We start from the raw sequence: 144,179 nt of genomic DNA on the forward strand, positions 1-144,179 counted from the left end.
GCTGTGAATGGGAATCAGGCTCAGTACCAGATCTTAGGTGAGAAGTAAAGAGGCTAGAAGAAAAGAGCGTCGAGCAGCCACAGCCTTTTCCTAAGGCGACTCACACCCAGACACACCCATCGTCCCAGACACACCCAGTGCCCTCGGTGGCTGAAGGCAAGGCAGTACCGGGGCCGGCTAGACCCTGCTCCCACCGGGCCTTCTCCGAACTCCCAGCGGCTTCCACAGCTGCAGGGGTCTGGCGGGTCCCCCCAGCGGGGAGTCTGAGGGCGTGGCCAGCGGCCAGGCGCCCGCGGCTCTGGATTGGCTGCCCAGAGGGCCCGTAGGCGGGGCTCTGGGTTGGGTCCCGCTCGGCTGTTCGCAGACGGCGGGGAGGCGGGGCCGGCGGGAGCCCGGCAGCCAATGGACGCGCAGCCCCGGAGCAGTTACAAAGGGCCGAAGCGAGGCCGCCGCGGCGGCGGGGGAGGTGGGGCGAGGCGAGGTTTGCTGAGGCGAGGCGGCTGCCGGGCCGGGCCGGGCCACAGGCGGTGGCGGCGGGACCATGGAGGCGGCGGCCGCTGCTCCGCGTCCCCGGCTGCTCCTCCTCGTGCTGGCGGCGGCGGCAACGCTGGTCCCGGAGGTGACGGGTGAGCGGCGGCGCGACGGGACTGGCGGGCGGCTTCGGGGCGCGCGGACCGGGCCCGGCCTCTGGCTCGCTCCTTCTCTTTCTCAAACATGGCGCGGGGCCGGGGGCGCAGGTGGCGGCGCCTGGGCCGGGGCCGGGCTTTCCTGCTCGGGCCGCCGCCACGCTAGCCGCGGGTGGGGAGCGGAGGCGGGGCTAGGGCCTGGGTCCGAGCGCGGGTGGACTTGCCCGGCAGCCCGCGGCCGCCCCGGCTGCCGGCTCTCCGGGGGAAGTGGCGTCGGGTGAAGCCGTCCGGGGTCGGGGGCTGCCCTCTGGGGAGCGAGTGGGCGCGGGCCGACGGCCGGAGGGTGTGAGGCTGGCCGGGACCGGCAGAGCTGGGACTGCTCCCCATTACCCTCGGGGCGCTGTGTGGCGTTGTCCCGGGCACCGCACCCCTAACGAGTAGGTGCTCCAGGCTCCGGGGTCCCGGGGGGGATTGGGGTCCGAGGAGGCTTCCAGGGCGGGGTGTGAGCTCTGAGCCTCCAGGGCCTCCCCTAGCAGTGGGAGGGGGGGATGTGTGGCAGAGACCCCCGGGTCAGCAGGGCCGCCCTGGCCTTTGGCGCCGGCCTGACCCCGCCGAGGGGGCCGCTTCTCCAGCCAGGGGTGGCTTTGGAAGGGGAGCTACTGTGAAGCTTTGTGTGAGGACAAGGAGGCACTAACCTGTGCGGAGTGCTGCTTCTTTCGTGCTTCTGGGGAAGTGTTGAAGTGAATCCAGTAACCAGAGGCTACAGATTGTTTTCGTAGTAGAAACTTGAACGTTTGCTCACTCTGCGGGGGTTTGGAATGTTTGAATGGAAATGACTCTGAATTGATCAAACGCTTTTATTTCCTCGAAGGAACATCGCTAGAGATGTTCCATTTCTTGAGTGACAGTAGTTTGAATCAGTCGTCTGTGTAGCTGGTTTTCGAGGGAATGTTTCCTGCGTTTTCCAAAATGTTAAATTAGGATGGGGTATGTGGTCGTCACCTACCTCGCGGAAGGAGAAGTGAAAAACTTTGTTAGCATCCAAGTAGAAACTGAAATATAGAGCCTTAGTGTAAGCAACTAAGATAAAGTGAAAGTACGTTTCTGTGTCTGTAATTGAACACCAAATGTTTTTAAAACAAAAAATTCAAGACTTAGGGTGCCAATTATTATTAATAGCTACTGTCTTTTAAGAGCTTACTATGATGTAGATGCATAAAGTACACCAAAGTACATTATCTAATCCTCACAACTAAACCCTTAGGGCTATGTGGCATTTGCCCCATTTTATTTATTTATGTCTGTGTTGGTTCTTCGTTTCTGTGCGAGGGCTTTCTCTAGTTGCGGCGAGCGGGGGCCACTCTTCATCGCGGTGCGCGGGCCTCTCACTGTCGAGACCTCTCTTGTCGTGGAGCTCAAGCTCCAGACGCGCAGGCTCAGTAGTTGTGGCTCACGGGCCTAGTTGCTCCGCGGCATGTGGGATCTTCCCAGACCAGGGCTCGAACCCGTGTCCGCTGCATTGGCAGACAGATTCTCAACCACTGCGCCACCAGGGAAGCCCTGCCCCATTTTATAGATGAGAAAACTGAGGTGTGGAGAGGCTAAGTACTCAATTGTTAAGAGCTGGAGTTAGTACACTGAGGGTTCAGTGTTTCCAAAACCTATACACCTTAATATATACACCTCACTGTCTGGCATAGCCCATTTTTCTTTTTTAGTCCTCTAATAGTGATCTTTATTATTCACTTTTAGATTTTTGTCCTCACAATTAGAAAAACAGGTTGGCTTCTTTCTGACTCCTAGTACATTCTTTTTTTCTGGCCCTGCCACGTAGTGGTATCTAAATTCCCCAACCAGGGATCGAACCCGTGCCCCCTGCAGTGGAAGTGCCAAACCCTACCCACTCCTAGTACATTCTTGGAGTCCCTGCACACTGGGCCTACATTAGAGGAAACAATGGAGTTTTGACATTGGCCTGAGAAGGGGGACAAGATAAATGTGTGGACAGGTGGGAGAATCAATATAGTTATGCATCAAGCATAAGAAACATTTCCACACCACTATTAACTCAAGTAGCATAGTTCACTCTTCTCCACCTAGCTTAGCACACACAAAGTGTTCGTGTATTCAAGCATCAGTATTGGACTTAATAGATGTACAGAGTATTGCTCAGTCCATGCCCTGGAGGAGCTTACAGACTACCCTGGCATGCCTACAATACAAAGCCAATCCAGGAGCTATTATTATGCTTAAGTCTAGACTACCTCAATTGGTCTGCCTGTTCTCCTTGATTATGTTGATGTTTCCATTCATCCTTTCATATATTCTGAAGAAGCGCAAATGCTTTTTAAAATTTATAATTTGACTTCCTTTTTAAGAGTTTGCAGTTGTTCCTTATTGTCTCGGCATCAGTTTTGTATTTCTCTGCCCAGCTTCTGCTCTCTCCGACATAGATTTCTCTAGGGAAATTGGTTCCTTGTCCGTGGTACACAGTTTAGTACCACTATGTCTACATATATATCCTGTGTGAGAATGCTTCCTTTCTGCCATTTCATAACTTTTTCTTTCAAAACATGCCTAAAACCCAACTCTTATTTACATTAATGCCTCTTGAATGTTTTGTCCTTTCTTCATATGCAGCCATCAGTTTAGTTCTGCCTGTTATCCCTCAAATCCATTTGCTTTCCAGAGTTTCTCTCACCTAGGCTTTTTTATAGGCTGCTGCCAAGCTAATCTTCCTCAGCCATCCCCACAAAGGGTTTACAGAGATTTCCCATTTGTATTCAGTGCTTAGAGCAGTACTTGAGGCTTATGATTAGGGCCGTCTCTGTGTATCCAACCAGAGATCTCACATCCCACTACTGCAAACCCTCGATTCCAGCGTTTTCTGTTTTTCCACCCACTCCTGACTTTTCAGCCTTTTCACTACATATTTAATTTTGCCCCTTTTGGGAGTGTGAGGAGAGAAGTTCTCAGTCCTGACTTCCTATACTGCTTTAGTTTGTGAACTCTTTATTTCCCTGAACTGTATAGAACTTACACTTTGTGTTGTCTATTTCTACCATGTTGCACTGTTACTTAAAAATACTCTCGAATGTGTTATAAGTACCCAGAGGGCAAGGATCATGCCTTTTATTTCTTTTATGGTCTCAGAACCTAGCACTATGTTTTATATTCTGTTCCACTTAAATGCTTGTTGTTTAAATTAATTCTGTTTGACTTGAGTATTCCTTTAGTGTTTATACTGTTAATAAGTACAGTTTATACAATATTAATTGAGAATTCTGTGTACAATCAGGAAAAGTCATGTGATGTGGTAAAAGAAGCAGTTGGTTATTAGATTTGGTTATTAGCCCCAACTTCTAGATATGCAGAAAATGGGGATGATACCTACTTTATCTAGTTTATGAGATTGTGAAGATCAAATGAGAAAATTGTATTGGCATTTGAGGTTGCTATTTTGTATTGTTATTAATAGGAGGGCTGATGTTCAACCAGCAATTCCCACTGGGCCACGTGTGTTTTGATTGGTTAGACATTCTTTCTGATTGGTTGGTACCACTGGGGTGCTAGTTGTTAATACTTTTAATATCACCCCTGCAGAGAGGCATCAGTATTCAAAGAGGGAAGTGAGTATTCTAGACTGAAGTGACTGGGGGAGGCTTCCTGGACACTTTAGGACTTAAACTGACTTTGAAGGGTGGCTAGAATTCAGTTGGGCAGAGAGGGGGATTTGATGAGTGTTAAGCTCTCTCTTTGTAAGCTGTGTCCCCCAGCTCCCCTAGGGCAGGAAGCAAAAGCTTCTATTGTCTGGCTGGCAAGTTACTCTTTATAGAGTTAATTTCCTTATTCTGAAATGTGGGGTTTGGATATATTAACCACTGTTATTTTTTCCCAAATTCTAAAAATTCTCTAATATGTGACTGGAAACAGAAAGGTAATCTAAGTGGGATGAGTAAGGGAGAGTAATATAATGGGATGCCCACCAGGGCTAGGCATTCAAATGTTGAAAGTCATAAATCACTGAGTTTACAGATGGAAAAGCATAACTCTAGAGGTTAGGTGAATTTCTCAGGGTTGGGCAGAACCAGGACAGGAACTTTGACTTTTCTGATTCTAGATCTTGTGTCCTATATGGCAGTTTAAAATGTGAAGGATTTGGAGGGGGGGAGGAACAGAGTTAATGGAGTGACTTACCTAAGTGAAGTTACCTTGAATTTCACAGAGCTTAAGAAAAGTGAGTTCTGAAAGTGGGAGGGAGGGGGAATAATTATAGGTTATAAAGTCCTCAATAGAAGGTCAGTACCTTTTTTATACTGCTGAAAAAAGGGCCTGGTGTAGTGCTTTTTTTTTTTTTTTTTTTTTTTTTGCGGTACGCGGGCCTCTCACTGTTATGGCCTCTCCCATTGCGGAGCACAGGCTCCAGATGTGCAGGCTCAGCGACCATGGCTCACAGGCCCAGCCGCTCTGCGGCATGTGGGATCCTCCTGGACTGGGGCACGAACCCGCGTCCCCTGCATCGGCAGGTAGACTCTCAACCACGCAGGGAAGCCCGTGTAGTGCTTATTGATTGAGAAAAGTAGGCTTATAGTAGTTTGGAAATTTTGGTTTAATTGAAGTGGGATGTAATCGAAAGGCCTTGTAGCACATGGTTAGGTTTAGAATTTTAGATGATCTACTTTGTTGTTGAAATTAAATGGGGAGGAACTTCCCTGGTGGCACAGGGGTTAAGAATCCACCTGCCAATGCAGGGGACACGGGTTCGAGCCCTGGTCCGGGAGGATCCCACATGCCGTGGAGCAACTAAGCCCGTGCACCACAACTACTGAGTCTGTGCTCTAGAGCCCATGAGCCACAACTACTGAAGCCCATGCTCCTCAACAAGAGAAGCCACCTCAATGAGAAGCCCTTGCACCGCAACGAAGAGTAGACTCTGCTCACAGCAACTAGAGAAAGCCCTGGCACAACAACGAAGACCCAACACAGCCAAAAATAAATAAATTAATAAATTAATTAAAAAAAAGAAATTAAATGGGGAAACGAACATGTTCAAAATAATGAAGAAGGAGATAAATCTTGTTCCTGTGGTGAAGGATGCTCCTGTGAAGACTTTTGTTGACAGCTTCTCCTAGGCCTAATTGAAACAGTTGCCTGAACTCAATGCTGTTCTTTAGTACAGTTGTATTGTATCAGATATGTTCATGTCTAATGAAGTGGGTTTTGAAAATGCCAGTATCCTATGGATGGCCCTTTTGATATGAGAACATGTCTTTTCAAACCACAGAATCCCCTGCACATGTCAAAAAACCTCATGCCTTTTGCTGTTCTTTCTTGGTCATGGCTTGCATAATGCAACTTTTTCTGAACAGATGGACGCTGGTTTGATACCATGTGATTGGGTCACATCTTCGCTTCCTGGTTCTGGAATTGACAGCAGATGCTGGCATGTTTCTCAAGAATTTTCATGTCCTGTTACATAGAACTGGCTGAAAAAAACTTTTGGAATCTTCTCAAAATTTATAGTCTGTCTTGACCCAGCCTAACTGCAATACTTAGGATAATATTTAATGCATTACTTAATGTAATTTTCTCAATATCAAATCTAAGCAGTTTCCATAAACATTAAGATTTGCTGCTACGCTGAATTAGATCCAGGTTTAGCTGTACAGTTTTAGTCCAAAACTGCAAGTAAGTTTCTTATGGTTACCCTTTTTACATGTGAACTTAACGATTGATTGACTTGTAGGCTTTTTGCCTTAGACACTTTCTCAAACACTAGGTAGAGTAAGTCTGATTGGTTTTATGGGTCAAATTTTATAGATCAGATCTGGCCTTTTGTAAAGCTGCTCTTTCATTTTGGCAATCTGAGAGCAATATACATTATACAGAATGATTTATAACAAAAATATTATGACTTGCAGGATGTACACACAGGTTGCTTTGACATTTCTGTGAAGGTTCAGTGGTCCTTGCATCATTTTATCAATCTGTAAGGAATATATTTTAAGAATGTGCTAGGAATTCTACCTGCCTTGTCTCATTTAATTCGCATAACCAGCCTTGGATGATAGTTGTGTAATAGTACAAAAGCTTCTTACTTTTGTACCAGTTAATTTCCAAAAGACTCTCTCTTTTTTTTAAAAAAAAAAAAAAAAAATTAATTAATTAATTTTTTTGCGGTACGCGGGCTTATCACTGTTGTGGCCTCTCCCGTTGCGGAGCACAGGCTCCGGACGCGCAGGCTCAGCGGCCATGGCTCACGAGCCCAGCCACTCTGCGGCATGTGGGATCTTCACAGACCGGGGCACGAACCCGTGTCCCCTGCATCGGCAGGCAGACTCTCAACCACTGCGCCACCAGGGAAGCCCTGTCGTTCATATTTTAATCATAAATACATTTGTAAAAGGAAGACACTGCTTCAGATGGAACAGATAGTGACTAACAGTAGTCCAACCACTGAGACTCAAATGATTGTGCATTACCATTAACTCCATCAGCCTGGGTAGGCAGAGTTGTCAGGATTTTGCTCAGATTGGAACTTAGTTTGTTCCTATGAAAGTTTGTAAATAGAAGAGCTTCTGTGTTTCCATTTTACAGACCAGGAAACTGAGGTCATGATGTTAATGAATGGTGGAGCCTGTGTTTAACCTTTGCAGAGTGTGTACTCTTTCCTCTACATCATGCTGCTTTCATACACAGTAAATATCTTATAATGCTCATTTTGTCAGGAAGGTTTTCTTCCTTCCTTCCTCCCTCCCTCCCTTCTTTCCTTCCTTCCTTCCTCTTTCCTTCACCATGAGAATATGCTTCAGCTTGTCTTTATTACAGTTTGCATCTTTGCAACTGCAGCTTACTCAGATGCTTGCAGTCTTTCTTTGACGTCATATTTTTAGGTAATTCGAATCTCTCCAATGATTCTAATGATGGTTGATCCCTCACTATTTGTGTTGATTTATATTCATAGCAGACTCTTTGCTTCTCAAATTAACATAGGCACATACCTGAAAATTTGAATCAGAGAAGAGAAAAAAGCTATCATTGTCCATCGTTAACATTTTGGCTTATTCTATCCCCTTTGCATTTTTTTGTATAATATAATTCTTTAATCATTCTGTCTCAATAGTTTATCAAAGCTGATAAATATGTTTTTAAGATGGCAGAGCTTTGGCTTGTAGAAGAAATAGCTCATTTAATCTTAGCAAATATTTAGTAATGGTCAACTCAGTGGGAGGTATAGAAAAAGACCCACACTTGCTTTCAAGGAGTATGATGCTGGGGAAATATGTATACAGATTCAGTAATAGCAACCACAGGGATTGCTCTCTAGAGGTGATAGGACTTGATCTTGTGCCTTGCAGAATAGGTAGGGTTTAGAGAGGATGAGGGGCAGAGGGAAAGTACTACTAGGTAGGGGAGGATGATGTGAGTGAAGAGGGAGCATGCTAAGTTTAAAAATTTTAAGGGGAGGAATGGAAGTTCATGATTTAAAGGGTGGGCTCAGAGAATTATGAACCTTGAAAATCAGGAAAAAGAATGTTTAACTGCACCACAGAGGAAATGGAGTAGGGTGGCTACCTAGGAGTTTTTGGAGTAGGTATGATGGCCTTGGGAATGGAGTGAATGGGTGGCTCTGTGACATTTTAAAGAAATAGGAGGAGCTGGTAGTCATGCCTTTGCATGGCTGTTGCCTTGCCTGCAGGCTCTTGGCTTCCTCCCTCACCTCTTCTATGTCTTTGCTCACATGTCACCTTTTTCTCAAAGAGGCTTACCCTGACCACCCTTTTGTAATTGTCATTACCTTGCTTTGCTTTTTCTTTCTTTTCTTTTTCTTTTTTTTTTTTTTGCGGTACACGGGCCTCTCCCATTGCAGAGCACAGGCTCCGGACGCACAGGCTCAGCAGCCATTGCTCACGGGCCCAGCCGCTCTGCGGCACGTGGGATCTTCCCAGACCGGGGCACGAACCCATGTCCCCTGCATCAGCAGGCTGACTCTCAACCACTGCGCCACCAGGGAAGCCCTGCTTTTTCTTTTTTTAACACTACCTTCTAAAATACAGTATTTACTTATCATATTTACTTATTTACTATGTTTATTGTTTCTCTCTAACTACTAGGATATAAGCTTCATGAAAGTGTATATCTTTGTTTTGTTAATCAGTGTATCTAGAGTGCAAAGAAAGTGCCTGGTGCATCGTAGGCACTCAGTAAATATTTGTTCAATGGCAGTCAGTGGCTCTTAACTGTAAAAAGGTGGAGTACAAAAGTTAAGAAGGACTCCATGAAGTAAAAAAAGAATGACTCCAGGATTTTTATACCTATATAATGCCTTTAACTAGTAAGGAATTTGGTGAGAGAAAGATAGAAGGGAAGTGAATTCTGATTTGAGCATGTTGAGTTTGAGGTGAAAGTAGGATAGGCAAGTGAAATGGTTCAGTAGGCAGCAACAATATAAGACTGGAACATGGTTGGAATGGGAGAGGACCTTAGGCAGAGAAATGATTATCAGCATTTCCTTCCACCCGATTCTTTTGGATTCTCATGCCCCACAAACCACATTAAGTGGAGTATTTATTTTGATCCTGAATTCCTGGCTTAGATGTGGAGCCTTGCTCAGTTCACTGTTAGATTCTTCACTCCCGGTTGCAGGTCCATGTTTTGTTACCCACCCCCACCCCCACCCCCAAGCCAAAGAAGTATATATTCAGAATCATTTGTGAACTTCTGGTTCCACTGAAATTGGCCTTTAGGCTATGCTGCTTTCTCTGCAGTAATATGACTGACTTCCTGGGAATCTGCTCTGGTTCCTGGCTGAGGTACAAGAGAGGGAGTTTCTTGTTTGAGGCCAGCATTTACTCCACTGGCTTCACGTCACCGTTGTGACGTTAATAGGTGTTACCTTACTGTCTCTTGGAGCTTCCTGATGGCAATATTGTTAAACGCTTTTCATGCTACTGTTTTTCTCTGTGAACCAAACACTGGTGCACTTGTACATATCTCTAGACCATCTTTATTTTTCTCTTTGGATTGATCTTATTTGTTTTCCTTCCAATTTTGAAGGCATTTAAATCATGTGACTTGGTTGCCAGAAATGTAATAAAATCTTTATGGGAACAGGTATAAGAGCCCCCACATACTTGTCTGGGATTAGATTCTAATCGGTGTGTCTCTTTGTCTGGCATTAGATTCTAATCGGTGTGCCTCTCTGGGACTCACTTTTCGAAGGAGGATAACACCTAACTTAAATAATGATTGTGAATATAATATGTATCAATAGTAGTGTTTATAGAGTACCTAGCACATAGCCTGATACTGATAAATATTCAATAAATGAGACATACATTTAAATAAGTGAAGGAATGCCTTTTGGAAGAGGAAATACATGTCTGTGTAATGAAGAACTATGATTAATTGGTAGACTGAGAGGCAGATTTCACTCAATGTAAGAAAGGACTTTGTATCAATGGGAGCTGTCATGAAGTGGAACATTATAAGGTGTTATGTTCCCTGTCACTGGAAATATTCAGGCAGAGGTGGGAGGCAGAGATAACCTTCTGTCCAAGAAGTTGTAGAACACATTTCTTGCATTAGGTGAGAGGATGGAATTGATTATCTCCAAGCTCGTCTTCTATCCCAGAATTCTGTACTTACAGGTGTAGTCCAGGCTTCCTTGCTCATTGTTTTTAGCCAGCATACAGGCTCTCAACTTCCCTAGTATTCACGGCTTCAAGATGAGCACTGTTTTATAACTTCATCTTATTGTATGGGAAAAATTTATTCAGTGCTTGGCTTGTCCTCTGGCCGTTTTCTATAAAAGAATTTAGGACGCTTGAAATAAAAATATATGCAGTAAGACCAAAACTAGTGATCAGAAGGATAAGAACCAATAAGTAAAAGAGGAAAAGAAAGAGAAAAATTAGCTATAACTTTTACCTGAGGAAAGCTTTAGTAGTTGAGCACAATAATTTGAGTTTTCCAGGATTGAGGGCAATAAGGGAACCCTGAGAGTTTGCATAGATCTCATTTCCTGTTGTTGAGAACACATGAGGAGGCTGCCACCTTCCTTAATAAAATGGAGCCCCCAAACACGAAGACTGCAATGCAGGGAGAATTTCCAAGTGTTAAAAGAGTTCCAGGACCTGGCAGCCCTGATTCTTGTTCTCAGCCTTCCTCTTTAATATGTTTGAGGATTCAGTTTAGTGCTGCTGCTACCATTTTTATTCTGTACTCTAAGGACACACTAGTTTTACCTTAATGCCAGTGGAACATCTGATATAAGGCTGGAATGTTTAAATCAAGCTATCCTAAAAGCTATGGATAGAAAGCAACATAAAACTATTCATTCTGGTTTACAAAGACTCTGTCTTCAGGTCCTTATCTTTTGGCCTGTCTCCATTTGGCAGACAGAGTCTGAATACTGCCACCAAGTGAACTGAGCCAGACATCTACCTCTTTTCCCACAGGCCCAGCTCAGCAAGGTCCAGAGTGTGTCTTTGCTTGGGTTTCCTGTTTGAAGAGCTGCCTCCTTTCTGGGTGATGAATTATGGGAATGATGACTTCCTTTAGGAGAGACTGCACTTACCTAGAGAGCATGGCCCTATATATGTTGGTTGTATAGTAACCCAATATTCATATGAAAGATACCAACGTATGTTACCATAAAGGACATTCTTTGGTTAGAGACATGCTTATTTCACTGGGGAAAACAAGTTTCTCTCTGCTCTTGAGCAGAATCTATTATAGAAATCTTTGTATAAGGGGCATTGGGAAAAAAGTGAAGAATTTGGGTTTATCACTCTCCATGACTTGAATGAATTCACTTGCCTTGCGTATTCTGCAGTTGCAGAGTTATTTTAGGCCTGTTCCAGTGTTTCCTTGTTCTAATCAACAGGCTGAACCTCCTTATTTTTGTTCACTTGCTTCAGGATAACCATTCCATCTAGATTTCCGAGGTGTGAACCTCACTGATTGCATAATAGTGTATATTTATAGTTCTAGGACACCTTGTGCAGGCATCCTGTTACATTTCTACAATATAAGATCTTTAAATATGTATGGAAATAACAAATAGCTCCCATGCAGAAAAGCAAAGACAATTTTTTTTTTTTTACTAGAAATAAGGACTAATATACATATTTCAGAGCACTGAACATAGAGGAGATAAACCTGAAGAGGAATATAGAGATAAAAGCAATAACGGTGGCTTTTCATTTATACAAACACACAAACTCTTACCCTCTCTCTCTCCTCTCTCCTCCCTCTCTCTCTCCTCTCTCCTCCCTCTCTCTCTCTCTCTCTCTCTCTCTCTCTCCCCCCTCCCCCTCCCCCCTCCCTCCCTCCCTCTCTCCTCTCTCTCTCTCTCTCTCTCTCTCTCTTTCACACACACACACACACACACACACACACACACAATATGTGTATGGGGCTTTTTTTTTTCTTGATGTATTCATTCCCAAACCAAACTATAATGTGCTCTAATTGAGTCTCTTTGTTTAGCACATGGCTATTGATTTGAGTACTTTCTCCAGTTGAAAAACTGACATTTTAATTTTGTTATTCAGTGTACAACAGATTTGAATAAAAACACCAAGATTGTGTATTGTAGATTTCCTTCAACAATAATTATATGTAATTATTTTACCAAAATAAACAAGTTAAAGTAGTTTTAGCTATTTTATCTCATTTCACATTTGGGGAAAAAATTACAGACCAGGGATAGAGTTTGCTCTTGTTTCTCAATGAGGAAAGCTAATTTCTGATTGCTAGTTCCAGCTGGTTCCACCAGAGAAGTGTATAGTTGATGCTAGTAAAGAGCACTGAGCATGTGGAGAGGAAGCGCAACTGGAAATAGGTCAGGCTGGCCACATGCTGCTAAAACAGGTGACAGTTTTCATGAGTGTGGTATCTCAGAAATTTTAAGGAACCTGTGAAGATTAAATGAGTTTATGCTCCTAAACTTGGAGCATACTTCCTGGCACATAGAAAACATGAAGTAAATGATTGTTATTAAGAAAATTGTTTTTTATAGAATCATAGAATGTTTAGACTAGAAAGGACCATGAGACCGTGATTATCATTTTGTCTAACTTTATAAGTTAGGAAACTGGAGCTCAGACATTACGTGGTATTTCAGGATAAGCAGGATAATAATTCAGCTAATGACTGAACAGGAATCCACTCCCACCTCACAATTTTATTTAGCATCCCTTTTCTGACTCAGGCCTCCATTAGGGAGAATGATGTTTTTAAAATCACCTAACTTTGTGGAAGATTTCTTTAAATACTATCAAATCAGACCCTAACAGATGGATGCATAGATGGATACATAATGATAAAATCAGTATAGCAAAATAGTAGCAGTTATGGAATTTAAATGGTGGTTATAGAGGTGTTCACATTTCTGTCAATTTTTCTGAATGTTTGAAAATGTTCATAATATAATGTTGCGGGGGGGACTAAAAAAAATCTATACCATCTCCTCACCCCAGATATGTTTCTATTACTGATTTCTTTGAACACAGACCAACCAGCGGTACTTGCTACAGCCAAAGGAAATAAAACAACTGGGGGTCCAGAGCCCTCTGGCATGCACATTCTAGGCCCTTTCTTTGACAGTCTCCAGGGATTGAGAACCACAGGTCTGTTTCAAGTTTTTCTGTCCTTTTCTTTCTTTTCTCTATCCTTTTTTAAAATTACAAGTGATAGTTGTGCATTGCAAATTTGAAATTCCCTACTCACCAACAAACAAGCCAATTAACACAATTAGCACTATAGGTGATTTTCCTATGAACAAAGGCTCTATTTTTTTTCTTTCTATTGTTTTGCTTTCTCCCTTTCCGTGGTAAATTTTACTTTTGTTCTTTTCCTTCTTATTTTTAATGCCTTTATAATCTTGAGTATTTCTATTCTTATATAATCTTTCTCCCCAAGATCACAATTGTTTCTTCCACCTTATCCTTTAAAAACAAAACAAAAACAAAAACGTGGCCCCATAAATATTCTTTTAGCTGGGGCCTTTCCGCCCTTTCTTATATATCACTTAAGTTTTGTCAGATCCAGCCTACCCTTGCCTTATGATGGGAGAAGGCGAAGGAGGGAGTTTCAATAAATTGGGTTTTAGGACTCAGGCAGAAACCTTAGGGGGATACTCTTCAAGGGTCAGCAGACTCAGAATTAGCTGTGCATTGCAAACAGATCGTATGCCCTAAGGAAATAGTTGCTCTAAGCAATTGGGTCCTTGCATCTAATTTAGCTTAGAGATCCTGGAACAGGGAAAAAAAAGTCTCATGAAGCAAATGAGTATAATCACCTATGAACCATTATAAACCATAGCTAGGGCTTAATAACTATTAACTTATGTATAGACATCATAACTCTGTGCTGCCATATACACATGCTGCATAATTCTGTACAACATAATTCTGTGCTGTATCTTCTATTCTCCAAAGGATAAGTAACATCAAGCCTTAGCAGACTCTAACCAAGCCCCTGCTAGAGGCCTTCTTCAGTAACCAAAATGGTACTAGTAATTTGAAAGCTGAATTCCTAATGCTAAGTCTTGGGACGTCTAGATTTTGAGGTCTGAAAACTTTTCGGTTGATCACAGTACATCCCCAAGCTCCAGTTTTTATATACACATAGTTTAATCTTAAAAGGGTAGTGTTCCTCAAAGGAGTTCAGACAACCCTAGCTGCTTGCATCCTCATGCCCCAAGGGAGGCCATGGATTCAAAGGTTAGAAATATTGTAGCAATATAACTATTATAAAAGCCTCTCATTTTGAGTGGGCTTTTCTGTCCTTGCTTGGTTTAGTTCAGGTTTCTCTAGGAGACTGTAACTAGAATTGAACTGCTTTCTTTGACTTTTTATTTGACAAGGGAGATGACCATTTCAGACTAGGGAAGGCAAGAAGGTTATAGCCTGTGTAAGTTGTGGTTCACCAAGTCTCAGATTTCTAACAGTATCTATCATCTTCCTTTTGGCTAAATTCTGTTATTTTTTCCTTTGTTTTGCAAAGGGGTGGGAATGACATAAAGCTAAATACCAAGAGACTCAATTAAGAGTAGAAAATGTGATTGCTTCTGTGGAGCGGGAAATAGGAAGGGTTGATTGTTCAGGAGTTGTTACCTTTTTTTTTTTTTTTGCTAACAGTCTTGTAGAACTATTTGACACCTTAAACTCTATACATATACAACTTTGATCAAAATAAATCTAAGTTAAAAAAATTAATGGTAAATATATGGCAGTTATAAATCCATGAGTGCTTAGTAAATATGAAGGATTGAATTCCCCTGTTGAAAAGACAGATTCTTAGATAGGATTAATACAGACACAGAGGCCTGCAATCTAACAAAGTTTTTCAAGAGACACTTAAAGTGACATCAAAGGTTGAAAGAGTGGAATAGAAAAAGGCAAATCTGACCCAAAAAAAAGTAGGTATGATAAGATTAGTACCTGACAAAATAAAATTCAAACTACAATAGCATTAAAGGGAAGAAAGAGATGTATTAATATTTTATTTTGATAAGAGGTACCATCTCTTAAGACATGTCATGAATCTTTATGCAACTAATAAAATATTGTCAAAATATGTAAGGCCAGAATTGTTAAAAATACAAGAAGGCATTGATAATTTCACTGTTTGTAGATTAAGAAAGCAGTGCTTGAATAACATAATAATAAATAATGTATTCCAATTTCATAATCATGAATAATATTTTTGCAAAATAATTCTGCAATTTTCCAGGAAATTGATGATTTGGAAGTCTATAAAGAAAGGTCAGATTAAAAATTAACAACAACCAAAAAAAAAAAACCAAAATAAAAAATGTATCTACTTGGAAATGTAAGATTATTCTTCTAAATAATCCTCAGGTTAAAGAAGAAGTTACAATTGTAAATTACGAGCCATTTAGAAATGAACAAGAGCATATCAAACCTAGTGGGAGTTTTGCTGAAGGAGTACCCAAAGGAAAATCTGAAAGTAAGAAGATTCAAAATCAAGCCATAGACCAAGTAAATACAAAGAAAATAAGGATTTAGAAACAAATTAAGAAAAACAGATATGATACATAGAACCCCAAATCAGTTCTTTGTAAACACATTATTAAAATAGACAAATATTTGGTAAATCTAAAACAGAAAGACATGGATAGAAAAATGGCAAAGGAGAATGGTGTCTTTTTGTTGAATTGTAATGTATTTTAATGTCCAATTTCAGTTTTTTTCTCTTTAAGGTTAGTGCTTTTTGAATGCCATTTGATTAATATTTCCAGATTCAATGTCTTGACAATGTTTTTCTGTGTTTTCATCTAAAAGGGTTCTTGTTTTACCTTTCACTTTGAGATGCACAGTCCATTTGGAGTTGATTTTTGATTATGGTATGAGATTTTATTTTATTTTTTTCATTTTAAAAATATGTCTGCCCAGTTGACCCAGTACTATTTGTTGGTAACACCTTCCTTTTCCTAGTACACTGTGTTGTCACGTGTACTATAAATCAAGTAGTTGTATATGTGAGTCTGTTTCTGGAATCTCTATTCTATTTCATTGGTCTATTTGCCATTGTGCCAATACCACACTGTCTTAGTATTATAATGTTATAATGGGTCTTGATATCTAGTAGTTAGGTTTTCCAAAAGCATTGTTTTTGAAGATTGTTTTGGCTGTTCTTGGGATATTTTTCCACATAAATTTTAGAATCACCTTGTCAGTTCACACACACACACACACACACACACACACACACACACACACACACACACACACACCCCAACCTGTAGGATTTTGATTTGATTTTGTTGAATGTACAGATCATTTTGCAGAATATTGACATTTTTACAGTATTGAACCATCCAGTGAGGAGGCTGGCATGTTTCTCCATTTATAGATAAATACATTTTATTTTATATTTTTCATAATGTCTATCAAGTATTGTTTTGAAGCTTTCGCTGTAAAGGTCTTACATGTTGTTGTTTGTTAGATTTATTCCTAGACATTTGATTTTGGGGGATGCTTTTGTGAATGATAATATTTTATAATTTGTGCTTTCTATTTGTTGCTGGTTTAAGAAAAGGCAATAACTTCTTTGTATAGTGACTTTGCTTTATCTTGAATAGGTGTTGAATTTTATCCGTATTTTTGTTTATATGATCTATTCACATTTTCCTAAACTGCCTAAATAACTCTTATTCCTGAGTCTACATACAATATCTTTGTATATCACCGCCCTTGAATGACCTCCTTTCCTTTTTTAGCCTTCCATAAGCCTCAGTTGAGATGTCATCTTTGAGATAAGTCTCCCATTTCTGTGCTGCCTCTGCACTTTGTCCATATTACCCTTTATCAGTTGCATGTTTGTTCTCCACATTACATTGTGAGCTCCTTGAGAGTAGGAGTCTCATCCTAATCATGTCTTCCTAGAGGTGTGTTCTTTCTTCCTTCACAGATGACAACACAGTGTTCTTTGCTGGTAAAAGGTGTTCAGGCCTTATTCTCTGCTTCTAAAATTACTAACTACACAGGCCTTCGCCTCATATCTTCAACTATGGCTCTCGTAGGTCTTTTGCTGTTTGCTGGCCGAGGTGTAACTCTCCTCTGCCCTTAATTCAAAGGCAGCTGGTAGGTGGTTACCACTTCATTCTCTTACCACAGTTCTGTTTCATACCTCATTCCCCTATTCCAGAATGATATGCTACTTTCATTTAGGTTCATCACCATATCTTGGTATGTATGCAACCAACTCACAATGTCTCCTACAGCCACTCTTGCTTTCCAGAGGGAAAGGGTTGAATCCTTTGTCTTGTTCTACTTGGGAGAGATCACCCTAGATTATCTAATAATCCTTTTTTTCTTTTTGTGCTTTTAGAATAAATCTAGATTACATTGGTATAACTCTTAGGGCACTCCTGTTTACTCATCTATAAAATAAAGGGTTAGGATCAGGTAATTATCAGTTGCCTTCCAGCGTGAACATTTTATGGTTTAATGAATTATGATTCTTTATCATTTGGGGGTATTACATATAAATGTGTATACTGGATGTGTCCCAACACTTTGTTAATTTGGGTTGGAACTGAAAACGTACTTCTCTGTAGGTATCTCTCACATGCTACAAGAGTGAAGTTCTTGGGTTAACCCTGTTCAAGCAGTCACATTGCTGAAAAACTCTGTATGGATATTTGTGAATGGAGAGAGAAACAGCTACCATGAATGCTCGCTTAGTGCTGTATGTGCGCATGTTTACATTGTATTGTGTCCTAGAGCTGTATAAAGGTTTGTGTTGGTTCTCTGTCCAGCATCTAGAACAGGAACTGGCACATTGTAGGTGTTAAAAATACTTGTTGAATGAGTGCCTAAATGAATTTTTGAGCATTTTATTATGTGCTAGGCACTGTTACTAAATCTTCTGTTATCTCATTTAACCCTCAAACCTTCTGAGATTGCTATTGTTATGCATTTAGGAAACAGGCTTCAAAAGTTAAGCAACTTCCTCAGAATTACTTAGAGGCTGATTGGCAGAGATAGGATTCGAACTTGTTTGTTTGTTTGTTTGTTTGGTCTCTGAATTTCATGAAAGAATGAAATGAATTACTGTTCTCTTGTAATACCCACTAGTCCACATAGAATCCAGTGAGAAACTGTATAAAAGTGTGTTTAGATTGGGGAAAATAAGAAATTCATTTATTTATTTTTTAGCACTCACCATCATAAATACAAGTTTGTCCATTTTTTTCATGGGCTAGGGTGAGGCAGAGTGCACACATCTGCTCTGTATATTAACATACCCCCTCAACTCATTGCAGTGGAACAAACACAAGAAGATCACCTGATAGGAATGGAATTATAATCACTTTGTATACAGCTTTAATAGTAAGATCATTCCTTTGTCCTTAAACATACTTCTATAAAGTATCAGCTTTAATGGCTATATAGTGTATAACTTACAATTGTATCATAATTTATTCTGTCATTGCCCTGCTGTCACTCATATAGGTTGTTTTCAACCGTAAAATGCTGTAACAAACATCTGTGTGCTTATATCTTTGCTATCATCTGTTGTTTCCTTAGACTAAATTTTAGGAAGTAGAATTAATGAATTAAAAGATATAGACTTTTTTTTTTTTTTTTTTTTTTTGTGCAGTACGCGGGCCTCTCACTGTTGTGGCCTCTCCCATTGCAGAGCACAGGCTCCGGACGCACAGGCTCAGCGGACATGGCTCATGGGCCCAGCCGCTCCGTGGCACATGGGATCCTCCCGAACCGCGGCACGAACCCATGTCCCCTGCATCGGCAGGCGGACTCTCAACCACTGTGCCACCAGGGAAGCCCGATATAGACTTTTTAAAGGCTCTTACTATATCTTTGCAAATTATTTTCCAAAAAGAACAGTTTGAAATTGACACTCCTTAGGGTTAAATATCCTGAGTTGGAGTTTTGAAGACAAGATAGGGAAGAGGGATGGAGCACAGAGGGTCATATTAAACATTTTTTATAACTTTGAAGAGATATAATACAGTCACATTTTTCAAAATTCAAAAAGTGCAAATGGATTTATAGTGAAAAGTCTCCTTCCACTCCTCTCTTCTGGGTACCCAGTTCCCTTCCTTGGAAGTCAGTGTTACCTGTTTCTTTTATATCCTTCCAGGGAGATACTTTGTAATATTTGCAAGCCAATATATGTATGCATTTTCCTCCCTCCCTCCATTCCTTCTTCCTTCCTTCCTTTTTCTAGCACAAATGTTACTATCTCTGTGATGACCTAGATGGGTGGGATGGGGTTGTGTGGGAGGGAGATCCAAGAGGGAGGGAATTAATGTATACATATAGCTGATTCACTTCACTGTACAACAGAAACTAACACAACATTGTAAAACAATTATACTCCAATTAAAAAAAATAAAATTTATATTAAAAAACAAATACAGTGTTGTGCAGTATGTGGATTTTCACTTAATATGTCTTCAGGCCGGTCTACATTAGTACATAGAAAACATCGTATTTTTGTGTGTGTGTGGCTATATGATCTTCCATTTCATAGTGGTACCATTATTTTACCAGTTCTATTGGTAGATGCATAGGAAAGATTACAGTCTAGTATAACTGATTAGGAAATTAATAACCTATTATGTAAGTATATGTAAGCCACTTTACACATGTACAAATTTATCTATAAGCTATTTTCCTTCTGGGTCAGAGGGTATGTTCATTTGTAATTTTGAAAGTGTTGGGCTGTCCTCCATTTATATGATGAGAGAAGTTATTCTGGGCAATGGGATATTTTACATCAAATGGGCTTGAGAGGTACCTACATGGGAATTTTGGACAGTTGAAAGGAGAGCACTGAGAATTGGGGAAAGGATTTCAAAAATGAAGGTAGTAAGGGATAAAAGAGAAAATTTGCTTGCTTGGCCATTTTATTGATGACCCTGCTAGTAGCAACCAGTCACATACTAAAGAGATACTCCTTGGATGTATTTTTAAGAAACACATGCTAGATCTCTCCTGTGTGCCAGGATCTAGAGATGTGGAGATGCTTAAAGCATTAAACTAGTTCCTGACCTGAAGCAGTTCATAGTTTAATGGAGGAAAAAGAATAAACGATTATAAAATGAGGTGCACTGCTGTAGTTATTGCACCTTGAAGATGTTAAGTTGAACTAGGTCAAAAAATGAAAACATGGATATTTAATGTAACTTGTAAAATAATAGAATCTTACTATTTAAAGGATTGTTGAGTTTTGGACTAACTTTTCATTTATTACAGAAGATCCCTACTTCACGAACTCTGGCTATTGGTCATTAAGCCTCTGCTTAAATATCTCTAATGACAGGGAAGTCATAACCTTCTGAGCAGCCAATTCCATTGTAGGGAGGAGCTGTAGTTAGGAAATGATTCTTTATGAAACAAAATTTACCACATCCTGACCTCATGATTTGATTTAGTATTGGAGTAAGATAAATTGACTCAGTTGCTACATCTATAAAATGAGATTGTCTTCACAGCGATGGTATCTTTCAGATCAAACTTTGCTGAATTAATTCTTTGATTCTCTGACTCATTTACATGGCAGATTGATATTCAAGTAACACTTACTGATTAGTTGTTATATTGGACATTTGTGGGATTTTGTGCCCAGTTCTCCCTCTGTCTCCCCCATCACCATGGCTACAGTTAACAGTAAATGTTGTTGACTCTTTTTAAATCTGTTCTTAAACAGATTCCCCAAACCTACTAAGCAATTATCCTGCACTTGTGCAGTTTATTTTGAACCTAAGTGAAGGCCTTTGTAGTAATTGCCCCTATTAAATCTCATCTTGCCATTTAGGCAGCCTTTTCATAGTGTGCTTTTCTCTGATAACAGTTAACATTATATCAGCTAATTCTGTGGAGCTTTGGAGACTAGAAAATGGAGGTATTGTGAAAATCAAGTGTTTGAGAATTTCAAAGTGCCCCCATTCATTTGTTGAATTATATAAATGATTCTTCTTAAGTGCTTTAAAGGTGACAGAAGTAAATGGAATTTATCTGAAGAAATGTTTGGATAAGTCAGGTTTTTGTTTTGAAGCCCAACATTTAGGAGTGAAATGTTATCCAGACTAAAGGAGAACTTACTTTTACAATGTATGGTGCTGTTATGTTGATAAGCTCACGTTGACATTACTGCTGCAGAGCAACCCAGAGGGTGTGGAGTTAAGAAGAACCACTGAATCCTTTGAGGAACAAAGCCCTTAGCAGCAGGGTTTTAGCCTTGTTCATAGAGATATGCAGCATATTTTAAAAAGAGGAAGAGAACCTATGTGGTTCCCTAGACTTGGAAGAGGGAGAAGAGGAGAGGATAGGCCTCCTTGAGATGGGAGTGGAGAGAAGAGAGTAAGGTGGTTTACTCAGAGAAGCTTGAGTAGACCAGTAGACTAGATGGTAAATTGACATTAGTACTGGAAAGGATTTAACTTTGAACTTTTGCCTTTGCCTTTGCCAGCAATGGCGTGATCTTCTGCTTTTAAGCTAGCTAAGCAGACTGAATGAAAGGCATTGTGCGTGTTAGTTCCTTTACCTGTCTGTTGGTGTGTATTTGTTATATTTGGAAATACTGGCTGTGCTGTAAAGAATAACTGTGCTGTAATAGACAGGGTAAGGGAAAGAAGTGTCATTACCAGCAAAGTCAGAGTGGTGAAAAGATTCGAATCCAGTGTCTGGTGAGAGCAGTCTTCATCCTCCTGTTCCTTTTTAGCTGCTGATCTGTCTTATGTCTTAGCAAGAAAAGAACCTCTGAATCCTTCCAGGGGCCTTTTTTATCACAGATACTACTCTTGGAGGAATAATGCTGTATTTGGTTTTGAATGTGTTGACTGCACTAACAGGTAAGACAAAGTACGCCCTGGAAGGCAGTTAGAAAAGGAGTTTGGAGCACAAGTGCAAGGAACGGGGAGTTTAGAGACAGATGTGAGCTGCAGCAAAGGGCTGAGTGTGCTGGTGGGCGCAGTGTCATGTGACTGAGACAGAAGGTTGTTAGTGTGTCTCATGTCCTAAAATATTTAGAAAAGAATGAATTCAATCAAAAGGGCATCACGAGTGAATTTCAATGAGATGTTTCAGTCTAGTTCTTGATGGGGGAAGATGGGTGATGGAAGGATAGAGAGACCAAATAACAAGGATTGAAAAAGGAGAGAGTATTTAAGGGTATGCCTAAAAAGAAGGGTAAGTTGTATAGACACTGTCACTCTAGGCCTGGGAAGACAAAGTTTCTGGTACTAATTTTTATTTCATCAACAAGGCTCATAGAAATGCCTGTTCCATATACTATTCACAGGCTGTCTACCTCTCCACTGTCAGATATAAGGGCTCGTGAATCAACCCTTGGTAGCCCTGGTATTATTAGGTAGAAGTAATAATGCCTTGATATGTGACTGCTGGATACACTGAAATGAAGGAATCATGGAAATTTCCTTTATAGATGGGACCAAGAGCCAGAATCTCAACTTGGAATTTATCCCTTTGATACTAGAATATAGTGAAAATGATAACCCCAGGGGTTCCGCTCTTTTTAATCTTGCCACTTCCCCTGACAGCTAGATGTTTGGTGTCTGACAGTCCTTCACGTCACACCAACATCTTCAAACTCGATAATTCTATGATCTATTCTGCAGTATTTGGAAATTTCTACTGCTAATAATTGTATTCCTGGCCTGGGACTGACAGTTTTCTGTGAACACAGTAACTTTTCATTGCAGTGCTGAATCACAGAGAAATCTTTGTGAATACATTTTAATAGGGATCGAGCTTAAGTTAAATTTTAGTTGCAGGAGAGCTACCAGTGCAAATAGTTAAAGTGATGATTAACTGAGTAATACCTTCCATGCATAGGCAAGTTCGCACACGCATAGGTTGTAACAAGTACATCATGTCTTACCTTTCTGTCTAGAGGCTAGAGTTTTGTGTTTTGTTCGACCTTGATTGTGACACGAGTGCAGATTTCCAAAATGTTAAAGTGTGGGGAAATGTGCATCTTAGAATTGAGGAAGCTGTGGCTACTAGTAGAGATCGGGGCACAGAAGCAAAAGGTGACTAAGGTAGGAGAAAGGCACAAAACAGGGAGTTTAGTTCTTACCTTTGCAATCAAGCAGAAAAGTCAACAGGAAGCTGTACTATTGAAAAGTTTTGAGTTACTTCACATATGGATACCAGTATAGAAAAGAACCACATATACTTATTCAGGTTCATGATGATAATTTACTCACATCCACCTTAGGCTGGGTAGAATATTGTTATAAGTCATTTTGTACTCCTAAGTTTTGGTTTCTTCATTAATAAAATGGTAGAACTGCATTAGAACTAGATAACTTTCAAGGTTTTGTGTGGTTCTGTCAGTCCAAGATTCCACAGTGGAATTTAGGCACTACATTTAGGAATAGGTGTTTCTTTGGTGGCCTACAGATAAAAATCATGTTTGGAACAATGCTATGTATTGTATGTGATAATTCTGTATGTTCACATAATTTATATTAGTTTCAGAATATGTTAATGTATCTCATTTGATAATCTCAATGAGATGATGAAATAGGTCAGGAAGGTATATTCATTTTGCTGATGAAATGAAACCATTGTGGTTAGCATATTGAATAGTTATTTAAATTTGATGATCTTACTAACACTTGAGATACTAGTCACGAGGATGAAATCTTGCCGCTGAGGAAGAAAACCCTGTCAAAACAGCTTCCCTACCTTCATCTATCTGGCAAATTTACATATTCTCCAGTTCTGACTTGAATATCCTGAAAAGCTTTTCTTGATCTTTCTTATACCTCAGCATATTTGAAGCACTTTGATCAGCCTGCTCAGGACTCTGGATTTGAATGATCTGTTTAATGCCTTACTCATTCACCATAGTGAACTCCTTAAGTCCAGATACCTTACACCCTACAGCCTACATAGCACCTGGCATATAGAGATGCTCAATGAAAAACTGCAGAATGAAATGAAAGAGCCCAGTTGATGGGCTGGTGTTAAAAGGGTGCTGTGGAGGAGGGGAAACTTGGGCTCTGGGGTGGGAATAAGACATCTTGTATACTTTTTTTTTAGATAGAAATTTTGCCCTGTACATGGATTTAAAAATTAAAAAAACAAAACAAAACAATAACCTAGTTTAATAAAAGGGAGGTAGCTAGGGGTCAGATCTATTAATGAAATAAATTTGGATTTTTAAATAATGGGAATTAAAGCTCATGAATTCATGGGAATTTCTGTTTTATTTTTTCCCTAAACTACATTACTATATCATACACATTTAACAGCAACTTTATATTTAATTAAGACTGATTTAGAGTACTGCAATAGAATTTTTAAATTCCCTCAAGAAATAAACCCATACCTGGTTAAGCACTGTGTTATATGATGTTTTTATTTATCTAGAGACCTGTTCTTCTTATTGAAAGACTCTTGTTAAGAGAAGCCCTTTTTTAGCACTGACTTTCTCAAACTTGCCATAATGTAATGACCCCTTTTAAAAGAAAAATACAAATGTATTTTTCATAGTAGTTGTATAGACATGAAAGTAGATATAAAATCTTTGTTTTTGGCTCATTGACAACTATAAACCAAGTCTGCAAATTAAATATAAAGACAATTATACAAAGCCAAAAAATTCAAATTAATACAGTTATTCAGTGTGACGGATGATATTTAGGTTTCACAGTAGAAAAAAATAGCCTTGGGTTTGATTTCATTTTAAATCTGTTTCTATATTTTAACTTCAGTGATACTGAAAGCTGCAAGTGCTGATTCTCAGATGTAATGTTGTGCAAGGTGGTATTAATTTCAAGGCTTTGTAAGTTCAGGTTTATCAGACCTCATACCTAACCAAACACTTGCCTGCACACATTCCTCAAATACCAATTTTAATGAGATGTCAACTGATGTTCACTTGCTGATGAGGTTAACATTATGACATTATTGAAATCTTTGTTCAATGGCTCTCTAACACAATTAATGCTGGAAGTGAGAATGGAAAAATGTCATTGCATACTTAAAACCACATTTACTGCTAATGAACTTTTGCATATTGTACTACAGAGGTGGGACCCATGTAATACTTGTAGCGTGTATTTGGTATTGGCTTTTGAAAATACCATGAATATACCATGCCTATATCACCATATGCTTTGATGATTCAAGTTCCCTGTACTTTTCACTCTTTCAATTAGTTACTATGAAACGCTTGCTCGTAGAATGTGCCATGAGGACATTTGAAGGAGATCTTAACCTAGCTGAAGAAGCAGCAGTGAAAGCCTACTGACAGTACTTGTTTAGATAGCAGTTACTCATGATCCAGAATGTTTATCATTCATCTTAGATTATCTTTTAAATAAAAATATTTTTAAAAATTTTGGGGGCTTCCCTGGTGGCACAGTGGTTAAGAATCCACCTGCCAATGCAAGGGACATGGGTTCAAGCCCTGGTCCGGGAAGATCCCACATGCCGCGGAGCAACTAAGCCCGTGTGCCACAACTACTGAGCCCGCGCGCCGCAACTACTTAGCCTGCGCTCTAGAGCCCGTGCTCCAGGACAAGAGAAGCCACTGCAATGAGAAGCCCACACACCGCAATGAAGAGTAGCCCCCGCTCACCACAACTAGAGAGAACCGACAGCAATGAAGACCCAACGCAGCCAAAAATAAATAAATAAAATAAAAAAACAATTTCTTTGTACACAATTTTAGACTCCCCTTCTTCTCCCAACATATTTGTGGCCTCCTGTTTGGGAAACACTGCTTTGGCAAAAAAAAAAATTTTTTTCCTTTTTTTTTTTTGGCCACGCTACACAACATGTGGGATCTTAGTTCCCTGACCAGGGATGGAACTTGCATCCCCACTGCAGTGCAGGCACCCAGTCTTAACCACTGGACCACCAGGGAAGTCCCTGGCAAATATTTTTATTTCTTTTGAAGAAATGTTTTTTATTTTATCTTTTTACTTTATTTATTTTTGTTTGTTTTTGTTTTGTTTTTGCGGTACGCAGGGCCTCTCACTGCTGTGGCCTCTCCCGTTGCGAAGCACAGGCTCCGGACGCGCAGGCCCAGTGGCCATGGCTCACGGGCTCAGCCGCTCTGCGGCATGTGGGATCTTCCCGGACCGGGGCATCAACCCGTGTCCCCTGCATCAGCAGGCAGACTCTCAACCACTGCGCCACCAGGGAAGCCGCTTACTTTATTTTTTAACATCTTTATTGGAGTAAAATTGATTTACAATGGTGTGTTAGTTTCTGCTGTATAACAAAGTGAATCAGTTATACATATACATATATCCCCATATCCCCTTGCTCTTGGGTCTCCCTCCCACCCTCCCTATCCTACCCCTCTAGGTGGTCACAAAGCACCAAGCTGATCTCCCTGTGCTATGCGTCTGCTTCCCATTAGCTAGCTATTTTACATTTGGTAGTGTATATATGTCCATGCCACTCTCACTTCATCCCAGCTTACCCTTCCCACTCCCTGTGTCCTCAAGTCCATTCTCTACGTCTGCGTCTTTATTCCTGTCCTGCCCCTAGGTTCTTCATATCCATTTTTTTTCTTTTTAGATTCCATATATATGTGTTAGCATACAGTATTTGTTTTTCTCTTTCTGACTTACTTCACTCTGTATAGCAGACTCTAGCTCCATCCACCTCACTACAAATAACTCCATTTCGTTTCTTTTTATGGCTGAGTAATACTCCATTGTATATATGTGCCACATCTTCTTTATCCATTCATCTGTCGATGGACACTTAGGTTGCTTCCATGCCCTGACTATTGCAAATAGAGCTGCAATGAACATTGTGGTACATGACTCCTTTTGAATTATGGTTTTCTCAGAGTATATGCCCAGTAGTGGGATTGCTGGGTCGTATGGTAGTTTTATTTTCAGTTTTCTAAGGAACCTCCATACTGTTCTCCATGGTGGCTGTATCAATTTACATTCCCACAAACGGTGCAAGAGGGTTCCCTTTTGTCCACACCTTCTCCAGCATTCACTGTTCGTAGATTTTTCGATGATGGCCATTCTGACTGGTGTGAGGTAATACCTCATTGTAGTTTTGATTTGCATTTCTCTGATGATTAGTGATGTTGAGCATCCTTTCATGTGTTTGTTGGCTATCTGTATATCTTCTTTGGAGAAATGTCTATTTAGGTCTTCTGCCCGTTTTTGGATTGGGTTGTTTGTTTTTTTGATACTGAGTTGCATGAGCTGCTTGTAAATTTTGGAGATCAATCCTTTGTCAGTTGCTTCATTTGCAAATATTTTCTTCCATTCTGAGGGCTGTCTTTTTGTCTTGTTTATGTTTCCTTAGCTGTGCAAAAGCTTTTAAGTTTCATTAGGTCCCATTTGTTTATTTTTGTTTCTATCCAATTTCTCTAGGAGGTGGGTCAAAAAGGATCTTGCTGTGATTTATGTCATAGAGTGTTCTGCCTGTGTTTTCCTCTTAGAGTTTGATAGTGTCTGGCCTTACCTTTAGGTCTTTAATCCATTTTGAGTTTATTTTTGTGTGTGGTGTTAGGTAGTGTTCGAATTTCATTCTTTTACATGTAGCTGTCCAGTTTCCCCAGCACCACATATTGAAGAGGCTGTCTTATCTCCATTGTATATTCTTGCCTCCTTTATCAAAAATAAGGTGACCATATGTGTGTGGGTTTATCTCTGGGTTTTCCATCCTGTTCCATTGGTCTATATTTCTGTTTTTGTGCCAGGACCATACTGTCTGGGTTACTGTAGCTTTGTAGTATAGTCTGAAGTCCAGGAGCCTGATTCCTCCAGCTCCGTTTTTCCTTCTCCGGATTGCTTTGGCTATTCGGGGTCTTTTGTGTTTCCATACAAATTGTGGAATTTTTTGTTCTAGTTCTGTGAAAAATGCCATTGGTAGTTTGATAGGGATTGCATTGAATCTGTAGATTGCTTTGGGTAGTAGAGTCATTTTCACAATGTTGATTCTTCCAATCCAAGAACATGGTATATCTCTCCATCTGTTTGTTATCATCTTTAATTTCTTTCATCAGTGTCTCATAGTTTTCTGCATACAGGTCTTTTGTCTCTTTAGATAGGTTTATTCCTAGGTATTTTATTGTTTTTGTTGCAATGGTAAATGGGAGTATTTCCTTAATTTCTCTTAGAATTTTCATCATTAGAGTATAGGAATGCAAGAGATTTCTGTGCATTAATTTTGTATCCTGCTACTTTACCAAATTCATTGATTAGCTCTAGTAGTTTTCTGGTAGCCCCTTTAGGATTCTCTATGTATAGTATCATGTCATCTGTAAACTGTGACAGCTTTATTTCTGTTTTTCTGTTCTGGATTTCTTTTATTTCTTTTTCTTCTCTTATTGCTGTGGCTAAAACTTCCAAAACTATGTTGAATAATAGTGTTGAGGGTGGACAACCGTGTCTTGTGCCTGATCTTAGTGGAAATGGTTTCACTGTTGAGAATGATGTTGGCTGTGGGTTTGTCATATATGGCCTTTATTGTGTTGAGGCAAGTTCCCTCTATGCCTACTTTCTAGAGTGTTTTTATCATAAATGGCTGTTGAATTTTGTCAAAAGCTTTTTCTGCATCTACTGAGACGATCATATGGTTTTTATCCTTCAGTTTCTTAATGTGGTGTATCACATTGATGGATTTGCATATATTGAAGAATCCTTGCATTCCTGGGATAAACCCCACTTGATGATGGTGTATGATCCTTTTAATGTGCTTTTGGATTCTGTTTGCTAGTATTTTGTTGAGGATTTTTCCATCTGTTTTCATCAGTGATATTGGCCTGTAGTTTTCTTTCTTTGTGACATCTTTGTCTCATTTTTGTATCAGGGTGGCCTGATACAAAATGGTGGCCTTGTAGAATGAGTTTGGGAGTGTTGCTCCTGCTGCTATATTTTGGAAGAGTTTGAGAAGGATAGGTGATAGCTCTTCCCTAAATGTTTCATAGAATTCGCCTGTGAAGCCATCTGGTCCTGCTCTTTTGTTTGTTGGAAGATTTTTAATCACAGTCTCAATTTCATTGCTTGTGATTGGTCTGTTTATATTTTCTGTTTCTTCCTGGTTCAGTCTCAGAAGGTTGTGCTTTTCTAAGAATTTGTCCATTTCTTCCAGGTTGTCCATTTTTTTGGCCTATAGTTGCTTGTAGTAATCTCTCTAATCTTTCTAATTCTATTGATTTGAGTCTTCTCTCTTTTTTTCTTGATGATTCTGGCTAATGGTTTATCAATTTTGTTTATCTTCTCAAAGAACCAGCTTTTAGTTTTATTGATCTTTGTTATCATTTCCTTCATTTCTTTTTCATTTATTTCTGATTGGATCTTTATGATTTCTTTCCTTCTGCTAACTTTGGGGCGTTTTTTGTTCTTTTTTCTCTCATTGCTTTAGAGGTAAGGTTAGGTTGTTTATTTTATTTGAGATGTTCCTTGTTTCTTGAGGTGGGGATGTATTGCTCTAAACTTCCCTCATAGAACTGCTTTTGCTGCATCCCATAGGTTTTGGGTCATTGTGTTCTTGTTGTCATTTGTTTCTAGGTATTTTTTGATTTCCTCTTTGATTTCTTCAGTGATCTCTTGGTTATTTAGTAGTGTATTGTTTAGCCTCCGTGTGTTTGTATTTTTTACAGATTTTTTCCTGTAATTGATACCTAGTCTCATAGGGTTGTGGTCGGAAAAGATACCTGATATGATTTCAGTTTTCCTAAATTTACCAAGGCTTCATTTGTGACCCAGGATATGATCTATCCTGGAGAATATTCCATGAGCACTTGAGAAGAAAGTGTATTCTGTTATTTTTGGATGGAATGTCCTATAAATATCAATTAAGTCCATCTTGTTTAATGTATCATTTAAAGCTTGTGTTTCCTTATTTATTTTCATTTTGGATGATCTGTCTATTGTTGAAAGTCCGGTGTTAAAGTCCCCGATTATTATTGTGTTACTGTCGATCTCCCTTTTTATGGCTGTTAGCATTTGCCTTACGTATGACGTGCTCCTATGTTGGGTGCATAAATATTTACAATTGTTATATATTCTTCTTGGATTGATCCCTTGATCATTATGTAGTGTATTTCTTTGTCTCTTGTAATAGTTTTTGTTTTAAAGTCTATTTTCTCTGATATGAGAATTGCTACTGCAGCTTTCTTTTGATTTCCATTTGCATGGAATATCTTTCCCTCCCCTCACTTTCAGTCTGTATGTGTCCCTAGGTCTGAAGTGGTCTCTTGTAGACAGCATATATACACGTCTTCTTTTTGTATCCATTCAGCCAGTCTATGTCTTTTGCTTGGAGCATTTAATCCATTTACATTTAAGGTAGTTATCAATAGGTATGTTGCTATTACCATTCTCTTAATTGTTTTGGGTATGTTATAGTAGGTCTTTTCCTTCTCCTGTTTCCTGCCTACAGAAGTTTCTTTAGCATTTGTTGTATAGCTGGTTTGGTGGTGCTGAATTCTCTTAGCTTTTGCTTGTCTGCAAAGGTTTTAATTTCTCTGTCAAATCCGAATGAGATCCTTGCTGGTAGAGTAATCTTGTTTGTAGGTTTTTCCCTTTCATCACTTTAAATATGTCCTGCCAGTCCCTTCTGGCTTGCATAGTTTCTGCTGAAAGATCAACTGTTAACCTTATGGGTATTCCCATGTATGTTTTTGTTGTTTTTCCCTTGCTGCTTTTTTTTTTTTCAATTGTGAAAAAATATATTTATATTTTACATCTTTATTGGAGTATAATTGCTTTACAATCATGTGTTAGTTTCTGCTTTATAACAAAGTGAATCAGTTATACATATACATATGTTCAGATATCTCCTCCCTCTTGCGTCTCCCTCTCTCCCATTCTCCCTATCCCACCCATCCAGGTGGTCACAAAGCACCGAGCTGAGCTCTCTGTGCTATGCGTCTGCTTCCCACAAGCTATCTGTTTTATGTCTCGTAGTGTATATATGTCCATGCCACTCTCTCACTTTGTCACAGCTTACCCTTCCCCGACCCCATATCCTCAAGTCCATTCTCTAGTAGGTCTGTGACTTTATTCCCATCTTACCCCTAGGTTCTTCATGACATTTTTTTCCCCCTTAGATTCCATATATATGTGTTAGCATACGGTATTTGTCTTTCTCTTTCTGACTTACTTCACTCTGTATAACAGACTCTAGGTCCATCCATCTCACTACAAATAACTCAATTTCGTTTCTTTTTATGCCTGAGTAATATTCCATTGTATATATGTGCCACATCTTTTTTATCCATTCATCCAATGATGGACACTTAGGTTGTTTCCATGTCCTGGCTACTGTAAATAGAGCTGCAATGAACATTTTGGTACATGACTCTTTTTGAATTATGGTTTTCTCAGGGTATATGCCCAGTAGTGGGATTTCTGGGTCATATGGTAGTTCTATTTGTAGTTTTTTAAGGAACCTCCATACTGTTCTCCACAGTGGCTGTAAAAATTCACATTCCAACCAGCAGTGCAAGAGTGTTCCCTTTTCTCTATACCCTCTCCAGTATTTATTGTTTCTAGATTTTTTGATGATGGCCATTCTGACTGGTGTGAGATGATATCTCATTGTAGTTTTGATTTGCATTTCTCTAATGATTAATGATGTTGAGCATTCTTTCATGTGTTTGTTGCCAGTCTGTATATCTTCTTTGGAGAAATATCTATTTAGTTCTTCTGTACATTTTTGGATTGGGTTGTTTGTTTTTTCGTTATTGAGCTACAAGAGGTGCTAGTAAAATTTGGAGATAAATGCTTTGTCAGTTGCTTCATTTGCAAATATTTTCTCCCATTCTGACGGTTGTCTTTTGGTCTTGTTTATGGTTTCCTTTGCTGTGCAAAAGTTTTTAAGTTTCATTAGGTCCCATTTGTTCATTTTTGTTTTTATTTCCATTTCTCTAGGAGGTGGGTCATAAAGGATCTTGCTGTGATTTATGTCATAGAGTGTTCTGCCTATGTTTTCCTCTAAGAGTTTGATAGTTTCTGGCCTTACAGTTAGGTCTTTAATCCATTTTGAGTTTATTTTTGTGTATGGTGTTGGGGAGTGTTCTAATCTCATACTTTTATATGTACCTGTCCAGCTTTCCCAGCACCACTTATTGAAGAGGCTGTCCTTTCTCCACTGTACATTCCTGCCTCCTTTATCAAAGATAAGGTGACCATATGTGCGTGGGTTTATCTCGGCTTTCTATCCTGTTCACTTGATCTATATTTCTGTTTTTGTGCTAGTACCATACTGTCTTGATTACTGTAGCTTTGTAGTATAGTCTGAAGTCAGGGAGCCTGATTCTTCCAGCTCTGTTTTTCATTCTCAAGATTGCTTTGGCTATTCGGGGTCTTCTGTTTTTCCATACAAATTGTGAAATTTTTTGTTCTAGTTCTGTGAAAAATTCCAGTGGTAGTTTGATAGGGATTGCATTGAATCTGTAGATTGCTTTGGGTAGTAGAGTCATTGTCACAATGTTGATTCTTGCCATCCAAGAACATGGTATATCTCTCCATCTATTTGTATCATCTTTAATTTCTTTCATCAGTGTCTTATAATTTTCTACATACAGGTCTTTTGTCTCCTTAGGTAGGTTTATTCCTAGATATTTTATTCTTTTTGTTGCAATGTTAAATGGGAGTGCTTTCTTGATTTCACTTTCAGATTTTTCATCATTAGTGTATAGGAATGCCAGAGATTGCTGTGCATTAATTTTGTGTCCTGCTACTTTACCAAATTCCTTGATTAGCTCTAGTACTTTTCTGGTAGCACCTTTAGGATTCTCTATGTATAGTAGCATGTCATCTGCAAACAGTGACAGCTTTACTTCTTCTTTTCCAATTTGGATTCCTTTTATTTCCTTTTCTTCTCTGATTGCTGTGGCTAAAACTTCCAAAACTATGTTGAATAAGAGTGGTGAGAGTGGGCAACCTTGTCTTGCTTCTGATCTTAGTGGAAATGCTTTCAGTTTTTCACCATTGAGGACAATGTTGGCTGTGGGTTTGTCATATATGGCCTTTATTATGTTGAGGAAAGTTCCCTCTATGCCTACCTTCTGCAGGTTTTTTATCATAAATGGGTGTTGAATTTTGTCGAAAGCTTTCTCTGCATCTATTGAGGTGATCATATGGTTTTTCTCCTTCAATTTGTTAATATGGTGTATCACGTTGATTCATTTGCATATATTGAAGAATCCTTGCATTCCTGGAATAAACCCCACTTGATTATGGTGTATGATCCTTTTAATGTGCTGTTCGATTCTGTCTGCTAGTATTTTGTTGAGGATTTTTGCATCTATGCTCATCAGTGATATTGGCCTGTAGTTTTCTTTCTTTGTGACATCCTTGTCTGGTTTTGGTATCAGGGTGATTATGGCCTCGTAGAATGAGTTTGAGAGTGTTCCTCTGCTATATTTTGGAAGAGTTTGAGAAAGATAGGTGTTTGCTCTTCTCTAAATGTTTGATAGAATTTGCCTGTGAAGCCATCTGGTCCTGGGCTTTTGCTTTTTGGAAGATTTTTAATCACAGTTTCATTATCAGTGCTTGAGATTGGTCTGTTCATATTTTCTATTTCTTCCTGATTCAGTCTTGGCAGGTTGTGCATTTCTAAGAATTTGTCCATTTCTACCAGGTTGTCCATTTTATTGGCATAGAGTTGCTTGTAGTAATCTCTCATGATCTTGTGTATTTTTTGTTACTTCTCTTTTTTCATTTCTAATTCTATTGATTTGAGTCTTCTCCCTTCTTTTCTTGATGAGTCTGGCTAATGGTTTATCAATTCTGTGTATCTTCTCAAAGAACCAGCTTTGGGCTTCCCTGGTGGCACAGCGGTTGAGAGTCTGCCTGCCGATGCAGGGGACACAGGTTCGTGCCCTGGTCCGGGAAGATCCCGCATGCCGTGGAGCAGCTAGGCCCGTGAGCCATGGCCGCTGAGCCTGCGCTTCGCAGCGGGAGAGGCCACAACAGTGAGAGGCCTGCGTACCGCAAAAAAAAAAAGAGAAGAACCAGCTTTTATTGATCTTTGCTATCGTTTCCTTCATTTCTTTTTCATTTATTTCTGATCTGATCTTTATGGTTTCTTTCCTTCTGCTAACTTTGGGGGGTTTTTGTTCTTCTTTCTCTAATTGCTTTAGGTGCAAGGTTAGGTTGTTTATTCGAGATGTTTCCTGTTTCTTAAGGTAGGATTGTATTGTTGTAAACTTCCCTCCTAGAACTGCTTTTGCTGCATCCCATAGGTTTTGGGTCATCGTGTCTCCATTGTCATTTATTTCTAGGTATTTTTTGATTTCCTCTTTGATTTCTTCAGTGATCACTTCATTATTAAGTAGTGTATTGTTTAGCCTCCATGTGTTTGTATTTTTTACAGATCTTTTCCTGTAATTGATATCTAGTCTCATAGCGTTGCGGTCAGAAAAGATACTTGATACAATTTCAATTTTCTTAAATTTACCAAGGCTTGATTTGTGACCCAAGATATCTATCATGGAGAATGTTCCATGAGCACTTGAGAAAAATGTGTATTCTGTTGTTTTTGGATGGAATGTCCTATAAATATCAATTAAGTCCATCTTGTTTAATGTATTATTTAAAGCTTGTGTTTCCTTATTTATTTTCATTTTGGATGATCTGTCCATTGGTGAAAGTGGGGTGTTAAAGTCCCTTACTATGAATGTGTTACTGTCGATTTCCCCTTTTATGGCTGTTAGTATTTGCCTTATGTATTGAGGTGCTCCTATGTTGGGTGCATAAATATTTACAATTGTTATATCTTCTTCTTGGATCCATCCCTTGATCATTATGTAGGGTCCTTCTTTGTCTCTTCTAATAGTCTTTATTTTAAAGTCTATTTTGTCTGATATGAGATTTGCTACTCCAGCTTTCTTTTGGTTTCCATTTGCATGGAATATCTTTTTCCATCCCCTCACTTTCAGTCTGTATGTGTCTCTAGGTCTGATGTGGGTCTCTTGTAGACAGCATATATACGGGTCTTATTTTTGTATCCATTCAGCCAGTCTGTGTCTTTTGGTGGGAGCATTTAATCCATTTACATTTAAGGTAGTTATCCATAGGTATGTTGCTATTCCCATTTTCTTAATTGTTTTGGGTTTCTTATTGTAGGTCTTTTCCTTCTCTTGTGTTTCTTGCCTAGAGAAGTTCCTTTAGCATTTGTTGTAAAGCTGGTTTGGTGGTTCTGAACTGTCTCAGCTTTGGCTTGTCTGTAAAGGTTTTAATTTCTCCATCAAATCTGAATGAGATCCTTGCTGGATAGAGTAATCTTGGTTGCAGGTTTTTCTCCTTCATCACTTTAAATATGTCCTGCCAGTCCCTTCTGGCTTGAAGAGTTTCTGCTGAAAGAGCTGTTAACCTTATGGGGCTTCCCTTGTGTGTTATTTGTTGTTTTTCCCTTGCTGCTTTTAATATGTTTTCTTTGTATTTAATTTTTGACAGTTTGATTAATATGTGTCTTGGCATGTTCCTCCTTGGATTTATCCTGTATGGGACTCTGTGCTTCCTGGACTTGATTAACTATTTCCTTTCCCATATTAGGGAAGTTTTCAACTATAATCTCTTCAAATATTTTCTCAGTCCCTTTTTTTTTCTCTTCATCTTCTGGGACCCCTAATTCAAATGTTGGTGCGTTTAATGTTGTCCCAGAGGTCTCTGAGACCATCCTCAAGTCTTTTCATTCTTTTTTCTTTATTCTGCTCTGCAGTAGTTATTTCCACTATTTTATCTTCCAGGTCACGTATCCGTTCTTCTACCTCAGTTATTCTGCTATTGATCCTTTCTAAAGAATTTTTAATTTCATTTAGTGTGTTGTTCGTCACTGTTTGTTTGCTCTTTAGTTCTTCTAGGTCCTTGTTAAACGTTACTTGTATTTTCTCCATTCTATTTCCAAGATTCTGGACCTTTACTATCATTATCCTGAATTCCTCTTCAGGTAAACTGCCTATTTCCTCTTCATTTGTTACGTCTGGTGGGTTTTTACCTTGCTCCTTCATCTGCTGTGTGTTTTTCTGTCTTCTCATTTTGCTTAACTTACTGTGTTTGGGGTCTCCTTTTCGCAGGCTGCAGGTTCATAGTTCCCGTTGTTTTTGGTGTCTGCCCCCAGGGGGTATGGTTGGTTCAGTGGGTTGTTTAGGCTTCCTGGTGGAGGAGACTGGTGCCTGTGTTCTGGTGAATGAGGCTGGATCTTGTCTTTCTGGTGGACAGGTCCACATCTGGTGGTGTGTTTTGGGGTGTCTGTGGCCTTATTATGATTTTAGGCAGCCTCTCTGCTAATTGGTGAGGTTGTGTTCCTTTCTTGCTAGTTGTTTGGCATAGGGTGTCCAGCACTGTAGCTTGCTGGTCGTTGAGTGGAGCTGGGTCTTAGCATTGAGATGGAGACCTCTGGGAGAGGTTTTGCCGTTTGATATTACGTGGAGCTGGGAGGTCTCTGGTGGACCAATGTACTGAACTCGGCTTTCCCACCTCAGAGGCACAGGCCTGACACCCAGCCGGAGCATGAAGACCCTGTCAGCCACGCAGCTCAGACGAAAAGGGAGAAAAAAAGAAAGAAAACAATAAAATAAAATAAAGTTATTAAAATAAAAAATAATTATTAAAAATAAAAAAAATTAAAGAGTAATTTAAAAAAAAGAAGAGAGCAGCCAAACTGAAAAACAAATCCACCAATGATAACAAGCACTAAGAACTATACTTAAAACAAAAGCAAAAACAGACAGACAGAACCCTAGGACAAATGGTAAAAGCAAAGCTATACAGACAAAATCACACAAAGAAGCATACACACACACACACACACACACACACACACACACTCACAAAAAGAGAAAAAGGAAAAATATATATATATCATTGCTTCCAAAGTCCACTACCTCAATTTTGGGATAACTCATTGTCTATTCAGGTATTCCACAGATGCAGGGTACATCAAGTTGATTGTGGAGATTTAATCCGCTACTCCTGAGGCTGCTGGGAGAAATTTCCCTTTCTTTTATTTGTTCGCACAGCTCTTAGGGTTCAGCTTTGGATTTGGCCCTGCCTCTGCATGTAGTTCACCTGAGGGCGTTTGTTCTTCGCCCAGACAGGATGGGGTTAAAGGAGCTGCTGATTAGGGGGCTCTGGCTCAGGCCAGGGGGAGAGAGGGGTACGGAATGCGGGTTGAGCCTGCGGTGGCAGAGGTCAGTGTTACGTTGCAACAGCCTGAAGTGCGCTGTGTATTCTCCCGATGAAGTTGTCCCTGGATCACGGGACCCTGGCAGTGGCAGGATGCACAGGGTCTTGGGAGGGGAGGTGTGGTTAGTGACCTGTGCTTGCACACAGGTTTCTTGGTGGCTGCAGCAGCAGCCTTAGCATTTCATGTCTGTCTCTGGTGTCCATGCTGATAGCCGCAGCTCACACCCTGAAACAATGGTCTCTTGCTTCTTCAGCAGTTCCAGACTTTTTCCCGGACTCCCTCCCGGCTAGCTGTGGCACACTAGCCCCCTTCAGGCTGTGTTCACGCAGCCAACCCCAGTCCTCTCCCTGGGATCTGACCTCCAAAGCCTGAGCCTCAGCTCCCAGCCCCTGCCCATCCTGGCGTGTGAGCAGACAAGCCTCTCAGGCTGGTGAGTGCTGGTTGGCATCGATCCTCTGTGTGGGAATCTCTCCGCTTTGCCCTCTACAAATCCCTGTTGCTGTGCTCTCCTCCATGGCTCCACAGCTTCCCTCCCACCATACCCTGTCTTAGCCAGTGAAGGGGTTTCCTAGTGTATGGAAACTTTTTCTCCTTCACAGCTCCCTCCCAGAGGTGCAGGTCCTGTCCCTATTCTTTTGTCTCTGTTTTTTCTTTTTTCTTTTGCCCTGCCCAGGTACGTGGGGAGTTTCTTGCCTTTTGGGAAGTCTGAGGTCTTCTGCCAGCGTTCAGTAGGTGTTCTCTAGGAGTTGTTCCACATGTAGATGTATTTGTGGGGAGGAAGGCGATCTCCACGTCTCACTCCTCTGCCATCTTGAAGGTCTCCCTTGCAAATAATTTGCTGATCACTGCCTAGGAGTACAGGATTCAAAGATGGGAAAATAAAACAAATTTTAAATCTTGGCCCTTCTTAATGTAATGAGAGACACTTTAACGGCAAAGTGTAAATAGATTGATTTGTGCTAACCTAAAGGTATGCAAAGAGGGCTATGGGAAAAAATTGAAAGGAGTCACCCAGTTGTCTTATGGGTAGGGGAGAGGTTTAGATCCCATCATGGAAAAGATCTTGTTTGAATAGGGTCTTAAAAAGATGAGAGGGTGGGTTTCAAGTAGGCAGAGAGATAGTATGTGTAAAGACCAAGGTCATGAAAGACATGATTATCATAATAATGAGATGTGTATGGCCCAGGACAGCATTTGTAATGTGAGCAGTAAGTTGGAACCCCAAAGTAGAAGTTTTCATTGTTAGACCCACTGTTTAGCTCTTATTTCATATACTCTAAGGGAGCCATGAAGATCGTAGAACAGGGAGAGGTATTCATGGTAGTATTTTTATATATAGCGATTACCATAGTGTATTGTAATGTTCTCCTTCACTGGTTGTTGGAGCTCCTCAAGGGCTATGACCATGAGTTATAAATTTTTGTATACTAAGCTTTTGGTAGAGCAGCTGTTAAAGCTAATGCTTAGAAAACATTGGTTGAATGACTAATCATGGGTAAGGAGGAATCGGGAGAGAATAATGACAATCTCGTGTGGTGGTGTTAATTTTTTGTGGGTGATAGACCACTTTGTGGTTCTGTTGAAAGCTATAAACCTTCTCCTTGAAAAGGTAAATACGTACAACATTTGGCCTACAGTTTCATGGGATCCTTGTATCCCTGAAGCCAGTCCGTGGATTCCTGGTTCAGAATCCCTCCTTAGGAAATTATACCCAGGGAACCTACAATCACCGCCAAACCTCACCATGAATAAGCTACTGTCTCTTTTAACAGTCTTTTAAATGTTAGATTATAACTGTATCTTTTTCTTATAATTTTCTTGAATTCTCTTCATGCTTGGGAGGATTTAGTTCAAAGAACTGAATTATCTATGGAGAAAGAAAATAATTTTTATAATGATTGAGGTAAAACTTTGCTGGGCTGTAAAGATAATAGACAAGCATGCTAATTAAGCTAGCAACCAGGAAGCAGCTGCTTGAGGTAATGCTGATGTTCCTTGAGTTTGGGTTTAGCAAGTGAGTTAGGGGTCCTCAAGACCATCCTCCAGCTTGATGATTTGCTAGAAGAACTCACAGGACCCAGAAAAGCTGTTATACTCATGGTTTTTATTTATTACAGTGGAAAGATACATATTAAAATCATCTAAAGGAAAAGGGACGCCTCATGGGGCAAAGTCAAGGAGAAACCCAGTACAAGCTTCCAGATGTCCTCTCCCAGTGCAGTAGCACAGGTGCACTCCACAGCTTAGCAATGATGTATGACAGCACATGTGAAGTGTTGCCAACCAGGGAAGCTCACCAGAGCCTTGGTGTCCAGGGTTTTTACTGGGGCTCAGTCACAAAGGGTTTGCAGCATTCTTATCAGGGAAAATATTTCAAGGTGTCAGAGCTCATCTCCCAGGAACTGGCCAAGGGCCAGTCCTGAAGACAGGCCTTTCTTGGGGATGTGTAAGGTTTGAGCAACTTGGGCCTGCTGAGTGAACCCTTTCCTGCACACCAAGTTAGCTGTTCAGAGTTAGCTAGCTTTCTGCTGGCCTGCCCGCCTAGCCACTCTTTTTCTAGTTACAGTAGGCCTCTCATCACAGATGGCCATTCTGCAAACCTGGACTCTTCCCTTTCCCTTACCAACATGTAATTGTTAAGTTTGATTGGACTCAAGGACATATGTGTGCTTTGTTGTTTCATGAGATCCTAGTGATCTGTCACTCATTCAGCACTTTTTGAATGTTGCTGTGTACCAGGCCTAGTTTTAGATGTGGATCATGAGGGAGAGGAAAAAATAACAGTTCTGGTAAGCAGTGTATGCTTTGGGGAACACTTCATCTTGTTGGAGAGCTTAGTGAAAGGTTGTGTGTGTGTATGGGAAGGTGTTGGTGTGATAATTAGAAGACTTCCCTTAAGTTGAGTATAAATATCAAACAGATAAAAGTGGGCATGGAGCTAATGTTTCTCCAGTCATTTCTGTAGCCAGTTGCCTGTGTGATTGGAGCACATATGTATTGTTACCTTGCTTGTGAGAAAGTACCCTAATCCTAGTTAGAAGATACATGTCTTTTGGGGATTTGCAAAGGAGAAAGGAATGTCTGGCTCAATACAAATCTATTTCCATTACTTCATTACCATAAACTTACCCTGACATTTCCAAGCTACAGTGAGGAGGTGGTAGTATTTTCACATTGCTCCCCAGTCGGGGGAATATATGAATGCCTAGTTTTGGACCAATAAGTATAACCTTTATAAATTTCAGTGTACTTTGTTTCAAATGGGAGGGCAAATGCTTGCCTTACATTGATGAAATTGCACGTAACAGTTTTTCTATACTTGGAAGCCAAAAGTTTTAGGAAAAAGCCTGGGTCCAAATTTCAACATGTTTGGCTCCTACATATGTGTGCTTCTTAACAGAATTTGGAATTTCTCAGGTTAACAAAGAGTTTTTTGAACAGAGCAAAGAAATTGTATAATTATAATAGAATCAGGAATGTATTAGTACAGAGAATATGGGATAATTTAAAATTGTTAACCTTGAGAATTTTTTCTGACAGGATCTTTTCTTTTCCCCCCAGCATTACAGTGTTTCTGCCACCTTTGTACAAAAGACAATTTTACTTGTGTCACAGATGGGCTCTGCTTTGTCTCTGTCACAGAGACCACAGACAAAGTTATACATAATAGCATGTGTATAGCTGAAATCGACCTAATTCCACGAGACAGGCCATTTGTATGTGCACCATCTTCAAAAACTGGGTCTGTTACTACAACATATTGCTGCAATCAGGACCACTGCAATAAAATAGAACTCCCAACTGTTGGTAAGTTGTTGTATAAGTTTTTTCTTGATACTACAAGAAAAGCTCTTAGACTCTATGATTTTAGAGCTGGAAGGGATCTTAGAAATTGTCTATCCCAGTTTATTCAGTATAGAGGCAAGAAGTAACTTGTCCAAAGTAGTAGAGTTATAAGGGTAGCCAAGATCCTGACTCCTGCGTGTGTGCTGTTTGAGAAGGTGGTTCCAAGATACTTTCTCTGAGGTCTGTTATGCCTAAAAGGGTAGCCTCCTTTAGAGAATACTGATAAAGCCCACCGTAGCAATATGTCCTCAGAGTGAAATTTTTTCCTTGTATAATGCTCCAGTCTTTTAAAGCAGTCAGTAATGGGAGGGAATTGAGAGCAGCACTAAACAGTCCAGGTGCCTTCATTTTGTAATATCACCTTGCCTTATGATCTTTATGTATAAATTATTATATACGATTTCTAGGTTTTTGGTCTTTCACCATAGTTTACATTTTAAAATGTCCTGGAAGAGCCAGGAATTTGAAAGCTTCATAAATGCTTAGGATTAGATTAATTTTAAGGTTCTGATTTAAGATGCCAGTCTAAGCTCATCTGTTTAACTCTTCTGGCACTTTCCCCAAATCCAAAATACCTACTATAATAATCAAAGGAATACAAAAATGAGGAAAACCTATATTAATGCTAAGAGAATTAATGGAAGAAATGCCACCCACATGCCTATAGTTGTGAGGAGCTCTGCAGTTATAGTGCAGATTATAACAGACTAGTGAAGAACTGACTATAGGAAAAGAAGTAGGTGAAAGACCCTCTTGCAGAATCCCACCAATACCTTAAGCTGAGGGGCTGGGTGTGAGGCTAGGCTACGGGGGCAAACTCTCAATTCTCCTTTAGGAAGCACCTGCTTTCAGTGCTCACTTTCCACTCAGAGTTCGTCTAGGCATCATGCTAATTAAAGTAGGAAGCACTGCTGTAGCTCAGAGGAAAAGGGCCAATCCTGCCAGTTGTAGAAGGAAGGCAGTCCTCCACCTAGTTCGAGTGATAACGGCAAAGTAAAACCAAATCTTCAGCATGATAGAGAAGGTCCCTGTGGCAAAGCTCTGTCAGACTGTAATTTTTCTGTCTTTTATATAGGCATCTGCAATTCTAATATGACAAGGAGAATGATAATTCCAGAATTTCCCATTTCCATTATTTGAAATGGCTTGAAATATCAGAATGGAGACTCACAAAACCTTATGAAGAGCTCACTTTATTTTTAATGCTAAAATACACAAATACCTCATTCCCAGGTCCCTGATAATCAGACAGCAAACAAATTTACCAAATGGAAAGATTGCATGGTTCAAAAGAAGTGAACTGAACTGGATAAATGAGAGTAGATGTCATCCTATGAAATACACTTACAGCATGTTAGGGAAGAACTTTCAGACAGTCCAAGGTCTGTTTTCAGTTGTTCACAATGAAATGAGAACATTTCACAGTTATTAAGATCGCTTTCAGATGAAAAGCTCAATTGATGAATTATTTTTAAAAATGCAGTATTGAAAGTGAACAGCAGACTGGATGTTGTAACTTTATTGTCAAGTGTGAGACAAGCTTAAAGCAAGACAAACTTGAGAAATTGTGTTACAATTCAGAGAAAAAGACAGTTGGTGAGCAAATTAAGAGACTTAGAGGACAGATCTAGGTGACCCAATATGGTTAGCATAAAACCAGAAAAAGGCAAAAGGACAGAAGAGAGAAGAAATACTATGTAAAATTAATGAAAAAATACTTAACCAAATATAATGAAAAAGCTATCAGTTTTCAAGAATAAAGAAAAATTGTGCACACATTCAGTACAAGTGAACACTGGTTACCTATAAAAGGAAAAAAAAAGTTCAGATTTTTTGCTTTTTTTAAATACCAGAAGGCAATGGAATATCATAACATTGCTTGTTACCCAAAATTCTTTAGATGAGTCAAGATTTTTCATATATAAAGGCAATAAGCATCTTTAGATAATTAAGTATTCAGTGTTTAAGGACCCATATACTCTTTCTGAAAGGAATTACTAGAATTAGGATTCTTTATCATATGAAATCAATCCAAATAAAGATCTCAAGAGTGATAAAGATGTGATGTGAAAGAAAGGGTGGTGAGCCATGAACCAGCATGTGTCAGAATGAATGCCAAAATATCTGTAATTAATGTGTTTCTGAAACAATGCAAATTGTTAATTGTTAAAAGAGATTATAAAAAAAGATCTTTAATTAAAAGTCTAAGTGATTAAAATAAACTAGAAAGTATACACATGCAAACTGTTAAAAAAAGAGGATATATTTTTGCATGAAAAAAATTGGTGGAGATATATACACAGGTGAGTTTGGGGGGGATGGTGAGGCTGTAGTTAATTTTTTTTTAAATTTTGCTCATCTGTATTTATATTTTTTAATTTTTTTTCCTGCTATGAGCATATACTAGCCTTGGAATAAGAAGATGAGCCAAACTACTTTTTAAAAAAAAAGAAAAAGAAGACAATGACTTAAGAAGAAATATTTAATGGGAGTTGTTCCAGATTATTGGTTCTTCTATTAGCGATCTGACAGGGCTAAGTGGGGTGGGGGGTGGTCCTACAGTGTTTGTGGTAGCTGGCCTTGTTATTTAGGGGATGGCTTAAGACTTCAGGAAGACTAAGTGGATGTTGACAGAGCTGGTGATCATAAAAGGAGAGCCAATGGGAGATTAAGTGCTTCACTTGTTACGGGTTTGAGCTTTATAAGCTGCTGTGATGAGGCTCTGACTAATGGTGGTAGTGGCCAACTGCAGGAAATGTGGAGGATTTAGGAAATTGTGGATGCCGCCTACAGTGTTATTGTTGTTGATGTTTATTTCACTTGAGGCCCTTTTCCAGGAAAGCCATCATCTGGCCTTGGTCCTGTCGAACTGGCAGCTGTCATTGCTGGACCAGTATGCTTCGTCTGCATCTCACTCATGTTGATGGTCTATATCTGCCATAACCGCACTGTCATTCACCATCGAGTGCCAAATGAAGAAGATCCTTCATTAGATCGCCCCTTTATTTCAGAGGGTACTACGTTAAAAGATTTAATTTATGATATGACAACATCGGGTTCTGGATCAGGTAATGTATTTGTTTTTTTCTTTTTCCTAAGATGTCTTTTTAAAATTAACTGTGTTATTTATTAGTTGGCTAAGCCAGTTGGCTTAGTATGTTAACACTTGGGATAGTGTGAATACTACTCCAGCTTTGAACCTAATAAAGGTCTTTAAGCTAGGTCTGTATCTGACTATGGCTAGTTTAGTAAGGACAAATAAAATTGACTGACTTATTTGAGCAGTAAAAGTAAGTCACCTTCACATTTGTGTAACTTTGAAAACATTCTCACCTTCTCATGACTGTGAGAATAAGGACAGTTATTCCTCTGTAGCTGAGGCCGAAGTTCACAGATGTTCAAATAATCTGCAGTTTACCCATTCTCTTCAGGACTGTTTAGCAGCTTTATTTTTGTATTGAAAGCAGGCATGTCAGAGAGTGTGTTTGGAATTGTGAAGGTTATTTGCTTTTTCAACATTAAATTGCTGTCTCTGGCTCAGGCCTAGTTTTTTATTAAACTAATGAATTTTTAGTCATTTTCTCACTTTAGAAAAAAGTCTGACCACCTTGTTATTTAATATAGCTTTATGGATCCATGGCCCTTCTGATATTTGCTTTTCTCAGTTCTCTTTGATTTTTGTGGGATCAGAAATAGATTATCTAATTACCTGAAGCAAATTTTGGCATAGCAATCAGTGCTTCATATTTAAATAAAAAGGGGATTTAATTTTCACTTTTTCTTACATGTGCTTTGGAAGGATACTAAGAGAAGACTCCTATCCTCTACAGTATTGTAATTTGACACTTAATTCCTAGCCAGGAATTAAGAGATCTAGATTCCAGTGCAAGCTTTGTCCTTGATTGGCTGTCTGATCTTGGTTAGACCATGTTTTCTCCTTGGGCTTCTGTTTCCTCATCAGAAATATGGGACAGATACTGTTGATAATAATACTTAAAGTGGTTTGTTAGGACTTTTAAATGAGATGTACTGTCCTTTGAAAAGTATAAATTAACTTCAAATAAGGGCTAGATTCATGGATAAAAAAATTTTAAAATATGTTTAATGAAAATTTCATGAATTTTATAATCAAGTGATTAAAGGAACTTTATTGGTTTATTAAAATTAATTAATTTTATTTTTTGGCTGCGTTGGGTCTTTGTTGCTGCGCGAAGCCTTTCTCTAGCTGTGGCGAGCGGGGGCTACTCTTCATTGTGGTGGCTTCTCTTGTTGCGGAGCACGGGCTCTAGGTGCGTGGGCTTCAGTAGTTGTGGCACACGGGCTCAGTAGTTGTGGAGCACGGGTTTAGTTGCTGCATGGCATGTGGGATCTTCCTGGACCAGGGCTCGAACCCTTGTCCCCTGCATTGGCAGGCAGATTCTTAACCACTGCGCCACCGGGGAAGTCCCTGAAGGAACTTTAAAGCAGAAATTGTGATTGGGGGAGGAATATGACTCTGAAGCACAGAATCTCACCTGATGATACAGAAAGTTCACATAATGACAAATGTCTTTAAGGGAATGAAGATATATTCATGTATATATATGTATGTTTATTCATTTAAATATGAAGAAACTGACTTCATGACAAAGTTTTCTTCTGTAGAATTTGGCCGTACATATTCAGTAAGTGAGTTCTGCCCATGACTGCTAGGATACATACAGGCTTACGGTGGAGCCCGGGTCTCTTAAGGCAGCCTTTAGGGATCCCTGTGACTGTTGTGAGGAGGGAGGCAGTGACTGGCTGGATTGAGATGGAGCAGCCTTAGTACTGAAGATGTGACAGTCTTTGGGCAGGAGTGGTGGAGGAGTGGAGAGAGATTATTTTAGGGTTCCCCTTTGATTCTGAGTTAGTTCAAAGGGTTCCCAAAGAATATCTGGCTCATTCTAGAAGCTAACCTGGACCAACAAAATATAATAAGCAAGGGCCAAAGTCACAGAAAATTAGGGTGGCTTTAGATCATTTGGAATTAATCCCTTGGACCTGCTCTCTTGTTGCCACACTTACACCCAGGGAAATCAAAGCAGCTCCTGCCACTTGGCACAGTGGTATGTATCAGGCCTCAAGGAGAGCAAGCCTACCTAAAGGATTAAAAGAAATTGCTGTCTGGATGGCAGTTTGTTTCTGAATAAGAATATATTTATTTACCTCTTAAGATACAGACATGAAGTAAAGAATGGAATTGTAGTAAAGAATGGAATTGTTCCTTTTCCATTTTATCTATATTTCTAGATATGTCAGGGACCCAACTCTATTGTTGAAAGCTTCTCTCCCTCCTTTTATGCCTCCTTTTACACCCTGCAAAAACTTGTCTGCATTGTTTGCCAGCTCTGTGGCTTTGGGCAGTTAGCTGATGTCTCATGCCTGAGTTATTAATGAAAGTAATGAACTCTGCCCAGTGTACATTACTGGATTGTTGTGAGGTTCAAATGAAACGAGATGTTTGTGTGAAAGCACTTAAGCACTTGGTAGATTGTAAAGTTATATCCAAATGACAGGTGTTATTCTTATTGAAAAGATATTTGGAAAAAAAATCTGATATACAATATGAATTTGCTGCATTTTACAAAAAAAACTAGTTTAAGGCCTCCTTCCCTGTCATAGTTTATTCTATGTTAATGGCTTTCAGATTTATCCAGACAGAAGCTATCTTCTGTTGAATGACAGCAGAAAATTCCATTGCTTTTCCTTCTATTTATTATAAAGACTGAATGCCATTTCATGAATGGGACTCATGCCTCTGAGTAAGTCAAATGTCTGTGTATAATATCCTTTTTAGTTCTTTCACTCATTGAGGAAAAGATAAAACATTTTATGTTATGAATTCAAATGTTTATTACTCAATACTATGACCATAATTGAGGAAAGGCCCTATCTCTCTCTTTCAGAGACTGTACTTTTAACTTAGGAATTGCAGGGAGACAATGGAGAGATGTGTTCTGGAACCTAGGTCTAAACTTAAAGCTAATCGTATCCCTGTTGCATTTATTTGAATCACAGGTTGTGCATGTGCCCATATTTAAGCTGTCATTAGATTGCAAAGTATGTGGGAACACGCAAACATGTGCCAGATTTATTTATTTGGTTGTGTGGGGTCTTAGTTGCGGCAGGCAGGCTCCTTAGTTGCGGCACATGGGCTCCCTAGTTGTGGCACTCACACGGGATACAGCTCCCCAACCAGGGATCGAACCCGGGCCCCCTGCATTGGGAGTGCAGAGTCCCATCCACTGCACCACCAAGGAAGTCCCCTGTGTGCCAGTTTTTGAGAGTGTGCGTCTCCTAGGCCAATGTTTATTATGTCTCATTCATGCTTACGATCTCTTTAATGCATGCATGTCCTTCAGGTCTTATTTCTGTTGTTCACTGCATGTAAAGGTGCTTGGACCCTGTTTCCCTATTGAAGTTTTTGCTCAAGTAGTTCTAAAAGGTACAGAAGTAAAGCAGAGAACATAGAGATCTGAATTAGGCCTGTTTATTTTTGTCTTTAGAAAAAAACTATTACTTTTTAAAAAATGCTCAGATTTTCATGTGGGTTATGGTAACCAAATACAGATAATATGATAAATCTAGATTTGATTTTTAATTCTAGTTCTGCATCTAGAATCCAGTTGTGAAGGGGAAGACAAAGACTTTCTTTGTCCTGTTAGGCTTTCTTGACCCTGCGTGAGTCCTGAATGTGTCAGGCATTTTCAGACTTCCCATTTGCTATTCCCTTTCTTCTTTATTCCCTGCATTTCTAACTTCCAGATCAGCCTCCTGAAATGAACTCTTAAGTATACTTTAAATCTTTAAGTACATGGTGTGGCCCTGTTCAAAGGCTTTAAGAAAATTTTGTAAGTTAGTGTCTACTGTAAACAACAGAATTAGGAATTGGTTATTCATAATACAAAAGAGCTCCTTGATTTAAATAAGGATTTTTCACAGATTTATTTTTAACCAGCAGTCTCCTTATAAAAAACAATTGTTTACAATCAGACTGCTAATTACTTTGCAGGAAGTACGGAGGATGGATAGAGCAAGGGGAAGGAAGGATCTATTTGAGAAACTTAAAGATGAAAAGAGACAACTTAAAGATTTAACATTTGGATTTATAAGTATTTCACACCAGAGAATCAAAGAGACCAGATAATTTTACTTACTTCCATTAGTTTAATTTGATCTAGCAGGCAACTCAATATAGATTATAAGTGACACCAATTTATGTGTATTAGACTATAAATAAAATACTGTAGAACACGATGTACACTGATATTTTGTCAGTGTCAGTATAATTTGACAGTTCTTAGTCCATGGGGAATTGGAATAGTCCCAAATATAGTGTTACTTAAATTTTGTAGGTAGTTAGTAAATACTTTTATGTAAATAAGTGTGGTAATATTTAAAACTATGTATTTTATAGTAAGACAAGTTCAGTTAGTGAGAAAATTGCCAATGTTTCATCACCAAGGTAAGTTACTTGGCATCTTTCCTTAAGATATTAGTGTTGCCTAGGCAGCCAGTTCCTGGCACGTAAATTGGTAAATTGCTTGCCTTGAAATGGTTTCTGTGATAATTTTTACTGATTTATTAAAAGTTAGACCAGAATTTACTTCTTCATTTCTTATGCTTACACACTTTTCTCCTCCTCCTTACATGCTTTTCTCCTCCTCCTTTTGTAAAACTGTTACCAGACTCATCTTTCTGAAATAAGATTTTTAAATTATTTCTTTCCAGTCATGAAATGAATGGAAATGTTTACTAGTTCCTCTTTCACCCACAGCTCTCAGTCATCTTGAGCCGGGCATTCAGTATTCTTCACATTCTGGTGCAGCTTCTCTTCTACTGTTTTACTACATACATCCTTTTTTTTTTTTTTTGGCGGTATGCAGGCCTCTCACTGTTGTGGCCTCTCCTGTTGAGGAGCACAGGCTCCGGACGCGTAGGCTCAGCAGCCATGGCTCACGGGCCCAGCCGCTCCGCGGCATGTGGGATCTTCCCGGACCAGGGCACGAACCCGTGTACCCTGCATCGGCAGGCGGACTCTCAACCACTGCACCACCAGGGAAGCCCCCCATACATCCTTTTTCTGCTTATCTATCTAAGCTGGTTCCCTAAACATGTATCATCCATTTCTTCTACTTTTGCTTGCATATTCCTCCTACCTAAACACCTTACCTCCTTGTCTTCTTCTTTGTCCTATCCCTTCTGTAAAGGACAATCTAAATTCAGCTTATCTTTTAAAGCCTACCTTGACTCTCTAGGCAGGAGTTTCTGGATTCTTTTATTGTATTTATTATTTTCCTTTTATCATGAATTATTGTTTTTGCAAATTTACTCTATATTTCCTCAGTGAGATTGTAAGTTCCTTTAAGGAGTTAAACCTTTCTGAGTCACTCTTTTAACACCTATTGTGGTGTTAGAAACAGGTACCGATATTGGTTGGTTGTGTCAAATACTATTTATTTTTATCTTTAGGTTTACCATTGCTTGTTCAGAGGACAATTGCGAGAACTATTGTGTTACAAGAAAGTATTGGCAAAGGTCGTTTTGGAGAAGTTTGGCGAGGAAAATGGAGAGGAGAAGAAGTCGCTGTTAAAATATTCTCCTCTAGAGAAGAACGTTCATGGTTCCGTGAGGCAGAGATTTATCAGACCGTCATGTTACGTCATGAAAACATCTTGGGATTTATAGCAGCAGACAATAAAGGTGAGTAACATTTGCTTCTCCTTTGAGTGTTACAAAATATACTTAATCCTTTCCACAAAGAAGACTATTAAACATTGTCATATTTGATGAGAAATGGATGTTTGTAATATAAATTAGACCCATTAAGTAAAATAGAATATATTAGAAGCCTTTAGGAACAGGAACTTCTTAAAGATTTTCTTGACTCTTGACAACATGTTCCTAAACCTCTAATTGCTTTATAAAATGTAAAGAGCTATTTAAAAAAAGGTTACATGCTTTTGTTGTTTGGTTCTGGGAAGTTAGTTACTCAGGATAGTCATAATGTAGAAAAAAAATTTATCAACTCTGGTTGCCCAGAGTTTTGAGATAGGCTAGAGCTCATATATGTTTCCTTTTAATCTCTTCCTGACCATTAGGGCATTCTAATATTTCTTAATGACCTTATGTATAGGGAGAGTAAGAATAACTTCTCAGTGTATTCTGTGTTTAAATTGCTAGGCTAAATAGATTAATCTTTTAAGTAAACTCACTTAAATAGAGAAATGGTTTCTCCAAAACCACCTTGCCCTTAGTAACCATGTGGACCTTTTCTTGCCTGTGGTACACAGGTGCTTGAGGCCTGGGGGCAGATGCTGAAGCAAGTGAGGAAGCCATGTCAGTAGACAGTCAGCATGCGAGGTGACTGTGAAAAGTGACTTCAGACTGCACTTCATTTACTTTCCTGGCTTCAGTTATTATAGTAGTGCCCACAATCCTACCTTTATAGCTTTTGTCAGAGGCTTGTATTGGGTTGGCCAAAAAGTTCATTTGGGATTTTCCGTGAGATGTTACAGAAAAACCCAAATGAACTTTTTGGCCAACCCAGTATTACAACTCGACTCTCATCACACCCACCCTGAATCAGATGTATATCCCAGCTTTCCTATTTTTTTAAAAAAATGCTATCATCTTTTTTTAAGGCCATAACCATAGTCAGTCATCTTTTTACTTCTCTCCCTTCCCATTTTCTTCAACAATATTTATTTCTTTGAAATATTAACAATGTTTAATCTCAGTTTGTGTTCATGGGTGATTTTGATTTTTCTTTTTGCTTCTCTGTATTTTCAAATTTATTTACAACAAACATTTATTACTTGTTTTTGTAAACTTTTATTTATAGAAAATTTCCAGTATATAGAAAAGCAGAGAATAGTATAATGAACCCCCCATCACCCAGCTTCAACAATTATCAGCTCACTGCCAACCATATTTGAGCTCTGATTCCACCTACTCTGCCCCCTCTGAATTATTTGAAGCTAATCCCAGATAGCATATCTTTTCATCCATAAATATCTGTTTGTATCTTTAGATTACGGGGAATCTTTTTTTGTGAAACATAACAATACTACCATTGTCAATTTTTAAAATGCCATCAAATATCTAGTCAGTTTCACATTTCTGGAGTGGTCTCCCCCCCCCTTTTTTTTTTTAACAATTGGTTATTCACTTTAGGATCCATTGCATTTGGTTGATATTTATCTTAAATCCCTTAAAATCACTAGGGTTACCCTTTGTCTTTTTCTTCTCGGAGTTTATTTGTTAAAGAAACTGGATTGTTTGTCCTATAGGGCTTATCATTAATTGAATTCTTATAGTATCTCTGAACTTGCTCCTTGTATAATTTGAAAACTGGTAGTTAAAATTAGAGACTGAATCTGATTATTTTATTGGTTTCCTGAAAATATATACTTTCTACATATTCTTTCTATTGCATCAAATCAGGAGGTGTATAAGTGTGATTATCTGCTTTTCGTGACTTAGGGGCAGTGATGGATGTAAGCAGGGATTATCAATAGATACTACCAATTCAGTATTACTTAATTTAAAAACAAAACAAACAAAAGCAGTGATCATAGTCTGACCAAGTCCTTAGTTTTCACTTTCTTCTGTCTTCAACACCATTTAGCTTCTCCCCCAACCCTTAAAACAACCTTTGTATTCTGTGACTCTGGACTTTATTTCTTAATAGGTGTTTTTGTTTTCTGAAACTCTTAATACATATGAAGGCTCTAATTCTACAAATAATAATTTCTCCCTCAAAGAACTTACCCACATTTTTGCTTTCAAACTCAATGGTAGGTAGTGGTGACTTTCAAATATACAGTTTGAGGTTCAACCCTTACCCAGGCCCAGCATGTTTTAGGCTTGTTCCAAGTTGTAAACACACTAACCAACACAAAATGTTCCTGCTGCTGTGCCCTGAACTCTTCCCTTTTGCTCAGGCAGCAGCCAAGCTGTTACTGTCATCTGGAGGTTACCATGGGAACTGACAACCCTGCTGGCTCTTCCCTACACCTCCTTTCTTCTTTGTCAGGGTTAATGGACTTTGCCTAGAACCTAACCCCTCCATCCCCTATTCCCCTTTTCTTTATCTTTCTCATACTGATTTAGTTACTTCCACCTTAGACAACCCTTTATGTGGGCATAGCCTCTAATATGTCCTTCTTCCTTCCACCTCTCTTGTCACTTACCTCAGAAAACCTCCCATTCTTCCATCTTGCTGTGTTCCTATTTATTTCTTGTATTTGTGAGCCTTTCTGAATTCAGGTATGGTTAATAAGCATGCAGATAAAGCTAGTGATGTACCTGTATCAAGGAAAGGTATAAGTTTGAACAGAATCAGTTTACAAAGTTTATGAAGAAACAAGTTGATAAAGAACTAGTATCATGAATATCTAAATCCTTTCGAAAATACCCAGAAATCTCCTCCAGAATCTTCTGAAAACATTTCATTCCTTAATCTTTTCTAATCAGAATTGCTTTCTTTCAATTAACAACCTTCAAAATATAGAAATTGTTTTATGTCAATCAGGTTTTCTTTTGTTTTACAACTAATGGGGAAGTTCTTACATGCCATGCATTGTACTAAATGCTTTTTAAAAATCTATTATCCTATTTTTAAAATCTTCTTAGTAGTCTCGCAAAGTAAGGTATTCTTGTTGTGTAAAAGAAGGAACAAAGGCTCATTGGTTAAGAAACTTGTCTGAGGTTATGTAGTCAGTGACAGCCAGGCCCTGATTCCAACCCAGGTCAGAATGACTCCAAGTGTGCATCTTTTACTGAATTGTCCTGCCTCCTAGTATTGTTGTAATATTTTTGCTTTCATGATTTTGTGAAATATATGACTTGCCAGCTACTCCTAGGTTAAATTGGCTTTTGTGGACCACCCTAGCCTAGAAGCCCAGCCAGAACCGTTACCATGATTCTCATGGGAACATACATTTCCAATTCATGTACTGGCTTACAAATGAACTTTTGGAAGAACACATATTCCTAGTTGTTGAGGTTCAAAATCACCTTGTGTAAAACTGGATTCAGTCCTAGCCATTTCTCCCCATGACATTTTTAGCTCCTGTCTCAGCTTCCCCATGTGTCAGTGATACCACTATTTTTATATTTTTCTAATCTGGAAACCTTGGAATTGTAATCTTTTCTGGCTTCTTTGTGAACGGTACACACAGTCTGTTTGTCATTAAAGCTTGCAGTTCTCATTTAAGCTCCCTTTCAGTTTCCAATAATATTCCATTCCCACTATAGCCACACTAGGTTCCAGGTACTTCTCATCTTCTTCCCTCCCTCCTCCCTTGTTTCCCTCCCCCGTTCCAGAAACAATCGTTGAGCACCTAACCTGAACCAGGCACCTAACTTGAACCAGGCATTCCTCGAAGCATTATCCCAGCCCTGCTACCATCTGTGTGGACTCAACATCACCATTTTTTAACTATGATTCCCTCTCTTGAATGGGATTAGTTATCCTTGCCTTATCTCAAGATTAAGGGGCTTACTTTAAGGATCTAAAGGATACATACATGAAAGTATAAGAAAACTGAAATACAAGAAAATATGAAAGAAATATATACAAATTTGAGGTACCAACATATTGCAGTTGTGTGATTCAGGATTGAGAGTAAAAAATGATAACTTTTGAATAAATCATAAATGTTCTATAGCCCGTCTGAAATATTGTTATTCTACTTGGCAGACAATGGTACATGGACTCAGCTCTGGTTGGTGTCAGATTATCATGAGCATGGATCCCTTTTTGATTACTTGAACAGATACACAGTTACTGTGGAAGGAATGATAAAACTCGCTCTGTCCACAGCAAGTGGACTTGCCCATCTTCACATGGAGATAGTTGGTACCCAAGGTAACTCAAAGCAATCCTGTTATTTAAGCTTTTAAATTCCCATGGATCTAATATCTGTTCAGAAAATTTTTGCAAGAAGTCAGCTTAATTGGAGATATTTAAAATGAGTTTTTAGATGAGAATATTTTACCTTTCTGTTGAAAATCTAAGGTGGAGTTATGAATCTGGGAATTTGTTCAGAGATTCTCCAGTCATTGTAACAATACTGATATTTTTGTAAGTTCTTAAAAGTAGTAGCATTTAGTCTTTCTTGTGATTTTTGAGGCTCTTGATTTTGGAATTTAGTTTATGTGCAGTACCATATGAAATGTGAAAAAGCTTTGTAAACATCAACACGCTCCATAAATGTTATCTGGCTATCTAATAATTATATTTGACCCTAGGATAAGGAGACTGCATGAGACAGTTTTACAGTTGAAAAATTGAATACTAAGTTTATGAAATTTTTATGCTTTGCTTTTTGTGCCATATAAGATATCAGATGCCAATATATTCTCTGCTCTAATGATTATCCACTTGCTACCTGATGGCTCCCCCACTCCCAACTTTACAACACACATGCTGTTTTACTATCTCAGCCAGCCCCATCTTTGTAAATTTTATTATTGTTGATTATAATAGCTTTATTGAGTTATTTACCCATTTGGTATACAATTCAGTGGTTTTTAGTATATTCACAGAGTTGTACAGCTATCACCACAATCAGTTTTAGAACATTTTCATCATCTTAAAAGAACCCTGTAGTTCTTAGCAGTCATTCCCCATTTCCCCCCAAACTCTTTAGCCTTAGGCAACCTCTAATATACTTTCCATCTCTATAGATTGGACATAGCATACAAAAGGAATCATACAATATGTGATCTTTTGTGACTGGCTTCTTTCTCTTAGTGTATTTTCAAGGTTCACCCATGCTGCAGCATTTATCAGCAATTCATTCTTTCTTATGGCTGAGTAATATTTCATTGTATGGATATACCACATTTTGGGTATCCATTCATCAGTGATGGACATATGGGTTGTTTCCACTTTGGGCTGTTATGAATAATGCTGCTATGAACATTGTTGTACAGGTTTTTGTGTGGACATGTTTCCAGTTCTCTTGGATATATACCTGGGAGTGGAATTACTGGATCATATAGTTACTCTAAAAATTTGTGAAACTGCCAGACTTTTTTTTCCCAAGTGCCTGTACTATTTTACATTTCCATCAGCAGTCTCTGAGGGTTCCAAGTTTTCCACATTGTAATTATTACTTTTTAATTTTAATTATTTTTAAATAATTTTAATTATTTTTAAATTATTTTTAATATTTTTTTTTCATTTTAGTGAGAAGACTAAATAAATAGATTAAAATACATAGTCCCTGCATAGTACAACTTTTTCTAGTGGTATTAAGGTATTATACATTTAGTGAGTATATTCCAGTTGATAGACAAAGGAAGTGATTGAGATTCTTGGTTCTTGAATTCGAATATCAGTGACTAGGATTCCTGTAAAAAATTCATAGGGTATCAACAAACTAGTATCTTTAACCCCCAGTCTTTGTGTATTAGACTGATATTTTTTGAGCATCATCCATTTTCTTTGAAGAAATGTAATTTCAGCAACTTTTTGTGTAATGATTCCCTTAAAGTGGTTTAGTAATGGCCTAGGTATTGTGGTGATGGGGGTTGAAATGCTTCGACACTGGGATGGGAGGAGAAGCTTTTGAACCTAAAGGTGAGATTTGTGATTGGTATTACCCTTTAAGCAACCATGTTTAATTTTTTTCTTTCTTTAGGAAAACCAGCCATTGCTCATAGGGATTTGAAATCAAAGAATATCTTGGTAAAGAAGAATGGAACTTGCTGTATTGCAGACTTGGGACTGGCAGTAAGACATGATTCGGCCACAGATACAATTGACATTGCTCCAAACCACAGAGTGGGAACAAAAAGGTATACTTATGGCTACACAGTGATTAATATGTTCTGAAATTGACTTCTTTTCCTTCTCATTTCTAGATATATATCTTTTCTGAAACTCGACCTTGTACTTTATTAGATTGCTCACAGGTAGAAGATCTCATGGTCTTGCCTGCTCTGAAACCAAGGTTACCTGACTTAAAAAGGTAACTGCTGATGAAAGGTGGCCTTTCCAGAAAATATTACCATTAGTTATCATAATAGTAGCTAATGTTTATGGGGTACCCACTATGTGCCAATCATTTTAATGGGTCTTTTATGTGTATCATTTATTGTTCTCTTCAAATGTTGTGCTGTAGTTAGCCCAACTGTTTTCAGAATTTTTATCTCCTGAAAACATGCCTTTCTCTCTTCAAACTTTCCCATGTGCTGTATCCTAGAGCATACTTTCTGCTTTTATTTCCCTAGCTTGTACTTAGTCTTCCTTGCTCATAGAAATCCTTTTCTGGACTGTTAGATGTCCTTGGCAGGGGCCCTCACTGCATGCTGAACTTGGACCATTGAGGCACTTAGCACATTATAACTGTGCATTTATTTGTCTGTATATTCCATTGGATCATAAGCTGCTTGAGAGCAGCCTTGTATTCCCAGCATCCATTTGTGCCTAATACATAGTAAGTCCTCAATAAATATTTGTTGAGTCTATGAGTACTCAAAGGACCTAATTAGGTAGGTATCACTACCCTCAATTCAGAGATGAGGAAACCGCCTTGTGGAGATTAAGTAATGTGGCCAACCAACCTCATGGATGGTAAGCTGAAGAGCCGAGATTTAAACCTGGGCCTCTCTGACCCAAAAGGCTTTGCTCTGTGTATCACACAGCATTTGCCACCACATATCTTTAAACTGCTACCTTGGACTTGAATAGAGCCAATATTCTATCTCAGTCATATTTGTGACTTACGGATTCAACAGGGACTCTCAGATCTCTTGACTCAGTGTTCCAGGCAGTGGTTGCTGCAGGTTTTTGTGAGTCCTAGGACTTTTGAAGCCTCAGAACTGTGCAAGGTGGTATCAATAGGAGAACTGGCATTCATTTTTATCTTTTATTTTGTTCCCTGGAGTATGTCTTTGTCTTTCCTTTTATCCTGTATTAGTGAGAAGACTTCTAGATTAAAATATGGTACATAGTACATATCCAAGTAGGTGGTGTACATTAGGACACCTAGGATAGTCAGTTATTACTTGTGGGTCATTGGAAACTTAGATCATAAGGCAGATAGCATAAAATTGCTGTTTCAGCTTTTCATGGGATTTGGTTGACATCATTAATTTGCAAACCAATTGGGATATTTAATATTTTTCTTGAGTCTAATATGATCTCAGTTATGTGTGGAAGCTTGAGCTTCAGAGATCAGACCCAGGGAGAGGACAGGGGTGGGCTGTGTAGAAACAGTCTGAAGGGGCTGGAGGCTGGTGCAACTGACTGCACCTGAGGTTATACACAGAAGAAGCCTGGGCTGCCTTAGAGGCCAGGTGCCATTGTGTGGGCAGTGCATGAGGGGAGGGTTGGGACCTGCCATTACAGCCTTTTTCCTGGCATGAGCTCTCAGGCAGCAGGACACAGCCTACACAAACTCCTGAAGCAGTCACAATACATACCCCACCCCAGGCTCCAGGAGCAATCGATCGTGAGCTGCCTCTGCTCCCCTCATGTGCTCTGGGGGCACACGTGAGCTGCCACCACCACCAACCCCAGGACCAGGCATCCGCCGCCACATCTGCACACCCTCTTTCAAGGGGATAACTGCCAGCACGTGCTGAGGAAAGAGGTAACAGGCATCCATACTAAAAACAGCCCTTGCACCAAAAGTATTAAACCCACACAAGGTACACAGGGACACCCCCACATATAAACAGTCTTCCAAGATCACCATCAATAACTGTTTCTCCTAAACTCACAGAATAAGAGAAATACAAGTAAAGTGAAGAAGCAGAGGAACCACTCCCAGTTAAAAGACCATTAGAATTCCCCTGAAAGAACAAACAATGAAACAGACCTCTTCAGTCTAGGGGACACTGATTTCAAAAAGGAAATAGTGGAAATACTGAAGGAATTAAGAAAGGCTATCAACAGAAATGCAGAGTACTATAAAAAGGAACTAGAAACCATAAAGAGGAACCAAGAAAAATTAGAAGAAAACTCACTTGTTGAGATAAAAACTAAAGGCAATGAATAGCAGAATAAATAATTGAGAAGAACGAGTAAGTGAACTGGAAGATAGAATATGGAAATCACCCAATCAGGATGGCAGACAGACAAATGAAAAAAAGAGACCTATGGGATAATATAAAGCATGCCAATCTAGGCATAATAGGGATTCCAGAAGGGGAAGAAAGAGAAAAGGGGATCGAAAATGTATTTGAAGAAATTATGACTGAAAACTTCCCAAACCTAAGGAAGGAAACAGATATCCAGGTACAGGAAGCACAGAGGGTCCCAAACAGGGTGAACCCAAACAGATCTACACGACGACCTATTATAATAAAAATGGCAAAAAGAGAGGATTCTAAAGGCAGCAAGAGAAAAACAAAGAGTTAATTACAAGGGATCCCCCATAAAGTTATCAGCTGATTTCTCTACAGAAATGTTGCAGGCCAGAAGGAAGTAGCAAGATATATTCAAAGTCCTGAAAGGGAAAAATCTGCAACCTAGGATACTCTACCCAGCAAGATTATCATTGAGAATAGAAGGAGAGAGAAAGAATTTCTCAGACAAGCAAAAAACTAAAAGAATACAGCAGTACTAAAGCTATCCTAAAGGGAATATTGAAATATTGAAAGGTCTTCTCTAAATAGAAAAGGAGTAACAGTCTATAGGGAAGAGAAAATCACAGTTGGAAAGCAAATTACCTAAATAAGCCAGTACACACACAGATTAAAAAAAAAAAAATTCTGTGAAAGTGATGGTAACCACAATGAACAGCAAAAGGATGAACATGAAGATGTAAAAGAGGACATCAAACTCATAAAATGTGGGGAAGGAGGGTAAGAAAATGTAGATTTTTTTTTTTTTTTCATTTCCTAGATGTGTTTGAGCCTGTATGACTACCAGTCTAAGGCAAGTAGATATAGGACGGGGTTAACATATTTCAGAAACAGAGTAAACACAAATCAAAAACATACAGTAGATTGACAGAAACAAAAAAGAAGAGAACGTAAGTGTAATACAAGAGAAAATCATCAAATCACAAAAGGAAAAATAATAGAAAAGGACAAAGAAGAAATATAAAATCAACAGGAAAACAAGGTCAAAATGGCAATGAATAACATATCTATCAATAGCTACTTAAATGCCTATGGACTAAATGCGCCAATCAAAAGACACAGAGTGGTAAGCTTCTGCACAGCAAAGGAACCCATAAACAAAACGAAAAAACAACCACAGAATGAGAGAAAATATTTGCAAACTATGCAATGGACAGGGCTTAGTCTCTAAAATTTACAAACAGCTCATATGGCTCACTATCAAAAAAAGCAACCCAATCAAAAAATGGGTGGAAGACCTAAATTGATATTTCTCCAAAGAAGACATACACATGGCCAAGAGGCACATGAAAAGATGCTCAGCTAATTATTAGAGAAAAGCAAATCAAAACTACAATGAGGTATCTCCTCACACCAGTCAGGATAGCCATCATCAAAAAAATCTACAAACCATAAATCCTGGAGAGGATGTGGAGAAAAGGGAACCCTCCTACAACTGCTGGTGGGAATGTAAATTGGTACAACCACCATGGAGAACAGTATGGAGGTTCCCTAAAAAAACTCAAAAAGAACTACTATATGATCCAGCAATCTCACTCGTGGGCATATATCCAAGAAAACCATGATTCAAAAAGATACATGCATCCCAATGTTCATTGCAGCACTATTTAAAATAGCCAAGACATGAAGCAGTCTAAATGTCCATTGACAGAAGAATGGATAAAGAAGATGTGGGGGGTGTGTGTGTGTGTGTATGTGTGTATTCACACACACACACACATATGTATATATACATACACACACACACATACAATGGACCATTAGCCATTAAAAAGAACGAAATAATGCCATTTGCAGCAACATGGGTGGACCTAGAGATTATCATACTAAGTCAGACAGAAAAAGACAAATATCATATGATATCACTTATATGTGCAATTTAAAAAATGATACAAATGAACTTATTTACAAAGTAGAAACAGACTCACAGACTTAGAAAACAAATTTATGGTTACCAAAGGGGAAAGGTGGGGGGGAGTGATAAATCAGGAGGTTGGGATTAACATATACACAATACTATATATAAAACAGATAATCAATAAGAACCTGCTGTGTAGCACAAGGAACTCTACTCAGTACTCTGTGATAACCTATATGGGTAAAGAATCTGAAAAAGAATGGATATATGTGTATATATTAACTGAACAACTTTGCTGTACACCTGAAACTAACACAACATTGTATATCAACTATACCCAAGTATAAAATAAAAAATTAAATTAAAAAATAATAAAAATATACTCTCTCTCAAAAAAATAGATCTCTCAATATCCTGTGGTAAACCATAATGGAAAAGAATATGAAAAAAAATATATATATATATGTATATCTGAATCACTTTGCTGTACAGTAGAAATTAACACAACATTGTAAATCAACAATACTTGAATAAAATAAATTTTTTTAAATAGAAAAAAAGAGTGGCAGATTTGATAGAAAAAAACAAGAGCCTACAATATGCTGCCTACAAGAGACCCACTTTAGGGCAAAGGACACACATAGATTGAAAGTGAGGGGATGGAAAAAGATTTCATGCAAATGAAAATGAAAAGAAAGGGGAGGTTGCGATACTCATATCAGACAAAATAGACTTTCAAACAAAGCCCGTAAAGAAAGAGAAGGACACTATATGATAAAAGGATTGATACAGGAAGAGGATTTTATACTTGACAACATAATATGCACCTAATAATACAGGAGTACCTAAATACATAAAACAAATACTAACAGACATAAAGGGAGAAACTGATGGGAATACAATAATAGTAGGAGACTTTAACACCCCATTCACATCAATGGACATATCTTCTAGACAGAAAATCAATAAGATAACAGAGATCCTAAATGACACAATAGAACAGTTAGGCTTAATTGACATTTTCAGGACATTAAAAAAAAACAAAACATTCTTTTCAAGTGCACATGGAACATTCTCTAGGATTGACCACATTACTAGGGCATAAAACAAGCCTCAACAAATTTAAGAGTATAGAAATTATCTCAAACATCTTTTCTGACCACAGCAGCATGAAACTAGAAATCAACCACAGAAAAGAAATGAGAGAAAAAAAAAGATTACATGGAGACTCAACAGCATGCTACTAAAAAACCAATGGGTCAATGATGAAATCAGAGGGGAAATTTTAAAATACCTTGAGGGACTTCTCTGGTAGTCCAATGGGTAAGGCTCCACACTCCCAATGCAGGGGGTCTGGGTTCGATCCCTGGCCAGGAAACTAGATCCCACATGCATGCTGCAACTAAGAAGTCTGCATGCTGTAACTAAGAAGTCCGCAAGCCGCAACTAAGTCTGCATGCCACAACTAAAGATCCTGCGTGCCACAGCTAAGACCCAGCACAGCCAAAATAAATAAAATGAATAAATAAAATAAATATTTTTAAAAATACCTTGAGACAGATGACAAAACACAACCATACAAAATCTATGGGATGGCAGCAAAAGCAGTTCTTAGAAGTTCATAGCAATACAGACCTTGCTCAAAAAACAAGAAAAATCTCAAACATCCTAACCTACTACTTAAAAGAATTAGAAAAAAGGAGAACAAACAAAACCTGAGAGCAGAAGGAAGTAATAAAGATCAGAGGGAAAAATAAGAGATTTTAAATAAAATAGAGATTTTTTTAAAAAATAGAAAAAACAATACAACCAAGAGCTGGTTCTTTGAAAGGATAATCAAAATTGACAAACCTCTGGCCAGGCTCACCAAGAAGAAAAGAGAGAATCCAAATAAAGTAAATGAAAAAGGAGACAGACATAACGACTGATACTGCAGAAATACAAAAAACCATAAGGGAATACTGTGAACAATTAAATGCCAACAAATTTGACAACCTAGAAGAAATGGACAAGTTTCTAGAAACATACAGCCCACCAAAACTGAAAAAGAAATTGATACATACAGCTGATTCACTTTGTTGTAGAGCAGAAACTAACACAACATTGTCAAGCAGTTACATTCCAATAAAAAAATAGATAATTTGAACAGACTGATCATTAGAGGTGAAACAATCTGTAATTTAAAAACTCCCTACAAACAAAAGTCCAGGACCAAATGGCTCCACAGGTGAATTCTACCATACAAAGAAGAACTTACATGGATCCTTCTAACTCTTCCAAAAATTGAAGAGGAGAGAACACTCCCAAAGACATTCTATGAAGCCACCATCACCCTGATACCAAAACCAGACAAATACACCAGCAAAAAAGAAAATTACAGGCCAATATCATTGATGAATATAGATGCAAAAATTCTCAACAAAATATTAGCAGACTGAATCCAAAACACACAAAAAAGATCATACACCATGACCAAGTGGGATTCATTGCAAGTTCACAAGCATGGTTCAACATTCACAAATCAGTGTGATACACCACATGAACAAAAGAAAAGACAAAAACTGCATGATTGTCTCAATAGATTCAGAAAAAGCATTTGACAAAATTCCATTCATGATAAAAAAAAAACCTCTTACCAATGTGGGTACAGAGGGAACATAACAAAAGCTATTTATGACAAACCCACAGCCAATATAATACTCAGTGGTGAAAAGCTGAAAGCCTTCCCACTAAAATCTGGAACAAGACAAGGATGTCCACTCTCACCTCTTCTATTCAACCTGGTATTGGTAGTCCTAGCCACAGCAATCAGACAAGAAAAAGAAATAAAAGATATCCAAATTGGAAGGGAAGAGGTAAAGTTGTCATTATATGCAGATGACATGATTCTACATATAGAAAACCCTGAAGACTCCACACATCGATTACTAGAACTGAAGTGAATTCAGCAAGGTAGCAGGATACAAGATTAACATACAGAAACCGGTTGCATTTCTTTACACTAACAATAAAACATCAGGAAGGGAATGTTAAAAACAAAAAACTTTCAAAATTGCACCCTCAAAAATAAAATACTTAGGGGCTTCCCTGGTGGTGCAGTGGTTGAGAGTCTGCCTGCCGATGCAAGGGACACGGGTTCATGCCCCAGTCCAGGAGGATCCCACATGCCGCAGGGCAGCTAGGCCCGTGAGCCATGGCCACTGAGCCTGCGCGTCCGGAGCCTGTGCTCCACAATGAGAAAGGCCACAACAGTGAGAGGCCTGCGTACCGCGAAAAAATAAAAAATAAAATGCTTAGGAATAAACCTGCCCATGGAGGTGAAAGACTTGAGAACTCTAAAACATTAATAAAGGAAACTGAAGATGATTCAAAGAAATGGAAAGATATTCCATGCACTTGGATTGGAAGAATATTGTTAAAATGGCCATACTACCCAAAGCAATCTACAGATTTAATGCAATCCCTACAAAATTACTCATGACGTTTTTCACAGAACTAGAATAATCCTAAAATTTATATGGAACCATAAAAGACTCAGAATTGTCAAAGCAATCCTGAAGAAAAAGAACAAAGCAGGAAGCATAACCCTCCCAGACTTCAGACAATACTACAAAGCTACAGTAATCAAAACAGCATGGTATTGGCACAAAAACAGACATATGGATCAGTGGTACAGAATAGAGAGCCCAGAGTTAAAGCCACACCACTACAGTCAATTAATCTTCGACAAAGGAGACAATAATATACAATGGAAAAAAGACTCTCCTTCAGCAAGTGGTGTTGGAAAAGTTGGACAGCTGCATGTAAATTGATAAAGTTAGAACACACCCTCTCACCATACACAAAAATAAAACTCAAAGTGGCTTAAAGACTTAAACATAAGACATTACACCAAAAACTCCTTGAAGAGATCACAGACGAAACATTCTCTGACATAAATCACACCAGTGTTTTCTTAGGTCAGTCTCCCTAGGCAGTAGAAATAAAAACAAACAAATGGGACCTAGTCAAACTTCCAAGCCGTTGCACAGGAAAGGAACCATTAAAAAAATGAAAAGACAAGCTACAGAGTGGGAGAAAATATTTGCAAATGATGCGACTGACAAGGGCTTAATTTCCAAAATATACAAACAGCTCATACAACTCAACAACAAAACAACCCAATGGAAAAATGGGCAGAAGACCTAAATGTGCATTTCTCCAGGGAAGAAATACAAATGGCCAATAGGCACATGAAAAGATGCTCAATTTCACTAATTATTAGAGAAATGCAAATCAAAACTACAGTGAGGTACTGCCTCACACCAGTCAGAATGGCCATCATTAAAAACTACAAATAAAAAATGCTGGAGAGCATGTGGAGAAAACGGAACCCTCCACTGTTGGTGGGAATAATGTACGTTGGTACAGCCACTATGGAGAACAGTATGGAGAAAACTGAAAACAGAATTATCATATGATCCAGCAATCCCACTGCTGGGCATATATCCAGAAAAAACTGTAATCCAAAAAGATACATGCACCCCTGTGTTCATACCAGCACTATTTACAATAGCCAAAACATGGAAACAACCTAAATGGCCATCCACAGATGAATGGATAATGAAGATGTGGTATATAGATACAATGGAATACTGCAGAAGAACAAAATAATGCCATTTGCAGCAACATGGATGCAACTAGAGATTATCATACTAAGTGAAGCAAGTCAGAAAGACAAATACCATATGATATCACTTATATGTGGAATCTAAAATATGACAAATAATCCTATCTATGAAACAGAAACAGATTCAGGGACAAAGAGAACAGACTTGTGGTTGCCAAGGGGGAGGAGGTTGGGAGAAGGATGGAGCAGGAGGTTGGGGTGAGCAGGTGTAAGCTATTATATGTGGAATGGATAAACAACAACGTCCTACTGTATAGAACAGAGAACTATATGCAGTATATACTATGATAAACCATAATGGGAAAGAATATTTAAATAAGAATATATATATGCATAACTGAATTTCTGCTGTATAGCAAAGTGATTAACACAATATTGTAAATCAACTATACTTCAATTAAAAAAAATTTTTTTAATTAAAAAATTTTTAATTAAAAAAAATTTTTTTAATTTAAAAAAATTTTTTTTAATTTTTTAAAATTTAAAAAAATTTTTTAAATTAAAAAAAATTTCACTATGCAGAAGCATAGTGAAAGGGGGAAAAGGTCAAAATTAATATTGACCCTCCCCCCACCTCCCCACCCAGGAGTAAAAGGAAGTTTATGAAACAGTTTAAAAGTAATGTCACTATTACATAATAAAATGCTGACTTCTTTTTTAGGTACATGGCCCCTGAAGTTCTAGATGATTCCATAAATATGAAACACTTTGAATCCTTCAAACGTGCTGACATCTATGCAATGGGACTAGTATTCTGGGAAATAGCTCGCCGATGTTCCATTGGTGGTAAATCTCTCTCCTCTCCCCCAACATTTTGTCATGAACAAGTGGTTCAAGAATTGCCTTTTTTATTGAATGAAATTGTTTACCCGGTGATCACTGAGAGTGCCAGAAAAAATGAAAGAGATAAATGACATGACATGCTTTATCCTAGTGTATAGTTTTATCCTAATACACAGCTTTATTCCAGTGTAATCTTTTTCTATTTCCACTTGAATTTTGGGAAGCAACAGAAACCAACCCCTTGTTATGTTGCAATATAGATATTTAGAATGGATGACTACTTGAGAGGCCACCCAGGAAGCTATTTCTAGCATGTACCTGAGTCAGACTGATTTTTTTCCCCCTGAGATTGTGGTTATTTTCTCAATCTTGAGAGCTGGAAATTACATATACAGAATATATACACTGCGTTGCATTACTTTTTTAAAGTAAGTTTGTGTTAGACTGAGCACTTTCAATGTTTACTTGAGAAATAGTCTCTTATCCTTGAGGACCAGGCTCACCAGACTAGTGCCTCAGGGTTTTGAGGCAGTGAGGGGTAGAGTAGCAAATAGGACAGGTTATTGACAGATACAAGTAGAGGAAGGGACTTGCACCTCAGGCTTGCCTTGTAAGATTCACACCTTAGTGATAGAGTGTGTGTATCCCCATACCAACTGAGAGGCTGTGCACTTGTAGAATAAAAGGTTTCATTTCTTGCGCATTAGGGTTCTGGGAGAAAATGTCAATCTGGTCATCACAGCTCATAGTTAACCATCATTAAAATAGTCTTTGCTGATCCCATGGCAATACTTAGTTTCAAGGTGTGGGCTCAGTACTGACTCAGGGAGGTGGGTTGTTGATGGAGATGTGGATGAGAGACTGCAGTCTGTAAGCTGTGTTCCATTTACCTGATTTAGTAATGGGACACTGTAACAGGACTCTCAGCTGTTCTTTTTCTGTCTGGTCAAAGAATGCTCTGACATGATCTGAGTAAATCCTTCAAAATAGATTTTTTTTCTCTACCAATGTAGGAATTCATGAAGATTACCAGCTGCCTTATTATGATCTTGTACCTTCTGATCCATCAGTTGAAGAAATGAGAAAAGTTGTTTGTGAACAGAAGTTAAGGCCAAATATTCCAAACAGATGGCAGAGCTGTGAAGTGAGTATTTATTTTGGATACTACACAGTTCTCTAAACTGCTTCTGGTTAGTAAGTGGAAATTTGCTACTTTAAGGAAAACAGACATTAAGAATCCCCATTCCTTTATTTTTCATGGCTGTTAAACCAGTGAGTAAAAGTAGAATAATCTGTTTTTCATGTTCAATTTTAAGTATATTGAAAGGGCTGTGGAACGTTTTCAGTGGCCATTAGTGTATCAGAACAGTGTTTAGATCTGCCAATGAAACAAGGCTCCTACATTTTTAATTAAAGTTTCCCTTCAATCAGGGCAGCCCAGAATAGTTGGATGAGTACTGGATGGAATTAGGAGGCCTGTATTCTAGATCAGCCTGGCTACCATTTCAGAGTCTGACTTTGGGCAAACCACTTCTGTTTTCTGGACCTTAATACGCCTTTTTGTAAAATGAGGGATTTGGATGATTATTGAAGATGGTTCAGATGATTTTACATTTTATTCATCTCACTGCCCATATGACTATTCACCAGGAATTTGGGGAAAGTGCTTTCCAGCAGTGTCTGAGCTTTTCAATCCCAGCTCTTACAAAAAGTTGTAGAAATATTTTTGTAGTTGTACCTTTAAAGAATTCATAAGAAAAATTTTATTTAATCTGTCCTTAATTGCTGTTACTATTATAATACTATTATAATATTGGTGAAACAAAGCATTTCCCTCCAGATTTGATGTTTTGTAGTTTAGGAAGAATAAAAAGCTGGTTACTTAAGTAGTTGATTTTACATCTTAAAATAATGTAGGCCTTAGTAGACACCTTTGACATCAAGAGAGTTCCTTGGCTACCTCCAACCAAATCAAGTATCCAGGCCCAGATAAAATATATTGTGTGCTCACAGAATCTGCATGTTTTAACGAATGGAATTGGGCTAGATCTTGTCTTGTAAAAATTTGATCTTGATACTACAAAGCAGTTACAAATTGGAATTACTCATGCACTCATTCAGTGATTAGAGCAGATTAGTATTAAACAGATGGCTTTTTAAGCATGAAGGAGAGTTAGCAGTTAACATTAAAAATGCACATGCAATTTGCACTTACTGTCACAGCATGCTGAATTAATGCCATCACTGGCATTTTTGTTTTTTTCTCCATTTGGCTAGTTTTCTATGTACTTATCACTAACTCAGTCTTGCACTTTTCTAGGGTTTTACAAATCTCTCAGTAGCTGAAACACATCAAGAATTTGAAACTGATAGGATACCTACAGAAGTATCTTCAGAACCCTCTGACTTTTTCCAGTCTGGACTGGTTGTTCTCTAGGCCAGCTTTCATCTTGGGATATCCCTCACCTTTCATCTGTGATTCCCTTTGCCTCTTTTATGGTGAATCCTCCTTCCTGGATCCCACATCTTCCTGTTTCTTGGTTTGCTCATTTTCCCCCTCTCTCAGCTCTCTGCTCAGATGTTACCTTGTCAGTGAGACATTACCTCTCAACCTATTTAAAATAGCACCTTCCTTCCCTGGCATATTTTATCTCCTTCTCTAAACGATGTTTCTCCTTAGCACTTACCATTGACAGTCCATGTATTTTGCTTATTTATTAATTATATGCTTTAGCCTTCTAGAATATCAGCTTTATGAGAGCAGAAATTTTGTCTGTTAGTTCACTGCTGTTAGTTCCCTAACACCCAGGATGGTTATCTAGTAGACTATAGGCGCTCAGTTTGTTGGATGAATTTTATGTATGGGCTGGGCCCTTGGTCATTTTTATCTGGAAACAAATGTTCATTTCTAGGGAATTTTCCTCAAGTATCTCCTTGATGTGTTCCTTTCCATTTTCCTCTGTTCTTTTTGTTCAACTCTGGTTATGAATGTAGATGTCCTGAACAGGCATTCTAATTTTCTTATCTTTTCCCTTCTATTATCCATCTCTTTGGGGGTTTTTTTCTCAACTTTCTGGGAGATGTATGAGCTTTTATCTTTTGAGTTTTTTATTATTATTATTATTATTCAGGTTTATCTTCTAGTTCTGTAAAGTTTTTCTAAAACCAAACAAAACCCAAAAAATTATCAATAAGTCCAATATCAGTGTTTTCTTTATCTCTTTGAGGATATTAATGATAGATTGTTGATACTGTCTTCTTTCTATACACCTTCTGTTTTCTCCAAGGTGCTTTTTTCTGTTTGTGTCAACTTCTGCATTTCATATTACTTTCCTCAAATGTTTGATCAAGCTCATACTCTTCATGTATAAAAGGGGCACTGAAAGCTGATGAGAAGCTTTGTGCACACGAATGGAGCTTATCATCATCAACTGTGATGTGAGCGTGATGTAACTGGGTTGCTTCCTTGGGGAACCACTGATGTCAGTCTCTTCAGGCTTTTCCTCTTGGGCGAAAGACTCTTCCAGTCTCTTACCTGGAGGATTATGTAAAGTCACTGGCCGTGTTTTCGGAAGAAAGTTTATGGTCTTAGCGTTCAGTGTGTTGTCAGTGTGGAACTTCGCCATGTTCCCCAAGACAGAAATCTCAGTTCTACTCTCTCAGGTGCGAACCTCTCGACTTCTGCTGGGGTGGGGGTGGGGCAGTCACCCAGCTGTGTGAGGTTGGGCGGGGGGCGGGGGGGCAGCTATCTGGGGTTCTAGCTCCTTTGGCTGATCCTATTTAGCCTGAACTCCACCCCAGGGGTACTTGACGCAGTTAATTCCTCACTTCTGGGGGGCATTTCATGGTGAGTCAGGTTCCTTCTTTGCCTTGAACAACTCTGCTTTAGTATTCAGCCTTTTCAGTCTGCAAAGTAAATCACCCCTTGTCCATCTGCTTTCCAGGTCCTGGCACCAGTACCCTGTTGATGGGTATTTAGGTCATTTCTACTCACTTGCTATTACAAGTAATGCTGAAACAGAAATACTTGTATATATGTTATTTAAAAAGAAAATTTACAGGTAAAGATTATTATCCAAATCAGTGAAAAGTGGTGCATGCGTTAATGATCTTCCTTGTCTTTTCTTGTAGGCCTTGAGAGTGATGGCTAAAATTATGAGAGAATGTTGGTATGCCAATGGAGCAGCTAGGCTTACAGCTCTGCGGATTAAGAAAACATTATCACAGCTCAGTCAGCAGGAAGGCATCAAAATGTAAATTCTGCGGCTTTGCCTGAACTCTACTTTTTCTTCAGATCTGCTCCTGGGTTTTAATTTGGGAGGTCAGTTGTTCTACCTCACTGAGAGGGAACAGAAGGATATTGCTTCCTTTTGCAACAATGTAATAAGGTCAATTAAAAACATCCCAGGATTTCTTTGGACCCAGGAAACAGCCATGTGGGGTCATTTCTGTGCACTATGAACGATTCTTTCCCAGGACAGTTAACAAAATGTGTGGTCTACCTTTATTTTTTATTAACACAAAACATTTTTTTAAATGATTGCTGGTCTTAACTTTAGGTAACTCTGCTGTGCTGAAGATCATATTTAAGGGTAAAGGAGCTGAATTGCTGAGTTATATGAAACATTTCTTATTTTTAAAGAAAGTGATTTACTCCTGGTTAGTACATTCTCAGAGGATTCTGAACCACTAAAGAGTTTCCTTGATGCAGACTTTGAATGTACTGTTCTATAATTTTCAGGATCTTAAAACTAACACTTATAAAACTCTTATCTTGAGTCTAAAAATGACCTCATATAGTAGTGAGGAACATAATTTATGCAATTGTATTTTGTATATTATTATTGTTCTTTCACATATTCAGAACATTACATGCCTTCAAAATGGGATTGTACTATACCAGTAAGTGCCACCTCTGTGTCTTTCTAATGGAAATGAGTAGAACTGCTTAAAGTCTGTCTCTGTGTGTTAAAACGTGTAGTGTTTTAATTCAAAAGTTTATTTACCTGGATAACCCAGACTTTTTCTGTTTTGTTTTTTGGAAGAGTTTTTCTGGTATGTCATTTGGTATTCCATTTTGAAAATGCCTTTTTCCTACCAAAATGTGCTTAAACCACTAAAGAAATGAAGTGGCATTAATTGGTAAATTGTTATCATGGTCATGTTTGAATATTCTCATGTCACGCTTTTGCATTTTAATTGTGTTGTCTAAGTATACTTTAAAAAAATCAAGTGGCACTCTAGATGCTTTATAGTACTTTAATAATTTAAAATCTGTAGCATACAGACTAATTTTTCTAAAGGGAAAGTTTGTCTAGCTGCTTGTGAAAAGTTGTGTGGCATTCTGTAAGCCATTTTTTTTCTTTATCTGATCAAAGACAGTGTTATTTTTTTAAGAAATGAGCTACGTTTAAAATTAGAATATGGTTAATGTTAAATGATAGGCCTTTTTCTTGGAAGGTAAAGGTAGTTAATAATGTGGATAACAGTGTGTGAGAGAGTCACATTTGTTGTGTAGGAGTCAACGTTCTGTGGATTTTCTGTCTTTGTACCTAAGGTTAGAGTTAGTGTGGTTTTGAGGTCTCACTACACTTTAAGGAAGGCAGCTTTTAATTCAGTCTTTCCTTCTCTGTGCAGATACTGCAAATGCCTAATTCACATGGTTATGGAATGAATTCGGTGCACCCTTGATATTTGGGAAAGTGGTAGCTAAGGAATATTCTGAGGAGAGGTTCTCCATTTACAGATGTTTTTGGTCAAATTAAATGTTTAAAGCAAATTTGTCATGGTCTTCTCACATTAAGTTGAAACTAGCTTATAATAACTGGTTTTACTTCCAGTGTTAGAAAGTCTGCAAGATTTTTACAGTTTTCAAAGTCCTCTTTATCACTGTGATCTTAATCTGGGGGTGGGGGTGGGGAACCTATCATAGCTGTGAGGCAAGACGTTCACCTTATAGTGCTATCAGTTTCCTGATGAAAGGGTCAGAATAACCTGTACAGTATTTTGGTAAGAGATAGTGGCCACTTATGCTGACTGAGCTGCATTCTGTTAATGTCTTATCTCTTATACATAGAACAAATCTGAAAGACTATTTGGTCTTAAAGCCAAAGTAATTTCAGAATGAATGACATATTACATAGGAATTTAGTGTCAATTTTATGTGTTTAAAAACGTCATGAGGAAAATATGTTTAGAGGTTAATATTTTGAGTCCAAATTTGAGGGGTTTTTGTAGTTACCATGATTTCATCAAAGCAAATGAGTGAGTTTGAGAGGTTTGTTTTTTATAATTGTGTTATATTTCCTGTTTAATAATCTCTAGCTCTGTGATCAGGTACTTAAAAAATTTTTTTTGGCCATTTACAAGCCTAGCAGATCTGCTTTATGAAATCCAGGGGACCAATGCATGTTAATCACTAAAGCTATTTTTATATAATTTTAAGAACATACCAAAAGTTCTTCTCTGATTTAAAGTTGTGATACATGATTTCTCACTTTCATATAAGGTAATCAACTTTTGCTGAAGATATTCTTTATTAAGTCAAAAAATAAGTTACAATTTTACTGTTCTTGCCTAAATGGATAAAATGTACTTTTGATGAATCAGGGAATTTTTTAAAAGTTGGAATTTAGTTCTAAATTGGGTTTACATGTTACTCTAGCTAATTCCATTTTTTTGGCTAATGATGGTTTGATAACCCCAATTGGCTAGTATTGAAAACGAAAGTAACTTAAAAGATTTATAGATCATGATTACTGTGGCTATAACTGCAGAAAAATTTGAGAATGAATTTTATTATTTAAAAACACAAACCTTTGTTTATATTGCCTATCTTCAGATGCTCACTTTCCAAGTTTCAACTTGGCTAAAATATACCTTCAGGCAAATTATCTGTCCACGTCCACTTTGTTAGTGTCCCCAGAGGAACGGGGATGGGGGTCGGGTATGACCTAGTGGGGTGTAGACATTCCTGGTCCTTTCTTAGTATCTCAGCTCTCTCTCTCCCAAACTGCCTTCCTGCTGGTCCCTGACTCAGAGTGGGATGGCAGCAAGGTGGTAGCTGTGGCAATGAAGCAGTAGCCAGTTGTATCTTGCATAGGACAGGGTAAGGTCCAAAGAGCTGAGCCTCCAGTTATGCTGTAATGATAGTGCTCAGGAAGTGCCTCGAGTCAGGATACAGTGCCATGGTCATCAAAAATTCCAAATTTCAGTTCTTAAAAAATTTCATTGGTCACTTGGCCATTTTGCAGCTCATGCATGGGTTACCTTTTTTTTCCTCCTCTACATTAAAGAACTGTTACATACAGAATATTTTGTAAAACAAGATGGCAAAGTGCTAATTAAAATGCACAGCAAAATTAGTATTCCATTAGACATGTCATATCAAGAGTTTATTTTTACGCCTACACTGAAAGAGTGGTTGTAAGTAAACTGTTTCTTGACCATGGCAGTGTTCTGGCTCCAGATGGTAGAGAGTCCAAATACTGGTTCTGTCACAGCTTGGCAGAAAATGCCAATTCAGATGTTTTTGAGAGTCTAAAGAATAGCTCATGACATGTACTACAGCTTCTTGAGTGTTTTGTAATGCTGGGATGCCCATGGGCCCTCTCTCTAGAAATGCTGGACTTCTAGGACATTCTGAGGATTGTCAGTACATTTAAACTTTTCAACCCTATTATGCAGTCTTATTTGTAATTGTAAACTTTAAAAAATGTGGTTAATAACATTCAACCAGTTTCTTAAAGCTTAAAAAGAACTTCAGTGAATGTTTTCATTTTTAAATGAATTTTGTGAATTGAATATCATGAACCATGTTTTGATATCCCTTTTTCACGTTGTGCCAATGGAATGGGGTGTTTGGTATTTCTTTATATGTCAAGGAGATGCTTCAAAATGTCAATTGCTTTAAACTTAAATTACCTCTTGAGAGACCAAGGTACATTTACCTCATTGTATATATGATGTTTAATATTTGTCAGAGCATTCTCCAGGTTTGCAGTTTTATTTCTATATAAAGTATGACTATTATGTTGCTAAATTACTCAAATGGTACTGTATTGTTTATATTTGTACCCCAAATAACATCTATACTTTGATTTCTATATTTTATTGTATTTGTGCAGAATCCTTTTGGCTTTATCACTGTAATCTCTGGCCTATAAGATGTGTACAGAAAATGTCCATATAAATTTTCATTTAAGTTGGATGATTTTGAGAATCCTCTAAAGAGGAGAGAAAATACAAAAACTGCAGTTCCCCATAAGTTTTTTTAAACTGTATATTGTATTTGTAGTAATATTCTGAATGAACTGTAAATAGGAAGTAGAAGAATAATGCTTATGTCAAGTCCTAACACTACAGTAGAAAAATGGAAGCAATGCAAATAAATTACTTTTTTCCCAAGTGCTAGTGGCATAATTTAAAATAAAGTGTGTATATTGGAGTGAGCCATGCTGTTATGAAATGCAGTCACTGTAAATAGAGACTAGAATCTTTGGATGACTACCTGGTACAGGTTACAGTATCAGAACATGTTTGAGAAGTCCCCACAGGTACACACAGGTGCATCTGTGTGTGTGGAGGCTTCTTTCCACATGCTTGGAGGTTATTGATCTGTCAGTGGACAGGATGGGACATGTCTACATATGAACTGCTTTGCCTCTGGCTCAGCAGATTTGCTAAGTTTGTGTTAAAGCGGTGTTAAAGTTTTTTGATGATTTTCAAAGGAAGTTTAGAGTGTTTTCATCTTCTTTTACCTTATTTTTCCTTCTTTTCCTAATTTAAGGATTTGTGAGAAATAATTTGTAGAAATAAGTTTTGTTTGTTCTGTTTTTTTGTTTTTTTAAGTAGATTTGAACAGTCTCCTGGGAGTGAGAACTTGGCTGATAAAAGAACTAAGGAAGTAGTGGTAGAGAGGGGAGATGTCATCCCCAAGCCCTCGATGGACTCTGGGAGAGGTTTTGCAGATGAGATTGTTCTTGCATTAAAGACTAGTTACTTCAATTCAGAGACTGGATTTAGGGATTTTTTTTTTTCTTCATAATAAAGACGTATCACTAGGATGTAGAGCTTTTGTTAGAAGTTAGAAGAAAGTAAGATTATTTTTAAAACATTATATAGATTCAGAGAAAGCAGAACTAGCTTTATCTCTTTATCACCTCTTCTGCCCCTGGGGTTTCATAATTTGGAGAAAGTGATTTTACATATATGGCCTGCAACTCTGCTTTTTTTGTTTCATAATTGAGGATTTAGAAAACAGTGGGGCTATCCCAAAAAAGTGAGTAGAAAATCTGATGTTACAAAAGCTAGGGCTCAGCCATGTATGACTTCTACGAGTTAGAAAATATTCAGCTAAATAATATTAAATCATTGTGGAAATAAAGGATTCTTAGTGTGAGCTGAAGAGAAATGGAAAAAAGAAGAAACTTAAGATGACTATTTTCTTTCCTATTATGAAAGAATAGAATTATAAAGGGATATTGGCAACTTAAGTATTTCAAAGAAGGGAAAGGGACCCTAGACTGTTGAGAATTACAGGATTTAGATACAACTAAACCAGCTTTCAAAAATGAAAACCAAAAAAAGTGGCAAAGTAAGACTAAAATGATTTGGTCTCTGTAGATCTACCTTACAGGAAATACTAAAAGAAATTCTTCAGAATGAAAATGATACCAGGTGGTAACTTGAATCCACAGAATGAAATAAAAAGTACTGGAAATGGGAAAGATAAAAGACTGTATAAATGTATTGCTGCTGTAACAAATTACTACAAATGTACTGACTTAAAATAACACCTACTTATGATGATGTCACATTTCTGAAGTCCAGGTATAATGTGGCTCAGTTGATTCTCTGCTGCATATTTCGGAAGTCCAAAAAAAAAAAAAATCAATGCATTGGGTGTGCTACATTCCTTTCTGGAGGCTCAGGATGAATTGACTTCCAAGCTTATTCAGGTTGTTGGCAGAATTCAGTTCCATGTGGTTGTAGGACCGACATCCCCATTTCCTTGGGGACTATCAGCCAGGGGTTGTTCTTTGCTTCTAGAAAGTGCTTACATTCCTTGGTCCCCACTGCTATCTTCAAGGACAGCAAAAGCAGTTCCAGTCCTTCTCACACTTCATCTCTCTAATCTCCCCTTCTCTCCATCTTTGCTCTGCTTATCTTTTCCACCACATCTCTCTCCAATGGAATTTTCTACTTTCTTCTTTGCCTTTTCAGGGATCATGTGGTTACATTAGCCTAGATTATCCAGAAAGGCCCAATCTCCCTATTTAGTAACCTCAATTTCATTTGTAAAATCCTTTCACAGCAGAACCTTGATTGAATAGACAAAGGATGGGAATCTTGAGGAGACTTGTGCCTACCACAATACCTATTTTCTCTTTAAATGGCATGTTATTGTATGACACAAATAATAATACTGTATTGTTGGTTTTATTACATAGATGCAATGTACATTACAATAGTAGCAGAAAGGAGTGGGTAGGAAATGGAACTATACTGGAACAAAGGGGGATTCTGTATTTTATTGGAATTACATTAGTATTAATCTGAAGATATTGGTTAATTAAAATACATACTGTAGTCCCTAGAGCAACCACTAAAACACTCAAAATACAGTTGAAGAAAACAAATCTAAATGGCACACTAGGGACTTCCCTGGTGGCCCAGCAGTTAAGACTACATGCTCCCAATGCAGGGGGCCCAGGTTCGATCCCTGGTCAGAGAACTAGATCCCACATTCTGCAATCAAAAGATCCCACATGCCACAACGAAGATCCCGTGTGCTGCAACTAAAGACCCGGCGCAGCCAAATAAATATTTTTTTTTAAAAAATGGCACACTAAAAAATATTTAACACAAAAGAAGGCAGCAATAGAAAGATGGAGCTGCAAAAACATTTGAGACATTTAGAAAACATAGTAAAATAAAATGGTAACCATAAATCTAACCATACCAATGATTTCATTAAATTTGATTCAAGTATTTAGTCCAGTCATAAGGTAGAAACTGTCATAATGGATAAAAAAGCAAGACTTAACTATATGGTGTCTACAAGAGACACTTTGGATTCAAAGACAAATAGTATAAAAGTATGGAAAAAAATATATACCATGCAAACAGAAACCATAAGGGAGCCAGAACGGATAATGTCAGACAAAGTGGGATTTGAAACAAACTACTAGAAATAGAGGACATTTCAAATGATAAAGGGTCAGTATATGAGGGAGATATGTTACCCAACCAAGCTTGGGTTCGCTCTCCTGCATGCGGTAAAGCCAATCTAGTGACACCAGGTTGTGGTGAAGGAAAGTAGTGTTTATTGCAAGGCACCCAGCGTGGGGCCAAGCAAGAACGGGCAGCTCGTGCTCGAAAGACTCGAACTCCCCCGTGGACTTTAAGGAAGGGTTTTTAAAGACAAAGTGAGGGAGGGGGCCATAGGGTCAGTGATGAGTTCATGCATAATTCTGACTGGTTGGTAGTGAGGCAACAGGGTGATGTTTTGGGACTCTCAATCATCAACTTTCTGGTTCCCAATGGTCTGGGGTCTACATGCTTGTGGTCAGAATGCAGTTAACTTCTTCTAGCTGGTAGGGGTTTTATCTGCAAAACAATTCATGGATATGCCTCAGGATATTATCTGTAGCCCTTGAGGAGGAACTAAAGGTCCTTGACTTTGTTTTATATATATATTATTTTGTCTTGCTTGACTGTTTTCTTTTGTTTTTGCATTTTCTCACTTCTGATTAAATTTGCCCTTTGGTACTTGGGAAAGGCCTTGGAGGCTAAAACTTTTCTACAAAGAAGGCGTGGGGAACACGGGGATCTGTCCCTGGGAGGGGACTGCAGGGTCCTGCTTGGTTTCAGATATAACAGCTATTAATGTATATGCACCTAAAAACAAATACATGGAGAAAATAGTGACAGAACTGAAGGAGAAATGGACAATTCAGCAATGATATTTGGAGATTAATATCACATTCTCAATAATTGATAGAACTCGACAAAAAGCAAAAAAGAGAATGTCATCACCCAACTTGTCCTGACGTGTAGACCAACCACCACAGCAGGACACACATTCTTCTCAAGTCCACATGGAACATTCTCCAGGAAAGAGCACATACTATGCCATAAAACAAGTCTCAATGAATTTGAAAGGACTGAAATCATAGAAAGTGTATTCAGCCATGTTGAAATTAAGTTAGAAGTCACCAACAGACATTTTGCAGACCCTCAAATATGTGGAAATTTAACACATTTCTAAATGCCTGTGTATTGAAGAAATCAAGGGAAGTTAGAAAATTTTAATGGAATGAAAAAACAGCATATTGAAATTTACGGTATGCAGCTAAAACAGTACTGAGAGGGAAGTTTAGTTTTAAATACCTATATTTGAAAAGGTATTTAAATTCCATGGAGATAGATGCAAAAGTCCTTCACACTATTAGCAAACTGAATCCAGCAACAAATAAAAAGGTTTATACACAAGGACCAGATAGGATATATCCTGGAGCTGCAAGCTTGATTTCACATCCAAAAAGTTGTATACCATATTAATAAAATGATAAAACCCATACGGTCAACTAGACACAGGAAAAAGCATTTGACAGAATTTGACACCCATTCATGATAAAAACCCAAACTAGGAATGTAAGGCACCTTCCTCAACCTAAGTGAGGAATTTTTTCAATCTATGAAAATCCCACAGCTAGTAAACTTAGTGATAAAAGAGAGCTTTTCTTCTGAAATCAGGAGCAAGCAAAAATATCCACTCATTTTTATGCAACACTAGTGGAGGTTCTATCCAGCTCCTGATCTCCCTCCCCCCAACCCCTCCCAAAGATTAAAGAAATTCAAATTTGAAAAAGTAAAACTATTCACATGATCTTTTATGATCCTAAGACATGATCTTGTATGATCCTAAGGAATCCACAAAAAAGCTACTAGGATAAATATTGCAAGGTTGTATGATACAAGATCAATATATAAAAATCAATTGAAATTCTCTATTAGCAACGAGCAATCCTCTTAAAATTAAAAAACTTCCATGTACAATAGCATTAGGAATACAAGAATAAATTTCATTGAAAAATTATAAAAGTTTCTGAGAGGGGCTTCCCTGGTGGCACAGTGGTTAAGAATCTGCCTGCCAATGCAGGGGACATGGGTTTGAACCCTGGTCTGGGGAGATCCCACATGCTGCAGAGCAACTAAGCCTATGCGCCACAACTACTGAGCCTGCGGGCCACAACTACTGAAGCCTGCATGCCTAGAGCCTGTGCTCTGCAACAAGAGAAGCCACTGCAATGAGAAGCCTGTGCATGGCAACAAAGAGTAGCCCCCACTCGCCACAACTAAAGAAAGCCCACGTACAGCAATGAAGACCCAATGGAGCCAAAAATAAATAAATTTATTTTTTTTAAAAAAGTTGCTGAGAGAAATTAAAGATCTAAATAAATGGAGAAATGTCCCACATTTGTGGACTAAAAGATTCAGTACTCTTATAATGGTAATTCTCCCCAAACTGTTCTCTAGCTTCAACTCAATCCCTATCAATATTCCAGCAGGCTTTTTGGTTTGTTTAGAAATTGACAAGCTGATCCTAAGACTTGCATGGAAATATAAAGTATCTAAAACGGCCAGAATTATTTTTTTTAAAAACTGAGGAATTACCCTACCCAATTTCAAACTTATAAAGCTGTGATAATCAAGACAGTGTTTGTTGGCATCAGGATAGGCAGATAAAGCAATGGAACAGGATTAACAGTCCAGAAATAAACCCTTACATATACGAAAAATTGATTTGATGTATGTGCCAAGATATTTCAGTGTGAGAAAGAACAGTCTTCAATAAGTGGTGCTGGGACTACTGGACACCAATATGGAAAAAAAAAAAAAAAAAAAGACAGGAAGAGAGAGTTATTTAGACCCTTAGCTTATTATAGACCTAAAGATAAAAGCAAAGGCTGTACAACTAGAAGAAAATGGGAGAAAATCTTCATGACCTTGGGTTAGGTAAAGACTTCAATGTGACACAAAAAGCAAAATTAAAACCATGTTGATAAACTGGACTTCAAAATTAAAATCTTTTTGGGCTTAAAAATAATTACTGTTGTCTGTGATCAAGGTGGTGGAGGAGTAGGACGTGAAGCTCACCGCCTCCCACAAAAACATTAAAAACACACCTACAAGTAGAATGATTCACACAGAACATCTGCTGAATGCTACCAGAAGACCTCTGACTTCCAGAAGGGCAAGAAAACCTCCAAAACTGGGTAGAACAAAATGAAAAAGAAAAAGAAAGGAATTGTGACGGGGCCTGCACCCCAGGGAAGGAGCTGTGAAGGAGGAAAGGTTCCCGCATCCTGGGAAGCCCCTCACCAGTGGGGAGACCAGTCTGGATGGAGGGGGAGCTTCAGAGCCTAGAAGGAGAGTGCAGCAACCAGTCTCAGAACGGCAAAATGCGGAGTAATATGCACAGAAGGTCAGCACCACCACCCTGCACTCCCCAGCATGAGAGAGGCTCATTCGTTGGTGTGGGTGGGGGCTGGGGGCTGAAGCTCAGGCTTCAGAGGTCAGACCCAGGGAGAGGAGCAGGGTTGATTGAGAGGAGACAGCCTGAAGAGGCTGGACTGTGGCAACTGAGAAGGAGCCTGGGCCCACCAGTGAGGCAAGGTGCCATTGTTGGGGGGCATACAAGGAGCGAGGTGGGACCACCATAAGGGCTTCTTTCCCTGTGAGTGCTCTCAGGCAATAGGACACCACCTACGGGAGCTCTGGGGGTGGGGGCAGGTTGCCGCCACCATCGTGGGCTCCAGAGGCAGGCATGGGCCGCCGCTGCCATTATGAGACTCGAAAGCAGGTGCCAAGTCCTGCCCCCGCCATCCCAGGAGCACACAAGTGCCACTCCACCTGCACACCCCACATCGAGGGGATAATGGCCAGCACATGCTGAGGAAAGAGGCAGCAAGCATCCAAACTAAAAGCAGCCCCTCAATTCTGGACAAGATGGCAGGACTTGAGCTCACCTTCTCTCACAAAAACACCAAAATCACAACTCACTGCTGAACAACCAAAAAAGACTGGAACCTACCGAAAAAAGATATTTTACATTCAAAGACAAAGAAGAAGCCACAGTGAAATGCTAAGAGGGGCGCTTCTGTGACATAATCAAATTCCATACCCACCAGGTGGGTGACCCACGAATTGGAAAATAATTATATCACAGAGGTTCTCCCACAAGAGAGTTCTGAGCATCATGTCAGGCGCCCTAGCCTGAGGGTCTGGCATTGGTAGGAGGAACCCCCAGAGCATTTGGCTTGGAAAGCCAGTGGGGCTTGAGTGCAGGAGCTCCACAGGACTGGGGGAAACAGGGGCTCCAATCTTGGAGGGCACACACAAGGTTTCACATGCACTGGGACCAGCACAAAGCAGTAACTCCATAGGAGCCTGGGCTAGACCTACCTGCGAGTCTTGGAGGGTCTCCTGGGGAGGCAGGGGTTGGCTGTGGATCACTGGTGGGGGCACGGACGCTGGTGGTAGAGGCCCCAGGAAATACTGATCAGTGTGTGCTCTCCAGGAGGTCGCCATTTTGGCACCAAGACCTGGCCCTACCCAGCAGCCTGCAGGCTCCAGTGCTGGAACACCTCAGACCAAACAACCAGCAGGATAGGAACACAGCCCCACCCATCAGCAGACAGGCTGCCTAAAGCCGTACTGATCTCAAAGCCACCTCTAGACACACTCCTTTACACAGCTCTGTCCACCAGAGGGACAAGACCCAGCTCCACCCACCAGTGGGCAGGCACCAGTCCCTCCCAACAGGAAGCCTGCACAAGACCTAGGACCAACCTCACACACCAGGGGGCAGATACCAAAAGCAAGAGGAGCTACGATCCTGCAGCCTGCAGAAAGGAGACCACAAACACAGAAAAGTGGACAAAATTAGATGGCAGGAAAATATGCTCCAGATGAAGGAACAAGATACAAATCCAAAAGAACTAAGTGAAGTGGAGATAGGCAATCTACCTGAAAAAGAATTTAGAGTAATAATAGTAAAGATGATCCAGGATCTTGGAAAAAGAATGGAGACACAGACCAAGAAGATACAAGAAATGTTTAACAAAGAGCCAGAAGATTTAAAGAACAAACAAACAGAGATGGACAATACAATACTGAAATGAAAAATACACTACAAGGAATCAATACCAGAATAAATGAGGCAGAACAATGAATAAGTGGACTGGAAGACAGACTGGTGGAAATCATTGTTGTGGAACAGAATAAAGAAAAAAGAATGAAAAGAAATGAGAACAGTCTCAGAGACCTCTGGGACAACATAAAACACACCAACATTCACATTATAGGGGTCCAGAAGGAGAAGAGAGAGAGAAAAGCCTGAGAAAATATTTGAAGAGATTATAGCCAAAAACTTCCCTAACATGAGAGGAAACACTCAAGTCCAGGAAGTGCAGAGAGTACCGTACAAGATAAATCCAAGGAGGAACACACCCAGACACATATCAAACTCACAAAAACTAAAGACAGAGAAAAAATATTAAAAGCAACAAGGGAAAAATCGACAAATAACATACAAGGGAATCCCCATAAGGTTGTCAGCTGATTTTTCAGCAGAAACTCTGCTGGCCAGAAGGGAGTGGCACAATATATCCGAAGTGATGAAAGGTAAAAACCTACAACCAAGAGTACTCTACCCAGCAAGGCTCTCATTCAGATTCAACAGAAAAATCAAAAGCTTTACAGACAAACAAAAGCTAAAGAATTCAGCACCACCAGACCAGCTTTACAACCAATCCTAAAGCAACTTCTCTAGGCAGAAAACGCCACAAGTAGAAACAAGAAAATTACAAATGGGAAAGCTCACCAGTAAAGGCAAACATAAAGTAAAGGTAGGAAATCATCCACACACAAATATGATATCAAAACCAGCAACTGTGAGGAGAGTACAAATGCAGGATATTGGAAATGCATTGGAAATTAAGAAACCAGCAACTTAAAACAGTCGTGTATATAGAAAGACTGCTATGTCAAGACCTCATAGGAACCACAAACTGAAAATCTACAATAGATACACAAAAAAGAAAAAGCAATCCAAACACAACACTAAAGATAGTCAAGAAATCACAAGAGAAAAGAACAAAAGGGAAGAAAAAAGACCTACAAAAGCAAATTCAAAGCAATTAACAAAATAGTAATAAGAATATACATATCAATAATTACCTTAAATGTAAATAGATTAAATGCTCTAATGAGAAGACAGAGACTGGCTAAATGGATACAAAAACAAAACCTATATATATGCTGTCTACAAGAGACCCACTTCAGATCTAAGGACACATACAGACTGAAAGTGAGGGGATGGAAAAAGCTATTCCATGCAAATGGAAATCAAAAGAAAGCTGGAGTACCAATACTCAGCTGACAAAATAGACTTTAAAATAAAGACTGTTACTAGAGACAAAGAAGGACACTACATAATGATCAAGGGATCAATTCAAGAAATAGATATAACAATTGTAAATATATATGCACCCAACATAGGAGCACCTCAACATTTAAGGCAAATTCTAACATCCATAAAAGGAGAAATTGACAGTAACATAATAATAATGGGGGACTTTAACACCCCACTTTCACCAATAGACAGATCATCCAGACAGAAAATCAATAAGGAAACAAGGACTTAAATGACACATTAGACCAGATAGACTTAATTGATATTTATAGAACATTCCATCTGAAAGCAGCAGAATACACTTTCTTCTCAAGTGCACATGGAACATTCTCCAGGATAGATTCCATCTTGGGCCAGAAATCAAGCCTCGGTAAATTTAAGAAAATTGAAGTCATATCAAGCATCTTTCTGACCACAGCGCTATGAGATTAGAAATCAACCACAAGAAAAAAAATGTAAAACATGCAAACACGTGGAGTCTAAACAATATGTTGCTAAACGACCAATGGATCACTGAAGAAATCAAAAAGGAAATAAAAAAAATACCTAGAGACAAATGACAACAAAAACATGACAATTCAAAACCCATGGGACGCAGCATAAGAGTTCTAAGAGGGAAGTTTGTAGCAATACAGTCTTACCTCAGGAAACAAGAAAAATCTCAAATAACCTAATTTTACACCTAAATCAACTAGAGAAAGAAGAACAAACCAAACCCAAAATTAGTAGAAGGAAATAAATCATAAAGATCAGAGCAGAAATAATTGAAATAGAAATGAAGAAAACAACAGAAAAGATCAATGAAACTAAAAGCTGGTTCTTTGAAAAGATAAAGTTCATAAACCTTTAGCCAGACCCAAGAAAAAAAGGGAGAGGGCTCAAATCAATAAAATTAGAAATGAAAAAGAAGTTACAACTTACACCACAGAAATAAAAAGGATCATAAGTGACTACTGCAAACAGCTATGGGCCAATAAAATGGACAACCTAGAAGAAATGGACAAATTCTCAGAAAGGTACAAACGTCCAAGACTGAACCAGTAAGAAATAGAAAACATGAACAGACAAATCACAAGTACTGAAATTGAAACAGTGATTTAAAAACTTCCAACAAACAAAACTCCAGGACCCGATGGCTTCACAGATGAATTCTATCAAATGTTTAGAGATGGGTTACACCTATCCTTCTGAAACTCCTCCAAAAATTGCAGAGGAAGGAATACTCCCAAGCTCATTCTATGAGGCCAACATCACCGCCTACCAAAACCAGACAAAGACACCACAAAAAAAGAAAATTACAGGCCAATGTCTCTGATGAACATAGACACAAAAATCCTCAACAAAACACTAGCAAACCAAATCCAACAATACATTAAAAGGATCATACAGCATGATCAAATGGGATTCATCCCAGGGATGCAAGGATTTTTCAATATACACAAATAAATCAGTGTGATATTCCACATTATTAAACTGAAGAATAAAAACCATATTATCATCTCAATAGATGCAGAAAAAACATTTGACAAAATTCAGCACCCATTTATCATAAGAACTCTCCAGAAAGTGGGCATAGAGGGAACTTACCTCAACATAATAAAGGCCATGTATGACAAACCCACAGCTAACACCATTCTCAAAAGTGAAAAGCTGAAAGCAATCCCTCTAAGATCAGGAACAAGACAAGCATGTCCACTCTCGCCACTTTTATTCAACATAGTTTTGGAAGTCCTAGCCATGGCAATCAGACATGAAAAAGAAATAAAAGGAATCCAAATCAGAAAAGAAGAAGTAAAACTGTCACTGTAGATGACATGATACTATACATAGAAAATCCTAAAGATGCTACCAGAAAACTACTAGAGCTAATCATTGAATTTGGTAAAGTTGGAGAATACAAAATTAATACACAGAAATCTCTAGCATTCCTACACACTAACAGTGAAAGATCAGGAAGAGAAATTAAGGAAACAATCCTATTTACCATCACATCAAAAAGAATAAAATACCTAGGAGTTAACCTACCAAAGACCTGTACTCTGAAAACTATAAGACGCTGATGAAAGAAACCAAAGATGACACAAACAGATGGAAAGATATACCATTTTCTTGGACTGGAAGAATCAACATTATCGAAATGACCATACTACCTAAGGCAATCTACAGATTCAATGCAATCCCTATCAAATTACCAATGGCATTTTTCACAGAACTAGAACAAAAACTTAAAATTTGTATGGAGACACAAAAGACCCTAAATAGCCAAAGCAGTCCTGAGAAAGAGAAACGGAGCTGGAGGAATCAGGCTTACTGACTTCAATAATCAAAGCTACAGTAATCAAAACAGTATGGTACTGGCACAAAAACAGAAATATAGATCAATGGAACAGGAAAGAATGCCCAGAAATAAACCCATGCTCCTATGGTCAATTAATCTATGACAAAGGAGGCAGGAATATACAATGGAGAAAAGAAGCCTCCTCAGTAAGTGGTGATGCAAAAACTGGACAGCTACATGTAAGAGAATGAAATTAGAACATTCTCTAACACCATACACAAAAATATACTCAAAATGGATTAAAGGCCTAAACGTAAAGCTGGATGCTATAAAACTCTTAGAAGAAAACATAGGCATAACACTCTTTGATATAAATCACAGCAATATCTTTTTTGATCCACATCCTAGAGTAATAAAAAACAAAAATAAACAAATGGGACCTAATTAAACTTGAAAGCTTTTGCACAGCAAAGGAAACCATAAAACGAAAAGACAACCCACAGAATGGGAGAAAATATTTGCAAATGAAGTGACCGACAAGGTCTTAATTTCCAAAATATACAAACAGCTCATGCAGCTTTATACCAAAAAGCAAAAAAAAAACAAAAAAAACCCAAACAACCCATTTGAAAATGGGCAGAAGATCTAAATAGACATTTCCCCAAAGAAGACATACAGATGGCCAAAATGCACATGAAAAGGTGCTCAACATCACTAATTATTAGAGAAAAGCAAATCTAAACTACAATGAGATATCACCTCACACCAGTCAGAATGGCCATCAAAAAGTCTACAAACAATAAATGCTGGAGAGGGTGTGGAGAAAAGGGGACCCTCCTACACTTTGGGTGGGAATGTAAATTGGTACAACCACTATGGAGAACAGTATGGAGGTTCCTTAAAAAACTAAAAGTAGAACTACCATATGATCCAGCAATCCCACTCCTGGGCATATATCTGGAGAAAACCATAATTCGAAAAGACACATGCACCCCAATGTTCATTACAGCACATTTACAATAGCCAAGACATGGAAGCAACCCAAACGTCCATCGACAGATAAATGGATAAAGAAGATGTGGTACGTGTGTACAATGGAATGTTACTCAGGCATAAAAAAGCAAAATAATACCATCTGCGGCAACATGGATGGACCTAGAGATTATCATACTAAATGAAGTCAAAAACAAATATCATATGATATCACTCATATGTGTAATCTAATTTAAAAATATGATACAAATGAACTTATTTACATAACAGACACAGACTCAAAGATTTTGAAAACAAACTTATGGTTACCAAAGGGGAAACTGGTGGGGGGCGGGTGGAGGGAGGAGGAATAAATTAGGAGGCTGGGATTAACACATACACATTACTATATATAAAATAGATAACCAACAGGACCTACTGTATAGCACAGGGAACTCTACTGAATATTATGTAATATCCTATATGGGAAAAGAATCTGAAAAACAATGAATATATGTATAACTGAATTGCTTTCCTGTACACCTGAAACTAACACAAAATTGTAAATCAACTAAACTGAAATTAAAAATTTTTAAATTACTTTCAAGAGAAAAGATGAACCAAAGATTGACAGAAAAAGTTTACAAATAATGTAGCTGATAAAAGACTTGTATTTAGAATACATAGAGAATTCTTATAATTCAAGACAAATGATATAATTAAAAATGGTCAGAAAGCTTTATAGACATTTTACCAGGATATACGAATGGCTAATAAACAATTTCTTATGACTATTGATAAAATTAAAACCATAATAAGCAACTACTCCATACTAGAATGACTATAGTAATAATTAAAAAAAAAAAAATACTAAGTGTTGGTGAGGATGAGAAACTAAACTCTTCAAACATTGATGGAATGTAAAATGTTACTACAGTCCTGAAAACAGTTTCTTTTCTGAAGGACAGTTTCTTCAAAAGTTAAATATAGACCAAAGGGGCAGGGATCAAGATGGAGTAAGAGGATGTAGAGCTCACTTTCCCCCATGAACACATCAAAAATACACCTACATGTGGAAAAATTTTCATGGAGAACTACCTGGAAACTGGCGGAAGAACTATACAAACAAGGCTTAAAGAAAGATTCCCAAGTAACCAGGTAGGACAGGAAAAAAAGCACTGGGTTGGGGCTTGTGCTTCCAAAAGGGGTCTAAGAGGAAAAGAAAGACTGTGCAGGCAGACTCCTGCCCTGGGGAGTGAGTGGGCTGAACCACAGACTGGGTGTCCCAGTCCTGGGGTCCTACACGGAGGAGACAAGCACCCTTGGCTGCTGAGAGAACCACTGGGACAGAGAGAAAGGTTGGAGAAGCCTAGACTCCACTTGCTAGGAGTTCATGGATGCTGGCTTGCCAACAGACAGGGCAGAGAGAGGCCTGCCCTAGTGGGTGCTCCTTCACTTCATTTCCCAGTAGAAATGTAGATCTTTTAGAATGTGTTTGAACTTAAATGACTAACAGTTTGAAGCAAGTAGACATAATTATGGGTCAAAATATATGAACCCCATGGTTATCACAAAATCAAAACCCTACAATAGATGCAGAAAAACCAAAAAGAAAGGAACTCAAGCATATTACAGAAAAAAATCAAACCACAATAGGAAAAACAATAAAGAAATGAACAAAAACAACTGGAAAATAAGGAGTAAAATGGTAGTAAGTACATACCTATAATTTAAGTGTCAATGGACTAAATGCTCAGTCAAAAGTCATAGGGTGGCTGACTGGATAAAAAAAGACCGTTCAATATGCTGCCTATAAGAGACTTGATTCAGGGTGGAAGACAGACACAGACTAAAAGTGAGGGGATGGAAAAAGATATTTCACGCAAATGGAAACAACAAGAAAGCTGGGATAGCAATACTCATAACAGACCAAATAGACTTTAAAACAAAGGCTATAGAAAAAACAAAGGCTATAGAAAAGACAAAGAAGGGCATTATATAATGATAAGGGGATCAATACAAGAAGAGGCTATTACACTCATTACCATATATGCACCCAATACAGGAGCACCTAAATATGTAAAGCAAACACTAACAGGCTAAAGGGAGAAATGAATAAAGTAACAGGTGACTTTAACACAACACTGACATTAATGAACAGACCATCCAGACAAAAAGCAATAAGGCAACAGAGATCCTAAGTGACACAACAGACCAATTGGACTTAATTGATATCTACAGAAAACTATATGCAAAAAAAGAATACACATTCTTTTCAAGAGTGCATGAAACATTATCCAGGATAAATCACATACTAGATCACAAAAGAAGCCTCAGTAAATTTAAGAAGATAGTAATTATATCAAGCATCTTTTCCGATCACAATGGCATGAAACTAGAAATCAACTACAGAAAGAAAGACAGGAAAAGAACAAACATACAGACTAAACAGCATACTGCTAAAAAACTAATGGGTCAACAATGAAATCAAAGAGGAAATCAGAAAATATCTCGAGACAAATGAAAATGAAAACACAACTTTCCGAAAATCTATGGGATGCAGCAAAAGCAGTTCTAAGAGAGAGTTCATAGTGGTACAGTTCTCTCTCAAGAAACAAGAAAATTCTCAAACAATCTAAACTTAAAAGAACTAGAAAGGGAACAAAGCCCAAAGTCAACAGAAGGAAAGATCAGAGAGGAAATAAAATAGAGCTAAGATGAAAACCAAGAAAAGATGAAACCAAGAACTAGTTTCAAGAGCTAAAGGTTTTTTTTAAAAGATAAACAAAATTGATAAACGTTTAGCCAGGCTCACCAAGAAGAGAGAAGACCCAAATAAAATAAGAAATTAATGAGGAGAAATAACAAATATGACAGCAATTCCAAAACAATCATAAGTAAATATTATGAACAGTTATATGCCAACAAAATGTACAACCGAGAAGAAATGGACAAATTTCTAGAAACACACAGCCTGCCAAGACTGAGTCAAGAAGAAACAAACAATTTGAACAGACTAATCACTGGAAGTGGAATAGAATCTGTAATAAAAACAAAACCAAAAAACCCCCAAAACAACAACAAAGCTCTCTGCAAACAAAAGTCCAGGACTGGACTGCTTCACTGGGGAATTCTACCAAACATATGGAGAATTTAGACCTATCCTTCTCAAACTACTTCAAAAGAATTGAGGAGGAGATAATATTCCCAAATTCATTATATAAGGTCACCATTACTCTGATACCAAAACCAGACAAAGACACTACAAAAAAAATTACAGGCCAATATCCTTGATAAATATAGAAGCAAAAGTCCTCAAAATATTAATATTAACATACTGATGCCAACAATACATAAAAAGATTCATATACCATGATTGAGTTGGATTTAGTTCAGGGTCATGAGGATCAATCAACAATCACACACAAGGGGGAGCTTCAAGATGGCGGAAGAGTAAGACGTGGAGATCACCTTCCTCCCCACAAATACATGAGAAATACATCTACATGTGGAACAACTCCTATAGAACACCTACTGAGCGCTGGCAGAAGACCTCAGACCTCCCAAGAGGCAAGAAACTCCCCACGTATCTGGGTAGGGAAAAAGGAAAAAGAATAAACAGAGACAAAAGAACAAGGACGGGACCTGCACCAGTGGGAGGGAGCTGTGAAGGAGGAAACGTTTCCACACAATAGAAGCCCCTTCCCCGGCGGAGACTGCGGGTGGCGGAGCAGGGGAGCTTCGGAGCCACGGAGGAGAGCACAGCAACAGGGGTGCGGAGGGCAAAGCGGAGAGATTCCCGCACAGAGGATCACTGCCGACCAGCACTCACCAGTCCGAGAGGCTTGTCTGCTCACCCGCGGGGCGGGTGGGGGCTGGGAGCTGAGGCTCGGGATTCGGTCGGAGCGCAGGGAGAGTACTGGGGTTGGCGGTGTGAACACAGCCTGAAGGGGTTAGTGCACCACGGATAGTCAGGAGGGAGTCCGGGAAAATGTCTGGAGCAGCCGAAGAGGCAAGAGACTTTTTCTTCCCTCTTTGTTTCCTGGTGCAAGAGGAGAGGGGATTAAGAGCGCTGCTTAAAGGAGCTCCAGAGACGAGACGCTAAGGCTGCTGCTGCAGCCACCAAGAAGCCTGTGTAAAAGGACAGGTGACTATCCACACTTCCCCTCCCAGGAGTCTGTGCAGCCCGCCACATGATCCAGGGACAACTTCCCCGGGAGAACGCACGGCGCGCCTCAGGATGGTGCAACATCACGCTGGCCTCTGCTACCGCAGGCTCGCACTGCACTCCGTACCCCTCCCTCCCCCCGGCCTGAGTGAGCCAGAGCCCCCGAATCAGCTGCTCCTTTAACCGTGTCCTGTCTGAGTGAAGAACAGATGCCCTCAGGCGACCTACACGCAGAGGCAGGGCCAAATCCAAAGCTGAAAGCCAGGAGCTGAGCTAACAAAGAAGAGAAAGGGAAATCTCTCCCAGCAGCCTCAAGGCAGCAGATTAAATCTCCACAGTCAACTTGATGTACTCTGCAACTGTAGAATACCTGAATAGACAACGAATCATCCCAAGTTGAGGAGATGGACTTCGGGAGCAATGATATATTTTTTTTTTTCCCGTTTTTTTTTTTTGTGAGTGAGTATGTGTATGCTTCTGTGTGTGATATTCTCTGTATAGTCTTGCTTTTACCATTTGTCCTAGGGTGCTATCTGTCCAGTTTTATTTTGTTTTGTTTTTTTTTAGTGTACTTTTTAAAGTTTGTTATCATTGGTGGATTTCTTTTTTCGTTTGGTTGCGCTCTTCTTTCTTTTCTTTATTATTTAAAAAAAAACTTTAATATTTTATTTTAATAACTTCATTTTATTTTATCATCTTCTTTCTTTTGTTTTCTCCCTTTTATTCTGAGCCATGTGGATGACAGGCTCTTGGTGCTCCAGCCAGGCATCAGGGCTGTGCCTCTGAGGTGGGAGAGCCAAGTTCAGGTCATTGGTCCACAAGAGACCTCCCAGCTCCATGTAATATCAAATGGTGAAAATCTCCCAGAGATCTCCATCTCAGCGCTAAGACCCAGCTCCACTCAACGACCAGCAAGCTCTAGTGCTGGACACCCTATGCCAAACAACTAGCAAGACAGGAACACAACCCCACCCATTAGCAGAGAGGCTGCCTAAAATCATGATAAGGCCACAGACACCCTAAAACACACCACCAGACATAGACCTGCCCACCAGAAAGACAAGATTGAAACCGTATCAAGTATCTGTTCCAACCACAACACTATGAGACTAGATATCAATTACAGGAAAAAATCTGTAAAAAATACAAACACATGGAGGCTAAACAATACACTACTAAATAACCAAGAGATCACTGAAGAAATCAAAGAGGAAATCAAAAAATACCTAGAAACAAATGACAATGAAAACAGGATGACCCAATACCTATGGGATACAGCAAAAGCAGTTCTAAGAGGGAAGTTTACAGCAATACAACCCTACCTCAAGAAACAAGAAACATCTCAAATAGACAACCTAACGTTACATCTAAAGCAATGAGAGGAAAAAAAACAAAAAAAACCCCAAAGTTAGCAGAAGGAAAGAAATCATAAAGATCAGATCAGAAATAAATGAAAAAGAAATGAAGGAAACGATAGCAAAGATCAATAAAACTAAAAGTAGGTTCCTTGACAAGATAAACAAAACTGATAAACCATTAGCCAGATTCATCAAGAAAAAAAGGGAGAACTCAAATCAACAGAAGTAGAAATGAAAAAGGAGAAGTAACAACTGACACTGCAGAAATACAAAAGATCATGAGAGATTACTACAAGCAACTCTATGCCAATAAAATGGACAGACCTGGAAGAAATGGACAAAGTCTTAGAAATGCACAACCTGCCGAAACTGAACAAGGAAGAAATAGAAAATGTGAACAGACCAATCACAAGCACTGAAATTAAAACTGTGATTAAAAATCTTCCAACAAACAAAGGCCTAGGACCAGATGGATTCACAGGTGCATTCTTTCATTTAGAGAAGACTTAACACCTATCCTTCTCAAACTGTTCCAAAATATAGCAGAGGGAGGAATACTCCCAAACTCATTCTATGAGACCACCATCATCCTGATAACAAACCTAGACAAGGATGTCACAAAGAAAGAAAACTACAGGCCAATATCACTGATGAACATAGATGCAAAAATCCTCAACAAAATACTAGCAAACAGAATCCAACAGCACATTAAAAGGATCATACACCATGATCAAGTGCGGTTTATTCCAGGATTGCAAGGACTCTTCAATATACGCAAATCAATCAATGTGATAGACCATATTAACAAACTGAACGAGAAAAACCCTATAATCATCTCAACAGATGCAGAAAAAGCTTCCAACAAAATTCAACACCCATTTATGATAAAATCCTCCAGAAAGTAGGCATAGAGGGAACTTACCTCAACATAATAAAGGCCATATATGACAAACCCACAGCCAACATCATCCTCAATGGTGAAAAACTGAAACCATTTCCACTAAGATGAGGAACACAAGGTTGCCCACTCTCACCACTATTATTCAACATAGTTTTGGAAGTTCTAGCCACAGCAATCAGAGAAGAAAAAGAAATAAAAGGAATCCAAATCAGAAAAGAAGTAGTAAAGATGTCACCGTTTGCAGATGACATGATACTATACATAGAGAATCCTAAAGATGCTACCTGAAAACTACTAGAGCTAATCAATAAATTGGGTAAAGCAGCAGGATACAAAATTAATGCACAGAAATCTCTGGCATTCCTATACACTAATGATGAAACATCTGAAAGTGAAATTAAGAAACCACTCCCATTTACCATTGCGAAAAAAGATAAAATATCTAGGAATAAACCTACCTAAGGAGACAAAAGACCTGTATGCAGAAAATGATAAGACACTGATGAAAGAAATTAAAGATGATACAAATAGATGGAGAGGTATACCATGTTCTTGGATTGGAAGAATCAACATTGTGAAAATGACTCTACTACCCAAAGCAATCTACAGATTCAATGCAATCCCTATCAAACTACCACTGGCATTTTTAACAGAACTAGAACAAAAAATTTCACAATTTGTATGGAAACAAAAGAGACCCCGAATAGCCAAAGCAATCTTGAGAACAAAAAACGGAGCTGGAGGAATCAGGCTCCTGGACTTCAGACTATACTACAAAGCTACAGTAATCAAGACAGTATGGTACTGGCAAAAAAACAAATATATCAATGGAACAGGAGAGAAAGCCCAGAGATATACCCATGCACATATGGTCACCTTATCTTTGATAAAGAAGGCAAGAATATACAGTGGAGTGGAGAAAAGACATCCTCTTTAATAAGTGGTGCTGGGAAAACTGGACAGGTACATGTAAAAGAATGAAATTAGAACACTCCCTAACACCATACACAAAAATAAGCTCAAAATGGATTAAAGACCTAAATGTAAGGTCAGACACTATAAAACTCTTAGAGGAAAACACAGGCAGAACATTCTATGACATAAATCACAGCTAGATCCTTTTTGACCCACCTCCTAGAGAAATGGAAATAAAAACAAAAATAAACAAATAGGGACCTAATGAAACTTCAAAGCTTTTGCACAGCAAATGAAACCATAAACAAGACCAAAAGACAACCCTCAGAATGGGAGAAAATATTTGCAAATGAAGCAACTGACAAAGGGTTAATCTCCAAAATTTACAAGCAGCTCAATAACAAAAAAACAAACAACCCAATCCAAAAATGGGCAGAAGACCTAAATAGACATTTCTCCAAAGAAGATATACAGATTGCCAACAAACACATGAAACAATGCTCAACATCATTAATCATTAGAGAAATGCAAATCAAAACTACAATGAGGTATCATCTCACACCAGTCAGAATGACCATCATCAAAAGATCTAGAAACAATGTTGGAGAGGGTGTAGAGAAAAGGGAACACTCTTGCACTGCTGGTGGGAATGTAAATTGATACAGCCACTATGGAGAACAGTATGGAGGTTCCTTAAAAAACTACAAATAGAACTACCATATGACCCAGCAATCCCACTACTGGGCATATACCCTGAGAAAACCATAATTCAAAAAGAGTCATGTACCAAAATGTTCATTGCAGCTCTATTTACAATAGCCAGGACATGGAAGCAACCTAAGTGTACATCAACAGATGAATGGATAAAGAAGATGTGGCACATATATACAATGGAATATTATTCAGCCATAAAAATAAACGAAATTGAGTTATTTGTAGTGAGGTGGATGGACCTGGAGTCTGTCATACAGAGTGAAATAAGTCAGAAGAAGAAAAACAAATACTGTGTGCTAACACATATATATGGAATCTAAGAAAAAAAATGTCATGAAGAGCCTAGGGGTAGGATGGGAATAAAGACAGACCTACTAGAGCATGGACTTGAGGATATACGGAGGGAGTAGAATAAGCTGTGATGAAGTGAGAGAGTGGCATGGACATATATACACTACCAAACGTAGGGTGGATAGCTAGTGGGAAGCAGCCGCATGGCACAGGGAGATCAGCTAGGTGGTTTGTGACAACCTAGAGGGGTGGGATAGGGGAGGGTGAGAGGGAAGGAGACGCAAGAGGGAAGAGATATGGGAACATACGTATATGTATAACTGATTCACTTTGCTGTAAAGCAGAAACTAACACACCATTGTAAAGCAATTATACTCCAGTAAACATGCTAAAAAAAAAAAAAAAAAAAGGATTATACACTGTGATCAAGTGGGGTTTATCCCAGGAATGCAAGGATTCTTCAATACATGCAAATCCATCAACGTGATACACCATATTAAAAAACTGAAGGAGAAAAACCATATGATCATCTCAATAGATGCACAGAAAACTTTCAACAAAATTCAACACCCATTTATGAAACAACCCTCCAGAAAGTAAGCATAAAGCGAACTTACCTCAACATAATAAAGTCCATACATTACAAACCCACAGCCAACATCATCCTTACTGGTGAAAAACTGAAAACATTTCCACTAAGATCAGGAACAAGACAAGGTTGCCCACTCTCACCACTATTATTCAGCACAGTTTTGGAAGTTTTAGCCACACCAACCAGAGAAGAAGAAGAAATAAAAGGAATCCAAATTGGAAAAGAAGTAGTAAAGCCGTCACTGTTTGCAGATGACATGATACTATACACACAGAATCCTAAAGACGCTACCAGAAAACTACTAGAGCTAATCAATGAATTTGGTAAAGTAGCAGGATACAAAATTAATGCACAGAAATCTCTTGCATTCCTATACACTAATGATGAAAAATCTGAAAGTGAAATTAAGAAAACACTCCCATTTACTACTGTAACAAAAAGAATAAAATATCTAGGAATAAACCTACCTAAGGAGACAAAAGACCTGTATGCAGAAAATTATAAGACACTGGAGGGAGGGGTAAGATGGCCGAAGAGTAAGACGCAGAGATCACCTTCCTCCCTACAGATACATCAGAAATACATCTACACGTGGAACAACTCCTATAGAACACCTATTGAACGCTGGCAGGAGACCTCAGATCTCCCAAAAGGCAAGAAACTCCCCACGTACCTGGGTAGGGAAAAAGGAAAAAGAATAAACAGAGACAAAAGACTAGGGAAGGGACCTGCACCAGTGGGAGGGAGCCGTGAAGGAGGAAACGTTCCCACACACTAGAAGCCCCTTCCCCGGCGGAGACTGCGGGTGGCGGAGCAGGGGAGCTTCGGAGCCACGGAGGAGAGCGCAGTAACAGGGTGCAGAGGGCAAAGCGGAGAGATTCCCGCACAGAGGATCACTGCCGACCAGCACTCACCAGCCTGAGAGGCTTGTCTGCTCACTCGCTGGGGCTGGCGGGGCTGGGAGCTGAGGCTTGGGCTTTGGTCTGAGCGCAGGGAGAGGACTGGCGGCGTGAACACAGCCTGAAGGGGTTAGTGCACCACGGCTAGCCGGGAGGGAGTCCGGGAAAAAGTCTTGACCTGCCGAAGAGGCAAGAGACTTTTTCTTCCCTCTTTGTTTCCTGGTGCAAGAGGAGAGGGGATTAAGAGCACTGCTTAAAGGAGCTCCAGAGACGGGTGCGAGCCGCAGCTAACAGCGCAGACCCCAGAGACGGGCATGAGACGCTAAGGCTGCTGCTGCCGCCACCAGGAAGCCTGTGTGCGAGCACAGGTCACTCTCCACACCTCCCTTCTGGGGAGCCTGTGCAGCCCGCCACTGCCAGGGTCCCGGGATCCAGGGACAACTTCCCCGGAAGGACGCACGGTGCGCCTCAGGCTGGTGCAACATCACGCTGGCCTCTGCCACTGCAGGCTCGCCCCGCACGCCGTGCCCCTCCCTCCCCCCCGGTCGGAATGACCCAGAGCCCCCTAATCAGCGGCTCCTTTAACCCTGTCCTGTCTGAGCGAAGAACAGACGCCCTCCGGCGACCTACACGCAGAGGCGGGGCCAAATCCAAAGCTGAACCCCGGGAACTGTGCGAACAAAGAAGAGAAAGGGAAATCTCTCCCAGCAGCCTCAGGAGCAGCGGATTAAAGCTCCACAGTCAACTTGATGTACCCTGCATCTGTGGAATATGTGAATAGAGAACAAACCATCCCAAGTTGAGGAGGTGGACTTTCAGAGCAAGATTTATTATTTTTTCCCCTTTTCCTCTTCTTGTGAGTGTGTATGTGTATGCTTCTGTGTGAGATTTTGTCTGTATAGCTTTGCTTTCACCATTTGTCCTAGGGTTCTATCCGTCCTTTTTTTTTATACTTTAAAAAAATTTTTTTTCTTAATAATTATTTTTTTATTTTACTAACTTTATTTTATTTTACCTTACTTTATTTTATTTTATCCTTTCTTTCTTTCTACTTTTTCTCCCTTTTATTCTGAGCCGTGTGGATGAAGTGCTCTTGGTACTGCAGCCAGGAGTTGGTGCTGTGCCTCTGAGGTGGGACAGCCAACTTGAGGACACTGGTCGACAAGAGACCTCCCAGCTCCATGTAATATCAAACGGCGAAAGTCTCCAAGAGATCTCCATCTCAGCACCAGAACCCAGCTTCACTCAACGACCAGCAAGCTACAGTGCTGGACACCCTATGCCAAACAACTAGCAAGACAGGAACACAACCCCACGCATTAGCAGAGAGGCTGCCTAAAATCATAATAAGGCCACAGACACCCCAAAACACACCACCAGACGTGGACCTGCCCACCAGAAAGACAAGATCCAGCCTCATACACCAGAACACAGCAACTAGTCCCCTCCACCAGGAAGCCTACACAACCCACTGAACCAACTTTAGCCACAGGGGACAGACACCAAAAACAATGGGAACTACGAACCTGCAGCCTGCAAAAAGGAGACCCCAAACACAGTAAGATAAGCAAAATGAGAAGACAGAAAAACACACAGCAGATGAAGGAGCAAGATAAAAACTCACCAGACCTAACAAATGAAGAGGAAATAGGCAGTCTACCTGAAAAAGTATTCAGAATAATGATAGTAAAGATGATCCAAAATCTTGGAAATAGAATAGAGAAAATGCAAGAAACATTTAACGAGGACCTAGAAGAACTAACGATGAAACAAGCAATGATGAACAACACAATAGATGAAATTAAAAATACTCTAGATGGGATCAATAGCAGAATAACTGAGGCAGAAGAACGGATAAGTGACCTGGAAGATAAAGTAGTGGAAATTACTGCAGAGCAGAATAAAGAAAAAAGAATGAAAAAAATTGAGGAGAGTCTCAGAGACCTCTGGGACAATATTAAATGCACCAACATTCAAATTATAGGGGTTCCAGAAGAAGAATAGAAAAAGAAGGGGACTGAGAAAATATTTGAAGACATTATAGTTGAAAATTTCCCTAATATGGGAAAGGAAATAGTTAATCAAGTCCAGGAAGCACAGAGAGTCCCATACAGGATAAATCCAAGGAGAAATACGCCAAGACACATATTAATCAAACTGTCAAAATTTAAATACAAAGAAAACATATTAAAAGCAGAAAGGGACAAACAACAAATAACACACAAGGGAATCCCCATGAGGTTAACAGCTGATCTTTCAGCAGAAACTCTGCAAGCCAGAAGGGACTGGCAGGACATATATAAAGTGATGAAGGAGAAAAACCTACAACCAAGATTACTCTACCCAGCAAGGATCTCATTCAGATTTGATGGAGAAATTAAAACCTTTACAAACAAGCAAAAGCTGAGAGAGTTCAGCACCACCAAACCAGCTTTACAACAAATGCTAAAGGATCTTCTCTAGGCAAGAAACACAAGAGAAGGAAAAGACCTACAATAACGACCCCAAAACAATTAAGAAAGTGGGAATAGGAACATACATATCGATAATCACCTTAAATGTAAATGGATTAAATGCTGCCACCAAACGATACAGATTGGCTGAATGGATACAAAAATAAGACCCATATATATGCTGTCTACAAGAGGCCCACTTCAGACCTAGAGACACATACAGACTGAAAGTGAGGGGATGGAAAAAGATATTCCATGCAAATGGAAACCAAAAGAAAGCTGGAGTAGCAATTCTCATATCAGACAAAATAGACTTTAAAATAAAGACTATTAGAAGAGACAAAGAAGGACCCTACATAATGATCAAGGGATGGATCCAAGAAGAAGATATAACAATTGTACATATTTATGCACCCAACATAGGAGCACCTCAATACATAAGGCAAATACTAACAGCCATAAAAGGGGAAATCGACAGTAACACATTCATAGTAAGGGACTTTAACACCCCACTTTCACCAATGGACAGATCATCCAAAATGAAAATAAATAAGGAAACACAAGCTTTAAATGATACATTAAACAAGATGGACTTAATTGATATTTATAGACATTCCATCCAAAAACAACAGAATACACATTTTTCTCAAGTTCTCATGGAACATTCTCCAGGAGAGATCATATCTTGGGTCACAAATCAAGCCTTGGTAAGTTTAAGAAAATTGAAATTGTATCAAGTAACTTTTCCGACCGCAGCACTATGAGACTAGATATCAATTACAGGAAAAGATCTATAAAAAATACAAACACATGGAGGCTAAACAATACACTATTTAATAACGAAGTGATCACTGAAGAAATCAAAGAGGAAATCAAAAAATACCTAGAAACAAATGACAATGGAGACAAGACGACCCAAAACCTATGGGAGGCAGCAAAAGCAGTTCTAAGAGGGAAGCTTATAGCAATACAATCCTACCTTAAGAAACAGGAAACATCTCGAATAAACAACCTAACCTTGCACCTAAAGCAATTAGAGAAAGAAGAACAAAAAAACCCCAAAGTTAGCAGAAGGAAAGAAACCATAAAGATCAGATCAGAAATAAATGAAAAGGAAATGAAAGAAACGATAGCAAAGATCAATAAAACTAAAGGCTGATTCTTTGAGAAGATAAACAAAATTGATAAACCATTAGCCAGACTCATCAAGAAAAAAAGGGAGAAGACTCAAACCAATAGAATTAGAAATGAAAAAGGAGAAGTAACAACTGACACTGCAGAAATACAAAAGATCATGAGAGATTACTACAAGCAACTCTATGCCAATAAAATGGACAACCTGGAAGAAATGGACAAAGTCTTAGAAATGCACAACCTGTCAAGACTGAATCAGGAAGAACTAGAAAATATGAACAGACCAATCACAAGCACTGAAATTGAAACTGTGATTAAAAATCTTCCAACAAACAAAAGCCCAGGACCAGATGGCTTCCAAGGCGAATTCTATCAAACATTTAGAGAAGACCTAACACCTATCCTTCTCAAACTCTTCCAAAATATAGCAGAGGGAGGAACACTCCCAAACTCATCCTACGAGGCCACCATCACCCTGATAGCAAATCCAGACAAGGATGTCACAAAGAAAGAAAACTACAGGCCAATATCACTGATGAACATAGATGCAAAAATCCTCAACAAAATACTAGCAAATGGAATCCAACGCACATTAAAAGGATCATACACCATCATCAAGTGAGGTTTATTCCAGGAGTGCAAGGATTCTTCAATATACGCAAATCAATCAACGTGATACACCATATTAACAATTTGAAGGAGAAAAACCATATGGTCATCTCAATAGATGTACAGAAAACTTTTGACAAAATCAACACCCATTATGATAAAAACCCTCCAGAAAGTAGGCATAGAGGGAACTTACCTCAACATAATAAAGGCCATATATGACAAACCCACAGCCAACATCATCCTCAATGGTGAAAAACTGAAAGCATTTCCACTAAGATCAGAAGCAAGACAAGGTTGCCCACTCTCACCACTCTTATTCAACATAGTCTTGGAAGTTTTAGCCACAGCAATCAGAGAAGAAAAGGAAATAAAAGGAATCCAAATCGGAAAAGAAGAAGTAAAGCTGTCACTGTTTGCAGATGACATGATACTATACATAGAGAATCCTAAAGATGATACCAGAAAACTACTAGAGCTAATCAAGGAATTTTGTAAAGTAGCGGGACACAAAATTAATGCACAGCAATCTCTGGCATTCCTATATACTAATGATGAAAACTCTGAAAGTGAAATCAAGAAAACACTCCCATTTACCACTGCAACAAAAAGAATAAAATATCTAGGAATAAACCTACCTAAGGAGACAAAAGACCTGTATGCAGAAAATGATAAGACACTGATGAAAGAAATTAAAGATGATACAAATAGATGGAGAGATATACCATATTCTTGGATTGGAAGAATCAACATTGTGACAATGACTCTACTACCCAAAGCAATCTACAGATTCAATGGAATCCCTGTCAAACTACCACTGGCATTTTTTACAGAACTAGAACAAAAAATTTCACAATTTGTATGGAAACACAAAAGACCCCGAATAGCCAAAGCAATCTTGAGAATGAAAAACAGAGCTGGAAGAATCAGGCTCCCTGACTTCAGACTATACTACAAAGCTACAGTAATCAAGACAGTATGGTACTGGCACAAAAACAGAAATATAGATCAATGGAACAGGATAGAAAGCCCAGAGTTAAACCCACGCACATATGGTCACCTTATCTTTGATAAAGGAGGCAGGAATGTACAGTGGAGAAAAGACAGCCTCTTCAATAAGTGGTGCTGGAAAAACTGGACAGGTACATGTTAAAGTGTGAGATTAGATCACTCCCTAATACCATACACAAAAATAAGCTCCAAATGGATTAAAGACCTAAATGTAAGGCCAGACACTATCAAACTCTTAGAGGAAATCATAGGCAGAACTGCCTATGACATAAATCACAGCAAGATCCTTTTTGACCCACCTCCTCGTGAAATGGAAATAAAAACAAAAATAAACAAATAGGGACCTAATGAAACTTCAAAGCTTTTGTACAGCAAATGAAACCATAAACAAGACCAAAAGACAACCCTCAGAATGGGAGAAAATATTTGGAAATAAAGCAACTGACAAAGGATTAATCTCCAAAATTTACAAGCAGCTCATGAAGCTCAATATCAAAAAAACAAACAACCCAGGCTTCCCTGGTGGCGCAGTGGTTGAGAGTCCACCTGCCGATGCAGGGGACACAGGTTCGTGCCCCTGTCCAGGAGGATCCCACATGCCGTGGAGCAGCTGGGCCTGTGAGCCATGGCCACTGAGCCTACGTGTCCGGAGCCTGTGCTCCGCAGCGTGAGAGGCCACAGCAGTGAGAGGCCCGCATGCCATCAAAAAAACAAAAAAACAAAAAACCACCCAATCCAAAAATGGGCAGAAGATCTAAATAGACATTTCTCCGAAGAAGATATACAGACTGCCAACAAACACGTGAAAAGATGCTCAACATCACTAATCATTAGAGAAATGCAAATCACAACTACAATGAGATATCATCTCACACAAGTCAGAATGACCATCATCAAAAAATCTACAAACAATAAATGCTGGAGAGGGTGTGGAGAAAAGGGAAACCTCTTGCACTGTTGGTGGGAATGTAAATTGATACAGCCACTATGGAGAACAGTACGGAGGTTCCTTAAAAAACTAAATATAGAACTACAGTATGACTCAGCAATCCCACTACTGGCCATATACCCTGAGAAAACCATAGTTCAGAAAGAGTCATGTACCACAATGTTCATGGCAGCTCTATTTACAGTAGCCAGGACATGGAAGCAACCTAAGTGTCCATCAACAGATGAATGGATAAAGAAGATGTGGCACATATATACAATGGAATATTATTCAGCCATAAAAATAAACGAAATTGAGTTATTTGTAGTGAGGTGGGTGGACCTAGAGTCTGTCATACAGGGTGAAGTAAGTTAGAAAAAGAAAAACAAATACCATATGCTCACACATATACATGGAATCTTAAAAAAAAAAAAAAGGTCATGAAGAACCTAGATGGCAAGATGGGAATAAAGACTCAGACCTACTAGAGAATGGACTTGAGGATATGGGGAGGGGGAAGGGTTAGCTGGGACAAAGTGAGAGAGCGGCATGGACATATATACACTACCAAATGTAAAACAGATAGCTAGTGGGAAGCAGCTGCATAGCACAGGGAGATCAGTTCGGTGCTTTGTGACCACCTAGAGGGGTGGGATAGGGAGGGTGGGAGGGAGGAAGACACAAGAGGGAAGAGATATGGGGATATATGCATATGTATAACTGATTCACTTTGTTGTAAAGCAGAAACTAACACACCATTGTAAACCAATTATACTCTAATAAAGATGTTTAAAAAAAAAAAATCAGACACACACAAGAAAAGCAAACAAAAACAATTTGACACACCACATAAACAAAAGGATAAAAGTCATATGATCATCTCAATAGATGCAGAGAAAGCATTTGACAAAATTCAATATCCATTCATGATAAAAACTCTCAAAGTTGGTATAGAGGGATCAACATAATAAAGGCCGTTTACAACAAACCCACATCAACATAATACTCAATGGTGAAAAGCTAAAAGCCTTCCCAATAAATTCAGGAACAAGACAAGGATGCCCACTCTCATGATTTCTATTTAACATCGTATTGGAAGTCCTAGCCACAGCAATCAGATGAGAAAAAAATAAAACACACCCAAACAGGAAGAAAGAGGTAAAACTGCCACTATTTGCAGATGACATAATACTTTATATAGGGAACCTTAAAGTTTCCAACCCAAAAACTATTAGAATGAATTCAGCAAGGTTGTAGGATACACAGTTAATATACAGAAATCTGTTGAATTTCTATACAATAATAATAAAATAAGAGAAAGTAAAACAATCCCGTTCAAATATTGCTTAAAAACAACCAAGGAATAAACTTAACCAAGGAGGTGAAAGACCCATACTCTAAAATCTATAAAACACTGATAAAGGAAGCTGAAGATGATTCAAAGAAATGGAAAGATATCCTGTGCTCTTGGATTGGAAGAATATTAAAATGGCCACACTACACAAAGCAATATACAGATTTAATGTAATCCGTATCAAAATACCCAGGACATTTTTCACAGAACTAGAACAAATAATCCTAAAATTCATATGGAACCAGGAAAGACCCCAAATTTCCAAAGCAATCCTCAGAAACAAAGAATAAAGCTGGATGCATAATCTCCCAGACTTCAGACTATACTACAAAGCTACAGTAATCAAAATGGCATGGTGTTAGCACAAAAACAGGCATATAGATCGATGGAACAGAAAAAGAGAGCCCAGAAATACCACACACCTATGGTCAATCAATCTAAGACAAAGGAAGTAAGAATATACAATGGAGAAAAGACACTCTTCAAGCAGTGGTGCTGGGAAAACTGGACCGCTACATGTAAAACAATGAAATTAGAACACTCCCTCACACAACATACAAAAATAAACTCAAAATGGTTTAAAGGTCTAAGTGTAAGAACTGAAAGCATAAAAATCCTAGAAGAGAACATAGGCGGAACACTCTTTGACATAAACCATAGCAATATTTTCTTGGATCAGTCTGAGGCAAAAGAAATAAAAGCAAAACCAAACAAACAGGACTAGATTAAAGCTTTTGCACAGCAAAGGAAACCATCAAAGTGAAAAGACAACCTAGGGAATGGGAGTAAATATTTGCAAATGATGCAACTGACAAGGGGTTAATTTCCAAAATATACAAGTAGCTCATACGGCTCAATATCAAAAAACAATCCAATCAAAATATGGGCAGAAGACTTGAACAGACATTTTTCCAAAGACATGCAGATAGCTAACAAGCACATGAAAATATGCCCAACATTACTAATTAGAGAAATGCAAATTAAAACCATAATGAGGTATCACCTCGCATTTGTCAGAATGGCCATCATCAACAAGTCTACAAATAACAAATGTTGGAGAGGATGTGTAGAAAAGAGCCTGGTCTCTGCTGTTAAAAATTTTGGAGGCAATTTCAAAAGTTGAGACAAGCATTCCTAAAGCCCCTTCCACCTTTTACACTTTCCTCTGTTAGGGATGCTCTGACCAATAAAAGTCATAGTAACCATCTTTAATTTTAAATTCTCTGGGGCCTTAGGGACTGTATCTGTATACGCCCATAGGCTTTAAAGATCCTCTGTAGAAATTCTGAAGCCTCCTCATTCCGTTTCTGTATTCCCTTCTGTGTTTTATTAAGGCTTCTTTGTTTCGGCCCCCTCTTCACAATCCTGCAAGAATGCAGTCTCGATAATGTCCAAGTTTGGGCCTATCCCCAGCATCACATCCCAGTTAGGATGCATTGCTGGTTCAGCTGTGCTGGCAGCAGCCTGTATCGGGCCGCCAGGGGTTTCTGAATGAAGCTCACTTGCCTCCTCCCCAGCTCTACCCAGCACCATTCTACATGCTCCTGAAATGAGGAGGGTGGTTAATAAATTTTGAACACCGGCCCAGGTCGGATTGTGGGTTACAAGAAATCGATGAAAGAAAGTTTTCCATTCTTTTTGGGTCATCTCTATAAGTTGGCATATTTTTCTTGCAATTAAATAAATCTGAAATTGAAAAAGGAGAATGGACCCAGGTCAATCCCATCGGCTGCTCCATTTCAGCAATCACACCTCCAGTGGGGACTTGCCTTAAGGGATTTTGCCCCACCTGAGTTTGGGTAGCTCCCTGGCCAAATCGAGTACCCTGGCAGGTATGAGAGGGGAAGACCGCTCCTATTTCCTGTTTCTCTATCCTCAGAGACCAGCGGGGGCAGGAGTGGGGTGGGATGAGCCTGAAACAGCAGCAGCAGCCGCAGCCGCAGCCGCAGCCGCAGCCGCAGCAGCAGCACCAGCGTGGGGGATGGGAGAGGAACAGTCGAAGTGTTTGAATTCACAGCAAGTCCTCCTCCTTTGCTTTACAATCAAGTGAAACAAGTTTCTTTGCCTTCCCTTCCTGTTGGGCCATAATCTTACATTTTATCTTGCATTTTATGACACAATAACATAAAAGACTGTACAAAAGGTATTTCATAGCATTTTCCTTCCCATTTACAAAATAAATCTAGTTGCAAGATTTTATTGTAATTTAAGGATCTATTTTCAGGCCATTTTGCTCTGGAGTCTAAAGGATAGTGTGGCTATACAGTGTTACAAAAAATACCATCTTTTTCTTTCTCTTCTATGGATTCGTAACTGAAAGTCATCTACTTTTGGAGAATGCAGGCTAGAGGGCTGCAAGAGGGAACCGAATCAACATTGCCCATTTTGAAGGGGCTTTGCTTCCAGTTGCATCAACGAAACCTCTCTACAGGTTCTCTCTGCTTGGTGCTTCTTGGGCACCAAGAAGCTCAATCCCCAATAGCCAATTCCTAACAATTAAGACAATCAGACCTAGACAGACAAGGGCAAACAAAAGCAGAACAAAAAAGACCAAAAAAAAAAAAAAAAAAAGTCCTGGGCCTTTAACCCAGGTACCTCAGCAGCTGTAACCTTTTATATTGTCTGCCCACATCCCACCAGCCGAGTCTTCAACCCATTACTCGGTCAGGATCGCACAAACAACCTGTGCACAGGTGCGTTTCTTTAACGAGGTTACCCAGAAGGCGTCTTCCAAACCCAAACCCCCCAAACCGTTTTTTCATTGCAAAACAAAACTTAAGCGCCGAAGGTCTGTGGCACCTCACCTGGGAAATCCAAGGGACGGTCCCTGGAACTAATGGACCAGGCAGCTGCTTGGACTCATGCACAGGCTCTCAGTACCGGCGAGGGGCCCACGAACCACGGGCAAAAGCTCCATTTGGACTTACCTCCTAGCTGGTTCGTCTTGCCGGACACACAGCAAGCCAAAACGCTGAGACACCCAGGCTTGCAGCAAAGAGAGGGCTTATTCACAAGGCAGCCAAGCGAGGAGATCAGAGGACAAATCTCAAATCTGCCTTCCTGAAGGCAAGGGCCTCGGGTGTTCGTGGGATAACTAAGAAAGCAGCTGGGTGGTCTGAGGCTAGGAAGCACTTATATCATTCTGCGCAGGCGTAACCAGGCTACAGGCCTCTGCGCAGTCAAAACGTCACACTCGCGCATGCCCAGTTGAAGTGTTGGTGGTCCTATCCAGTCTTAACTGGCTTAGCTTGAACTAGACGCAGCTGACCGCAAGTTCCTAGAAAATAAGTGAGGCAAGCATCCTATTGTTTGGACTACCTGCCACTTGGAGAACGTTCAAGTCTTTAAATGACCTTGATTAGAGAAGGCAGGTGAAATGGATTTAACCCGTGGTTTCAGGTATCTGCCTTTACTTGCTAAGCATGGCAACCCTAATTCAAGAAAACTGAAGACATTCACACGAAGAATTGCCGGTGAATGTTCACAGCAGCATTGTTCGTCATAGCCAAAAATGGAAGCAATCAAAATGTCTACCAGCTGATAAACTGGTTCTTTTTTAAAGTGCTCTATTTATTCAGTGGCTTACTATTCAGTGATCAAAAGGGACTGACTGCTCGTACACGATGCAACATGGATGGACCTCAACACCATCACAGCTAGTGCACTAAGCATGACCAAAAGACTACGGGTGGAAACCAGGGGACTTTTTTGCAATGAGGGGAATGTTCTGAAATTGAATTTTGGGGATCAATTCACTACTCTATAAATTCAATAAAAAATCATTAATTATACACATATAATGGGTGATTATATACTGTGTAAATTATACCTCAGTAAATCTGTTAAATAAAAACCAAAAACCTCTCTTCTGCCACTCTTCCTGGCCCCAGCATACTTTATGTGCCAGTCCTAAGAACTCATCCTTCTGTCCCCCAGCATACCCTGTTTCTTGCCTCTGTGCTCAGGCTCTGCTGGCTGCTGGGACCACATGTGCCCTTTCCTCTGCCTTGGTAACTGAATCATTCCCCAAGGCCCAGCTCAAATGTCATTTTCTCCACCTTCACTCATGCTGCCTGTTGGTAGATCACTGATTCCCGGTAGTATTTCCAAGTCACTTGCCTCAAATTCTAATTGTGCTTCATTCCTGATTTAACCCCCTTGGGGATTTTTAGAACTCTTTTCCTCTTCACCTTGAAGGAAGCAGAGGGTTTTCACACTTTTCCCTTTCCAAGCACCTAACATCAGGACTAACAAGATAGGTTCCAGGATTATTTGGATGCGAACTCTGCTGGACCTTTGGCTTTGCAGGGAGCCTGTCCTGAGTTTGACGTGCCCTGTCAGTCACAGTACCGCTTCTGGGGGCGTCATCTCTGTGTCCTCACCACATTCTGTTTACGAAGCCATGTCATATGTACACACTCTGCCCTTTAAGCTCTTGTATAAATTTTGTGTCCTTAAGTGGTTCCGAGGTATATCTCTGTCACCTAGATAGGAATACCTCAAGAACGAGGACATGTCTCATCCATTTGAACCTCTTGCCTAGCCCAGAGCTGAGCAGGTCCCAAGAAGACTTTGGTGAATGAATGAACATCCAGTTAAAGGAATCCTGAAAGAATATAACTGATCTGACAGAATCCAGCTATGGAGCTGGTTATTTACTTTACAAAAGCAAAGTCCTTCACTCCAGTGATCCCCAAATGGAGGGCCTGCCAGCTTTTTATAGACATTTCCAGCTCTAATATTTTATGATTCTAATATAGGTTTTACTTTTTTTCTTTCTTAAACCAATAAGTGAATGAAGTCTGCTTTGATCTTATTGGGATGTTAATATTTTCAATCTTTACTTTAAAAAGGAACAGGAGTTCGGTTCATTAGACTGCAGAGCTTGGGTTTTTAAGGAATGTGTCCTAGGTGTGGGTAAGCGCGATATGGAAACCCAGTGTTTGCTAAATACAGGTTGGATTTGGCAGGATGGCGCACCAGATATAGTTTGATTCCTCTTGGACCCTTTGGTTCCTTGGCTATGTCTGAGTCATTCCATAAGTCAGGCCGTGGATCTGTGACTCAGGGAGCAAGGGGACTTGCACAGTATGTGACATATAATAGACACTCGATAAGTATTTGTTGGATGCCTGCCTGCCAAGGCCACGTGCTCTAACTTCTCTCAGACATGCAGACACTCTTTTGCTACTTTCCAGGATAGATGCTTCGCCTGCCTCTCTGGGGTAGTAGCCATTTTCAGTGACCAGGGGTGCATCCCCTATTTCATGGGACAATATGTGATTTGGGGGAAGTAATACTTATTAAAAGGTCTTTCTGGTACACTACCATTCCTTTTCATTGGTCCCACACATCAAGCCTTTGCCCCAGGACAGCCGTGTCAGAAATCAAGACCATGTCCCTTGGGTCGACTCTTTGCTCGGGTGAACAAACTGCACTTCTGAAACTGCTGTTCATGCTTTCCCAAGCATCTCTCTGAATGATCCTGAGTTCTTACTATATTGCTACTAATCCATGCTCCTGGAGAAGATAAACCAGATTTCAGGTCTGTGTGGGTCTCAAAAGGTAATGATATTTATGAAACAAAACAAAAAGCCTTCCAATGCAACCTATTCTCCAAACATACTCAGTAGATGGCAGTGTTGCTCCTTCACCGGTATTTGGTCTTAGGGGTGTTTTTTGTTGTTTTTGTTTTGCTTAGTTTTTATAAGATTTAGAACAGCTGAAGTTTCTGTCTAGCTTAGATTGTGGGTTCCACAAAATGTAGTTCTTTTTACTCAATCAGTCTTTTTTGTTCAGGGCCCTACCAAAAACCGTAAGTCCCTTGGGCAGACTAATAAGTAAATCTTCAAACTAGTATTCTATTTTAAATTTTTTAATTACAGAAGTTAAGACATGGTTGTAAAAATTCAAAAGACACAGAAATGTAGAAAGTAAAAGTGAATGAAAGTTTTCCAGGTGTTTTACTATGCATATAAAATACATATATAACATTACATATATTTATGGGGTCATACTATTCATATTATTCTACAACTCACATTTGCTTCTTTACATAGTGTGTGTTCCTCCACGTCAATACGTACGATCTTCATTCTTCCCACTTTCATGGTTTATGACATTTACATTCTGTTCTGGAACTATAGTCAAGTCTTCAAGGCTTGAACTTCTGAATACTTAAACCCCATAAAAATAGCATTTACCATATTGTGGTTATATAAATATTAATCACTGCAGAACAAGATGTGATCAGATCTACAGAGAAGAAAGGAAAATCCATGTACTTAACCCATACCATACAATTGTCAAGATTCAAAGCTGTTTTTTAATTTCATTTTATTAAAAAAAATTTTTTTTGCAGTACGCGGGCCTCTCACTGTTGTGGCCTCTCCCGTTGTGGAGCACAGGCTCCGGACACGCAGGCTCAGCGGCCATGGCTCATGGGCCTAGCCTCTCCATGGCATGGGGGATCTTCCCGGACCAGGTCATGAACCCGTGTCCCCTGCATCGACTGGCGGACTCTCAACCACTGCGCCACCAGGGAAGCCCTAATTTCACTTTTATTTTCCTCACTTTTACTCAGATGTCACTGTTTTTTATTAGTTTGTTGAATCTCACGTTTCTTGAAATCTCATTCTTTTCTCCCTTTTGCTTTGCTCAAGTACCTCCCTGAGTAATTCGTAAATTTTAGTACATCTGTTATAAGCTTTCTCTGCAGAGCTGAAAATATCTTTCCCCCACTGATTGTTGGCTTGGCCTGGAGTTTTTAGGCTTAAATTCATATTCCCTTGGAATCTTAAAGACATGGTTTAAAAGTGTTTCTGATGGAAAGTCTGATGTTAGCCAGATTCTTATTCCTTTGTAGCTGACCTTTTTTTTTTCTCCTGTCTGGAAGCTTTTAAGACTTTATCATTGTTCCTGGGGTTCTGAAATTTCTACGAGTGTCTAGGTATGGGTCTTGTTTTTACTTATCCTGCTTGGTACCTGGTGGGCTCTTTCAATCTGAAGATTTGTCTTTTCCCCTAGCTCAGAAAAATTTTCTGTTATGTCTTTGGTTCTGCTTCCCAGCCCCACCTTTTTTTTGGCTCTTTCGCAAACTGCAAACTAGTATTGAATGAATGGGTGCTGACCTCCTACATCTTTCCTTTGTCTCTGGACTTTTCTTTCATTTTTCACTGCTTTGTGTTTTTCCTGTGTTCTAGGAGATTCCATTGACTTTTAGATAACTGGTCAGGTTTTCAGTCTTGACCATTCTATTATTCCTTTGTTTGTTGGATTTTCTAAAATTTTGACAATAATTTTAAATTTCCAGAAATGATTTCTCCTTCTCTGATGCCTCCCTTTTTAATGGCAACTAGCTCTTGTTTTAGAGGTTTCAAATTCTGTCAAATCTCCCCAAAGATAGAATTTTCTTCTTGAACATTCCCTACTATGTTTTGCTTTTTTCCAAGATAACTTCTGTTTGTTCATCTTTGTTTAGCTCTTTCATGCTCTTGGTTTCCCTGAAGTGTTTGGCAGCCCATAGCTGTTCATCCACTTTCATAAATGAAGGACTAGATTAATCTGTCTAGAGAGCTGGTAAGGCCCATTTCCCCAGGAGGCCTCTCCCTTGAAGGAAGGGCTGGCTGCAGGCTCACCAGTGGTTGGGCCACATCGTCAGCAGGCTTTACCTCGGGCTCCCCACACTTGCCAGTGTACGGAGAGGTTTAAAGAATGCACTGGAGCACTTCACTATGGTTTCTTCTTGGGCAGAGAAACACCCTCCTCCCCTTGACATATATGTCTATTGCAGATGTCTAGAGCGATTTTAAGCTCTCTTCTGCTCCTCTCTTGAGTTTTGACACCCATATTAAGATCCCTTTCTGGATAGATGACCCACATTTTTTTGGGATAATAATTCTTGCATCCTAGGGGCCCAAGAGACAAAATTTCTACTACTAGTTGCTTTTTATGGATTGAGAGTATGTGGGGGGGTAGGGGGAAAGAGAAATGTGGGAGCCCAAACTGGCCCAGGTACTGTGTATGCAGTTCTTTGCTCAGTTATTCTGACGAGGCCCTGTGTTTCTGTTTTCTAGTTCTTGGCTCTGAGTTGGGAGTTTCTCTGGAACTCCCTTGAGAAGGGAAGTTCTTGGTCCTGGTGTTCGGGGCTATGGTTTACCTTTGCTCTTTCTCTGTCAGTCTGATCCCATCTGCTTTCCAGCTTCCTGCATTTTCTCAGACTGTCTGACCTGCTGGCACCCTCTCTTATTTTCTAGCACTGATATAATTCTTTAAAAAATACCTTATGGGACCATGGTATGGTTGAGTGGTTAATGCATGTACTCAATTTGTGACTTCCGATATAAGTTTTTCAAACTTAAGAGTTTTTCTTAATTTATGAGATTCAAAAGGTATAAGACAGATATATAAAGTGGAAATATTCCTTTCATCCTGTTCCAGATAAAGACTACTAATTGTCCCCTTATATCTTTTCTCCCCTTCTTCCTTTAGAAAGAAAGCTCCAAATCTTAGCTGGGCTCATGACCGCTCAGCTAAGGAGGACACTTCCTGGGTGTGGCCATGTGACTGAGTTCTGGCCAATGGCAGGTGAGCAGAGCAGCTGCTCAGTCTCACTCTGGCTCCTCTAAAGGGCGTGGACGTGCCTCTGCTTCTTTGATTTCCTCTTTTTTTTTTTTTTTTTTGCGGTATGCGGGCCTCTCACTGCTGTGGCCTCTCCCGTTGCGGAGTCTTTTTTTTGGTTCTTTCGCAAACTGCAAACTAGTTGAACATTCCCTACTATGTTTTGCTTTTTTCCAAGATAACTTCTGTTTGTTCATCTTTGTTTAGCTCTTTCATGCTCTTGGTTTCCCTGAAGTGTTTGGCAGCCCATAGCTGTTCATCCACTTTCATAAATGAAGGACTAGATTAATCTGTCTAGAGAGCTGGTAAGGCCCGTTTCCCCAGGAGGGCCTTGAGGTGGCTCCGTGGCATGTGGGATCTTCCCGGATTGGGGCACGAACCCATGATTTCCTCTTTGCTCTTGGCTGGAATGCAGACAAAGTGGGGAGCCACCCTCATCTATGCAGGGGAGGGCGACACTGTAGGGATGGTTAGAGTAACAGATGCAAGGAGCCTGGGGAATCCCTGACACTTCATCACCAGCCCTGGTTTCTGAGAGAGAAATGAAATGCTGTCTTGTTTAAGCCTTGTATTCTGAGGTCACTTTTTGCAGCAGCCTATCCTATCTCCTAACTGAGACACTCCCTGGGCTATTCAGTTCTCCTCCCTGGAAGCAACCCATGTGAACATATTGCTGGATCCTTCCAGGGATATTTCATGCATAGACTAATACATACGTGCATGAGTGCACGCATACATACATAAACGTACATACACACATGTAGCCCCTCTCTATTTTTACATAAATGGTGCTGTAGCAAAAAGCTGTTCTTTAGAGAAGAGGCCAAGCTCTGTTTGAGAAGTATCGCTGGTGACAGCCCTCAGCTCAACCTTTCCTCTTCGGTGCTGACAATTTGAGCTGTCTCCAAACGTGCATACCGCCCCCCACAAAATCAAAGCGCAGCTCACTCTGCTTTGTGATGGTTTCTTACAAGGGACTTACTGACATGAGTCCCTCATTCCTTTCTCCCTAAAGAGAAAGATTTATTGAAATGTTGCAACCACACAGAATAATCTGTGTGGAGTTCCAGTAAATTCACTTTTCCTCCCATCTTGTGTCTTTCTGGGGCCTTTGTAGGATAGGGTTTGGTGCTCCAGTGGCTGCCCAGTGGTCTCATCCATTAGCCCAAACCTGGTGCTGTCTGTGGAAGCCCTGAATGCAGATGTCACAGCTGAAGAATGAAGCAGACTGTTGAATGCTCCTTGAATGGTCTGTCCACTCTCTGCCCATTTTCCCCTCCCCCCACAGTCATGTCCCCATGCTGGATTCCAGTGCCCTGAATTGATCTTGTGAGGGAAAGCACTGGAGACTGGACAGCATCTCCTCTGAATTTTCTACGCTTTCTAAAAAGAAGAGAGAAGCCGGGAATCCACCTGGGTTGGTGGGGAAAGGGAAAAGGTGTGTGTGTTGGGAAGGGGGAGGGGTGAATGAGATCACTTTCAGAGCAGAGAGGTGATCTATTAATAGAGGGCTGCTTGTTTATTTCATTTATAGTGGTGTGTATCTGTTAACCCAGAGTCCTAATTTATCCCTCCCCCTCCTTTCACCTTGGGTGACCCTAAGTTTGTTTTCTACCTTTGTGAGTCTACTTCTGTTTTGTAAATAGATTCGTATCCTGTTTTCAGATTCCACATGGGATATCATATAGCTGTCTTCCTCTGACTTACTTCACTTAGTATGATAATCTCTAGGTCCATCCCTGTTGCTGCAGATGGCCAGCACATCTTCACGGATAGCTGACTCTCAGAACAGACCAGTGGGAAGAGAGCTGACTGGCTGGTCTCTCAGGTGAGGAGCACACCACCGGCTTGTTCCTAAACCCAGGAAGACCCGCTGGGAGTTTTCTCTGCCTTCATGTCGGTCATTGAGGGGTTAAGCCTCTGCAGACCCTCGGGAGTTTCAGCCTGGACTCCCAGGCCATTCATCATTGGGGACCAGGGCTTCAGGAACAACACTGACTAGCAATTAACCTACACTAAAGGGAGCATTGCCCACCCCCCCACCCGCATGTCCCTCATCTGCACGCCCAATTACTCTACATTAACATTTACCAGGAAAACTGCCTGTTAATTGGAAGGGCAGTAGAAAGAAAGGCCACACACCTACCCAGTCTAACTTAATAACCTCAAAAGAAGCCATTAATTAATGGGAAACGTTGCACATTCAGGTCTTGTTTGGATGGTTTGCCGCTAACTGTGGGTTTGTGTTTCTGAACTCGGCTCTGCGCTCCCCCCTCCCTCCCCTCCAGCACCTCAGGTTATAAAAACCACGCTCTGAGACTGCACTTTGAAGAATGTCCGCACTGATCGGCGTCCTTACAGATTCCTGGGAACAATCTTCTTACAGTCTAGATGGGGAAACTGAGGTGGCGAAAAAAGGAGAGAACTGCCCAGAGTCGCAGGTTCCGACAGCAGCTGGCTGCCTCCCTGGCCCGGCTTCTCTTCACTGCCCTGTGCACTGGTGGTGGTCTGAATGTAGAGGCAGCATCGTCTCTGGTGCCCAGGTGCCAGACAATCAGGTTTGTTAGCTTTCATGCGGACTGATGAAGGGCGAGAAGCAAGCGTCTTCTCGGAGGGGATCAGGAGGGTGGGCAGCAGGCGCAGTGTCCCCGGGCAGCCTGCTCTAAAACGCCCTTCAAAGGCTCGCTCCCGGCCCCTCCCCAGATGCGCCATGGGTTGAATGGCACCTACACCCTGCAGCCCAGCGATCCGAGGGTCATGGAGGACACTTCTCCCTCACCCCCACCTGCCATCAGTTTCCACGTCCTGCCCATTTGAATCCTGGGCATCACTCAGACCCAGCTCTTCTCTTCCTGCACACGTTCGTGGTCTCCATCCCAGCTGGGCCTCCTCCTGGCCTGGCAGTGCCCGAGGTCACCTCTCTCTCTCTTCCATTCCCCCCAGTGACTGTTTCACAATTTCCTGACATGCCTCAAGCCCTTTACCCACCCCTCCATGTCCTTATCAGATAAGCTCACCTCCCTCCCCAAGAAAGTAGACACCATGGGGGAGGGGGTTCTGCTTGGTTCCCTTCCTTCCTGCTGGGACTGGGCCTGCCCTGCCTACAGGGCTGCCCTTTAGTTGCAGAGGTGTCCTGGGTCCCCCACCTAGGCTCTGAGTCTGTGCCTCCTCCGAGACCTTGCTCCTCTCTGACTTGACCATCGCACTCTCTCCTGCATTCTTCCCACACATTGGAAGACTCTCAAATGACTCCCATCTTAAAAGAACACTGCTTCCCCAGCCCCCCTCCTCCAGCTGTAGTCCCCTCCCTCCCTCCCTCTTCCTCTTTTGTGTTGAGCCATCTACACTCCTTGTATATTCTCAACCTCCCACCCACTCTCAATTGCCCCATAGAGACGGTCTTTCCTAAATTCAAAATAAGCTCCTTGTTACTAAATCCAGGAGACATGTTTTCGGTTTGGGTTTTTTAACAAAATATGACCCTTTTGTTTAGAATTTTCTATGGTTGATGACTCCCTCCCTCCTTCCCGAAACTCACTGTCCCTTGGCTTCCATGGAACCGCTCTTCATTTTCCAGCCATCCCTTTCTGTCTGTCTCCTCATCAAGCGTTCTCCGCGGGCAGCCCCATCCACTCTAGACGATGGCGTCCCTTACGAACTAGATGCTGCTGCTGCTGGTGGTGATGGGTGGTAACGACGATGACTCTTGAATTATCCTGAGTCCAGATCTGCGTCTGAGCACCAGGCTGTCTCCAGCCGCCTGGCAGACATCTCGCTTGGGAGTTTTATAAGCATCTCACACTCACCATGTTCAAAATGAGCTCATTATCTTCCCTTTGTCCGCTTCTCCCCTAGGGCTTCCCATGCACGTGGGAGTCATCCCTGCCCCCATCTCTCCTTTCCAATCAGTCAATCAATTAATCATGAAGCCCCATACATTCAGTCCCCAAGGGGCCTCTCTATTCCCACTGCCATGACTTGAGCTGTGACAAATTCCAGTCTTACCTCCCTACCGCTCGAGTGACCTTGCTAAACCCGTATTTCACCAAATGGCACACTTCAGTAGCTCAGCACTGACCCCAGGTTAAATGTCAAGCTCTTTAGAACACCCTACAAGCCAGACTCTTCAAGACCACCAAATGGGACTACACATTGGAAAAACCCATGGATTGGGACAAGAGCTCGCAACGCGGCCTCAACTTTCTCATTTTTAAAAACCAAACGAACATCCCTTCAGCAATGTTGGTTCTTAGAACTTTGATATCCATTTCTTGATTTAAGGCATGAAACACTTCCATGAGGTAGGCACTATTGCCCCCATTTAACAGATGAGAATAATTGAAACTCACAGAGTCTGAGGTCACAAAATAATTAAGGCAGGATGTGAACTCCTGCCTGAGACTTCTCACACTCTTCCCATGAACCCAGAGCTCAACAATCCAAGGGAGCGGAGAAGGGGTCTTCCAGTGACTCAGAGACCACTCTGACCATGTCACAGATCTAAGAGACCTTCTCACGTTGCAGACATCATTTCCTGTGTGCACTGTACCTGGGGCCTGAGCCCCTACCCTGAGTTCTGGGTCAGAGAGAACTGCTCCCACACCTAGTCTCAGATGGGGTAGGGATGATGGACGAGCAGAGGATCAATAGCCATCTGTCCAGCTCCACTGACAAGCTAATCTTTTCAGTACACATTTCATTAGCTCCTGCCAGGCTGCTCGCACCTGCTGACGGAGAGGCAGAACGGGGTGGGGGTGGGGTGAGGGGTCTCTGCTTTATCATATGGCTCAGATGTCATGTTGGCCGGGGGTCTCCCGGACCCTGAGATCCAGCTAAGCTCGGCTAGGTCACCGGTGCCGCGCACAGGTGGAATCTGAATCATTCCCAAGGTTTTTGTCAATTCCTGGAGACTAGTCTTTTTGTCCCCTCTAGCTCTTCCCCAAAGAAGCATTCACAACCCACCATCTAAATGAGACCTCCCTCAGCCCCACCCCACAAATTTCTTCTTCCCTTCATTGTGCTCTTACTACTGCTGCTGCTGCTACTGCCAGTCGTACTACCAATAACAACAGAAAACGTCTAGTGAGCGCCCACTGTATGCCGGGCACGGCGCGAAGCATCTTGCATGCCTTACGGCAGCTCTGCGATGCAGGGCTGTTACGCGTGTCCGTTTGGCACATGCGCAACAACTCTGTGAGAGGCTATGGGGGCGACTGTGTCCACCTCCAGCGTCCAAGCTCTTGCCCACCATGTCACATTTGCGATTTGTGGAATTATTTGACTAACTTCTGGCTCCGCCACCAGACTCTGAGCTCTGCAAAGATGGGGAGCATGCTTGATTCTTCGCCACCATGTCCCCAGCACAATGATTTTTTTGTTTTAAACGATACAAGGTATCGCACATAAGTTTGTTTAGCCTTTATTGCTCCCAAGCCAATGGAGGTAAGAAGCTGGTTTTCATTTGTTTTTGTGGGGGAGCGGTGGGTTTTTTGTTTTGTTTTGTTTTTGCCATGCAAATTCCCTCTTCTCCTTGGCTGCTTGAGGAAGACTGCTTCCGGCAAAGACAGCAAGTTTGGGTGATCTCTCGCTTAGATTCCCACACACACCCCACCCCCGCTTCTTAAAACCAAACCATGTCCAGAAAGCGTCCTCATGTTAGCTGATAACCCCTACCTTCCCACTGCAATAAACAAGCTACTCCAGTTTCGCATGTCATGGGGTGTGCCTCATTTTCAGAATTATGTTCGCTGGCTTTCCTGGAGGTCTGCCGCCCCTCCACCTCCTCCTACCTTTCCCCTGTTCATTCTCCTGCTCTATTTCCACTGCTTTGGGCAGCCCTTCCATAATTTTAAGTTTTATTTGTCTCCAGTTCCAATAAAAATTGTTTCCATTGGATGATTTCCAGGAAGAGAAAAGGGGTAAGTTGACATCGTGTCATGAGGTGACTTTATGGGGATTGGGATGAAGCTCTCTGGGGGGCAGCCCCAGCTGCTTGTTGGCATGTGGGCTGTGGGCTCCCTGGTACCAGATCTTTCGGGTGTTCATACTGCGGGGAAAGGACTGAGCCAGAATACTTGGTGTCTGATCATAAAGTCCTCGCTCCTAAACATTATAAGGTCCCCATTAGCCATGCTATTGGAAGAAAAATAGAAAACACTGATAAGCTAAAATAAACAGTTAAAATCACCCATCATGTTTCCACCTAGAGAAAACCACTGTCAAATGTGTGATATGGTGGTTGAAAGCACTCAGACTTTTTCTATACATATACATGCACACAAAAATATTATATCACGCATGTGATTCTGAAACCAGATATTTTTACTTAGCACTATATGAATGTATTTCTATATCAATCAACACAGACTTATTTAACTTTTAGTGGCTCTATGGTATTCTAGTGTATGCAGGGAGTATGATTTATTTAATTAGTCCTCTATTGATGTTCACTGTTTCTAATTTTTAACTTTTTGTACAATGCTGCATTAAATATCTTTGTATATATATCCTGTGTACTTACTTGAGTTTTTCCCCCTAAGTCAGGGTTTCTCAACAATGACACCGTTGATGTTTTGTACCAATAATTCTTATCCCTGGGGGGCTGTTCATTGCAGAATGCATTATAGAATGTTGAGCAGCTTACCTGGCCTCTGCCCACTAGATGTCAGTATCAGTAGCACATCCCTCCCCCCAGTGTCCTGACAATCAATATCTCCAGATTGCCAAATGTCCCCTGGGTGGCAAAATTGCTCTTGCTTGAGAACCACTGCCCTAAGGATAAATTTCCTAAATCAAAAGTTTAAAGGATATGGGTATCTTAAGATTTTTGTTATCTATCGCCAAATCACCTTCTAAAAGTTGCAGGATTTATCACTTTATACTCCTACTAACATTGTATGAGCGTGCCCAATTTACCACTCTATGGATATAAGCATTATATCCATAATTTAATAATTTATTAAGACAAAAAGTTCTTTCATTGTTTGATTTTATTACTAAAGTTGAACATTAAAAATACCACATTGGGGCTTCCCTGGTGGTGCAGTGGTTGAGAGTCCGCCTGCCGATGCAGGGGACACGGGTTCGTGTCCCGTTCTGGGAAGATCCCACATGCCGCGGAGCGGCTGGGCCCGTGAGCCATGGCCGCTGAGCCTGCGTGTCCGGAGCCTGTGCTCCGCAACGGGAGAGGCCACAACAGTGAGAGGCCCGCATACCGCAAACAAACAAACAAACAAACAAACAAAAAACAAACCGCATTGATTGTGTTGATTGGCTATTGTTTCTTGTAGCGAACTCTCTCTCTGAATAATTTACCATTTTTTCTTTAGGAAAATTTTTTTTTCTTATTTTTCCATGTGATCCTTTAATATATTAAATAAAAAGTACATCCCTTTCGTAGCCTGCTGTTTGTCTTTCTGTGTTGATATTTGTGGTAGTATTTGTTTTAAAATCCTTAGGAATCTCATAACCAGTGCCAGGGAAAGCATTCTTGCACATTTGCCTTTGGGGGCTCTGTGTCCCTCCCTGCCCCTGAGCCTCCTACCCCGCTGGTCTTTGCCTGGTAGAGGATGCCTTTGGGTCATGCTCTTTTATATTAAAATCTGCTGAAAGATCCTTTTGTGTTTGAGTGAAAAGTTCTTGCTCTGAAAGCCCACTTGTCAGGAGGAAGCCTTGATCCGGGAAGACTGACCTGGGGCTTGACCATAATTAGTTCAGGTTAATTATTGCCAATCTGTAGATTTGCAGCCCAGGGGCCTCTCTTCCCCTAAGTCAGGTCCTCTGGAGGTTTCTTTTATGAGCTCCAAACCCTGAGGGAGGACTTAAAGTAATGAATTTTCCTGTAATCAGATTTGAGGGTTTGTTCCCTGGGCTATCCAGTCAATTGGAGAATTGAGCACTGACTGGTTTATTTGGCCAAAGGATGCTGAAGATGAAGCACAAGGCATCTGATAAGCAACCCAGTGAGTATATTGAAAAAATGACTTGACATTTCAGAGACATCCACCTCTTCTATTTCATGAAGTTTTTAGAGGGAACAGATTAATTTACAAGGAGAGGATATCATCTGGGAGCTACTCAGGAAAGAACAGGGTAGTTTTTGTTTTGAGTATCAGGGAGCGAAAGTCTGATTATCCTCCAGTGAAAGCTTTTGAGTTTCACCTTAAACTTCTTCCCTACGGGAGTAACACGGTTTGTACATGTTTATAAGTATTTAATTTGTTCAATATTTATTCAGCATTCATTTGTTTGTTCATTCATCCATTCGATCACCAGGAGGCGATGGGGATGTACAATGCATGGTATGAGGCTCCTGCCCGTTTTAAGCAGCATGCCGTTTTAGCGTACATGCCGCCTGTATTACCGGGCGAAAATAGGTGCTTTGCAAGGGTTTGTGTTACGTACATCTGGATTTACAATGTGAATACCTGCAGAGACCAGGTGGCAAAGTCAGTGAAGCCAGTTCAGGGATCAGGAAGAGGATGAGAGCGGGCTGCACTGAAGGCGAACAGTGATGGGTACCTGCCTGTCAGTCCACAGGCATTCCGAGGACGCTAGCTCCTTCTCCCAGGAGAGTCTCCCATTTGAAGCCCTCAGAAATGCAACAGCCTCACTAGCTCTGAACCTGGAAAAAAGCTCCTTGCAAGCGGGTTTCCCACTCAAAGAACAGGAGAGAAGTTCAGACCTTTGCGTTGCTTTGAGGCCTTGTGGTCAGAAGCAGAAGGGAAGTGCAATATCTCCTCTTGTCCTGTGGCAGGTACCTAAATGGCCAGATTCAGGCCCCAGGCTGGGTGGGACCTCTAACAGAGGGGAGCATCCCAGACCAGAGCTCCAAGGAGCCCTGGAGCTGGGAGGCAGCCAGGTGGGAGTGAGGGCAGTGGCTGCAGAGAGGACCCTTCTGCCCTCTGACGCATCACTGCAGTGAATCATGTGTATCCTTCTGACCCTTGATCACATTCATTTCTTGTTTTTCTTTATAATTGCATGATTTTTCTTTCCTTTTTAGCAAGTCTCATGGGTGATATAAAGGGAATTCTTGAGGGGAAGTTTCCACTCAACCCACTTCTTCTCAGGCGTTGCTTACTGGTTTCAGACAGGAACGTAGGTTATAAAATTTTAGGAAAAAGACTGCTCTGAAGACGTATTTCAAAAGAGAAGTTCATTATAGAGGGATGTGAAGCTCTCAAAACTGTCATTCTGAGTTAATTCCATTCCGTAGTTAATTCCAATAAAGGAGAAAAGAAAGAGGCAGCTAAAGGCCCAGGCATGGCTGTGCAGGAAATGGTGCCAGCCTCGAGAAACATAACTGCTCTATGCCAAAGATGCAGTAAGAACACACGTGCACGCAGACATGCAGGAGGTGCAGCAAGGGCACGCAGGGACCTGGTCAGGATGGTAGCCCACTGTGGCTGAGATTTGTGGAAAAGGACCAAAATTTTGCTGGTCTTCTCCATGTGAGTTCAAAATTGCATTTAACTGCTGATAGCAGTGACCTGAGATACAGCAGCTTAAACGAAACAGGAGTGTGCTTTTTCCTCTCGGGCAGTGCAGGGTTGCTCCAGCGGCCTCACCATGTTATCACAACCTTCTATCTTTCTGCTCTGCCATCCTTCGTAAGTGGATTCCCTCTGCAAGTTCACCTCGTGGCCCAAGGTAGCTGCCAGTGCTCCTGCTGGGAAAAAGGATGTGGGGAAGAGCACAAAGGGTGTCTTCCAAATGTGTCAGCCCCCTTTAAAGTAATTCCCCAGAAACCCCCCCAGTGACTTCTGTGTATTTTTGATGGGCCACCTCATCTGCAAAGGAGGCTGAGACATGGGGTTTTGTAGCGTGGCATGTGGCTGCATTCAGCCATGAGGGGGATTCTGTTACCAAGGGAGAGGAGAGAAGAGACGATGACCAGGCAAGTAGCAGTTTGTGACACAAGCTCAAGGACAATGAACAAGGAAGGCAAAGTGCTCCCCCTCTCCTCCTCAACCTGCGATGCGTGGTGCACTGTTACTAGGCAAGAGAAAGCCCAAGACTGGAAGCTCTAACTAATTTGCTTCCATCTGCAACAGGGAAGAGCCAAATCTGACTACATGTTGGATCTGTTTCTTTTACTTTAACCTTTGCTTTCCGCTGCTTTTGTTCATTAAAAGGATACTGTCTATACATAATGGCCTGCCTCCCACAACCCTGCCCCTCTGCCTGAATGTTAACCAAAGTGCCTTTGTTCAGGCAAACATCCGGACCCTGTCCACCTGTGGATGGCTACAAGAAAGAAGAAATTAACACATCCCCTCCCCAAGGCTGGCCATTCCAGGTGATATTTGCAAAACTTATAGCCTTTTTACTTTACTTCCTCATCTCTACCCCCTCTCTGTGCTATAAAAGAAACTGGCATCCAAACCCCGATAAGATGGTTATTTTGAGACTTTAGTCTGCCATCTTCCCGGTCTGCCGGCTTTCTGAATAAAGTCGTATTCCTTCCCTCAACACCTCGTCTCTCATTTATTGGCCTGTCATGTGGCGAGCTTGGACTCGGTAACATGTCTTCTCCTTAAAATGTAAGAGGAAAGTTCAGACCCAGGGAAGTTGAGGAGATAGAGCAGAATTTAAAAGGATTTCAAATTCCAGCCCCCTGGATAAGTTTTAACACAGGGCAGTGAAAGGACTGAGAAATCCTGGAGAATCTGATGGGGGAGGGGCTTGAAGGGCATCACACTTTCTGAAGTGTGCTCCACAAGATGCTGTTGGATGTTACATGAAGAAATGGCTCCCGGGTCACAGAGTTTGGGAAACTCTTGATTAAACCAAGTGAAGCTGTTTATTTCGCTGCAGAAAATGTTGGAGTCATTAATATGCTCACTTATCTCCTGATTTTTTTACTTTTCTTAATAAAAGACAGCATCCCCAAGCTTGTAGAGATGGAAGTCACTTCTTGCAGAGGGTCCCACGGGATGTGTCCAGAGTAAATATTTGGGAAATAGTGGTGTGGGCAGAGGCTGCCTCCTTATCTGCTGGGCTCTAGCTTTCTCAAAGCGCTGCCCATGGAACGCCTGCATCAGAACCAGCTTAGCCTCATTTCAGACCCACTGAATCACAATCTCAGGGCTGTGGCCTGGAAATCTGCATTTTCCCAAGGTTTCTGGGTAATTCTCATACTCACTGAAGTTTGAGATCCACTAGATGACAGAGCTGAGCCTTCACTTTACTAAGAGTACAACTTGATGAATTTACATCCAGGTAGCTCCTCCCGGCCCCCTCAAAACTCATTTCTCTCATCACCATTTGGTATCTGGCTAATTTTCTCAGCTCTGTTCAGAGCGGCTTGCATTTATCTTTATTGCCAGTCTCTTTATTGATTTAGGTCCTTCCCTGCAATTCGTCAAGCTTGGATTGTATTTTAATCTTGTCCTCCAAAGTAGCTAAGATCCCTTCCAGCTTCGTATCATGCAGAGATCTGATTAGCTGGGTCTCGATTCCATCCTTCAAGTCATTAATGAAAATATTAAATGGTCCTGGGTTGGTATGAAGGTCTTCAGGGTTCTCACTAGATGTATGGCTTCCATATCTGCCACTGGCCTCTGCTTGGTGCAGTTATAGGTTCGAGATCACACCCAATATTTCAGTTGTAGGTTACCATTTTCTCATTTACAAATCCACACATGTAGTGCAAATCTATGTAGAAAAAAACCCCATTCATTAATTCAATAAATATTAGACCAGCAAATGCCTTTAAGGCCTCCTTTACTTTTCCTCTCACATCAGTGGCATGTTGACCACAGGGTGAAGAAGCTTATACCAAATACGTGCATTAGAAAGACCAATTTTTATGTAAAAGGGAGCTCAGCTCCAACTCTGAGGTACACCATTCCAGGCTGAGCCAACCTTATGACAAGCAGCTTCTACATAATAATGCAGTAAGAGCACACTTTTCTGAACATTTCCTAAGTGCCAGGCACTGTTCTCATCTCTTTACATGTGTTCATGTATTTAATGCTCACAACACCCCTATGGTGTGAGTGCTGTTGTCATCACCCTTTTCTAGATGGGCCGCGTGAGGCACGTAACACACATACGGTGACCGAGCTGGGAAGCGTCAGAGCAAGACCTCAAACTCAGGCAGTCCGGCTCAAGTGCCCAGACTCTGGGTCACTATCTGTACTGTTGCAGCAGAGACTGAATGAATCATTTGGGAGGAAATGCCTACCCAGCGCTCAGAGCCCAGAAATTTCCAGAAGACTGACCGTGATAACAGCTCTTCATCAGTTCTCATTTAATGTCTGAAACCTCTGTCAATCAATATTATTTGCTCTTATTGTCTAAATGAGAAAAAGAAGCACCAGGATAACTCCCCCAGAATCAACCCCAGGCCCTGCGGACTCGCTCCTCCCTGGGGGCTTGCCCAAGAGATGTGCCTTGAAGAAGCAGAGGCTGCAAAAACGGGTGAAGAAATAAGCGTTGCAGGTCAGATGTTCGGTCCACCCCATTCTCCCTAGAAATTCTTTCTGTGGCCTCATCTTCAAACCTGTAGCAAAGCACTGACAGGTATGACAGCTGCAAAGCCTGCCTTTCTCCAGAGTGGCCTCATTCCCCCAGTAGGCCTGGGAGATGATGGCTGGGCTGAATTTTCTCTCTTTCAACAAACTCACTCAGTGGCTCCAGGCCGGGCCTGGCCTTATTCCAGGAGCTGAACAAGACCAGCCCCCGCCTTCAGAAATGTAAGAGTTGAGCAGATATCAGCCACAGTCCTGCTGGCCCTGACATGTGGAGGTGTGGGCTGGTAGCCAGCGTGCAAGCTGTCCCTGCTTTGGGGGAGCAGGAGGGAGCGAGTGAGCGAGGCTTCCTGGAGGATCTGGGCCTTGAAGCTGGATCTCAGTGACAGCCGAGGGGTGGGCTGAGGGGGGTCCTAAGAGGGAACCGACAGGCATGCGTTGCCCTCTTGAGCACTGGAGCGACTCTGGTGGCTGGTGACTTCTCAGCCAAATGCCTGCCAAAGCAACCGACAGAAGTCACATTTTCACCTCAGTTCCTCGGCCCTTCAGCCTGGCACTCACAGCTCTTTCTTGAGCTGATATGCATCTCATTAGTCAGTCAAGCTGAGGCAGCCAAGGCCAGGGCGCCCAGAATAAAAAAACTGCCACCACCACTTCTCGCTTGGCCAGTGAGAGGAGGCTGGGACACGGGCGGGTCTTTGTTCTCGGAGTTACGACTATGGAGCGCTTTGTCCATCGGCCACCAGAGGGCGACGGTAGTTCACACATCCGGATATTCCTGTGGCGAAGGGGGGGTGGGGGGCAGGGTGCCGCAACTGCCTGGGCGACCTGGGTAAGATGATAGGGACTCCCGCACCCTCAGAGCTTTTAAAAACCTTTAAGGGTGGGGGGTATTCCAATCTTAGCAGTCTAGTTTAAGAATGGCTCCTGAGGTACAAAAACACTTGATCTGGCAGAACACAAGAGAACTGGGTTCTGAGTTCTCATCAGAGCACCAGCTCTGATGCTCACAGACGGTGTTTACCCTCAGCCTAAGTTGCCTCATCTGTAAAATGGGGATAACACTGCTTGTCGTGCCTATCTTACCAAGCGGTCATGAGGTTTAAATGAGACAAAGGAAGTTAATGAGCTCTGAAGGATGGATTTGTGAAGGCAAGAGATTTTGATCAAAGCTTCTTTGTTCGTTGCCAGTATCCTTCCTGTCACGGGGAGGGAGGCGGAGCCCGAGGAGCCCATAGCGCAGGAGACCTCAGGGGCGAGGGAGGCGGGGCAGCTGGGAGAGGCTTGGTCATGGTTCACGGGTTCTGTCTGACGCTGACTCGCTGCGTTACCTAAGGCAAGTCTCTCGATCTGTACAGTGGGCAGATGGGATCTCTCTGTGCCCTTCCAGCTCTGCCTTTCCAGTAGCTCCCACCCTTCAGTGTCCCCTGAGCTGTTATGACATGGGAGGCAGTGGCAGGGAGAGAGAGATCGCTGATCCGGGGAGCTGGAGGGGAGGGGCTGAAGAGTAGTCCCGATGCACAGGGAACCTTGGGACTCTTTTTCTCTGGGCGTAGATCTTCTCATCTATGGAATCGGCAGATTGGACTAGTTGATCTCTAACCATTGTCTCCCCCTAACCTGTCTCAATACATACACATAGAATCCACGTGGATACTAAAATTCCCTGATTCTGATTCCGTTAGAAAAACAAACAACAAGCAAACAAACACTTTGCCCTTGGACTGCTCCTGACCTCTACAGCACCCCCTAACGTGCCCCAGCTACAGGATGGCTGAAGCACATTACCATGTGCACGTGGCCTTCCCCCCACTATCATCAGAGGTAAAATGATAGAACACTTAGTCCAACTAGACAATGGGCTAACAGGATGGCGGTGAGAACCACGGTCTGGTTGCCTTCCTGATGCTCCAGGGCCTGGATGCTAAGCTCCACCTTCAAGCTGTGGCCGTAGCTGCCCTTTGTCCAGCCTCTGGTGTCCTGGTCTCCAGCAGACTGAGGCTCTGTCAGCTCCATGTTGGCACCTGGTCCTTTTGTGGCTCCGGTGGCCCGTGGAACATTGTTACCTTGTGTGGCCCATATTTCTTCAGTTTTATCTTCTAATGCTTTCCATTGATTTTTTAAAAATTTGTTACTTCATCTTTTAATCTTTCATGCTTTTTATTTTAATCGTGCATCTTGCAGTTTAAATGCACGCAGTTTATTTTTTTCAGTTTATTTAATTAATTTATTTATTTGTGGCTGCATAGGGCCTTTGTTGCTGCGCGGGCTTTCTCTAGTTGTGGCGAGCAGAGACTACTCTTCGTTGCGGTGGACGGGCCTCTCATTGCGGTGGCTTCTCTTGTTGCAGAGCACAGGCTCTAGGTGCATGGGCTTCAGTAGTTGTGGCTTGTGGGCTCTAGAGCGCAGGCTCAGTAGTTGTTGCACGTGAGCTTAGTTGCTCCGTGGCATGTGGGATCTTCTTGGACCAGGGCTCAAACCTGTGTCCCCTGCACTGGCAGGCGGATTCTTAACCACTGAACCACTGGGGAAGTCCCTCCATTGATTTTTAAATTCCAGTGCAAATTTAAAGCAAACTGAAGTTTATAGAGTGTAGGAAAGGAAAATCCATCTAAAAAGTCCCCACTTGGAGCTGGGATTACCTCCCCCCTCTCCTCCCAAGATCTGCATTTCTACCCTCTCCCTCCTCTTTGCTCCATACAGGTACAGTTCTTCCCAGTTTCAAACAAGCCTTCCTTTGCTGCTGTGCTTATATTAGGATACAGTCTGGCTTCCCTCTTCCCTAGCTGTGACACCAGCATTAACCTCCTCTAGGGTCCTTTCTAAAATGAAGACTGGATCCCATCACTCTCTTGCCTAAAGATAAGGGTGGCTCCTATTTGCCTTCAGCCAGCATCACTATCCTTAGGCTGTTACCATTTAGAATAATAGCAAAGACTAACATTCATTGCACTTTCACTCTGCATAAGGCTCTTCACTAAGTGCTGTTATGTATGCTACTCTATTTCATCCTCATAACCATCTTAAGAGGTGGGTCATATTATTATCCACATTTTGCAGATGGGAGAATTGAGGCACTGAGAAGTGACCCAGGCCCAAGGTCACTTAGTTAGGAAGGGATGGTGCTGAGATTTGAATCCTGTTTTCAAAGGCTACCCCTTATCACAGTACAATCCACCTTATCATTTTAAGAAGCTTTCTGAGATTACTCCTATGGGACAGAATTCAAAGTTCCTTCATCTTTGCCTCCAGGTTTTCTTATTATGGTCCTCCTTGAAAGACACTTTGCCGTGTGCCTCTCTGCTCCGTTACTAGATTGGAAACAACTCAAGCATGAGATCAAGGCAAAGATACTCAGAAAACATTGGTTAAATTGAATCCTCCTCTGTTCCAATAGTTTCCCGGTATCGCATACCTCTTTTTCTTACCCTCTTCCTCATCCTCTCTGCATCTGGACTCTGTGTATACCTCTGCCCATCACGGCCAAGTCTCCAGGGACAGACATCCTTGTGGCCATGTACAGCTTCATGCCTGGACTCTGCTGCTGCCCCTTCTCCTTGCCAAAGCTCTCCCGCCTCGTGGTCTCCAGCATGCTGCCCAGGACTGGTCATTTTGCCTCTGCCAGCTTCTCTTCTGTCTCCAGCCACAGCCCTCCCACCCCAAGTCAGGGAGCTGTCCCCAGCTTTGCCCCCATCCCCATTACATGACCCACCCACAGCCCATACTGGGCGACATAGAAGCCGTTCCATAAACAGGAGCTGGATGAATATTTAAAGGGAAGTAGTAAGTAGTATATTAACAATTACATTGATGTTGTAATGATCCGCAGTGAAATATTCCTTCACCTACTTGTGAAATTATCATTCCAAACCACGGAATACATTAGGTTTTATGATCTACTTGCTTCTTTGGGGAAATATAAACCTTGAAACATCATCTTAATATGACAGGGCAAAGAGTCCCCTGGGATACAAGATGTTTAAGAACGGTAACTGAGAGTCAGAAATAGTTTGTGACTAATATTGGTGTTTTGTTTATGGTCACAAATAAATCCCAGGTCTATGGCCGACCTGTACAAATCTGCCCGCGATGAAAACTCTGATCGCAAGTGATGGAATGGGGAAACAATCTGAATTTAAAGAGGTGACTGGGGGGGCAGGGTTGCAGTGTTTAGGAGCTAATATTTTCTGACGATAAATTTGTATTCTGTTCAAACATTCATAGTCACCAACTAAACTAAATATGATAGAAACTAGGAATTTATATCGATGGTCTACAGCCACCCAGGTTTGTAAGTAGGTCATATGAAATGATGCAGTTCTTTTTTCTAGGATCATCAAAAGAGGCCCCCTCACCCTTCTTTCACTGTTCAGGTGAGGAGCTATTGGTGATACCTGACACAAGAGGGGCAGAGGAAGACATATTGGCATTTGGGGGTCTGCGTGACTGGAAGGAGGGTGGGGGGTCCTCATGGGGGGCACTGCTTGGGAGTGAGAAGACCCATGTTTGCTTCCCACTTGTTAGCCATGGTCAGGCCTCTTCCTTGTTTAAAACCCATCACATATGATACTATACATAGAAAACCCTAAAGACTCCACACAAAAACTACTAGAACTGATAAATGAATTCGGCAAGGCAGCAGGATACAAGATTAACATACAGAAATTGGTTGCATTTCTTTACACCAACAATGAAATATCAGAAAGGGAATGTTAAAAAAATACCTTTTAAAATCAAACCCCCCAAAATAAAATACTTAGGAATAAGCCTGACCAAGGAAGTGAAAGACTTATACACTGAGAACTATAAAACATTAACAAAGGAAACTGAAGATGGTTCAACGAAATGCAAAGATATCCATGCTCTTGGATTGGAAGAATTAATGTTGTTAAAATGGCCATACTACCCAAAGCAATCTACAGAATTAATGAGATCCCTATCAAATTACTCAAGACATTTTTCACAGAATTAGAATAAACAATCCTAAAATTCATATGGAACCATAAAAGACCCAGAATTGCCAAAGTAATCCTGAAGAAAAATAACAAAGCAGGAGGCATAAACCTCCCAGACTTCAGACAATACTACAAAGCTACAGTAATCAAAATAGCAATGGTATTGGCACAAAAACAGACATATGGATCAACGGAACAGAATAGAGAGCCCAGAAATAAACACACACCCGTGGTCAATTAATCTTTGACAAAGGAAGCAAGAGAGTCCTCTTCAGCAAGTGGTATTGGGAAAGTTGGACAGCCTCATGTAAATCAGTGAAGTTAGAACACACCCTCACACCATGCACAAAAATAAACTCAAAATGGCCTAAAGACTAAAATATAAGACATAACACCATAAAACTCCTAGAAGAGATCATAGGCAAAACATTCTCTAACATAAATCGTATCAATATTTTCTTAGGTCAGTCTCCCCAGGCAGTAGAAATAAGAAAAATAAACAAATGGGACCTAATCAAACTTACAAGCTTTTGCACAGCAAAGGAAACCATAAACAAAATGAAAAGACAACCTATGGGCTGGAAGAAAATATTTGCAAATGATGCGACTGACAAGGGCTTAATTTCCAAAATATACAAACAGCGCATACAACTCAACAACAAAAAAACCAACAAACCAATCAAAAAATGGGTAGAAGACCTAAACAGAGATTTCTCCAAAGAAGTAATACAGACGGCCAATAGGCACATGAAAAGATGCTCAACATCACTAATTATTAGAGAAACGCAAATCAAAACTAAAATGAAGTACCACCTCACACTGGTCAGAATGGCCATCACTAAGAGGTCTACAAATAACAAATGCTGGAGAAGGTGTGGAGAAAAGGGAACTCTCCTACACTGTTGGTGGGAATGTAAGTTGGTGTAGCCACTGTGGAAAACAGTATGGAGGCTCCTCAGAAAACTAAAAATAGAATTACCATATGGTCCAGCAATCCCAGTCCTGGGCATATATCCAGACAAAACTATAATTCAAAAAAACACATGCACCCCTATGTTCATAGCAGCACTATTCACAATAGCCATGACATGGAAACAACCTAAATGTCCATTGACAGATGAATGGATAAAGAAAATGTGGTACATATATATATACACTGACACAATGGAATACGACTCAGCCATAAAAAAGAATGAAATAATGCCATTTGCAGCAACATGGATGCAACTAGAGATGATCACACTTAGTGAATTAAGTCAGAAAGAGAAAGACAAATACCATATGATATCACTTATATGTGGAATCTAAAATATGACACAAATGAACGTATTTATGAAACAGAAACAGACTTATGGACATAGAGAACAGACTGGTGGTTGCCAAGGGGGAGGGGGTTGGGGAAGGGATGGAGTGGGAGGTTGGGGTTAGCAGATGTAAGCTATTATATATAGAATGGATAAACAACAAGGTCCTACTGTATAGCATAGAGAACCATATTCAGTATCTTATGATAAATAATAATGGAAAAGAATATAAAAAAGAATGTATATATGTATAACTGAATCACTTTGCTGTACAGCAGAAATTAACACAACATTGTAAATCAACTATATTTCAATTTAAAAAAATGATTCAAAAAAACCTATCACAGACTCTCCATGGCTTCTAGTACAAAGTCCAACCCTCAGAATCCTTAGCCTGGCTTATAAAACCTCTGTAATTTGACACTGCCCCTCTCTCCAGGCTCATTTCCCATCACACCAGGCTTTGTGAACTCAGTGCATGCTCTCTACTTCTTGGTCCCTCAACCTGCAATGTCTGCCCAGATGTCTTTCCTTTTGAGCCATTTGGTAAACTGCTGATTTTTAAAAACACCATGAAGGTCATCTTGTCCCTGAAGCCTTCTCAAGGATAGTTTCTCCTCCTCCAACTTTCTAGTAAACCCTGAACACTGCCCTCTCCCTCTGTCTGGTGACCTCCTGGTACACAGAATGATAGAATATATTTCCCTGCCTCACTGGTTTTGGACTTGGCCAAGGGACTCGTTTAGACCAGTGACATGTGAATGGAAGAGCCAAGGCCTTAAGAGGCAATGTCTTTTTTATATTCTCTAGTGCTTCTTTGACTTTCCACATGAAGAATGTGTCTTTGGCAGCTACTGTTCCAAGGAGACTATGGAATCATGTGGAGCAGATCTGAACCCAGCTCCGAGTGAGGGCAGCAGGCGCGCAGCACTTGGTGGGGGTGTGCTGGGGGTGGGGAGCTGCCTTCTGGGGAATGGCAGGGGAAGGTGGGGGCCTCTTGGGACAGAGGGCAGGTAGGTTTTTGCTTGATGCTAGACTGGGAGGAAAAATCAGTGTTCAATTGTGATGTTTTGGGGTTTTTTTTTTGCGGTACGCAGGCCTCTCACTGTTGTGGCCTCTCCTGTTGCGGAGCACAGGCTCCGGATGCACAGGCTCAGCGGCCATGGCTCACGGGCCCAGCCGCTCCGCAGCATGTGGGATCTTCCCGGACTGGGGCACGAACCCGTGTCCCCTGCATCGGCAGGCGGACTCTCAACGACTGCGCCACCAGGGAAGCCCTTCAATTGTGATTTTAAACAGATTGTGTTTACTTAAGAAAGTAATTAGCTGCAGATATTTCTTTGTAAATGGCTTGAAACCAAGTCTTTACTCAGTTAAGCAGATGTTTGCAGGTAAAGAGAATTTTATCTTTAATATGAATTCACCAAATATACTGAGTGTCCATCAGGTGCCAGGCAGACTAGAGAATGGATTTTGGCACGGAGTGGTGAATGGATGAAGAGAAACACAAAAATGAATAAATCGACGTCACCAATTTCAATCCGCTTATTATCTACTTTAATGTTTTCCCATATTTGCTTTATCTACTTCTTAAATTTTTTTTCAAGACTATTAGAAAGTAATTCCAGGCATCATAGCTCTTCATCCCTATGTATTGTAGCACAACTCTCCTAAGAATAACATACTCCTATATCACCATATACCATTATTACTAAGAAAATTAATAATAATCCTCTAATATCATCTAACATCAAGTCTACATTCAAATGTCTCTAAAACGGATTTTATAGCTGTTTTGTTTTAATCTCCTCTGTTGTGGTGGTGGTGTTTTTTTGGAATTACCTGGAGTAAAAGCAACATTTGATTAGTGTAGTAATTGGCATTTCTGTTCATCACACAGCATTTGCTTGCACTGCAGGGTCCTTTGTGAAAGGAAGTCACCAGACTTTGCAGGGCTTGCCCTGCACGCTCTTATTAAGTAACGTCAATTACTGAGGCTTAGAAGGAGAGCTGGCCCCTTTCCAATTCCTCTTTCCAACTGTACCTAGGAAGACCTTAGGCTTGTATCTCCTGGACCATGGAATGTCCACTCAGGGAGGGTGAATGGGCTGCAGCAAAGTAGGTTCTTTGACCCCTTCTGCAGTTGCCAGTTTCAAACTGATACCATTCAATTTGGCAAACATTTATTAAGTGTCTACCATGCACTGGCCCTTTCACACGTATTACACTGTTAAGTGTTCACAGAAACTCTGCAAAGCAGTACAGCGGTTACGAGTCTCAAATCAGAAACCCAGGTGTACAAGAAATATTATTCTTTATTTCCTTTAAATCAACTTTGGACTCTTGGAGTTCTTTTACCATGATTATTTTACCTTTCTGCTTCAGTTATCACTGGGGTCTTCCTTCGCCGCCTTCTTTTCTCCTTCCCTCTCTCCAACCGTTCTCTCTTCCCCCTCTCTTTCCCCCTGGCTCTGCCTTCCTCCACCTCACCCCTTCTGCCCCTCCTCTCCCCTGCTCTTCCCTCCCTCATCCCTTCCTCCTTTTCCTTCTCGTCTGTCTTCTTAACCACACTGAGCTCCTGGGGATGGGGCTATGGTCCATAGTCATGACAGTAAATTCCCATTTATTGAGTGCTCACTGCATACCAGGCACACAGATGCCTCTAATTAGCCCTCACCTAATCCTGTGAAGCAAGTTTATTGGTTATGATGCCTTAGGCTGTAAGTAAAAAGAAATTCAACCAACAGTGGCATGAACCATGAGGACATTTATCCTCTCCTTAACAGGGTATCTGTAGGAGAATGTCATCTTAGTTCAGAAGGTGGCATCAGGACTCCAGCCTGCTCTGCCATCCTTCCTTGGGCTTATTCCTTCATGATCTCAAGATGGCTACTGGGTCTCACTTCCATGTTCAAAGGCAGGAAGCAGGGCAGAGGCCATGGTTGTGAGAGCCTTTATTTTCTTGTGCTTTCGTTTCGCGAGACAATGGCTTTCCCAGGAGCTCACCTGAAAACTTGCCCCTCTCAGCTCACTGCCCTAAAGAGTTATATGGCCACTCCTACCACAAGGAAACTGAGTGGTTAGCATTTTTAGCCTCTGCAGTGGTGAGAAGAGAGGAAGGAGTTAGGAATGGCCTTTGGGCAGCCATTTAACAGTGTCTGCCTCATTACTGGCCTCACTTTTACAAAAGAAAAACTGGGCACAGTACTTGACTAAAGGTCCCACTGCTAATAAGTGACCAAGGATTTGAACCCACATTTCTTTGATTCAAGTTCACAAAAGTTTTTCAGAAAGCAATTCTTATTGACAGAGGGTACTCTACAAGGCACATAACTCTGTCACCATCCCCCTGCATACATCTATTCAAAATCTCTGAGCTCTTACTGTGTGCCAACCCTGGGCTGAACACCAGGGGGCCAGAGATGAATGAGGACGACACAGGCCAGTGAGTTCATTAACAGATGATTCCAGGACAGAGTGGCAAGTGCTCCAGAGAGCAGAAGAACAGAAGCACGAGCAGCTAAGGCTCAGAAGTGCACCTTGACCGCTATCAGCAGTTAGAAGGTGGCAGGGCAGAGACTCAAAACCTAAGCCGACTAATCACCAAGCCAGAACTCTGCCCCCCTCCCCCTGCGACTTCAGCCGTGCAGTGAGTAACTCTGACACTTAAGCAAGAAATGGTCCCCAGGTCAGTGCAGGTGGTTTCTCAATGGTGGTGATTCTTCTCATAGCACTCCACAAAAACCATGACGAGAGCTTAAAGAAAACAAAAGCACTGAAAGAAAGTAAAAGCATCTCCAGAATAATTGCCCCTGAAAACCTACTGTATTGGTCAACTCTGGCTGCCATAACAAAGTACCACAGACTGCGTGGCTTAAACAACAGACATTTTTTTCTCACAGTCTGGAGGCTGGAAGTCCATGATCAAGGTGCCAGCAGGGCTGGTTTATGGTGAGGCCTCTCTTCCTGGCTTGCAGACAGCCACCCCTATCACTATGTCCTCACATGGCCTTTCCTGTGTGCACACTCAAGGCGGTGGGGGGGAAGGAAGGAAGGGAGGGAGGGAGGAAAGAAGGGAGGAAAGAGAGAAAGAGAGAGGGAGAGCTCTCTAGTGTCTCTTCCTCTTTCTATAAGGACACCAATCCTATTGGATTGGGTCCCCACTGTTATGGCCTCATATAACCTTAATTACCTCCTTAAAGGCCCTACTTCCAAGTACAGTCACAGTGGGGCTTAGGCTTCAGCATGTGGGTTTTGGGAGAACACAATTCAGTCCATAAGACCTGTTCAGTGTTTTTACTGAAAAACAAAAGTTTTGGTCCCATCTAAATTGGCTCAGCACAGAGTAGACAGCCATTTGGATCATCCACATCCTACTTATTTTCTTCAATGCTGACCATTTCTTCTCCCCTTAATTGAGTTTCCACTTGGCTATGTCTGCAGACCCAGTGAAAGGAAGTGCCAACTTATCACAGCTTGGAGAAAAAAACCCAGATCAAAAAAAAAAAAAAAAAAAAAAAACCCAGATCAGTCCTCAGTTTCTTCCTGAAGTCCCCTCCTTGAATCCGCCTACTGTAGAAGCTGAAAATACCAGATACTCACTGCCCCATATCCTTTGCACAAAGCTAGACCATGACCCCGGCTCAGCCAGGCTGACTCATCACTTTGAACTGCAAGCTAGTGAAGCAGAGAAGGGAGGACCCCACAGAAGCCATTCTGGCAAGGGACTGGCCCATCTGGTGGCTACATCTGAATCTAACATCAGAAGGCTGACCATGTAAACTGTGGAGTGTGGGTCCATGACACCAGCAGTGGAGTCTCCACCAGGCCAGTTCTGCAGTTGCATGGCCTCCCTGGTGGGGTTTGGGCCCTCTCATAAACTCTGTGTGCTACCCAGTGTCCTATAACAAATTCCTTGTCTGTGTAAATTAGAGTAAATTTCTGTCACTTGCAACCAAGAAGTCTGGCTGATGCCTGCCTGACATAGGAAGTAGTCTTACTACTAGCTTCCTACTAAGCACAAAAGATGCCTCTAACTTCCTTTTTAAAAAAATAAGCTTGTTATTTTAGAATGATTTTAGACATACAGAAAAACTGCAAAGATAGCAAAGAGAGTTCTTGTATATTTCACACCCAGTTTCCTTTATTATTATTATAATAATTTTTTTTTTTTTGCAGTACGAGGGCCTCTCACTGTTGTGGCCTTTCCCGTTGCGGAGCACAGGCTCCGGACGCACAGGCTCAGCGGCCATGGCTCACGGGCCCAGCCGCTCTGCGGCATGTGGGATCCTCCCGGACCCGGGCACGAACCCGCATCCCCTGCATCAGCAGGCGGACTCTCAACCACTGCGCCACCAGGGAAGTCCAATAAATCATTATTGATACATTATTATTAACTTAAGTCCATTAAGTTAAGTCCATTAATAATCTTAATTATTTAGATTTCCTTAGTTTTTACCCATTTAAACCAGGGTCCATTTTCTGTTCTAGGATCCCATCCAGGATACATTGTATTTGGTCACCATGTCTCCTTAGGCTCCTCGTGGCTGGGACAGTTTCTCAGACTTTGTTTTTTTTTTTTAATTTGTAGTTTAAAAAGATTGAGATGTAATTGACATATAACATTATAGTGTCCTTGTTTTTGATGATCAGTTTTGAGGAGTACTAGTCAGGTGTTTTGTAGAATGTCTTTCTACTGACATTTGTCTGATATATTTTTTCTTGATTAGACTGAGGTTATGGGTTTTGGGGAGGAAGGCCGTAGAAGCGAATTGCCAATCTCATCACATCATATCAAGGGTACATACTAGCAACATGACTTATCACTGTTGATGTTGACCTTGATCAGTCGCTTGAGGTAGTGTTTCTCAGATTTGTCCACTGTCAAGTTACTCTTTTTCTCCTTTTTCATACTGTACCCTTTGGAAGGAAGTAACTATGCGAGGCCCCAAAATTACCAAGGAGGGAGTTATACTCCATCTCTTGAGGGTGGGATATCTACATAAATTATTTGGAATTCTTCTACATGGGTAATTTGTCTATTCTATTTTCCCCCATTTATTTATTTACTCAATCATTTATTTATATCAGTATGGACTCATGGGTATTTGTTTTGTATTTTGGGTTATGATCCAATACTACTTTATTTTGTTGCTCCTATGTCCCATTGACATACCCCCCATCGATGTGGGTTTTTAAATTTTTTTTAGCAATTTCTTACTTTTGGGCATTACAAGAAGCTCTAGGCTCACCTTGTATATTTCCTGCACCATTCTAGGCTCAGCCATTTCCCTGTGAATGCTTTCTTTTACCGGAGTATGGTATTAGAAACCAAGAGTTGGTGCTAGGTTTGCTTTTTGCTACTGAGTCATTGTTGCCATTTTGTAGCCCCTTTCAGGTGAGAAGGCAAGGAAATATATGTGTGTACACTAACCTATGTATATACACAAATCTATAAATATTTCTTTGTGTTAACCATCTGTGTCTATATTAAGTTAAACATGAATTCATACTGATATCTCCAACCACATCACCACATTGATCATTCTAAGCCATCTCTCTTGGCTTATGTGAAAACTCCCACTCCAACAAGGAGACACCTGGCTCCACCATCTGCCATCCATACTCACTTGTTCAGTTCCAGTGGTTTCAGAATCGTTAACCCGCCCACCCGTGGTAACAACTTTGTCAACTAGAGTGAAGTGCTTGTGTGCCTTTACTTTTGTAGACTCTACTGATTTCCAGAGTTACCTAGGGAGGCACCTTTTTCTCCCACCCCTTTCAGTGAGGTTGTCTCATACATTTGTACAAAATTCCCTTTTCTCCCTGGTAGGCAGATTTCAGTCCACGTAGAGTCAGCCTCAGACAGTCTCTGGGACCCTTTATTTCTACTGACTTCCCTTCCTCTCTTCCTCCCTTCTGCCCTCTTCTTGGACCCTGGTTTCATCCTGCTCCCCTTTACATGGTGTGGGCCAAGAAGTAAACATTTGGTTTCTATCTTGAAGGAACAAAGGTGTGTTCTTACAATTGGTGGTGATGCTTCATAGACCTCTGGGGGATGATATCCATCGTCCCAGGTCCTCCAGAGGAGAGAAACTAGAAAACAAGAACTTTCTCTAATGTTCATACACACTCTGATCGCATTACTTCAGTATGCTCTTATGCTAACTTAACTGCCATCCACAGACGGGAGGATGGAAAGGAAGACAGGGGGCGAACAGGGTCAGAGGACACCATCCTGCCACTTGGAGGACTGTGAGGACAGGCTGCAAGGCTGGGTGGGAATTAGCCATGCCAGAGCCATGCCACAGTTCTACATGATATAGATTTCCAAAATCAAATCATTCATGGAAACATTCACCTTTAAACATTTTGTACTTTAAATGTCTCTATTAGGTTTATTTTTAATAAGTCATCAGAGTATTGGAATACTCTGAAAAATCACTCACTCCTCCTTAAAAGGTGATCTAACTAACATTCTCATAGTTATAATAGTCCTTGTGGCTCTCGGGTAGTGGTGGTGGGGAGATGTGGGAGGCTAAAGTGTGAAGTGACATCCTGATCAGTTCTGTCCCTGGGGATGAGAAGAGAGCCTGACAACTCTTGCCTTTGATAAACACCTTTCTTATTCTAATTACACCTTTCCCTAAAGTAACTTTTCCAGCTTCCCCCCTCACCCCACTCCTTACATCCCTGTATAAAAGAAGCCTATTCAGACAGCTTGTGAACAATGCTGCTTAAGGATGGTTTAATCGGGGAAAGGAAACCTGTAGAGGGTCTTATCTGGGGTGAGCGTCTCAAGCAACTAAGATTATCTCCCTGTCACCTTGTGACCCATCTTCTTCGTGCCACCTTTTAATTTTGGTAGCAATTACGGTGTATATGGATAATGCCCATTAGCATATTCATGTCATCTCTTCGTATTTATTGTCTGCACAACTCATTAATCTTCATCTACTTTGTGTGCTTGACAGCTCAATCTATTTTGCAATCTCTGGGAAGCAGCCATAGCCCCCCAAAGCTTTTGTTTTCCTGTAAATAAACTGTGTAGGGGACCAGAGGACAATGGTGCATCCCGTGGTGATTGACACCAGCCACGGCTACTAATCAGGATGGGACTTCACTGCCAGCTGAGTCGAGTGCATCATGGGGCCATTGTTCCAATGCTGCCAGGTCAAGAACACACACAGCCAGTCACCTTCACGAGATGGGTTGATTGTTCTTCAAGATTAGACCGAGTTGCCTTATTATCTGTCCCAGACAACAAGGCATCTCACCCAAACAGACGCATTTGCAGGAATGGCCAGTACACTGGCCAGATTTGAATTGCTAATGTATAATCTGCCCCGCACAGATGTGCAATGAATATTTAGATGTTGTTTTGCCCGTCAGTCTAGCAGGCTGAATTGATGAGGTGATGAGTATTCAATGATGGGTCCTGGACGTTGGCCAACAGCAGAGTTTGAGCACTTGCGCTGAAGATAATCAGATTACCCCCCAAAGTGCCTTTGCAGTAATTCAGCGGCAAATTCTGTTACTGAGGCTATTTGGTGGAAAGTTCTTTTTTCCTTTTTGGTGCAATTAGATGTTTTGTTATGCTTTTCAGACTTGGGACAGTTATAGAAGTTGCCTTTATTGTGTCCTTACTTGCCAACTGTTAGGGCTGTGAGTAATGTGGAACTGACTGCCTGGGTTTGAATTGGCCATTTTTGAGTGTATTTTCTTAAGCTCGTTTTGCCTCAGTTTTCTCATCTGTTAAAATGGGTTGAAAAATTCTATCAGCCGTATAGAGCTGCCATGAGGACCCAGTGAATTGATATCCATAGAATAAGTCCTAGAACATTGCCTGGCTCATAGTAAGTGTTCAACAAATATTAACTATAAACATATTATTGGTCACTTGCTTTCTCTTGAGATTACTGTGGTCCAATAGGTTGGATACACCGGAAATAAAATTAAACCACCTTTGTTATCTCAGGATGTCTCCTGGCCTTCACCATGCTACTCTGCCTAGTACATTTAGAATTGTATGGAACATTTCCCACACTTATTTGACCATGCAAGCCTTTTCTCTGGAGCATATTTCACACCTTATTTTGCCTAGAACATAGCACAGGAAAATCTACCTAGAAGATGATAACACAACAGTTGCAAAGGTTTGAAAGAAAAACGTGATTCAGGAATTTTATATATGATCAAGCTATTCATATGTGAAGGCAATGGGAATTAATTATGCAAATACATGTATTCTTTCTGAGAAAATGGTACTCAACGTGTGTCCATAGGAAGAGGATGATGGCTCTGAAGGAGGAACTCAAGAACAGCAGGCAACAACTTGTAGGAAGCAGTGAGACCAGTTGATTGTATTGAAATAAGTCTAAACAACTGCAACAAGTATCTTGTCAAAACTGACATCAAAAGATTAAAACATTTGAAAGAAATTATTATACTGAAATAATGGGCTATTGGCATACATCAATGCAGATCAAAAGAATGAAGAAGGGGGAAGGAAAAGCAAGTGTCTTTTTAAGAAAAAGAAAAGGTAGAAAGGATACACTTCTGTTTAATAAAGGTATAATAAGAACCACCAGTCATCTTTAACGAAGACTTAAAAAAAAAAATCTAATAAATCATTAAAGGCCAATACTCTTAGATATGAGGAAAAAACCCCTTAAATCCAAGGTTTCTCTGCTTATTAGACAAAAAAATAAAATAAAATGAAATATTCAGAAATTAAAATATGAGTAAAATATAATTATTCAAATGTGAACATAAAGAAAGTCAGGTCTGGCAACATTAATATCAAGCAATGCAGAGCTATACAAGTCAAAGAGTATGAAACTGTTAACTGCATTCCTTTATCTCCAGGCCCTTGGACAAGGAAGGTTGTAAATAGATATTAGCAAGATGTATTGTGGAAGTGGAAGTAATGGGCAAAATGTACACGGGAAGGTATGGCTTGTGTGCCAGGGCCCCTTGAGTGTAAGATCATTTTTTAACTAGAGAGGACACCTATTTTATCTTCCCAACTCACCTTCTGGGATATGCTTCCTCCTCCTTCCTCTGTACACCCTGAACTCCTTTCTCCCAGCTATATGATTCCTGCTGCTGTGTGATCCTGGACCCTACCCACAGTTGATGGGAGCCAACCTGAGCCCGGCAAACCACAGTACCTTGTCTCCTGATTTGCTTCCTTACTTTCAGGGAAGGCACCTGAACCAAGAAGGTGATGTCTTCAATGATGTCTTTTTTAACACTGAAGAAGAAGGCTGGTTCCTCTTTGATGATGGAAAAGTAAGATGGAGGTTCTCGGCTGCTATTGGTGGTCATGTTTCCTACCATGAGAAAGAAACTAGTCTATAATGAAAGACAGTGACGTCATATATTTAAAAAAATAGTTTCCTAGTGGCATGTGAATTCCTGGTTCCATTTGAACCTCAGGCCTAGCTATATACCTGCACTTCCCCTGTTTCAGTTATGTAACTTTTCCTTGAATCATCTATCCCTGTAGCTTCCTAAAAATTTCCCTTTTCTGCATTAGCTACAATTGGGTTTCTGTCACTTGCAACCAAAAGAGTTCTGGCTAATACAGTTACCTTGTTAAAGTTTTAAAATAGTGGTATGTCCGGACATATGATATTGTATTAGTCTACTGAATTGAAGTGTTAAGTTAGGTTTCCAGGTCCCACAATGAAAGGGAGCATACAATTAAGCTGAAAGCAAGCCGGACAACATGGTAATTTGGTTTGAAAATAAACGTCACCAGTTAGTGATTTTTTTTTTGAAAATTACTAATTTTTTTGGTGTATTGCTAGGCAGTTTTGCAACCTTTTCATATGTCTACATTTTTCTGATTTTTTTCTTGTTTTTTCTTTTTTTTTTTTGCGGTACACGGGCCTCTCACTGTTGCGGCCTCTCCCATTGCAGAGCACAGGCTCTGGACGCGCAGGCTCAGCGGCCATGGCTCACGGGCCTAGCCGCTCCGCAGCATGTGGGATCTTCCCAGACCGGGGCACAAACCCGTGTTCCCTGCATCGGCAGGTGGTCTCTCAACCACTGCACCACCAGGGAAGCCCATATTTTTTCCTTGTTTTTGCTTTTTAAGTTTGCTTTTTAAAATTTTAAATATTTACTTTTAGAATTTAAAGTCAATTATTTTTCTGCTAGGTTGCTTGTAGTAGCAAACAGTTGGAGCAATCATAATATATAATAATTAGGAATTAATTAGAACAGACGATGCTTCCTAAATAGGGCAATAGTTGGTAACACAAATGTCTAAAACTACACTGTAAGAACATAAGTGACCAATAAGATTTTATGCTTTCTTTTATGTTTGAATTTTTTTATCTTATAAGAAAAATCAGCTTATGGTGTATCAGAAAATACAAGCAAACAAAAGAAAAATTTAATGCCTACGGCTTAATCACACCCACCTGGGGACAACCAATGTTATCACCTTGGTGTATATTCTATTAGAAACTTTTATAATTATATATATATATAAATATTCTCACATTTATTCATTTAGAAAACCTTTTCTATAAAAATGGGACTACATCACTTGTGCTTTTTTAAAAAACAACTCAATGAGGTATAATTTACATGCAATAACATGCACTCATTTTAAGCATACATTTGATTAGTTCTGACAAATTTATACACCCTTATAACCACCACCATAATAAAGATACAGGACATTTCCATCATGTCAAAAAGTTCCTTTGTGCCCTTTCCTAGGCAATCTCTCTCTCTCCCTGGGCCACAGGCAAACAGTGATCAGCTTTCTGTCACTATAGATTAGCTTTGCTTTTTCTTTCCTTAAGGTTTCACATCCATGGAATCACACAATATGAACTCTTTTGTGTCTGACTTCTTTCACTCAGCATGTTTTTGAGATTCATCCACATCATTGTGCTTATCAGCATTTCATTCCTTTTTATTGCTGAGAAGTATCCCATCGTATGAATGTACCACAATTTGTTTATCCATTCACCTGTTGATGGACACTTAGATTTTCAGTTTTTGACTATTAATGGAAAAAGATGCTATGAATATTTGAATAAGTCTTTGTTTAGATATATGTTTCCACTTATTTTAGGCAAAATATCTAGAAGTGGAATTGCTGGGTCGTGTGGTAAGTGTCACATATAATTTTGTAAGAAACTATCAAACTGTTTTTCAAAGAGTTTATTCCATTTTCCATTCCTATCAGCAACGTGTGAGAATTCCAGGTGCTCCAGTCTCACCAACATTTTTACTGAGTCTTTCATTTTATGGGTATGCACTGATACCTCATTGTGGTTTTAATTTGCATTTCTTTAATGACCAGTGATGTTGAACATCTTATGTGCTTATTGGCCACTTGTATAGCTTCTGTGAAATGGCCATTCAAATCTCTGCCCATTAAAAAATGTGGGTTGTTTGTTCTCTTACTATTGAGTTGTAAGACTTCTTTACATATCCTGGATGCAGGTCTTTACCAGATATATTACATATTTTCTCCCAGGCTGTGACTTACTTGTTCTTTATTTTTTTAAAAAAGATCACTGTCCTTTGAAGAACAGTTTTTAATTTTGATGAAATCAACTTACCAATTTTCCCCTTTATGCTTTGTGCTTTTTGTGTCCTATCAAAGAAATCTTTGCCTACCCCTGAGGTTATGGAGATTTTCTTCCATTTTCTTTTCTAACTTCTGCAGTCTAGCTTTTACATTTAGGCCTATGATACACTTCAAGTTCATTTTTGTATATAGTGTGACGTAAAGGTTGAGGTTCTTTTTTTTTCATACAGATACCCAATTGTTCTAGTGTCATTTCTTGAAAAGACTATCTTTTCCCCATTCAATTACCTCGGCACCTTTGGCAAGAATCAACTGCCCACATGTGTGCAGATTTATTTTAGAACTCTATTCTGTTGGATTGATCTATTTGTGCATCCTTACTTCAGTACCACACTGTCCTGACTGCTGGGAAACCTGATATTGAGTTACACAATCCACAAACTGAGAGGGAAATACTACTTGTTGGGGTTGCTTAAACATTCTGTCCATCCCGCCATGGTGTGACTTTCCCTGGTGAAGGCAGACTTCCAATGCTACTCTTACTGGGATCCCAACAGACAGGGACAATTCATCCTGACCTGTGAAAGACGGCCTTCATCCCTAAGAAGCTCATGGCATTCTACAGTTTACACATCA

At 40.3% G+C, this 144,179-nt stretch overlaps 1 protein-coding gene across 7 annotated transcripts; it reads left to right on the forward strand.

Annotated features, from left to right (window-relative positions):
• Nucleotides 1–483: 483 nt before the first annotated feature.
• On the forward strand, nucleotides 484–70,055 carry TGFBR1 (transforming growth factor beta receptor 1). Of its 7 annotated transcripts, none has more exons than XM_065878441.1 (9): nucleotides 484–626; nucleotides 40,850–41,095; nucleotides 43,960–44,202; nucleotides 49,628–49,858; nucleotides 53,862–54,029; nucleotides 55,810–55,966; nucleotides 65,450–65,574; nucleotides 66,585–66,715; nucleotides 69,703–70,055. In XM_065878441.1, exons 1-9 carry the CDS (start codon nucleotides 542–544, stop codon nucleotides 69,826–69,828), a joined length of 1,512 nt encoding a protein of 503 aa, XP_065734513.1. In that variant the 5' UTR covers nucleotides 484–541; the 3' UTR covers nucleotides 69,829–70,055. The 7 variants fall into 7 exon arrangements, with proteins under 7 accessions (XP_065734513.1, XP_065734514.1, XP_065734516.1 ...); XM_065878442.1 differs by having other exon boundaries at nucleotides 43,972–44,202; XM_065878444.1 differs by lacking the exons at nucleotides 484–626; nucleotides 53,862–54,029 and having other exon boundaries at nucleotides 40,858–41,095; nucleotides 69,703–69,828.
• Nucleotides 70,056–144,179: the final 74,124 nt, after the last annotated feature.

Source organism: Phocoena phocoena, chromosome 6 (genome assembly GCF_963924675.1).
Source record: "Phocoena phocoena chromosome 6, mPhoPho1.1, whole genome shotgun sequence".
In the NCBI taxonomy this organism is placed as follows: Eukaryota; Metazoa; Chordata; class Mammalia; order Artiodactyla; family Phocoenidae; genus Phocoena; species Phocoena phocoena.

Excerpts from the sequence above, each read along its gene's own strand:
- TGFBR1 (XM_065878441.1), top strand. The coding sequence starts at position 542 with ATGGAGGCGGCGGCCGCTGCTCCGCGTCCCCGGCTGCTCCTCCTCGTG. Across the intron at positions 41,096-43,959 it reads AATAGAACTCCCAACTGTTG|GCCCTTTTCCAGGAAAGCCA; the intron begins GTAAGTTGTTGT and ends ATTTCACTTGAG. Across the intron at positions 65,575-66,584 it reads TCGCCGATGTTCCATTGGTG|GAATTCATGAAGATTACCAG; the intron begins GTAAATCTCTCT and ends CTACCAATGTAG.